The sequence below is a fragment of the Ranitomeya imitator genome, chromosome 2 (genome assembly GCF_032444005.1).
Source record: "Ranitomeya imitator isolate aRanImi1 chromosome 2, aRanImi1.pri, whole genome shotgun sequence".
In the NCBI taxonomy this organism is placed as follows: Eukaryota; Metazoa; Chordata; class Amphibia; order Anura; family Dendrobatidae; genus Ranitomeya; species Ranitomeya imitator.
In genome coordinates, this window is record NC_091283.1 from 328,018,886 (window position 1) to 328,163,064 (window position 144,179).

Here is a 144,179-nt window from a genome sequence, read left to right on the forward strand (position 1 = left end):
ATGGGATGACTGAAGAAAGGGTGGCGTTGTATGCAGATGACATTCTGCTATTTCTGGCTGACCCGGTTACTTCCTTGGAGGGAGTCATTGGGATTATTGAACGATTCGGCTCGGTGTCGGGACTAAAGATAAATTGGAGTAAGTCTATCTTGTTTAAGGTAGATGACGCTGGGGGGAGCTACTGGAGGATGGGCGACTGAAGGTGGTGAGCCAATTTAAGTATCTTGGGATATGGGTATCTATGCCTGTCACCGATTACATACATAGGAATCTGACTCCGATCTTAGACGTTCTTAAGGCAAAAGTGGATGCTTGGCTTAAGCTGCATTTATCGGTGGTAGGTAGGGTGAATCTTATCAAAATGATTCTGATGCCGAAAATACTATATATTCTTCATAATGCGCCAGTTTGGATACCGCGCGGGAAATTTAGGCAGATTAACTCTCTGTTTAGGAATTTGATATGGGGGAGACAACATCCGCGTATCAAACTGGAGACAATTCAGCGACCCAAGGAAGATGGGGGCCTGGCACTGCCTAACCCTGAAATATATTTTCTTGCAGCCCAAAGTCAGCATCTATAGGGCTGGGCGCATGAAGGGTCACCTGGAGCGGTACGGCATTGATGGAAGCGGTGACAAAAAGAAGGCCAGTAGTACAATGCCTGGAGGATGGATCCCTGGGGGCTCTGGGGAAATTATACCCGACTGCGTTGTTGATATGTAAGCTGTGGGGTAGGCTGAGATATATACGTGGGATTACGGACTTGTCTAGATTCTCACAGCTATGGCATAACAATAATTTACAGGAGTTTGAGGCATTGGGGGTATTAACAGAATGGCAGGTGAAAGGGATTCAGTACGTGTATCAGATAATTGAGCGAGATGAGTTGAAATCCTTTTCCCAATTGCAGGCGGAATTTGGACTCGGGCCTGCGGGGGAATACCAGCATTTGCAGATGAGACATGCTTTTGGGGCTCAGAATAGGGACGGAGGTATTAGAATTCAAAGAGATATAGTGCTAGAGTATGTGTGTAATGAAGGGACTACTGGGGGGGTTATTTCTACTCTGTATAAAGACTTGTTATATACTTTCCTATTGGGGTTTCCAATAATGGCAAGAGCTAAGTGGGAGAGGGATCTGGGTCCAATGGAGAATGAGACTTGGGAGTCGGTGCTAGAATGGGTCCCACGACTGTCACTAAGCGAACCGAATAGGCTGTCACAGCTTTACATAATACACAGGGTTTATAGGTCTCCGAAAGTGTTATACAAGGCAGGTTTGCGTGATGATTCTGAGTGCCCGAGGTGTAAATCTACAGATGCTGATATATTTCATATGATGTGGACGTGTCCGAGACTGGCTGCCTTTTGGTTGGTAATTTTGAGTCGTGTGGAAGTTGCGTATAGATGCACGGTGCCAAGTGGTGTGCCTGTTGGGGTGCGTGGATGAGATTGGAGTGGATAACAACCTGAAGATAGCTATTGCTAGGTTGCTGTACATGGCTAGGAAGGTAATAGCGCGAAATTGGATCAGGGAAGAACCGCCTTCAAGAAGAGAATTCCTTCAGTATGTGAAGCAAGGCCTGGCACTGGAAAAGGGGTTTTATAAGAAAAGAGAGAAAATTGAAATGTTCAATAAATTATGGTCTCTGTGGATTGCCGTGGGATAGGGGTATTATAGAAATTGAGTGAATTAAGGTCCCAAATTGATGGCAATGTGACATGTGGCTTACAGTCTTGGCTGAGGGATTAGTTACTCTATAGTTTTAATGATGGAGTTGTTAAGCAAGGTGAGCTGTCTTGTTGGGTGGGGGCAGGGGACGTTGGGATTGAAGGGGAAAAACTTTCCATAAGTTGGTGTCCTGAAATTCCACACTATTTGCCTGTACCCCATGCATGAAACTACCTTAGCTCCTTTCTAGCATTAAGCAGGTCTGCATATACCTAGAGGGAAGCAAATTGTTTATGTTGCTTGTCAAGATCAATCCACTCAAGCAAATGGGAGACTTTAGCTGTTCTCTCTCTTTTAGTCTGAATCCATGTTTTATTAGTATCCCTCTGAGGAGGCATTTGAGTGCTTCCCTATGAAGTGGTAAGGCAGTGTCATCATGCTCATATATCTGAAGGAGTCTATAGTCTCATGAGGGTCTGAGACACAGAGTGAGTTTTTCAGCAGATCATCAATTAAGCTCCAACATCTGAAGCCTTGGAGTCCGGTACAGTCAGACTACAGTATACAGGAGCATGATCTGAACATATAGCAGGTCCTATCTGAGATGTAGGGAGCCATGTAAGAAAGTGATGGCTAATTAAGAAAAGGGCTATATGGCTTTGTGTATTGTGTATAGGAGAATAATACATAGAATCCTTTATGTCTGGATGTAGTATCCTCCATATATCGACCAGTTGGAGAGACAGGAGCACGTGTAGCAAAGCTTTTGATTGTGATTTAGATTGGTGATTCTGTCCCAGGGACGCATCTAAAGAAGGATCCAAGACAAAATTAATGTCATCTCCAAACATAAGGCCCTCTGCAAAATATTTTAAACTAGCTTAAGTATTTAGAGCATGTCTTAATTTGATAGATAGAAGTTTTCCAAAGACAAAATTTTGGTATTGAACACATACCTCCCCTCCATGTCAGACAGCGTTTCTAAAATAGTATGTGGCAGTGATTTGTGTCGGTCTATACTGAGCACCTTAAGACTTCGTAACCGCATTTGTGCTGTGGCTCCAAGATGAATAATATCTGTTATTAACTGAGGTGTTTGATCACCTCTAAAGTGGGTCTCTTGAAGAGAGATAAAATGTACGTGTTGTTTATGCATATGATAAAACACTTGAACTCTTTTCTCTGGAACATTAATTCCTCTGACATTCAATGAGAAAGTTTTGAGTTGTGCCATATTATATGGAAAAAAGGATAGAAAGATTATGAGCAAGTAGGAAGTACAGATCTTAGATAGTAACTTCTACCACTCAGCATCTAAGAGGTATAGATTATGGATATATCGAACACAAGGAAACTGGGAAACAAGCAGACCCCAATGTAAGTCCATAACTGAGGGATGTCTTTACAGGAGTAAGTCTAACTTTCATTCCTAGGGATCCTATTAAGGTAAACCATGGAAAATATAGCAAGTAAAGTAAAACAGCAAATTATTACAGTAATATAATGTGAACTCAATTTATATGTCGCTCTAAGATATGAACTGAGACATTCTTTATAGTGGGAGAGAGGAACATAAAACTCTTTTTAGCTATAACTAATATTAAGCTTAAATAAATAAGTAATCATCTGAAAACTGTCTCTCTCATCAGGGAAGCTTAGATGCATTTCAGGATCTTATATGATTGACATGTTCCTTTCCAGTCTAGGTGCACAGTCATCAAGTTCTTGATTCATTGAACATTTCTGCAATGTGTTGGAACTCTCTGTGGCAATGGTAGAGCAGGTGGCCAATCAGATATATGGATTCTGGGAATATCCAGGGCATCACAGAATGGTCTCATGTCGCTTAGATCTTTCAAAGTAAACCATGTTCTATTTTTCTGGACCTGCAGCTGGAAGAGGCACCTCCAGGAGTATATCAGGCCATTTTCCTAGTGGGCCTCAAGTACTGGTTTCAGCACCCTTCCTTTAGCAAGTGTCATTCAGGATAGATCTGTGAGCAATTGCATCCGTTTTCCATTGAAATCAACATAGGCCATGATTGCCTAGTATACAGTGTGCCCTGTCGATCTCATTATCAATAGGATCACCAAGGATATTATTGAATAATGTCAGCTGTGTTGGCATAATCACTTGTGCATTGATGCTTTCAGGTATACCCCTCATCTGGATATTATTGTGATTTTCTTGGTCATCAACCATTTTAAACAGACTGTTTATTTGCTGGCTGTGAAGATCCACTGTTTGTTTATGAGAATTATGATGGCCGACACCTTGTATGACATCATCCTCTAAACTCTGTACCTGGTCAGTAGTATATGACAAGGAATGTGAGTCCAGATACCGCTGTATCAGTGCCGTCATGGAAGGCGAGTATGAGTGCTTTTATTTTAACGAGGCCAAACATGAGAAATGACAAAGGATTGTCTTAATAGTGGATAATCCCTTTAAGAAAATACAATTTACAGTAAAAACATTTTTAACATTTTGAACATAAAAAAGGTTTCTCACCTGTGTGACCTTTTGGAAGTTTATTAAGAGTTGATTTCCGCGTAAAATATCTCCCACATTAAGAATATGAAAAAGCCTTCTCCTCTGTGTGAATGTTTTGGTGACTAAGAAGAGATGATTTCTTAACAAAACATTTCTCACATTCTGAACAGTAAAAAGGTTTCTCCCCTGTGTGGGTTCTCTTGTGCCTATCAAGGTCCGCTTTCCGGTTAAAACATTTCCCACATTCTGAACATGAAAAAGGCTTCCTCCCTGTGTGAATCCTCTGGTGATTATCAAGAGCAGATTTATGGTTAAAACATTTCCCACATTCTGAACATGAAAAAGGTTTCTCCCCTGTGTGACTTCTCTGATGTTTTTTAAGACTTGATTTATCAACAAAACATTTTCCACATTCTGAACATGAAAAAGGCTTCTCCCCTGTGTGAATTCTCCGGTGGCTATCAAGATGCGCTTTCCTGTTAAAACATTTCCCACATTCTGAACATGAAAAAGGCTTCTCCCCTGTGTGAACTCTCTGGTGCTTAAAAAGAGCTGATTTATGGTTAAAACATTTCCCACATTCTGAACATAAAAAAGGCTTTTCCCCTGTGTGAGTTCTTTGATGTATAAAAAGAGTTGATTTATCTCGAAAACATTTCCCGCATTCTGAACATGAAAAAGGCTTCTCCCCTGTGTGAGTTATCTGATGTCTGATAAACTTTGATTTTTCTGTAAAACATTTTCCACATTGTGAACAGAAAAAAGGCTTCTCCCCTGTGTGGGTTTTCTGGTGGATATCAAGACGCGATTTCCAGTAAAAACATTTTCCACATTCTGAACATGAAAAAGGCTTCTCCCCTGTGTGAGTTCTTTGATGGCTATCAAGATGTGCTTTCCTGTTAAAACCTTTCCCACATTCTGAACATGAAAAAGGCTTCTCCGCTGTGTGAACTCTCTGGTGCTTAAAAAGAGCTACTTTACGGTTAAAACATTTCCCACATTCTGAACATACAAAAGGCTTCTCCCTTGTGTGAGTTATTTGATGTGTAAAAAGAGTTGATTTATCTCGAAAACATTTCCCACATTCTGAACATGAAAATGGCTTCTCCCCTGTGTGAATTCTCTCATGCCTAACAAGATCTGATTTCTGGTAAAAACATTTCCCACACTCGGAACAAGAATATCTATTTTCTGCTGTGTGAATTTTTTGATGTTTAAAAAATGAATTTTTGAGGGGAAAACTATTTCCATATTCTGAACGTGAAAATGGCTTCTTTGCTTCAGGAGCAGTTTGCTTTTTAATGCTTATTTTGTGACTTTGATTTTCCTTAGTCATCGGTAATGATTTAGAAGACAGGACATGTTTCAAAGGATCACATGATAGATCTTTGCTGTGAATGGATGATGTTATATCTGGAGTAATGGCATTCACTTTAATTGTATCCTGTGTGATCTCAATATAATCTGATCTCCTGGTACAGTCATCTGCAAAGAAAACCAATAATTGTTTTTTAATAAAATATCCTTGAATTTTATATTTTTCAACATTTCTACTTAAACTGTCTGCAAAAATGGCAAGTTATGTAAAAACATTGATTATTCACCATTATAATTCACAGTAGAATAGAAAACCTCATAGTATGAACCAGTAGAGTGCGGTGTTCAACTGTTTGTTCATTTTGCCTCCTAAATATGGAACAAAAAGCAACCAAACAATGTATGTAGGCGATAAAAATACTAACAAAAAGTTCTACTCATCTCACACAAAACAAGTGCCCACTCAGGTCCATCACCTGTCAATAGAAAACATAGGTTTCCACATCATTCATGGCTCAAAGGCTCTTGAAGAAGAACATGGCTTCCATAAAACAATCCAGCAATATCTGCTCTCCCAGAGTCAAATCTCCTTCTCACTTATGAGCTTGCAGTGTGTCCAAATCACATTTAGTATCCATGAATTTTGCTTTAATATAGTGAGAATAACCCATTTAATTTACGATGTGCCTGGGTTTCCTGGGCACTATGTGTTGGGTGATAACATGTCAAATGTGCAATTTTCACTCTCTAACATCCACTGCGTGCCAATTTTATTAAAGTGCCTGTGGAGTGAAAATAGTCACTACTCATATATAGATTAATTAATTGAGGATTATAATTTCCAAAATGGAGTCACTTTATGGGGATTTATTTATACTGCTCTGATTTTCTGGCATTTTGTTATATTAGGGCTTCTGCAAATGGTGTGTCCCATCTGCTTTGGGATCTGTTCCTGCGACGTCTGCCTTTGTCACCATATACCGCCTTATTCATTCTGCGCTGGTAATGGAGATGTCAGAACCAGAATGTGACGTGAGTCACAATAGGTCATATTAGTCCCAGAAGTGGAGAGAAAGACCACAATAACAGATAGTAAAAATATATACTACTTACAGACTAAGTAATGGGAAGTGAAACAATTCGAGGTCAGGGCCAAGAAATGGCGCAGTACAACAAGGGGACATCAGAGACGAAATCCAATTCACGAGCCGAGGTCAGGAAAATGAGAAAGACAAGACAGTTTACAGGGAGCAGACACAAGAGAAGTCTGGTCACAAGCAAAGGGTCTGAGTCCGGGAAGAGAATCAAGTCAAGCTGGGTCAGGCACAGAGGGATCAGTCTTACACAGGCAACAGCAAGTGTACGACTGACACTGGGTGGAAGAGCTAGCCTGCTTAACCCCTTCCCGACCTGTGACACAGCGTATGCGTCATGAAAGTCTGTGCCAATCTGACCTATGACGCATATGCTGTGTCATAGAATGATCACGTTCCTGCAGATCGGGTGAAGGGTTAACTCAAATTTCACCCAACCTGCCGGGACAGGGGGACTTGTACTTTAGCCCAGGGGGGTGGCTTTGCCCCCCCTTCGCAATGATCACTCTGGTGACCCATTTTGTCACCACCCCCAGATCTGATTGGAGCTAGCGTCCATGTGACACTAGCTCTCCATTCAGATGTGGGGGGGAGGAGTAAGGGATGGTTGCCTCGCTGTCCAGCTTCATGGTGTCCGTGGAAGCTGAACAGCAAGGTGCCTGCTGGTCTCCCTGCCACATATTCACCTTGATCGCCGTCATCACACCCAGGTACTCCCCTCTGCTCCCCCTGCCGTAAAATTCCACGCCCCCTACCTCTGCTCCCTCCCCCGACCTCTGCTCCTTCCTCCCCCACCTCTGCTCCCCCCTGACCTCCGCTTCCTCACCCCCCACCGCCGATGATCAACCCCTGACTGATCACTGCTGCTGCTGGCTCCCTCTCCTCCTGCATATCCTCAGCCACCCCCGCACCTGACAGCCCACTCCTGCCCCCGGTAATCACCCCCCACGACGCTGATCTGCCCCCTGATCGCCCCCCTGTGACGCTGATCTCCCCCGTGCGACGCTGATCTCCCCTGTGATGCTTACCCCCCTGCAACGCTGATCGCCCCATGCAACGCTGATCCCCCTGTGATGATCTCCCCCTGCGATGCTGATCTCCCCCTGCCCCGCTGATCCACCTGCGACACTGATTTCCCCCCTGCGACGCTGATCTCCCCGCAACACTGATCCCCCTGTGACGCTGATCGCCCCCTGCATCGCTGATCCCCCTGCGACACTGATCTCCCCCTGCCCCGCTGATTCCCCGCGACACTGATCCCCAGTGATGCTGATCTCCCCCCTGCGAAGCTGATCTCCCCCCTACCCCGCTGATCGCCCCATGCAACGCTGATCCCCCTGTGACGCCGATCTCCCCCCGCGAGCCGATCTCCCCCCGCGAAGCTGATCTCCTCCTGACGCTGATGTCCCCCTGTGACGCTGATCCCCCTGCAACGGTGATCTCCCCTGCAACGGTGATCTCCCCCCTACCCCGCTGATCTCCCCCCTACCCCGCTGATCTCCCCCTGCCCCGCTGTTTCCCCCCTGCGACGCTGATCTCCCCCCTGGGACCCAGATATTCCTCCTGGGACCCTGATCACCCCCCTGCCCTGCTGATCACCCCCCTGCGCCAGTTTTCCCATAAGGGTTAGGGTTGGTATTAGGGGTATAGTTAGGGTTTGTATTAGGGTTAGGATTAGGGTTGGGATTAGGATTAGGGGTAGGGTTGGAATTAGGGTTAGGGGTAGGGTTGGGATTAGGGGTAAGGTTGGGATTAGGGTTAGGATAAGGGTTGGGATTAGGGGTAGGGTTGGGATTAGGGGTAGGGTTAGGGCTGTGTTGGGGTTAGGGTTGGAGTTAGAATTGGGGGGTTTCCACTGTTTAGGCACATCAGGGGCTCTCCAAATGTAACATGATGCCCGCAGACCATTCCATCAAAGTCTGCATTCCAAAACGTCACTACTTCCCTTCCGAGCCCTGACGTGTACCCAAACAGTGGTTTACCCACACAAATGGGGTATCAGCATACTTAAGACAAACTGGATAACAACTTTTGGGGTCCAATTTCTCCTGTTACTTTTGTGAAAATAAAAAATTGCAGGCTAAAAAAAATCATTTTTGAAAAAAAAAAAAGATTTTTTATTTTCACGGCTCTGCGTTATAAACTTCTGTGAAGCACTTGGGGGTAAGAAGTGGTCACCACACATCTAAATAAGATCCTTGTGGGGTCTAGTTTCTAAAATGGGGTCTCTTGTGGGGGGTTTCTACTGTTTAGGCACATCAGGGGCTCTGCAAATGCAACGTGATGCCCGCAGACCATTCCATCAAAGTCTGCAGTTCAAAATGTCACTACTTCCCTTCCGAGCCCCGACGTGTGCACAAACAGTGGTTTACCCCCACATATGGGATACCGGCGTACTCAGGACAAACTGGACAACAACGTTGGGAGTCTAATTTCTCCTGTTAACTTTGTGAAAATAAAAAATTGCGGGCCAAAAAATAATTTTTGAGGAAAATAAAATATATTTTATTTTCACGGCTCTGCATTATAAACTTCTGTGAAGCACTTGGGGGTTCAAAGTGCTAACCACACATCTAGATAAGTTCCTTGGGAGGTCTAGTTTCCAAAATGGGGTCACTTGTGGGGGGTTTGCAATGTTTAGGCACACAGGCCTCTCCAAACGCGACATGGTGTCTGCTAACAATTGGAGCTAATTTTCCATTCCAAAGGTCAAATGGCGCTCCTTCCCTTCCGAGCCCCGTTGGGCGCCCTAACAGTGGTTCCCCCCACATATGGGGTTTCAGAGTGCTCAGGACAAATTGGACAACTTTTGGCATCCACTTTCTCCTTTTACTCTTAAGAAAAGTAACAAATTGTTGCTAAAAGATCATTTTTGTGACTAAAAAGTTAAATGTTCATTTTTTCCTTCCATGTTGCTTCTGCTGCTGTGAAAGGTTAATGAACTTCTTGAATGTGGTTTTGAGCACCTTGAGGGGTGCAGTTTTTAGAATGGTGTCACTTTGGGGTATTTTCAGCCATATAGACCCCTCAAACTGACTTCAAATGTGAGATGGTGCCTAAAAAAAGGTTTTGTAAATTTTTTGTAAAAATGAGAAATCGCTGGTCAACTTTTAACCCTTATAGCTTCATAGCAAAAACAAAATGTTCTTTCCAAAATTGTGCTGCTGTAAAGTAAAGATGTGGGAAATGTTATTAATTAACTATTTTGTGTCACATAACTCTCTGGTTTAAACAGAATAAAAATTCAAAATTTGAAAATTGCGAAATTTGCAAAAAGTTGGAAAAATTTCCAATTTTTTCACAAATAAACGCAAAAATTAGCGACCTAACTTTACCACTAACAGAGTGGTAGGTCCCTCTATCTACAGCTCCAGGGCACCGCAATGGGTACATAGACAATATTTTTTTCATCTGGCAAGGCACCCCTGAGACTTTGAACGAATTTGTGACGTTTCTTAACAACAACGACCTCAACATTCATCTCACCTACAAATATGACACCTATACTGTTAGAGTTCCTAGATGTGATGGTTAAACGCAACAGTTCAAATGCATTACAAACCAATCTATACAGGAAACCAACATCAACTAACGCATTATTACATGCGTCATCATCTCATCCGCCCCCTTAAAGCGTTCGATACCAGTGGGTCAGTTCTTGCGCTTGAAACGCTTATGCTCAACTGAGTCTGACTTTGAAATCCAAGCAAGGGATCTCAAATTGAGATTCCTTAATCGTGGTTACAGCCATAGATGCATAAAACGGGAATGCAATAGAGCCAAACATGGAATGAGAAATTACCTATTATATGCTACTAAAAAAGAAACAACATCAACTACTGTTCGATTTATTACAAACTATCATGCACAGTCCAACTTAATGCATGAGATATTGAAAAAATATTGGCCAATTCTTTTGTCTGATTATACGTTGGCCCAGTATCTCCCAAACCAGCCAAGTATTACTTATCGTCGTTCAAGAAACATGCGAGATATGTTGGTACATAGCCATTATCAGAATCGCCCACAGACTTTTATGGACAGGATAACACCACGGAAAGACAGTTTTCCTTGTGGTCATTGTGTGGCCTGTCCCAATATGGAAAGAGCCAACACATTCAGCAATGCCACGAATTGTAAAGAATATTCTATCAATCATTTTATTAACTGCGAATCTAAAGCAGTAGTCTATTACGCTGTATGTCCCTGCCCAAAAATGTATATAGGACTAACCACACGCCAGTTGAAAGTGAGGATACGAGAGCATGTCAATGGCATTACTGCTGCTCAGAATGAAGATGATATCTCTATCTTAAAGACCATACCTAAACATATTAAACTTTATCATAACTGTGATTCATCTGGCTTCAAAGTAAGAGGAATAGACATCATTCCTCCATCCATCCGAGGCGGAAATATCAGCAAAAAACTTTCCCAAAAAGAAGCTAAATGGATTTGGGTCTTGAATACCTTACATCCCCACGGCCTTAATGAGAACATGAGCTTTGCTCCTTTTCTCTGACCACAGATACCATCCAGATGGTTCTTTTAATTAATTTTTTATCTCTTCACATATATTTTATCCTTTTATTATCAGCAGTATTTGGCCTAAATAAATGTAATGTGCCGATCCTGTTTTTTTAGTGTTATATATTGTTACATATAGCGGGTGCTTCCCTTCCATTTTTTCCTTCCTCCCTTTCTTTCCTCCCCTCCTCTTCTTTCCCAACCCCCCCCCACTTCCCTTTTTCCTCCCCTTTCTCTTTTTTCTTTTGATTTATATTATCATTTTCTTATTTTATTTCTTTATTTATTTCAGTTTGACTAATTGAGAGTCAATGATTAATCTTGATATACTTCGTGACCAATCTCTATACTTCACTATGGACATCATAATGGACATGACAGAATGAAATTCGATACTACATTTGATTGGACATTATAACAATATTAGTATTACTATTATTATGATTTTTTATTTTATTATTTTTTTGTTTATCTTTATTTTTCTTTTCTATGTATTCATATTATCATTATTACTTTTGCATAGATCATTATTATTTATTACTAGCTGAAGAGCCCGGCGTTGCCTGGGCATAGTAAATATCTGTGGTTAGTTATAGCACCTCACTTCTCTTATTTTCCCATCATGCCTCTCATTTTCCCAATCACATCTTTCATTTTCCCCCTCACAACTCTCATTTAATCCCTCACACCTCTCATTTTCTCCCTCACTCCTCTCATTCCCCCCTAACACTTGTCATTTCGACCTCACATCTGTCATTTTCCGATCACTCCACTATTTTCCCTCACTCCTCTCATTTTGCAATCACACCTTTTCATTTTCACCTCACACCTCTCATTTTCACCTCAGTATATACGTTTGTCATCTCCCTTATAAATAGTATACACCTGTATGTCATCTCCTGTATATAGTATATACCTGTTTGTCATCTCCCCTGTATATAGTATATACCTGCTATGTGTCATCTCCCCTGTATATAGTATATACCTGTATGTCATCTCCTCCTATATATAGTATATACCTGTATGTCTTCTATATATAGTATATACCTGTATGTCATCTCCTCCTGTATATAGTATATATCTGTGTCATCTCCTCCTGTATATAGTATATACCTGTATGTCATCTTCTATATAGCATATACCTGTATGTCATCTCCTCCTGTATATAGTATATACCTGTAGGTCATCTGCTCCTGTATATAGTATATACCTGTGTGTCATCTGCTCCTGTTTATAGTATATACCTGTGTGTCATCTCCTCCTGTATATAGTATATACCTGTAGGTCATCTGCTCCTGTATATAGCATGTACCTGTGTGTCATCTCCTCCTGTATATAGTATATACCTGTAGGTCATCTGCTCCTGTATATAGTATATACCTGTATGTCATCTCCCCTGTATATAGTATATACCTGTATGTCATCTCCTCCTGTATATAGTATATATCTGTGTGCATTCTCCTCCTGTATATAGTATATATCTGTGTGTCATCTCCTCCTGTATATAGTATATACCTGTGTGCCATCTCTCCTGTATATAGTATATACCTGTGTGTCATCTCCTCCTGTATTAGACCGCATTCACACGTTATTTGGTCAGTATTTTTACCTCAGTATTTGTAAGTTAAATTGGCAGCCTGATAAATCCCCAGCCAACAGGAAGCCCTCCCCCTGGCAGTATATATTAGCTCACACATACACATAATAGACAGGTCACGTGACTGACAGCTGCCGTATTTCCTATATGGTACATTTGTTGCTCTTGTAGTTTGTCTGCTTATTAATCAGATTTTTATTTTTGAAGGATAATACCAGACTTGTGTGTGTTTTAGGGCGAGTTTCGTTTGTCAAGTTGTGTGTGTTGAGTTGCGTGTGGCGACATATATGTAGCGACTTTGGTGAGATGAGTTTTGTGCGGCAACATGCGTGTAGCAACTTTTTGTGTGTCGAGTTGCATGTGACAGGTTAGTGTAGCAAGTTGTGTGCAGCAAGTTTTGCGCATGGTGAGTTTTGCGCGTGGTGAGTTTTATGTGTAGTACCTTTTGAGTATGTGCAAGTTTTGTGTGAGGCAACTTTTGCATGTGTTGCAACTTTTGTGCATGTGGCAATTTTTCCGCGTGTGCAAGTTTTGCGTGTGGCGAGTTTTCCATGAGGTGAGTTTTGCACTTGTGCGAGTTTTGAGCGGCGACTTTTGTGTTTTGACTTTTATGTGGCGAGGTTGGTGTATGTGTAGTGAAATGTGTGCTGAGGGTGATATTTGTTCAAGCACATTTTGTGTGTGTGTTCATATCCCCGTGTGTGGTGAGTATCCCATGTCGGGGCCCCACCTTAGCAACTGTACAGTATATACTCTTTGGTGCCATCGCTCTCATTCTTTAAGTCCCCCTTGTTCACATCTGGCAGCTGTCAATTTGCCTCCAACACTTTTCCTTTCACTTTTTTCCCCATTATGTAGATAGGGGCAAAATTGTTTGGTGAATTGGAAAGCGCGGGGTTAAAATTTCGCCTCACAACATAGCCTATGACGCTCTCGGGGTCCAGACGTGTGACTGTGCAAAATTTTGTGGCTGTAGCTGCGACGGTGCAGATGCCAATCCCGGACATACATACACACACACACACGTACACACACACACATTCAGCTTTATATATTAGATGTGTATGTTTGGATCAATTCTTTATTTATTAACGATTTATTGTATTATTATTATTATATTATTTCTACCTTCATGAGTCTGCGTTTTATGGCTACGATATATACATGTGTATATATATGTGTATATATGTTTTTTGTTCATCTGTATTGTCCGCTTTTTCCAATCATTTCATTGTATAACCTATACATATGATCATCCCAGTTATATATAGTACAATCCTCTTTTATTTTTATTTATTTATTTCTTGTTCTGTCTTTGTTCATGACACTTATTATCTCTCTTTGTTTAGCACTTCATCAGTTCATGTCTCTTATTTATTGTTATATTCATGGGTACCTTCATGTCTTTGTGCCCCTTTATTTATGTATTTCGGTCACTCTGCAGGGCCTTCACTTACATCACTGATCACATGATCGGTCCCATGGCAACGAGTCGGGCGGCACGCGCGCTGGCAATGCTTCCTGGATGCTTCCGCCCTCGCGGTCCCATGGCATCGCATCAGCTGATTGCGGTGTCCTGGGTCACGTGGGGTGGCGGTGTGGATGCGCCCGGTTACCTCCTTTGTTCGCGTGCGTCACCACAAGCCCCTCCGCTCCCATTGGCCATTATCCACATAAATGACTCACTTCCTCTGGATGGCGCCACCCCCTGACGAAGGCAATCGCCGAAACGCACGTCGGGGTGGACGCATCCAGGGACAGCCTGTCATCTTGTCACCCATCCCACAGGTAGTTATTATTTTCAGTTTTTGACAACACTTTGAGAAATGTCCATTATTTTGTGATCAGAGTATCCATCTATATAGTAAGTAAACACGTATGTAGATGCCATCTTATCTGCACTGCCATATACACGGTCACTTTATTTGGGTACATCCAGAATCCGTGCTTAATTGTCTCCAAATATTCTTATCGATTACCTCACATTAAAATTCACACCATTCAGTGTGATTTAATCACTTGTATTATGTAATCATTTATACACACCATGTGAACATCTATGTGGATACTATTTATATACACTGCTATATGCTCTGTCACTTTACCTGTATATACTTAATTATTATTAATTTCTGTGTTGTCTTCTGGCATTAGTACACATCTATTTTTGCATAATATATTTTCCAATTTTCTAAATTTTTCATCTTTTAATATACATTTTCTCCTGTGTATGTGGGGGTTATACTATATATAATATATTGTATGCATGCGTAGTATAATTACAACTATAACATACCAATGTTCCATTATTATTAAGCTAATTAATGCATATACACGTATTTATATATTTTCTAATTATATTTTTGCTTGTCCCCAAGTAGTATGCGTCCCTCTGTCATGTGGTTTTATCTCCACCTGCTCCAAATTTTAAATTGATTTAATAATAAAATTATATTTTAATTACATTTGGGTCTCACAGTCAGTGTTCTCTTTGTTTTTGCACTAACATGAAGTTCAATATGTCACGAAAAAAAAAAACAATCTCAGAATCGCTAGGATCCGTTGAAGCGTTCCAGAGTTATAACCTCATAAAAGGGACACTGGTCAGAATTGCAAACAATGGCCAGGTCACTAAAGGGAACCTGTCACCCCCAAAATCGCAGGTGAGGTAATCCCACAGGCATCAGGGGCTTATCTACAGCATTCTGGAATGCTGTAGATAAGCCCCCGATGTATTCCTAAAAGATGACAAAAAGACGTTAGATTATACACACCCAGGGGCGTTCCCGCTGTTGGTCCGGGTCCGGCACCTCCCATCTTCATCAGATGACGCCTGCGTTGGAGCCACAGCGTGAAGACCATAAGAGGACGTCATCTGATGAAGATGGGAGGCGCCGGACCCAGACCAACAGCGGGAACGCCCCTGGGTGAGTATAATCTAACGTCTTTTTTTCATCTTTTAAGATACATCGGGGGCTTATCTACAGCATTACAGAATGCTGTAGATAAGCCCCTGATGCCGGTGGGCTTACCTCACCCGCGATTTTGGGGGTGACAGGTTCCCTTTAAGGCCAAAATAGGCTGGGTCATGAAGGGGTTAAAGGGAAGGTGCCACCAGCTTTCTTCTAGTTTGTTTTTTTGTGAAATTAAACTTAAAATAGTAATTAAAATGTATTAATGCAATGTTTGCACTGTGCAAATAATTTAATATGAAAAATATATATTTTCTTACACGTTCACATTTGCGTTGTGTGGTGCTGCGTCGGCGACGCAACGCACAACGCATGCAAAACGCAGCTTTTTGTGACACATGCGTTCATTTTTGCATGATTTTTGGCGCAGAAAAAACTGCATCATGCAGCGTCCTCTGCGCCCTGACGCGTGCGCCCAAATGACGCATGCGTCACAAAATGCAAGACAACGCATGTCCATGCGCCCCCCATGTTAAATATAGGGGCGCATGACACATGCGTTGCCGCGGCTGCGCCCGACGCAGCACCGCACAACGCTAATGTGAACGTAACCTAACTGCTGACATCACCATTTCCCTCCCCTTTTGCGTTGTCTAGTATCCCTGGGGCAGAATGAAGAGTAGCATCACAGGACAGTGCCATTTTGTGTGTGACTGCCCTGTGATCTGCTATCACCAGCAGTTACTGATTTTATCTCTCTCCCATCAGTCTTTCTCATCCAGATTACATGAGTCTGTCACCACCATCCACAAGTTCACTGCAGAACTGCAGCTCTGTATCTTACTATGGGATTAATCACAGCTCCTGCTGAGTAGCTGACAGCTCCTGTTCCTATAATGCTAATAGTACACTTTTCCTCCTTGATGGTTCTGCTATTCTGCCGATACTTTTCTCCTGCATTTTACTCCCCTCAGATGTCAAGGCTCCATGAATATGGCAGCAGAGCACTCCCACTACTGGGAATTGTGCAGCCCACAGAGGTGTGCCCAGTTCACAGCAGTGACAGACAGTTCTATTACAATAGATGGGGTCTGTTATCTCCTATGACCATGGGGTGCCTTATTATGACACTGATAGTGTCATGCTGCTACTGTGAAAACAAGATGTTAGCCCCCAGTGCCTTCTTTAAACTCCTATAACACACAAAATGTTTCAAATGCATTTAAAACCTGGTTATAACAGCATGTTATGCTACATTACATTAATATATTAATGATCTACAAACGTGGTACCTTCCCTTTAAGTAGATGACTAATAAAGGAAAGTGTACACAGATGATTGCAGCACAGACCCAGCACAACCAATACACAAAGTAACATATCAGACAAGAAAAGAGTGGAGATCATAACACAGAAGCTCTGGGTGGCGCAGACTCTGTCCAGTCACTTAGATTAGGGTGTCTAGAACCAGTAGTACTGTCCCGTCCAGTTTGTCAGTATGGGTGAGCGTGCTGTCCAGTTAAAAGTAATCTGCTCCCTGCTTCAGCCAATTAGAAAGCACCATACCCTACTAAAGCTCTAAGCAAATTGCTGGAAGCTGCAAGATACAGCATTGTGCTCCACTGGTTCAGTCCTCTGTGCTCAGCTCCTGATTTGTATATTTGTTTCCTGCTTTGACCTAGCCCGTTTGCTGGCTACTGTTGTGTCTACTGATTTTGTACTTTCTCTGCCTTACTGGTTCTGACCTGGTTACCTATTTTTCTTTCCATCTCACACCACCGAACAACTGGTAACACAATGGCCCAAGAGTAAGGGTGTCTGTGTAAGTCCAGATACATGTAGAAGAGTTAAAGGGTGATGAGCAAGGCAACCCCTCCGATCTGGAGTAGACAGCACCAAGTCTGTTCGTGGTGGCCATTTTTTGACCTGCCAAGATACCATGAACAGTGCTCCCAATACATTACGTTTGCAAAATATTCCAGCAAAATCTGCATTCAAAAATATCTAAATGTTGCTCCTTCCCTACTAAAGCTTGCAATGTGCCCACTGCCCAGACAGTAGTGTACAGCCATATATAGGGTATTGTAAGATTTAAGAGAAGCTGGGAAATAATTTGTAAGATCCACACTCACATAGGTGAGGCAGGTCAATCCCACCACAATCATCTATCATACAGAATTAACCTGCAAAAAAAGACATAGAATAGAAAAATGTTACGTCCCTAACAATATATGGAGGGGAGAACTCCAATGGTGTACCGGAGTTGTACTAATTTATGGTGGAGCATTGGAGCTACTAAGAGTCCTTAGCAGAAGAGTAGAGAAAGAAATAGTGCCTTCCATTTCAGGAGAGATTGTGCAGCAATCTGAATTCCGCAGGATTGAAAACATTATGGAATTTATGATGTGAAGTGAATCCATGAAACCAGGGCTCGAGCCATGTCAGCACATCTGCAGGTGTGAGTAAATGTATATTACAGCCATCAGCCATGCACAGCTTTTAGAGATAGAATCATCATAGAATGGTAGAGTGGGAAGGGACCTCCTGAGTCATCTGGTACAGCCCCTTTCTCAAAGCAGGATTCACTAAAACATCCCAGACAGATGTCTGTCCAGCCTCTGTTTGAAAACTTCCATGGAAGGAGAACTCACCACCTCTTGTGGCAGCCTGTTCGACTCATTGATCACCCTGTCAAAATATTTTTTCTAATGTCTAATCTGTGTATCCTCCCATTCAGTTGCATCTCATTGCTTCTAGTCTTTCCTTGTACAAATGAGAATAAAGATGATCCTTCTACAATGTGACTACCATTGAGATATTTGTAGACAGCTACTAAGTCTCCTCTCAGTTTTCATTGTGCAAGCTAAACATTCCCAAATCCTGTAACCATTCCACATAGGACATGGTTTGCAGACCGGTCACCATTCTGGTCGCTCTTCTCTAAACTTGCTCCAGTTTGTTGATGTCTTTTTTAAAATGTGGTGCTCAAAACTGGACACAGTATTCGAGGTGAGGTCTGACCAAAGAGGAGTAGAGAGAGGCCAATAATGACTTCACGTGATCTAGACTGTATGCTTCCGTTAATCCATCCCAGAATTGCATTTGCCTTTTTTGCTGCTGCATCACACTGTTGACTCATGATCAGTTTGTGATCCATTGGCATACCCAAGTCTTTTTCACATGTGCTGTTGCTTAGCCCTATTCCTCCCATTCTGTATGTTTTTTTCATTTTATTGCCCAGATGTAATACATTGCATTTTTCCTTATTAAAAACCATTCTCTTAGTTGCTGTCCACTGCTCGTTTATTTATATATTTTTGAATTCTTTCTCTCTCTTCTCTAGTATTAGCTATCTCTCCTAGCTTTGTGTCATCAGCAAATTTAATCAATGTACCCTCAATTCCTTCATCTAAATCATTGATAAAGATGTTGAACAATACAGGGCCCAGGACAGAACCCTGTGGTACCCCACTTGAGACATTCCTCCAACTGGATGTGCAGCCAGTTACGACAACTCTTTGGGTCCGATCACTAAGCCAGTTATGAATCCACCTAACAGTTGCCTTGTCCATTCCTTACTTAGTAATTTTTTCAATAAGGATGGTGTGAGATACTTTGTCAAATGCTTTGCTGAAGTAAAGATGTACTATATCTACAGCATTTCCCTGATCCAACCAGTCAGTGCTTCTGTCATAGAAAGAAATTAAGTTAGTCTGACATGACTTATTAGTTACAAACCCATGCTGACTCTGGTTAATCACTTCATTCTTATCCAGGTACTGTGGTGTAGCGACCAATGGTACAGCCAGGGGGTGCTGTGTGCGCGCTGCAAGATGCACTTGGAGGCATAATTCTGATGAGACAAAGATCGTCAGTGTTGTGAATGGCCGATATGTTTCGCAGAGGGAGTCTGTGTGGTAAGTCTGATGCAATATTGTTGTTCTGGGACCTGTGGTCCCTCAAGAGTGTGTTTATGTATGGTGTAGTTGTAAGGGAGACTTACTAGGCTAGTTGTGTGAGATGGATGGGACAAACTAGCCACACATCCAGACACTCCCATCCAGGGGAGTGGTTAAGGGTATATAATGTGACCAGGGTGTGGGTCACATGTTCATGTTTTGGTCTTGGAGTGTGGACCTGAATGGTCTATGCTGGAAGGTCCTGGAAGCCTGTGTTGGAAGTCCTGGAGAATAGGATTCCTGAAGAGCACATGGCAGGGCTCTGGACCTAGCATATGCCAGGGTGTGGGACGGATGGAGATCCGTGTTGTTCTGACCGGGGTCAGAGTGAGAAACGTCTGAAGGATACCTCTGTGGAGGTATCTGAGAAACCTGTGCGGCACCAACAGGTAACGGAAAGGGATCCGTGTTATGCTAACCGGGGTTAGAAGAGAGAGACATTGTGTATGGGGCACATCTGAGGCCAAGAGCTGTCCAGGAACCTGTGAAGGTCGCCAAGCAGGTAACGGACGAGGTCCGTGTCTTATGCTGACCGGAGTCAGAGACGAACTGTGGTGAAGTTGAATATGTACAGACGGTGTTCAAGCTGTTACCAAGTTCTGAGGATGTGGTTTATGCTGATGTGAAATAAACCTAGAGACTGTGTTTTATAAGAAAACCGTGCCTGAGTGCGTTAATCCCGTGCCAAGCGAGTGTCCTCCAAGACACGTAGTAGGCGCTATGCTACAGTACTTACATACAGGTTGTTTTATAATTTGTTCAAAGATCTTTCCTGGTATAGAAGTCAGACTCACCGGCCTATAGTTCACTGGGTCCACTTTCTTCCCCTTTTTGAAGATAGGAACATTTGCTCTTCTTCAGTCTTCTGGGACTTCTCATGTTCTCCAAAAATTTTCAAAGATTATGGAGAGTGGTTCAAAAATTTCTTCTGCTATCTCCTTCAGTATTCTGGGGTGTAATTAATTTGGACCTGGAGACTTGAATTCATTATTGTTAGCTAAGTGTTTCCTCACTATCTTTCTGTTTATAGATATCCTGGATTCCTCTATTCCTTTAATAGGACAGTGAAGATCAGTTGATGTTACAATTCCTTTCTGAGAGAAAACAGATGCAAAATAGGAATTTAAAAGTTCGGCCTTCTCAATTTCCTTTCTTACCATTTTATCATTTTCATCCTGTAAAAATCTTATAGCATCTTTGACTTTTCTTTTACTTTTGACATATCCCCAAAATCCTTTTTTATTGCTTTTGACGTCTTTTGCAAGCCTTAATTCATTTTCAGCTTTAGATAATCTTATTTGTGTCCTGCAGGTTCCGTAGACAGCATTATATTCTTATACAGATATGCCTCCCTCTTTCCATTTGATAAACATTTATTTCCTCCTTTTTAGCAAGTGTTTAAGTTCTGTGTTCATCCATCCTGGTTTCCTTAAATGCTTTGTATTCTTCCCTAATTTTGGAATTGTTAACGATTGTGCTTTGAGAATCTCATTTTTCAAGATTTCCCATCCTTACAGGACATTTTTGTCCTTAAGGATATCCAGCCATTGGATCCCTCTGATTCTCTTTCCGAGTCCCTTAAGGGTATGTGTCCACGTTCAGGATTGCATCAGGATTTGGTCAGGATTTTATGTCAGTATTTGTAAGCCAAAACCAGGAGTGGCTGATAAATACAGAAGTGGTGCATATGTTTCTATTATACTTTTCCTCTAATTGTTCCACTCCTGGTTTTGGCTTACAAATACTGACATAAAATCCTGACCAAATCCTGATGCAATCCTGAACGTGGACACATACCCTTAAATCTGCCTTTCTGAAATCTATTGGTAAACATATAACCCCAGCCCATTCTCCTACATATAAGGTGGGCAACACTCCGTCAAATATATAAACATACTGACCATTTGGTCATTAAACCAAATTAAGTCAAGAAGTGCCTTGTTTTTTTTAATTACATTTTTTTTTAAACTTTATTTACATTTATTAAAATTACACACAAACAATAAAATAGTGCCTTTAAACCAATGACAATTATATCTAAACAGGTCAGCTGAAGCATGTGCACATAAATAGCTCAAGAAAAAAGCAGTTGGAACTGACAAAAATACTTAACTACTCCTAGAGTGATTGCAGACTAGTTGCTAGCAATGTATTCATATGTCACCCAAGATATAAATATTATACACTGATATTCCCTTTTGGGTTTAATAATCTATATTCCTGAAAGAAACTACCATATATACTCGAGTATAAGCCGAACCCCCTACTTTTGCCACAAAAAACTGGGAAAACTTATTGACTCAAGTATAAGCCTAGGGTAGGAAATGCAGCAGCTACCGGTGAATTTCAAAAATAAAAATAGATGCTCCATACCGTTCATTATTGCCCCATAAGATGCTCCATATAAAGCTGTGCCACATATAATGCTCCATATTGTTCATTATTGCCCCATAGATGCTCTGTATAAAGCTGTGCCACATATAATGCTGCATACCGTTCATTATTGCCCCATAGATGCTCTGTATAAAGCTGTGCCACATATAATGCTCCATATTGTTCATTATTGCCCCATAGAAGCTCCATATAAAGCTGTGCCACATATATGCTCTGCACCGTTCATTATTGCCCCATAGATGTGCCATATAAAGCTGTGCCATATAGTGCTCTGCACCGTTCATTATTGCCCCATAGATGCTCCTTATAAAGCTCTGCCATATAGTGCTCTGCACCGTTCATTATTGCCCCATAGATGCTCCTTATAAAGCTCTGCCATATAGTGCTCTGCACCATTCATTTGTGCCCCATAGATGCTCCTTATAAAGCTCTGCCATATAGTGCTCTGCACCATTCATTTGTGCCCCATAGATGCTCCTTATAAAGCTGTGCTACTGGTATATATAATGCTGCCTGCGGCTGCTGCAATAAATAAAAAAAAAAAAAAAATGCCATACTCACCTCTCTTGCTTGCAGCTCCCGGCGTCTTGTCCCGACGTCTCCCCGCTCTGACTGTTCAGGCAGAGGGCGGCGCGCACACTATATGTGTCATCGCGCCCTCTGACCTGCACAGTCAGCGCGGAGAGACGCCGGGAAGATGGAGCGGCGCCCAGCGTGTGGAACGGGGATAGGTGAATATGCGATACTTACCTGCTCCCGGCGTCCCGCTCCTTCTCCCGGACAGCTGGTCTCCGGGTGCCGCAGCCTCTTCCTTTATCAGCGGTCACCGTTACCGCTGATTAGAGAAATGAATATGCGGTCCCACCCCTATGGGAGTGGAGTCCATATTCATTTCTCTAATGAGCGGTCCCACGTGACCGCTGAACAGGGGAAGAACTGCAGCACCCGAAGACCGTGGGACTGCAGGGACACCGCCAGGATCGCCGGGACTATGTGAGTATGCCTCAGCCCTCTCTCCCCCTCACCCGCCGACCCCACCGCCGACCGTGACTCGAGTATAAGCCAAGAGGGGCACTTTCAGCCCAAAAATTTGGGCTGAAAATCTCGGCTTATACTCGAGTATATACGGTACTCAAAAAAATAGAATTAGACTTACTGTTAATTCGGTTTCTAGGAACCTTCCACGACAGCATAGGAGGATGTCTCCATTCCCTAATGGGGGACAGGAAGCACAAGAGGTTAAAAGGCCCCTCCTATCTCCTATTCGCCAATGACTTATAACGGATACCTGTTGTGAATTCTGCTCTTGGGTTCCCTCCAATGCAGTTGTCTCTGACTCGCAGTCCTGGCCAGGTGTATCGGATAATTACAATTCTGACTGGGATATTTAGGTGTGCAGGATCCTTTAGCCCTGGCCAGTTGTCAATGTTTCTTTGGAAGTATTGGATCTCTGCCTGGCCTCTCCCTGCTTATCTGCCAGTTCAGCAAAGATAAGTGTCTATTTCTTTTCCTGTGGCACACATGCAGTGTGCTTATTTTCAGTACTGTTCGTTTGTTTGTCTTTTGTCGAGATTAGACTGTGTCTGTTTTCTCAGTCTGGTTGGTTTCACTGGAGTTGCAGATATACGCTCCTACATCTTTAGCTAGATGTAGGAAGTTTTTGTATATTCTGCTGTGGATTTTTGAAGGGTTTTATACTGACCGCACAGAACTCTGTCCTATCCTGTCCTATCCAGCTAGAGTGGCCTCCTGTGCTAATTCCTGTTTTTTCTGCCTGTGTATGTTTTTTCCTCTCTGACTCACCGCCAATATTTGTGGGGGACTGTCTATCCTTTGGGGATTTTCTCTGAGGCAAGACAGTATTCCGATTTCCATCTTTAGGGGTATTTAGTCCTCCGGCTGTGACGAGGTGTCTAGGTGTGTTAGGTACACTCCACAGCTTCTTCTAGTTGCGGTGTTAAGTTCAGATTTGCGGTCAGTATAGTGGCCACTTTCTCCAGTGAAAGTTCTCATGCAGCTCCAAGGTCACCGGATCATAACAGATACCATAGCACTAGCTACCTTAAATGAACCCAGGATATTATTCAAGGCAAGGGAGGGAAATTAGTGCTGTCGTGGAAGGTTCCTAGAAAATTTTTATCAACTCTGAAGGAGCTAGTCTGTTCAAGGTAATGTAGAATAGTTCGTTTAACATCAAGAGTATGGAACTCTTCTTTTGGGTTTGCCGGATTTTGGCAGAAGGAAGGAAGAACAATATTCTGAGATCGGAGAAAATCAGACACCACCTTCGGGAGGAACGATGGATCAAGATGGAGAATTATAGAGTCGTCTGTAATCAATAAATAGGGTTCTCTTACTGATAAAGCTTGCAGCTCCCCCACACGTCTTGCTGTGGTTATCGCTACAAGAAAAACAGCTTTGTATGACAGGAATTGAGGAGTACATGATGACAGGGGCTCGAACGGTGCTTGTGTGAGTCCTCTAAGAACTAAATTTAAGTCCCATGAAGGCACAACGGGTTGCTTTATGGGTTGTGATCTGAGAGCTGATACCATGAATCTTCTGATCCAATGGTGGTTCGCCAAATCTTGGTCAAAAACAGCACTGAGGGCGGAGACCTGAACCTTCAGCGTGCTGGGTCTAAGGCCTAATTCCAGCCCCACGCTGAAGTAAATCTAATATTTGCTAGATATTTGGATGAAAACTATGTAACTATATGTAACTATGAAAAGGATCTGGGCTATTAGGAAGACAGAAAGATGAATTTTTTTCCACACCTTGCTATAAATTGCATTAGTAACAGGCTTCCTGGATTTTAACAAGGCAGAGATTACCGCATCTGATAGCCCTCTAGCACTCAGGACCTGGGCCGCAGTAGCCAGGCTGCAAGGTTCAATTTTGGGGGGTTTTGATGTTGAAGAGGCCCCTGAAGGAGAAGATCGGCGTTTATCGGCAGGAGGACTGGTCTGTAACTCGATAATGAGATTGAACCAGCTACTTTTTGGCCATACTGGAGCCACTAGTATGGTCGGAACCTGATCTTCCCGGATTTCCCGAAGGGTTTTCGCCAGTATTGGAATTGGCGGGAAGGTATAGGCTAATTGGAAATTCCATGGCTGGGCCAGGGCATCCACTCCTCTGCAATAGTCCCTGGGGTTCAGGGAAAAAAGGTTTTGACCTGCGCATTTTGGTTTGAGGCAAACAAATCGATCTCTGGCAGACCCCATCTGTCTACCAGCATGTTGAAGACTCTTTTGTTCAAGCTCCACTCTCCTGGTTGAATGTCCTGGCGACTCAGGAAATCCGCCTGTAGGTTGAAAGACCCCTTTAAATGGACGGCTGTCGGAGAGAGAAGGTGCTTTTCGGCCCAATAGAAAATTTGGTTAGAGATGCTCCTTAGGCTGTTGAATTTTGAGCTCCCCTGATGTCTGAGGTGAGCAACCGTATTCATGTTGTCCGAATAAAATTTGACGTCACTTCCTGATACTAGGCTGCTTGCGGCCAGGAGGGCTTCTTCCACTCCCTTCAACTCCATGAAGTTGGATGACCTGGCGCTTGTTGCCTGATTCAAGTGTCCCTGGAAAGGAGTATGGGATATTACAGCTCCCCAGCTTCGTTAGCTGGCATCAGTAGTAATCGTCACCAGGGGAGATTGTGACCAGCTCACACCCTTGCGTATATTTTTGGGGTTTAACCACCACGCTAGGGATGCTTTCACACGCCCTAGTGTGTGCACTCTTTTGTTCAAAGAGCCCGGATTCCTGTCCCACTTTGTGAGGATGTGGGCTTGAAGGATTCTGGAATGTGCCTGAGCCCATGACACTGACTGGATGCAGGCCGTCATGGAGCCTAAGACCCTTTCGAAGAGTCAGGGATCTCTCTTCTCTGAAGTTTGCAATTTTTCTGATTACAACTTGGCGATGATCCCCCGGGAGAAAGGATTTTTGTTTTATAGAGTCTAACAGAACTCCCATAAACTTCCTTGATTTGGAAGGTTGAAGCTGGGATTTCCTTAGATTTGGGAGCCACCCAAGGGTTCTGAGAATGTCGAGAGTCTTTGAAACATGATCGCTGAGAGCCTGGGCCGAGGGAGCTATGATAAGCAGATTGTCCAGGTAAGGAACGATACAGACTCCCTGTCTCCGGATATATGATACCGCCTCTGCCATTATCCTGGAGAATACTCTCGGCGCTGAAGAAATCACGAAAGGAAGTACATTGAATTGGAAGTGTCTCACTTGCTGGTTGTACTGTATTGCACATCTGAGATACTTCCTGTGCCGGTGGTGAATCGGCACGTGAAAATACGCATCTTTTAGGTCGATGGTTGCCATAAAATAATGCGGACCTATCAGGGGAATAGCAGATTTCACTGACTCCATTTAGAATTTTCGGTATTGGAATATGAAAATTGAGGTTTTTCAGATTTATTATAACTCGAGCATTTCCCGATGGCTTTTTTACCAGGAAGAGACGAGAGTAATGACCCGAACCCCATTCTTCGGGGGGGGTACTGGGGAGATTGCATTTGATTTTAAGAGATCTCGGATGCCTGTCATCATCAATGTATGCGCTCCCTGTGAGGTTGGGGAGGTTATCTTCAGACTCCAAGGGGTGGGGGGGTGGGGGGGGGGAAGATATGAATTCATATCAGGAGGCCCTGCTGAATGACATTGAGGACCTATTGACAACTGGTGATGGTCCGTGTTTAATGAATAAAATTTGCGAGCCTCCCCCCACCGGGATGGAGTCATTGTTTATCCTGGGGCGCCCCCAGGAAGAAGCTGATGTGAAACGCGCGTCGGGGAGTTGAAGGTGCAGCGTGTCACTCGGCACTTTATGTGAGAAGCTGTGTACTTATCAAGGTAATATGTATTGATCAGTTTGGAATTTTTATAACAGTCGTTCAGCATGGTTCATGATTGGTGGTGTTGCGGTATACTTTGGAACCTATGAATGGATTCACTTGTATAGTAGAGTTGCCACTTAATTGTATGATTCAGTTATAAGTGATACATATCACCACCCTAGATTCAATGCTGTATTTGCTCCCTTTGATTATATTTGAACAATGTGAATGGTAGATAGTGTATTGTGGAGTAGTTGCTTTCAGGAATACAGATTATTAAACCCAAAGGGAATATCCGTGTATAATATTTATATCTTGGGTGACATATGAATACATTGCTAGCAACTAGTCTGCAATCACTCTAGGAGTAGTTAAGTATTTTTGTCAGTTCTAACTGCTTTTTTCTTGTAGTTATTTATGCGCACATGCTTCAGCAGACCTGTTTAGATATAATGGTCATTGGTTTAGAGGCACTATTTTATTGTTTGTGTGTAATTTTAATAAATGTAAATAAAGTTTAAAAAAAAAATAATTAAAAATAACAAGGCACTTCTTGATTTCATTTGGTTTAATGACAAATGGTCAGTATGTTTATATCTTTCTGAAATCTAACCTTGAAGTCTGAGTCTTCACAGGTCTTCCTCCTCTAGTTATCCAAAATTCTAAAATAGAATGGTTGCTATCTCCTAGGGTCCCAGCCACTATTACCTCCTCAACAATTTCCTCCCTATTTATAAAGGTACCTTCACACTGAACGATATCGCTAGCGATCCGTGACGTTGCAGCGTCCTGGCTAGCGATATCGTTCAGTTTGACAGGCAGCAGCGATCAGGATCCTGCTGTGCCATCGTTGGTCGGCGCAGAAAGTCCAGAACTTTATTTCGTCGCTGGACTCCTGCAGACATCGCTGAATCGGCATGTGTGACGCCGATTCAGCGATGTCTTCACTGGTAACCAGGGTAAACATCGGGTTACTAAGCACAGGGCCGCGCTTAGTAACCCGATGTTTACCCTGGTTACCAGCGTAAACGTAAAAAAAACAAACACTACATACTTACCTTCCGGTGTCTGTCCCCCAGCGCTGTGCTTCTCTGCACTGTGAGCGCCGGCCAGCCGGAAAGCAGAGCACAGCGGTGACATCACCGCTGTGCTTTCCGGCTGGCGCTCACAGTCAGTGCAGAGAAGCACAGCGCCGGGGGACAGACACCGGAAGGTAAGTATGTAGTGTTTTTTTTTTTTTTACGTTTACGCTGGTAACCAGGGTAAACATCGGGTTACTAAGCGCGGCCCTGCGCTTAGTAACCCGATGTTTAACCTGGTTACCCGGGGACCGGCATCGTTGGTCACTGGAGAGCTGCCTGTGTGACAGCTCTCCAGCGACCACACAGCGACGCTGCAGCGATCGGGATCGTTGTCTAGATCGCTGCAGCGTCACTAAATGTGACGGTACCTTAAGGTACCTTCACACATAACGATATCGTTAACGATATCGTTGCTTTTTGTGACGTAGCAACGATATCGTTAAGGAAATCGTTCTGTGTGACAGCGACCAACGATCAGGCCCCTGCTGGGAGATCGTTGGTCGCTGAGGAAAGTCCAGAACTTTATTTCGTCGCTGGACTCCCTGCAGACATCGCTGGATCGGCGTGTGTGACACCGATCCAGCGATGTCTTCACTGGTAACCAGGGTAAACATCTGGTTACTAAGCGCAGGACCGCGCTTAGTAACCCGATGTTTACCCTGGTTACCAGCGTAAAAGTAAAAAAAACAAACAGTACATACTTACCTACCGCTGTCTGTCCCCGGCGCTCTGCTTCTCTGCACTCCTCCTGCACTGGCTGTGAGCGTCGGTCAGCTGGAAAGCAGAGCGGTGACGTCACCGCTCTGCTTTCTGGCCGCTGTGCTCACAGCCAGTGCAGGAGGAGTGCAGAGAAGCAGAGCGCCGGGGACAGACAGCGGTAGGTAAGTATGTACTGTTTGTATTTTTTACTTTTACGCTGGTAACCAGGGTAAACATCGGGTTACTAAGCGCGGCCCTGCGCTTAGTAACCCGATGTTTACCCTGGTTACCCGGGGACCTCGGGATCGTTGGTCGCTGGAGAGCTGTCTGTGTGACAGCTCTCCAGCGACCAAACAGCGACGCTGCAGCGATCGACATCGTTGTCGGTATCGCTGCAGCGTCGCGGAGTGTGAAGGTACCTTTAAGGATTAGATCCAAGGTAGCAGATACCCTTGTTTTGTCCCCTACCTTTTGGAAGATAAAGTTGTCAGCAAGAGAGGATAAGAATTTGTTTGACCTGTTAGTTTTACCTGAGAGAGATTCCCAACAAATGTCTGGAAAGTTGAAATCTCCCATGACCACTATGTCATATTGTTTGGAAAACTTGGCCATTTTATGCATAAAGAGTTCATCCATATCTTCAGCTTGCACAGGCGGCCTGTAGTAAATGCCTACAATGGTATTCTTTCCGTTGTTCTCTCCTTGTATTCTTACCCAAACAGTTTCCACAGAACTCCCAGTATCTGAAGCTTCAATCTCTGTGCAGATATACGCTTTTCTAACATACAATGCAACATCTCATCCTCGTTTATCAAGTCTGCTTCTTGCAAATAAGTTGTATCCTTCTAGTCTTGTATTCCAATCATGTGTATTGTCCCACCAAGTGTCAGTGATTCCAATGACGTCATATTTCTTCTCCTTGTTTGTTGCCCATGCTTTGTGCATTTGTATAGAAACATTTTAGTTTGTGATTGATTTCTCTTCCTCCAACATTTTTATTATTCAGATTTTTTTGTCTTTGTTCTTCTTATCCGCTTCTAATAGCAGAGTTCTCAATAGTATCATGGCACATGTGTAGTCTATCACAAAAACAATGTATGTAACATCAGTTAGTGGAAATCAAATTTAAAAGTCAGGATAAAGGGAAACTCTATTGTTATTGTACAGAGATTCACACGTGGCCTCACTGCACATTTAATGTTTTCAATCATAAAAGTGAAGTTTGGCCAGAAAGGCTGGATCTGGTCTTGTAGGGACCATATGAGCACATTCAGCAGCACAGAAGGGAGAGAAGGGAGATTCATCCAGTAAGATATCAGGGTTCTAGGAAGCCATTAGCATCATTACCCTCCGATTTCTCTTACAGGCTCCATAATATTTTTCATCAAATGATTTTCTAACTTGTCAGCACATTCTACGTACGCTGTAATTTGGCTTTGTAGTTTACAGATCTGGGCAGGTAACGGTCAGCGTCTCCTGATCCCAGGGGGTAGGTGGATCTTCCAGGTTGTAAGTTCTATAGAAAAGGGCTTTCAGTACCCAAAAGTCATTTAGATAGTTTTGGGTGAAGAAAAATATTGTGGTCTGAAGGCAAAATGATGATGACACGAATGAGATACGGCCGGACTACACGATAAAGCAGCAACAGCCGGTGACTGAGAAGAATCTGTGACTTCTCTGTATTTAGTGGTCACTACTCACCTGGGAAGTCATGTGTAGGAATCTCCTCTTTACACCACTCATACCCCCTCACATATGTCTCTGTAGTATTAATATGGGTCAGATCTTCACCCTGAAACAAATATTGTAAAAGTCACAGACAGATGGAGAGGTCACATCTACGATCAGCTCTAATCCTGCCATCTCCACCGTTCTCATTATACAAGTATAAAACATAATACTGGTGGATAAAACAAGACTGAGCACAAGACCTTCACAGCCGTCTACACATCATAGAGGGAAAATCTCCTGACACCTTCTCTCCATCTACCTGATGATCCTGAGGAGCATTGGGATCTTCTTGTTTATAGTTCTGTGGAAGAAGAGGACGGGGACATCTCTCTGGTGTTGTCCTCTTACTGGATAGATCTGGAATAAGCACATACAGGGACTGAATTCAATCTTTACATACAGATAAATATAGGCCATGTGTGTTTAGTTCCATCTATTACCTGGTGATATGACGGGATGGTGAACATCCATTACGGTGTCATTGTACAGATCTTTGTGTCCTTCTAAATACTCCCACTCCTCCATGGAGAAATAGACGGCGACATCCTGACACCTTATAGGAACCTGACACATACAATGATACCGTCATCCCCAATCCCTTCATAGCATTACTGTATAATGTCCCAGCATTCCCAGCAGTGTCACCTCTCCAGTCAGCAGCTCAATCATCTTGTAGGTGAGTTCTAGGATCTTTTGGTCATTGATGTCCTCGTGTATCAGGGGGTGAGGTGAAGGCCCTATCATTGTGCTTAGGGGTCTTCCGCATGTCTCAGACACAGGATTCTGCCCGCACTCAGAAGAGGTCTTCTTCACTACTGTGTAATCCTGGTTATGAAAAGACACATGAATAAATCTCAATTCAGACATTTCCAGAGTCCTCACCTCTCCAGTTCTGTCCATCTGTTATTCCCATAGATAAGAATGATGTAATGTGACGTCATCAGAATCTCTCACCTCTCCAGTAAGCCGGAAGAGGATCTCTAGGGTGAGGTGTAATATCCTCTCAGCCATCATGTCTCTGTCCATATCCATCTTTGATGGCTAAAGATCTTCTCTGAGAGGATCCGATATTGTAGAGACCTGAATGTGAAGAAGATGAGTGGATGTAACATTATAAAAATCCTGTGCCGTAATACAATTACTGGAGATAACAAGGGGAAACATAAGATTTATTATGTTAAGGCATTAATCATATATACTCGAGTATAAGCCGACCTGAGTATAAGTCGAGACCCCTAATTTTGCCCCCCAAAAACTGGGAAAACTTATTGACTCGAATATAAGCCTAAGTTGGGAAATGCAGCAGCTACTGGTAAATTTCAAAAATAAACATAGATACCAATAAAAGTAAAATTAATTGAGACATCAGTAGGTTAAATCTTTTTGAATATCCATATTGAATCAGGAGCCCCATAAGATGCTCTATAAAGTTCATGATGAGCCCCATAAGATGCTCCATAGACTAATATGCCCCATTTAATGCTCCATAAAAGTTGATGGCCCCATAAGATGCTCCATAGAGTAATAAGCAGTACTTGAAAAAGGTTTGCTACAGTGAACCGAAACGTCACTCTCATGGGCTAATTAAAACAACTCCTTATTCACAGACAGTGGTGAGCTGCTTCCTTTTTTGGACTAATTATATATATATATATATATATATATATATATATATATATATATATATTGTACTGAGCAAAAGTTTGGACACACCTTCTCATTTAAAGATTTTTCTGTATTTTCATGACTATGAAAATTGCAAATTCACACTGAAGGCATCAAAACTATTAACTAACACGTGGAATTATATACTTAAAAAGGTGTGAAACAACTGAAAATATGTCTTATATTCTAGGTTCTTCAAAGTAGCCACCTTTTGCTTTGATGACTGCTTTGCACACTCTTGGCATTCTCTTGATGAGCTTCAAGACAGTCACCAGGAATGGTTTTCACTTCACAGGTGTGCCCTGTCAGGTTTATTAAGTGGGATTTCTTGCCTTATAAATGGGGTTGGGACCATCAGTTGTGTTGAGCAGATGTCTGGTGGATACACAGCTGATAGTCCTACTGAATACTGTTAGAATTTGTATTATGGCAAGAAAAAAGCAACTAAGTAAAGAAAAACGAGTGGCCATCATTACTCTAAGAAATGAAGGTTAGTCAGTCCGAAAAATTGGGAAAACTTTGAAAGTGACCCCAAGTGCAGTGGCAAAAACCATCAAGCGCTACAAAGAAACTGGCTCACCTGAGGACAGCCCTAGGAAAGGAAGACCAAGAGTCACCTCTGCTTCTGAGGATAAGTTTATCAGAGTCACCAGCCTCAGAAATCGCAGGTTAACAGCAGCTCAGATTAGAGACCAGGTCAATGCCACACAGAGTTCTAGCAGCCGACACATCTCTACAACAACTGTTAAGAGGAGACTTTGTGCAGCAGGCCTTCTTGGTAAAATAGCTGCTAGGAAACCACTGCTAAGGACAGGCAACAAGCAGAAGAGACTTGTAAAGAACACAAGAAATGGACATTAGACCAGTAGAAATCTGTGCTTTCTCCAAATTTGAGATCTTTGGTTCCAACCACCGTGTCATTGTGCGATGCAGAAAAGGTGAATGGATGGACTCTACATGCCTGGTTCCCACCGTGAAGCATGGAGGAGGAGGTGTGATGGTGTGGGGGTGCTTTGCTGGTGACACTGATGGGGATTTATTCAAAAGTGAAGGCACACTGAACCAGAATGGCTACCACAGCATCTTTCAGCAGCATGCTATTCCATACGGTTTGCGTTTAGTTGGACCATCATTTATTTTTCAACAGGACAATGACTGCAAACACACCTCCAGGCTGTGTATGGGCTATTTGACCAAGAAGGAGAGTGATGGGGTGCTATGCCAGAGGGGTGCTACGCCAGATGACCTGACCTCCACAGTCACCAGACCTGAACCTAATCAAGATGGTTTGGGGTGAGCTGGACCGCAGAGTGAAGGCAAAAGGGCCAACAAGTGCTAAGCATCTCTGGGAACTCCTTCAAGATTGTTGGAAGACCATTCCCGGTGACTACCTCTTGAAGCTCATCAAGAGAATGCCAAGAGTGTGCAAAGCAGTCATCAAAGCAAAAGGTGGCTACTTTGAAGAATCTAGAATATAAGACATATTTTCAGTTGTTTCACACTTTTTTGTTAAGTATATAACTCCACATGTGTTAATTCATAGTTTTGATGCCTTCAGTGTGAATGTACAATTTTCATAGTCATGAAAATACCATCTCCCGTCTCTGCAGACAACATGCTGCCATTGTAGTTGGCAGGCACAGACCGGATGGTATATATATGAACGAAGGAGACAGGGAAACTAAAGTCCGAAAATAAAAACTTTTCTTTATTTAACAAGAACTTGATGATAAGTACATAAATCAGATAGCAGGCAAAACAGTTTATGAATGCTTGTTCTGCCATATGCAGAGTCAGGTACTTTCCAATTACATGTGGCGATATATATCTTTTGTTACAAGCTAGAATAGTCCAGTAAACTATTATGCCAGGGTCGTGGCTGGGTCTTCCAGCAAGACAATGACCCAAAACATTCAGCCAAGTCAACTTAGAAGTGGCTCAAAAAGAAGGACATTAAAGGGAACCTGTTAGGGCTAGTGGACACACCAACTAATTAGAGAGAAGGTATGAGGTGCGTTCGCAGCTCGGGGTCCACCATGCAGAGATGGAACCTGCTGCTGAGTAAAGACGGACTATATAGCGGTACAATGTGGATACATACATGGGTTAACTTCACCCTTTATGAAGGAAGCGAACCCTGTTGCTTCACAGGGCCGCGGTACTGCACAAAGAGCGCAAGCAAGGAATCACAGAACTTTATCCCAGGACACAGGATTAGAGTTTGTGTAGACCTCTTGCGCTCGACACCACAATTGGGGTATCAGAGTAACTGAAAAAGGAACTTATATGCACAAGAGTACGTGCTGTGCCACTCTGGCGGACGCCACTAACCACTCAGACTTGGGTAAGGAAAGCGCTCTACTAGCGCACGGCGCCGCATTGGCGGTCACAGCAATTAGACGCTGTTTCGTGTGTCTTTGTGCCGATAGCTCAGCCAGGCAATAGATAGACATCCACCTTACACGAGCAGTCGTACACAAGGGAGGGGATAATTAAAGAACGACTTGTACTCATCAATACACACACGTTTTCAAATGTACACTAGTGCAAGGCCGAGCGGCCATGCAAACCTTTTATAGCGGCAGTGCTACAAGACCTTCCAGATGGTCCAATAGGATCTGCAACAAGACCTGAGCATGTGACTCTCGACCTCCAATTGGAGGTCGTCCCATGGGCATGCTCAGTATGGAAAAAGCAGGACTTAGTCCCAGAAAGACCTGCTCGCTGATGAACATGATAGATGGATAGAAGGACAAAGCCTGGAAGGGCAGCAGTAACCAGTCGCCCAGTATCAGCTTGAGCTAGACGCTGGGACCGATGTCTCCACTGAGCAGACTCCACTGCGGCTGGAGAAGAATGGGAGACTGCAGCAGAGCTGGTTTGAGATTCCCCTTGTGCAGAGGCGGGAACTCGACACCTAACACCTGTCACCCCCCCAGGTGTTTGTAACTGAAAGAGCCACGGTGTGCAGCACTAATGCTGCATTCTGACAAGGTGGCTCTTTTAGTTTGGGTCCCTGCAAACGCTGCAATAATCGCTTTTATAATTTGTCCCTCATACCTTGAAATAGACCTGGGGCATGTCTTTTCCTCCGGACAGAAACACCTCCCAGCCATCAATCAGGGCCTCTGCGCGCCGGGAGTCGCCTCCTCTTCCTTCATTAGTGTCCCCGGCGCCTGCGTTGTAAGTTCAAAGGGCAGCGCAACTGCGCATGCCCCAAAAAAACAACACCTTGGACCACTGAGCAACAGTCCATTTATTTTTCTCCTTGGTCCAGGTAAGACACTTGGCATTGTCTATTGGTCATGAGTGGCTTCACATAAGCAATGCGACACTTGTAGCCCATGTCCTGGATACGTCTGTGTGGTGGCTCTTGAAGCAATGACTCCAGCAGCAGTCCACTCCTTGTGAATCTCCCCAAAATGTTTGAATGGCCTTTTCTTAACAATCCTTACAAGGCTGTGATTTTCCCGATTGCTTGTGCACCTCTTTCTACCATACTTTTCATTCCACTCAACTTTCCATAAATATGCTTGGATAGAGCACTCTGTGAACAGCCAGCTTCTTTAGCAATGACCTTTTGTGGCTTATCCTCCTTGTGGAGTGTGTCAATGACCTTCTGGACATCTGTCAAGTCAGCAGTCTTCCCCATAATTGTGGAGCTACTGAAATAGACTAAAGGACCCTTTAAACCCTTAGGAAGCCTTTGCAGGTGTTTTTTTGTTAATTATTCCAATTTACTGAGATAATGACTTTTGGGTTTTCATTGGCTGTAAGCCATAATCAACAGAAACAGAAATAAACACTTGAAATAGATCACTCTGTGTCAGGAACACCACACTGTACTTGCTCACTGAGCCAGTGCGCGTGTCCTGAGTAAAACAAACTGTTCCCAAAGATATCTGTGGAGCAGAGCAGCAGTGAAGATGTGTGCTTCAGACAAACAGGACCTGAAGCACGTGACTGCTGGGGGCGTGGCCTAAGCTCCAGAGAGCTAGGAGATGAAGGAAAACTCCACCCAGGTTAACCTTAAGGCTAGGTGCACACGTTCAGGATTTCTTGCAGAAATTTCCTGAGCAAAACCGGACATTTTCTGCAAGAAATCCGCATGCGTTTTTTTCGCGTTTTTGACACGTTTTTTTCCCAGAGCTTCCCAATGCACTAAATAGCGGGAAAACCGCGAAAAATCCGCAAAATTAATGAACATGCTTTTTTTTACCGCGATGCGTTTTTTTCGTGGAAAAAAAACAACGCATCATGTGCAAAAAAATTGCGGAATGCATTCTAAATGATGGGATGCATAATGTGTATGTTTTTTATGCATTTTTATAGCCAAAAAACGCGAAAAAAACGCAACGTTTGCACACAGCCTAAAACCACCTAATCCCAGAAACTCAGCAGACCATGAAACTCTGTTTGTAATGATTCTATATGTGAGTTTCACTTTTTGTATTGAGGAACTGAAATAAATTAACTTTTTAATATTCTAATTTTGTGAAAAGCACCTGTACTTATACCCATCTGTCTCATTACCAAATTGTTCTCATATGTGCCCATGTAACTCAGAATGAACGTTTACACACAGTATGATGGCCCCCCACAGCCCTTCATTTAACCCCTTAATGTCCAATCACGGACCAGTTTCGTCAGGGCAGGGTTTCAGTTCCTGCACCAGGCCGGACTGTGTAAACACGCAGTGATAGTTCAGTGCCAACAACTCTCTATGAGAGGCACGGGAAGAGGTGCAGTGACCCGTGCTGTCGGTCCCTGCACCCAGATCGCTGACTGACCAATCACAGCATGATCACTCAGGACATGCTGAAATATCAGCGCTTCCTGTCCGATCAGTGAAGCAGCTCAGCTCTGCCAGTGGCTGAGCTTCTGCACAAACAGCCAGGACCGATGTCAGCGCTGCCCTGGCTGTTAACCCCCTAAATGCTGCAATCAAGCGCGACTGCAGTGTTCAGGAGGAAGGCAGAGGGAAGGGAGCTCCCTCTGCCTTCAGATTGGCATCCCTGCGACATCATCGCAGAGCCCGATCTTTGCAATGGTGACCCAGAGTCGTTATGACGACCCCCGGACCACTAAGTTACAGAAAACTTCTAAGGCTGGAGTCACACTAGCGAGTTTTACGGACGTATGAGCGCAGAAAATACGTCCGTAAAACTCGCCAAACAAACGTCCCAATTATTCTCTATGCCCCTGCTCCTATCTGCCGTATTTTACTGATCAGTATTATACGGCTTTCTACGGCCGTAGAAAATTGCAGCATGCTGCGTTTGTCACCGTATTGCGCAAAAAAAGCCAATGAAAGTCTATGGAAGCCAGAAAAATACGGATTACACACGGACCAGCAGTGTGACTTGCGAGAAATACGCAGCGGTGTTAGAGAGAAAAGCCGGTAATTCAGTGCGGTGTACAGTAAAATCACACTGACAGCTTACAGTAGAATAGGTGGAATAAATGTCTACACATATATATATATATATATATATATATATATATATATATATATATATATATACACCGTATATACTCGAGTATAAGCCGAGATTTTCAGCCCATTTTTTTGGGCTGAAAGTCCCCCTCTCGGCTTATACTCGAGTCATATACCCGGGTGTCAGCAGGGGAGGGAGAGCGGGGGCTGTGTAGTCATACTTACCTGCTCCCAGCGCGGTCCCTGCAGTCCCTGGCTTCTCCGGCGCTGCAGATTCTTCCTGCACTGAGCGGTCACATGGCACCGCTCATTACAGAAATGAATAGGCAGCTCCACCCCCATAGGGGAGGAGCCGCATATTCATTGCTGTAAATGATCGGTGCCATGTGACCGCTCAATTACAGGAAGAAGCTGCAGCGCCGGAGAAGCCAGGGACTGCAGGGACCGCGCCGCAGCAGGTAAGGGGAGCGCAGCGCTATAATTACCTGCTCCTCGCTCCGGCTCCGTCTGCAGCGTCCTCTAGCAGTGACGCTCAGGTTAGAGGGCGCGGTGACGTAGTCAGTGCGCGCCCTCTGCTGAGCGTCAGTGCTGGAGACGGAGCCGCAGAGGAGCAGGTAATTATTGAAAGCGCCGGCGTCCTGAGAAGAGAGGTGAGTATGTGATTTTTTTTTTTTTTTATGGCAGCACCAGCAGCATTCTAAGGAGCACCTATGGGGCCATAAAGGTGCAGAGCATATAAGGGGCACAGCATTATAAGGAGCACCTATGGGGCCATAAAGGTGCAGAGCATAAATGGGGCACAACATTATAAGGAGCACCTATGGGGCCATAAAGGTGCAGAGCATATATGGGGCACAGCATTATAAGGAGCACCTATGGGGCCATAAAGGTGCAGAGCATATATGGGGCACAGCATTATAAGGAGCACCTATGGGGCCATAAAGGTGCAGAGCATATATGGCACAGCATTATAAGGAGAATCTATGGGGCCATAATCAACGGTGCAGAGCATTCTATATAGCACAGTTGTATATGGAGCATCTATGGGGCAATAATGAACGGTATGGAGCATCTATTTTTATTTTTGAAATTCACCGGTAGCTGCTGCATTTTCTACCCTAGGCTTATACTCGAGTCAATAAGTTTTCCCAGTTTTTTGTGGCAAAATTAGGGGGGTCGGCTTATACTCGAGTATATACGGTATATATATAAAATCAGTAGACACATATATGTATATATATTATTACTTCATACAGCACTAGATAGCAAAAGCCGGTAATTGAATTACCGGCTTTAAAGCTATCTCCTTCCTAAACCCAACATGATATGAGACCTGGTTTACATACAGTAAACCATCTCATATCACCATTTTTTTGCATATTCCACACTACTAATGTTAGTAGTGTGTATGTGCAAAATTTGGCCGTTCTAGCTATTAAAGGGTTAAATGTCGGAAAAAATTGGCGTGGGCTCCCGCGCAATTTTCTCCGCCAGAGTAGTAAAGCCAGTGACTGAGGGCAGATATTAATATCCTGGAGAGGGTCCATGGTTATTGGCCCCCCCCTGGCTAAAAACACCTGCCCCCAGCCACCCCAGAAAAGGCACATCTGGAAGATGCGCCTATTCTGGCACTTGGCCACTCTCTTCCCATTCCTGTGTAGCGGTGGGATATGGGGTAATGAAGGGTTAATGCCACCTTGCTATTGTAAGGTGACATTAAGCCAAATTAATAATGGAGAGGAGTCAATTATGACACCTATCCATTATTAATCCAATACTAGTAAAGGGTTAAAAAATACACAACCACATTATTAAAAATTATTTTAATGAAATAAAAACAAAGGTTGTTGTAATATTTTATTCTACGCTCAATCCAGTCACTGAAGACCCTCGATCTGTAACCAAAAAAAAATAAACCAACAATATCCATACCTTCCGCAGATCTGTAACGTCCAACGACGTAAATCCATCTGAAGGGGTTAAAATATTTTGCAGCAAGGAGCTCTGCTAATGCAGCACTGCTCCTTGCTGCAAAACCCCGGAGAAAGAAGGTAAAGTAGGTCAATGACCTATATTTACCTTCATTTGCGGTGAGGCGCCCTCTGCTGGTTGTCCCTAGATCGTGGGAACTTTCCTAGAAAGCTCCCAGGCTCGAGTTCATAAGAGGCTCCCTCTGCTGGTTGTCCATAAAAAATCCAAGTCCCCACTCAGGTCTGTCATCTGTTAACAGAAATATAGGGGGCTTCCACCTTACAGGTAGCACAAAGGCTTTGGAATAGCAAAATGGTTCATTGCCCCCAAGAAATTCAGCTAATTTTGCGCTCCCAAATCCAAATGCCCCCCTCCCTTCTGAGCCCCAGTGTGCATAAACTACTTTTAGCTTTCACATTTGACAGGGGTATGATTTCCAAAATGGGGAGACTTGGGGGGGTGGGATTCTGCACTCTAGCACTAAGGCGGCTCTTTATTTGGAGTCCGCAAACTGTTCAAGGAAAATCTGCTCTCCAGGAGGCAAATAGCGTATGGCTAAGCAGTACTGTTCAACCACATATGGTGCATTTCTATATTCAGCAAAAATTGTGGGACAAATTCTGGTGCCAATTTTACCCACTTCTTGTGTGCAAATGTTAAATCTGGGGCTAAAACAAAATTTTTGTGGTAAAAATGTAATTACCGTATATACTCGAGTATAAGCCGACCCGAGTATAAGCCGACCCCCCTAATTTTGCCACAAAAAACTGGGAAAACTTATTGACTCGAGTATAAGCCTAGGGTGGAAATGCAGCATTTACCGGTGAATTTCAAAAATAAAAATAGATCATTATTTCCCCATAGCTGTGCCATATAGTGCTCTGCGCCGTTCATATTTCCCCATAGGTGTGAACCATATAGTGCTCTGCACCGTTCATTGTGCCCCCTAGCTGTGCCATATACGGTGCTCTGCACCGTTCACTGTGCCCCATAGCTGTGCCATATACGGTGCTCTGCACCGTTCACTGTGCCCCATACATAGCTGTGCTGTGCCATATACGGTGCTCTGCACCGTTCACTGTGCCCCATAGCTGTGCTGTGCCATATACGGTGCTCTGCACCGTTCACTGTGCCCCATACATAGCTGTGCTGTGCCATATACGGTGCTCTGCACCGTTCACTGTGCCCCATAGCTGTGCCATATACGGTGCTCTGCACCGTTCACTGTGCCCCATACATAGCTGTGCTGTGCCATATACGGTGCTCTGCACCGTTCACTGTGCCCCATACATAGCTGTGCTGTGCCATATACGGTGCTCTGCACCGTTCACTGTGCCCCATAGCTGTGCTGTGCCATATACGGTGCTCTGCACCGTTCACTGTGCCCCATAGCTGTGCTGTGCCATATACGGTGCTCTGCACCGTTCACTGTGCCCCATAGCTGTGCTGTGCAATATACGGTGCTCTGCACCGTTCACTGTGCCCCATAGCTGTGCCATATACGGTGCTCTGCACCGTTCACTGTGCCCCATACATAGCTGTGCTGTGCCATATACGGTGCTCTGCACCGTTCACTGTGCCCCATACATAGCTGTGCTGTGCCATATACGGTGCTCTGCACCGTTCACTGTGCCCCATAGCTGTGCTGTGCCATATACGGTGCTCTGCACCGTTCACTGTGCCCCATAGCTGTGCTGTGCAATATACGGTGCTCTGCACCGTTCACTGTGCCCCATAGCTGTGCCATATACGGTGCTCTGCACCGTTCACTGTGCCCCATACATAGCTGTGCTGTGCCATATACGGTGCTCTGCACCGTTCACTGTGCCCCATAGCTGTGCCTTATACGGTGCTCTGCACCGTTCACTGTGCCCCATAGCTGTGCTGTGCCATATACGGTGCTCTGCACCATTCACTGTGCCCCATAGCTGTGCTGTGCCATATACGGTGCTCTGCACCGTTCACTGTGCCCCATAGCTGTGCTGTGCCTTATACGGTGCTCTGCACCGTTCACTGTGCCCCATAGCTGTGCTGTGCCATATACGGTGCTCTGCACCGTTCACTGTGCCCCATAGCTGTGCTGTGCCATATACGGTGCTCTGCACCGTTCACTGTGCCCCATAGCTGTGCTGTGCCATATACGGTGCTCTGCACCGTTCACTGTGCCCCATAGCTGTGCTGTGCCATATACGGTGCTCTGCACCGTTCACTGTGCCCCATAGCTGTGCTGTGCAATATACGGTGCTCTGCACCGTTCACTGTGCCCCATAGCTGTGCCATATACGGTGCTCTGCACCGTTCACTGTGCCCCATACATAGCTGTGCTGTGCCATATACGGTGCTCTGCACCGTTCACTGTGCCCCATACATAGCTGTGCTGTGCCATATACGGTGCTCTGCACCGTTCACTGTGCCCCATAGCTGTGCTGTGCCATATACGGTGCTCTGCACCGTTCACTGTGCCCCATAGCTGTGCTGTGCAATATACGGTGCTCTGCACCGTTCACTGTGCCCCATAGCTGTGCTGTGCCATATACGGTGCTCTGCACCGTTCACTGTGCCCCATACATAGCTGTGCTGTGCCATATACGGTGCTCTGCACCGTTCACTGTGCCCCATAGCTGTGCCTTATACGGTGCTCTGCACCGTTCACTGTGCCCCATAGCTGTGCTGTGCCATATACGGTGCTCTGCACCATTCACTGTGCCCCATAGCTGTGCTGTGCCATATACGGTGCTCTGCACCGTTCACTGTGCCCCATAGCTGTGCTGTGCCTTATACGGTGCTCTGCACCGTTCACTGTGCCCCATAGCTGTGCTGTGCCATATACGGTGCTCTGCACCGTTCACTGTGCCCCATAGCTGTGCTGTGCCATATACGGTGCTCTGCACCGTTCACTGTGCCCCATAGCTGTGCTGTGCCATATACGGTGCTCTGCACCGTTCACTGTGCCCCATAGCTGTGCTGTGCCATATACGGTGCTCTGCACCGTTCACTGTGCCCCATAGCTGTGCTGTGCCATATACGGTGCTCTGCACCGTTCACTGTGCCCCATAGCTGTGCTGTGCCATATACGGTGCTCTGCACCGTTCACTGTGCCCCATACATAGCTGTGCTGTGCCATATACGGTGCTCTGCACCGTTCACTGTGCCCCATAGCTGTGCTGTGCCATATACGGTGCTCTGCACCGTTCACTGTGCCCCATAGATGTTCCACATAAATCTGTGCTGCCGCCGCTGCCGCAATAAAGAAAAAAAAACACATACTCACCTTCCTTGATTGCAGCTCCCGGCGTCTCGTTCCGGCGCCTCCATCTTCCCGGCGTCTCTGCTCTCTGACTGATCAGGCAGAGGGCGCCGCGCACACTATATGCGTCATCGCGCCCTCTGCCTGAACAGTCAGAGCGCAGACGCCGGGAAGATGGAGGCGCCGGCCGGGAAGATGGATCGGCGCCCGGCGGCTGGAACGAGGACAGGTGAATATGCTATACTCACCTAGTCCTGGCGATCCTCGCGCTGTCCCCTCCTGTCTTCGGTGCCGCAGCTTCTTTCTCTATCAGCGGTCACCGGCACCGCTGATTAGAGAAATGAATAGGCGGCTCCGCCCCTATGGGAGGTGGAGCCGCTTATTCATTTCTGTAATGAGCGGTCCCACGTGACTGCTGAAGAGGGGAAGAAGCTGCAGCACAGAAGCCCGTGGGACGGCAGGGACAGCGCGAGGATCGCTGGGACTAGGTAAGTATGCCCCAGCGCCCTCAGCCCCTCACCTGCCGACCCCACCGCTACCGTGACTCGAGTATAAGCCGAGGGGGGCACTTTCAGCCCAAAAATTTGGGCTGAAAATCTCGGCTTATACTCGAGTATATACGGTATTTTTTCTTCACTACACAATGGTATAAAATTCTGTGACACACCCACGGTATCAATATGATTATTACAACCCTAGATTTATTCATTGAGAGGTGTAGTTTGCAAAATGGGATGACTTAAGGAGTGTTCTACTGTTCTGGCACCTCAGGGGTATGGTACTCACCCCCGAATGTTTCAATAATCTGCCTTGAAGCGTTCCCCCAACAGCTTCATGAGGGGGCTTGATACAGGGATGATGATTCAGGATGTTCAGCATAGTGTGCCTAATAGCCAGGTGTCCATGTTTAAAGATCCCACTTCTCAAAAACCGCTCCTAGACTAGGAGACCCATTCCCATTTTTAGAGGTGAATGGTCATAGGATATATAGAATGGAGTCTGTCTACAATAATACCTGCGCTACTGCCCTATTATGTCCGTCCCATCGTGTGCATGTCCGGAAGTGATGTGCTTTATACTGACATGCCAGATAAACTGATTAGAACCGTGACTGCGCCTCTCGTACCCGTGACTGCACATACCCATAGTTATGCGATCCACGCTGGTGCTCAACTAGGGTCAATATCCACGATTGTGCATTCCAGAACATGTGCATTTCAAGCCAGAGCGCATCCCTGTCTCATATCTGCGACTGCGCATATCCAGACGCATGCGTTCCACGCCGGAGCACATAATGAATTTGGGTTGCATTCTACCAATATAGAAGAGTCCCATTTCTGAGAGACGAAAAACAACTATTGCACATCCTCCCATCATGAGATAGGCATGTAGATCTACTTTATCCCTACATAAAATATGGGATGGTGGCCCACAGTATATTCCTAAATGGTCAAATGTGACCCCCTATTCCATAATTAGAGATACACAAGGATCACCGGACTTGTTACTTACTAAATAGTATATGTAGGATATCTACTATATAATTGTCTGTCTGTCTTTCTGTCTGTCTGTCACAGATATTCATTGGTCGTGGCCTCTGTCTGTCATGGAAATCCAAGTCGCTGATTGGTCGCGGCAAAACAGCCACGACCAGTCAGCGACGGGCACAGTCCGGCAGAAAAATGGCTGCTCCTTGTTCCCTGCAGTCACTGCCCGGCGCTCGCTCCATACTCCCCTCCAGTCACCGCTCACACAGGGTTAATTCCGGCGGCAACAGACCGCGTTATGCCGCGGGTAACGCACTCCGTTACCGCTGCGATTAACCTTGTGTGTCCCCAACTTTTTACTATTGATGCTGCCTATGCGGCATCAATAGTAAAAAGATCTAATGTTAAAAATAATTAAAAAAAAACAAAAAAATCATTATATACTCACCTTTCGCCACCTTTCCCGCTCCTCACGACGCTCCGGTAACCACTCCATGCAAGCGGCAGGTTCCGGTGGCAAGGATGGTATGCGACAAGGACCTGCCATGACGTCACGGTCATGTGACCGCGACCTCATCACAGGGCCTGCGCGAGAAGGACCTGCCATGATGTCACGGTCATGTGACCGCGACGTCATCCACGGGTCCTGCGCTACCAACCCTGGGACCGGAAGCTGCCGAGTGCACCGCACACAGGCGACATGACTACAAGGGCTCCCTCGGAAGGTGAGTATATATTTATTTTTTATTTTTTAACCTGTGACATACGTGGCTGGGCAATATACTACGTGACTGGCCAATATACTACGTGGCTGAGCAATATGCTACGTGGCTCTGTGCTGTATACTACGTCGCTGTGCAATATACTACGTGGCTCTGTGCTGTATACTACGTCACTGGGCAGTATACTATGTAGCTGGGCAATATACTACGTGGCTGGGCAATATACTACGTGACTGGCCTATACTACGTGACTGGGCAATATACTACGTGGACATGCATATTCTATTCGGGCCACCATCTAGTTACTAATAAGAAATGATTCTAATATAGAAGCTCAGATACCTGGATGAAGTACAACAATATGTGAACCCCATTCACATGGAGCTGAGTAGCAATGGGTAGAGGATAAAATCCAAAAATGTAATCCAGGATGGGGCTGTATTCTTACAAAACAGGCATAGGAAATTTACTCATTGAGTCCCTTAGGGTCTAAAAATCCTCTCCCTTTCCTTTTTGATTACACATCTATCGTGATTACCTCTTCTCACTTCATTTCACCTCAATGATACAAAAGGATAAGTCTCCGGTGTCAACTCGATGTACACTGCTCACGTGTCTTGCTAATGTGGTGTCCCAACCATGGGGTCTATGACACAAATACTCCCCCATCTTCCTCCTAAACTCCCTCTTGGACTTGCCTACATAATCTAGGGGGCAGGAGCGTGTAGCCATATATACAAGTCCTGAGATTTTACAGTTGGAAAATTCTCTCTGGAAAAAGGTTTTACCAGTGGAGGAACTGGAGAAAGATTTACATGGTCTCATCCAATTACATGTACAAAATTCTCCACATCTAAAGAAACTGCAGATTCTTCTATCTAGCCAAGTTCCCCTGGGTGCAGGTTTATATAGAAACTGTGCACTAAATGGTCCCTAATTGTCCGACCCTTTCTGAAAGTTATTGTGGGAGTAGATCCCACTGCACCCCTCAGGTCTGGGTTGGCCACAAGCATATCCCAGTGTTTTCTGAGGATATTAAAGACATGGTCACTCTAATTGTCGCAAGTTCCAATTTCTTGTGTTATACAATGTTTTTCTTGGTTAAGTATGGAGTAGTTTTTGTCTCTCGTCCTTTGGGTATTCCTTTTTCGTAGGAGAATGGAGTGGTGGCTATCCCACTTTAACCCCTTCCCGACCTGTGACACAGCGTATGCGTCATGAAAGTCGGTGCCAATCCGACCTGTGACGCATATGCTGTGTCACAGAAAGATCGCGTCCCTGCAGGCCGGGTGAAAGGGTTAACTCCCATTTCGCCCGATCTGCAGGGACAGGGGGAGTGGTAGTTTAGCCCAGGGGGGGTGGCTTCACCCCCTCGTGGCTACGATCGCTCTGATTGGCTGTTGAAAGTGAAACTGCCAATCAGAGCGATTTGTAATATTTCACCTAAAAAAATGGTGAAATATTACAATCCAGCCATGGCCGATGCTGCAATATCATCGGCCATGGCTGGAAATACTAATGTGCCCCCACCCCACCCCACCGATCGCCCCCCCAGCCCCCCGATCTGTGGCCCGCTCCCCTCCGTCCTGTGCTCCGCTCCCCCGTCCTCCTGCCCGCTCCCCCCGTGCTCCAATCACACCCCCCCGTGCTCCAATCAAACCCCCCCGCACTCCGATCCCCCCCCGTGCTCCGAACCACCCCCCCTGCACACCGATCCACCCCCCCTGCACACCGATCCACCCGCCCGCACACCGATCACTCTCCCCCATGCTCCGATCCCTCCCCCCCCGTGCTCCGACGCCCCCCCGTGCCCTGATCTCCCCCCCCTGTGCCCTGATCTCCCCCCCTTATACTTACCGATCCTGGCGGGGTCCCGTCCGTCTTCTTCCCCGAGCGCCGCCATGTTCCAAAATGGCGGGCGCATGCGCAGTGCGCCCGCCGAATCTGCCGGCCGGCAGATTCGTTCCAATGTGAATTTTGATCACTGTGATATAATCTATCACAGTGGTCAAAATAAAAAAACAGTAAATGACCCCCCCCATTTGTCCCCCATAGATAGGGACAATAATAAAATAAAGAATTTTTTTTTTTTTTCACTAAGGTTGGAGTTAGAACTAGGGTTAGGGTTAGGGTTAGGGGTAGGGTTAGGGGTAGGGGTAGGGTTAGGGGTAGGGTTAGGGTTAGGGGTAGGGGTAGGGTTAGGGGTAGGGTTAGGGGTAGGGTTAGGGGTAGGGTTAGGGGTAGGGGTAGGGTTAGGGGTAGGGTTAGGGTTAGGGGTAGGGTTAGGGTTTCGGTATGTGCACACGTATTCTGGTCCTCTGCGGATTTTTCCGCAGCGGATTTGATAAATCCGCAGTGCTAAACCGCTGCGGATTTATGGCAGATTTACCGCGGTTTTTCTGCGCATTTCACTGCGGTTTTACAACTGCGATTTTCTATTGGAGCAGTTGTAAAACCGCTGTGGAATCCGCAGAAAGAAGTGACATGCTGCGGAATGTAAACCGCTGCGTTTCCGTGCAGTTTTTCCGCAGCATGTGTACAGCGATTTTTGTTTCCCATAGGTTTACATTGAAATGTAAACTCATGGGAAACTGCTGCGGATCCGCAGCGTTTTCCGAAGCGTGTGCACATACCTTTAGAATTAGGCTATGTGCACACGGTGCGGATTTGGCTGCGGATTCGCAGCAGTGTTCCATCAGGTTTACAGTACCATGTAAACCTATGGAAAACCAAATCCGCTGTGCCCATGGTGCGGAAAATACCGCACGGAAACGCTGCGTTGTATTTTCCGCAGCATGTCAATTCTTTGTGCGGATTCCGCAGCGTTTTACACCTATTCCTCAATAGGAATCCGCAGGTGAAATCCGCAGTAAATCCGCAGGTAAAACGCAGTGCCTTTTACCCGCGGATTTTTCAAAAATGGTGCGGAAAAATCTCACACGAATCCGCAACGTGGGTACATAGCCTTAGGGTTAGGGTTGGGTTGGAATTAGGGTTGTGGTTAGGGTTAGGGGTGTGTTGGGGTTAGGGTTGTGGTTAGGGGTGTGTTGCGGTTAGGGTTGTGGTTAGGGTTACGGCTACAGTTGGGATAAGGGTTAGGGGTGTGTTGGCGTTAGAATTGAGGGGTTTCCACTGTTTAGGCACATCAGGGGGTCTCCAAACGCAACATGGCGCCACCATTGATTCCAGCCAATCTTTTATTCAAAAAGTCAAATGGTGCTCCTTCCCTTCCGAGCCCCGACGTGTGCCCAAACAGTGGTTTACCCCCACATATGGGGTATCAGTGTACTCAGGACAAACTGGGCAACAATTACTGGGGTCCAATTTCTCCTGTTACCCTTGAGAAAATAAAAAATTGCTTGCTAAAACATCATTTTTGAGGAAAGAAAAATGATTTTTTATTTTCACGGCTCTGCGTTGTAAACGTCTGTGAAGCACTTGGGGGTTCAAAGTGCTCACCACATATCTAGATAAGTTCCTTGGGGGGTCTAGTTTCCAAAATGGGGTCACTTGTGGGGGGTTTCTACTGTTTAGGCACACCAGGGGCTCTGCAAACGCAACGTGACGCCCGCAGACCATTCCATCAAAGTCTGCATTTCAAAACGTCACTACTTGACTTCCGAGCCCCGACATGTGCCCAAACAGTGGTTTACCCCCACATATGGGGTATCAGCGTACTCAGGACAAACTGGGCAACAATTACTGGGGTCCAATTTCTCCTGTTACCCTTGAGAAAATAAAAAATTGCTTGCTAAAACATCATTTTTGAGGAAAGAAAAATGATTTTTTATTTTCACGGCTCTGCGTTGTAAACGTCTGTGAAGCACTTGGGGGTTCAAAGTGCTCACCACATATCTAGATAAGTTCCTTGGGGGGGTCTAGTTTCCAAAATGGGGTCACTTGTGGGGGGTTTCTACTGTTTAGGCACACCAGGGGCTCTGCAAACGCAACGTGACGCCCGCAGACCATTCCATCAAAGTCTGCATTTCAAAAGTCACTACTTCCCTTCTGAGCCCCGACGTGTGCCCAAACAGTGGTTTACCCCCACATATGGGGTATCAGCGTACTCAGGAGAAACTGGACAACAACTTTTGGGGTCCAATTTCTCCTGTAACCCTTGGGAAAATAAAAAATTCTGGGCTAAAAAATTATTTTTGAGGAAAGAAAACGTATTTATTATTTTCACTGCTCTGTGTTATAAACTTCTGTGAAGCACTTGGGGGTTCAAAGTGCTCACCTCACATCTAGATAAGTTCCTTTCGGGGTCTAGTTTCTAAAATGGGGTCACTTGTGGGGGGTTTCTACTGTTTAGCCACATCAGGGGCTCTGCAAACGCAACGTAACGCCCGCAGAGCATTCCATCAAAGTCTGCATTTCAAAATGTCACTACTTGACTTCCGAGCCCCGACATGTGCCCAAACTGTGGTTTACCCCCACATATGGGGTATCAGCGTACTCAGGAGAAACTGTACAACAACTTTTGGGGTCAAATTTCTCCTTTTACCCTTGGGAAAATAATAAATTGCAGGCTAAAAAATCATTTTAGAGAAAATAAAATTTTTATTTTATTTTCATGGCTCTGCGTTATAAACTTCTGTGAAGCACTTGGAAGTTCAAAGTCCTCACCACACATCTAGATTAGTTCCTTTAGGGGTCTAGTTTCCAAAATGGGGTCATATGTGGGGGATCTCCAATGTTTAGGCACACAGGGGCTCTCCAAACGTGACATGGTGTCCGCTAATGATTGGAGCTAATTTTCCATTTAAAAAGCCAATTGGCGTGCCTTCCCTTCCGAGCCCTGCCGTGCGCCCAAACAGTGGTTTACCCCCACATATGGGGTATCAGCGTACTCAGGACAAACTGGACAACAACATTTGCGGTCCAATTTCTCCTATTACCCTTGGCAAAATAGGAAATTCCAGGCTAAAAATCATTTTTGAGGAAAGAAAAATTATTTTTTATTTTCATGGCTCTGCATTATAAACTTCTGTGAAGCACCTGGGGGTTTAAAGTGCTCAATATGCATCTAGATAAGTTCCTTGGGGGGTCTAGTTTCCAAAATGGGGTCACTTGTGGGGGAGCTCCAATGCATAGGCACACAGGGGCTCTCTAAACACGACATGGTGTCCGCTAACAATTGGAGCTAATTTTCCATTCAAAAAGTCAAATGGCGCGCCTTCCCTTCCGAGCCCTGCCGTGTGCCCAAACAGTGGTTTACCCCCACATATGAGGTATCGGCGTACTCGGGAGAAATTGCCCAACAAATTTTAGGATTCATTTTATCCTATTGCCCATGTGAAAATGAAAAACTGAGGCGAAAAGAATTTTTTTGTGAAAAAAAAGTACTTTTTCATTTTTACAGATCAATTTGTGAAGCACCTGAGGGTTTAAAGTGCTCAATATGCATCTAGATAAGTTCCTTGGGGGGTCTAGTTTCCAAAATGGGGTCATTTGTGGGGGAGCTCCAATGTTTAGGCACACGGGGGCTCTCCAAACACGACATGGTGTCCGCTAACGATGGAGATAATTTTTCATTCAAAAAGTCAAATGGCGCTCCTTCCCTTCCGAACCTTACCATGTGCCCAAACAGTGGTTTACCCCCACATGTGAGGTATCGGCGTACTCATGAGAAATTGCCCAACAAATTTTAGGATCCATTTTATCCTGTTACCCATGTGAAAATGAAAAAAATTGAGGCTAAAAGAATTTTTTTGTGAAAAAAAAGTACTTTTTCATTTTTACGGATCAATTTGTGAAGCCCCCGGGGGTTCAAAGTTCTCACTATGCATCTAGATAAGTTCCTTGGGGCGTCTAGTTTCCAAAATGGGGTCACGTGTGGGGGAGCTCCAATTTTTAGGCACACGGGGGCTCTCCAAACGTGACATGGTGTCCGCTAAAGAGTGGAGCCAATTTTTCATTCAAAAAGTCAAATGGCGCTCCTTCCCTTCCAAGCCCTGCCGTGCGCCCAAACAGTGGTTTACCACCACATATGAGGTATCAGCGTACTCAGGACAAATTGGACAACAACTTTCGTGGTTCAGTTTCTCCTTGTACCATTGGGAAAATAAAAAAAATGTTGCTAAAAGATAATTTTTGTGACTAAAAAGTTAAATGTTCATTTTTTCCTTCCATGTTGCTTCTGCTGCTGTGAAGCACCTGAAGGGTTAAAAAACTTCTTGAATGTGGTTTTGAGCACCTTGAGGGGTGCATTTTTTAGAATGGTGTCACTTTTGGGTATTTTCAGCCATATAGACCCCTCAAACTGACTTCAAATGTGAGGTGGTCCCTAAAAAAAATGGTTTTGTAAATTTCGTTGTAAAAATGAGAAATCGCTGGTCAAATTTTAACTCTTATAACTTCCTAGCAAAAAAAAATTTTGTTTCCAAAATTGTGCTGGTGTAAAGTAGACATGTGGGAAATGTTATTTATTAACTATTTTGTGTCACATAACTCTCTGGTTTAACAGAATAAAAATTCAAAATGTGAAAATTGCGAAATTTTCAAAATTTTCGCCAAATTTCCGTTTTTATCACAAATAAACGCATAATTTATTGACCTAAATTTACCACTAACATGAAGCCCAATATGTCACGAAAAAACAATCTCAGAACCGCTAGGATCCGTTGAAGCGTTCCTGAGTTATTACCTCATAAAGGGACACTGGTCAGAATTGCAAAAAACGGCCAGGTCATTAAGGTCAAAATAGGCTGGGTCATGAAGGGGTTAATAGGCTTTTAGTGTTTGTATATGGTCCCATCCTATTCTTTCTTGATTAGTACATGAAGGAAAAACAACTGGTTATAATTAAAGGGAATCTGTCACCCCCAAAATTCGCCTATAAGCTAAGGCCACCGGCATCAGGGGTTTACAGCATTACAGAATGCTGTAGATAAGCCCCCCGATATAACCTGCAAGATCAGAAAAACAGGTTTTATTATACTCACCCAGGGGCGGTCCAGCACCTCCCATCTTCATACGATGATGTCCTCTTTGCTTCCTGCCGTGGCTCCTGCACAGGGGTACTTTATCTGCCCTGTTGAGGGCAGCATAAAGTACCGCAGTGCGCAGGTGCCCGGAAAGGTCTGAGAGGCGCTGCTCCTGCGCACTGCAGTACTTTCCCTCAACAGGGCAGATAAAGTACGCCTGCGCAGGAGCCGCGGCAGGAAGCAAAGAAGAGGATGTCATCGCATGATGATGGGAGGTGCCGGATCCGGACCATGACGCCCATCGGACCGGACCGCAGCGGGACCACCCCTGGGTGAGTATAATCTAACCTGTTTTTCTTATCTTGCAGGTTACATCGGGGTCTTATCTACAGAATGCTGTAGATAAGCCCCTGATGCCGGTGGCCTTAGCTTATAGGCGAATTTTGGGGGTGACAGATTCCCTTTAACCTCCAATATAAATCTAAGGCCCACTGTATTGATGTTGAGTTCCCTGACAAATTCAAGAAATTGTTCACTTGTCCCTGATTAGATGATAAAAATGTTGTCAATATATCTATACCATACCCCAATATATGGACGCCACCACTTATGATCATTCCTGAATATTGTGGTTTCCTCTCACCAGCCCAGGAATAGGTTAACATATGAGGGGGCACAGGGGCACCCCATCACAGTACCTCTGAGCTGGTGGAAGTACATCCTGCTAGGAAAGAATTTATGGGTTAGAGTGAATTTTAGAGGATGCGCCATAAAGTCATTACACTCTATTGATCTCAATTTCAAGAAATGTCGTACCCCTATACTATACCATAGGGATCAGGCGCACAACCATAGAGAACCTGATAATCAGGGAGGTGCAAAAAGGCCGGTAGTAAACAATACTAGAAAAAAAAAAAGAAGAAGAAAGCACTACCGTAACGCCTGCACACTACACCACACAATTGTAAGAAAAAATACAAAACTTTATTTGGTACATAGACAAGAATAAAACATAATTAAAATACACAGACAACCCTTCCACAAAACCCCCAACATATGCACTCTAATAGGGACAAAGTGCTACTGGAAGTAAATACATGGTATCAAAAATCATAATAGTATACAAGTACATACATATGTATTAAACAACCTCCAATGCACCATAGACCCAAAAAATATATGTCAAAGAGATACACATAAAAGGGGTAAGATTCCCTATAAACCACTGATTGGTGGCACAAATGGTACAGACCAGCAGTCCAAAATATCACCAAGAGATCACCTCACAGCTCAGCATATATAATAACATCTCAACCATACCCTAACGAATGTATAAGTGGTCAGAGGGAACATTATACTGTGTGTGTGGGGATGGCGGTACTGTGGGAACATTATACTGTCTGAGGGGGGATGGCGGTACTGTGGGAACATTATACTGTGGGTGCTCTGACCCCCGGAAGTCCCATCCAACTCTTAACATTCTATGACCTGCACCACATACCTCCACTCCACATAGAGAATAATAGAGCCTCTAGCACCGACCTCCACATAGAGAATAATGGGGCCTCCAGCACCGACCTCCACCCGCAGAGCCGCACTCCACATAGAGAATAATGGAGCCTCCAGCACCGACCTCCACCCGCAGAGCCGCACTCCTAATAGAGAATAATGGAGCCTCCAGCACCGACCTCCACCCGCAGAGCCGCACTCCACATAGAGAATAATGGAGCCTCCAGCACCGACCTCCACCCGCAGTCCACATAGAGAATAATGAGGTCTCCAGCACCGACCTCCACCCGCAGAGCCGCACTCCACATAGAGAATAATGGAGCCTCCAGCCCCGACCTCCACCCGCAGAGCCACACTCCACATAGAGAAAAATGGAGCCTCCAGCACCGACCTCCACCCGCAGAGCCGCACTCCACATAGAGAATAATGAAGCCTCCAGCACCGACCTCCACCCGCAGTCCACATAGAGAATAATGGGGTCTCCAGCACCGACCTCCACCCGCAGAGCCGCACTCCACATAGAGAATAATGGAGCCTCCAGCCCCGACCTCCACCCGCAGAGCCGCACTCCACATAGAGAATAATGGAGCCTCCAGCACCGACCTCCACCCGCAGAGCCGCTCTCCACATAGAGAATAATGGAGCCTCCAGCACCGACCTCCACCCACAGAATAATGGAGCCTCCAGCACCGACCTCCACCCGCAGAGCCGCACTCCACATAGAGAATAATGGAGCCTCCAGCACCTACCTCCACCCACAGAGCCGCACTCCACATAGAGAATAATGGAGCCTCCAGCACCGACCTCCACCCGCAGAGCCGCACTCCACATAGAGAACAATGGAGCCTCCAGCACCGACCTCCACCCGCAGAGCCGCACTCCACATAGAGAATAATGGAGCCTCCAGCACCGACCTCCACCCGCAGAGCCACACTCCACATAGAGAATAATGGAGCCTCCAGCACCGACCTCCACCCGCAGAGCCACACTCCACATAGAGAATAATGGAGCCTCCAGCACCGACCTCCACCCGCAGAGCCGCACTCCACATAGAGAATAATGGAGCCTCCAGCACCGACCTCCACCTGCAGAGCCACACTCCACATAGAGAATAATGGAGCCTCCAGCACCTACCTCCACCCGCAGAGCCGCACTCTACATAGAGAATAATGGAGCCTCCAGCACCGACCTCCACCTGCAGAGCCACACTCCACATAGAGAATAATGGAGCCTCCAGCACCGACCTCCACCTGCAGAGCCACACTCCACATAGAGAATAATGGAGCCTCCAGCACCGACCTCCACCCGCAGAGCCACACTCCACATAGAGAATAATGGAGCCTCCAGCACCGACCTCCACCCGCAGAGCCGCACTCCACATAGAGAATAATGGAGCCTCCAGCACCTACCTCCACCCACAGAGCCGCACTCCACATAGAGAATAATGGAGCCTCCAGCACCGACCTCCACCCGCAGAGCCGCACTCCACATAGAGAACAATGGAGCCTCCAGCACCGACCTCCACCCGCAGAGCCGCACTCCACATAGAGAATAATGGAGCCTCCAGCACCGACCTCCACCCGCAGAGCCACACTCCACATAGAGAATAATGGAGCCTCCAGCACCGACCTCCACCCGCAGAGCCACACTCCACATAGAGAATAATGGAGCCTCCAGCACCGACCTCCACCCGCAGAGCCGCACTCCACATAGAGAATAATGGGGACTCCAGCACCGACCTCCACCCACAGAGCCGCACTCCACATAGAGAATAATGAAGCCTCCAGCACCGACCTCCACCCGCAGAGCCACACTCCACATAGAGAATAATGGGGCCTCCAGCACCGACCTCCACCCGCAGAGCCACACTCCACATAGAGAATAATGGAGCCTCCAGCACCGACCTCCACCCACAGAGCCGCACTCCACATAGAGAATAATGAAGCCTCCAGCACCGACCTCCACCCGCAGTCCACATAGAGAATAATGGGGTCTCCAGCACCGACCTCCACCCGCAGAGCCGCACTCCACATAGAGAATAATGGAGCCTCCAGCCCCGACCTCCACCCGCAGAGCCGCACTCCACATAGAGAATAATGGAGCCTCCAGCACCGACCTCCACCCGCAGAGCCGCTCTCCACATAGAGAATAATGGAGCCTCCAGCACCGACCTCCACCCGCAGAGCCGCACTCCACATAGAGAATAATGGAGCCTCCAGCACCGACCTCCACCCGCAGAACCGCACTCCACATAGAGAATAATGGAGCCTCCAGCACCGACCTCCACCCGCAGAGCTGCAGTCCACATAGAGAATAATGGAGCCTCCAGCACCGACCTCCACCCACAGAGCCGCACTCCACATAGAGAATAATGGAGCCTCCAGCACCGACCTCCACCCGCAGAGCCACACTCCACATAGAGAATAATGGAGCCTCCAGCACAGACCTCCACCCGCAGAGCCGCACTCCACATAGAGAATAATGGAGCCTCCAGCACCTACCTCCACCCGCAGAGCCGCACTCCACATAGAGAATAATGGAGCCTCCAGCACCGACCTCCACCCACAGAGCCGCACTCCACATAGAGAATAATGGAGCCTCCAGCACCGACCTCCACCCGCAGAGCCACACTCCACATAGAGAATAATGGAGCCTCCAGCACCGACCTCCACCCGCAGAGCCGCACTCCACATAGAGAATAATGGGGCCTCCAGCACCGACCTCCACCCGCAGAGCCGCACTCCACATAGAGAATAATGGAGCCTCCAGCACCGACCTCCACCCGCAGAGCCGCACTCCACATAGAGAATAATGGAGCCTCCAGCACCGACCTCCACCCGCAGAGCCGCACTCCACATAGAGAATAATGGAGCCTCCAGCACCGACCTCCACCCGCAGAGCCGCACTCTACATAGAGAATAATGAAGAATCTCCACCACCTACCTCGACACGCAGAGCCGCACTCCACATAGAGAATAATGGAGCCTCCAGCACCGACCTCCACCCGCAGAGCCGGACTCCACATAGAGAATAATGGAGCTTCCAGCACCGACCTCCACCCGCAGAGCCACACTCCACATAGAGAATAATGGAGCCTCCAGCACCGACCTCCACCCGCAGAGCCGGACTCCACATAGAGAATAATGGAGCTTCCAGCACCGACCTCCACCCGCAGAGCCGCACTCCACATAGAGAATAATGGAGCCTCCAGCACCGACCTCCACCCGCAGAGCCGGACTCCACATAGAGAATAATGGAGCCTCCAGCACCGACCTCCACCCGCAGAGCCGCACTCCACATAGAGAATAATGGAGCCTCCAGCCCCGACCTCCACCCGCAGAGCCGCACTCCACATAGAGAATAATGGAGCCTCCAGCACCGACCTCCACCCGCAGAGCCGCACTCCACATAGAGAATAATGAAGAATCTCCACCACCTACCTCGACACGCAGAGCCGCACTCCACATAGAGAATAATGGAGCCTCCAGCACCGACCTCCACCCGCAGAGCCGCACTCCACATAGAGAATAATGGGGCCTCCAGCACCGATCTCCACACGCAGAGCCGCACTCCACATAGAGAATAATGAAGAATCTCCACCACCTACCTCGACACGCAGAGCCGCCACCACATATATGGTTGTTCTGTGCACACAGGACCTGTGATGATGTCACAGGAGGGGAGGAGTCAGGGGTCACATGATCAGGGGCCTCAGTGTATGCAGGACTCTGCTGTGCTGGTTGTCATGGTGCTGGATGAGGGGAAGATTATGTGTGGGGTCAGGAGGGGTTTACAGTGTGGATGTAGCAGAGCCGTGTGTGTACGAGGTGTACGGAGCGAAGCCGTGACTATGATCATCTTTTGGAGGATAAATGGCTTTCTATACTGGACCTTAGAGGGGCTTACTATTTGATACCCATCAAGAAGGGTGATGAGTAGAGATACTGTATGTGAACCCAAACAGTAAAGTTCGGGGTCCGTATTGAACACCTACTGTTCAGGCACGGACCCCGATCACGGTGTTCACCAATTAATCCGTTTTACTGTTCGGTCTCAGCACCCCAAACACCGGGTGCTACTCGCACTGTCATGCAGATGCAACTGATTAATACCATCGGACAGATCGCTGCGGCCTCCTTGCTATCAGATGCCAGCATGAGCCAGCAGCTATGACCGGAGGTAAATAGTTCACCTCCAGTCACTTGTGTCGGTTGATGGGACTACTACTCACATCATCCTACACCTACTGCCACTAATAATAGGGAGAGCAGGCGACGGCTGATGGGAGTATTCGTCAGCCGCTGCCTGCGCTATAAATAATTTAAACAACCATTCCATTGAAGCCCTTGTCTCCTGAAAAAAAAAGAAGAAAAGAGAAAAAACAGGCATATCCCTCGCCTCTCCGATGTGCTGTCCCATGTCTGGGATAAATAGTTTTCAACCTGGATGGAGCATGATGTCACAAAATGAACCTCGTTGTAGATTGTAAGCTCTCACGAGCAGGGTCGTCTTATTTTCCTTTAATTATTGTATTGTTAACGTTGTTAATTATAACTTGCGTTTGAAACTGTTAAACTGTGAAGCGCTGCGGAATATGTTGGCGCTATATAAATAAAGATTATTATTATAAACGCGCGTTGGAATGGTGTGTGCGGGGGCAGTGGAGCGTCAGGCTGATTGGAATTCTATTCTCATGCATTCTCACTAAAATGCACGCTGCTTCATCACACATATTGATATATGAATTACACAGGTGCACTTTTTGTGTTGTATGGGTAATAATTATTTCTATTATGAAATCGCTTTTTTTATAATTTCCCATTACTTTAATAATTTTATTCATTTATGGTTTAACTATATTCTGCGGTGAACCATAAAATTAGTCACATGGTGATAATTGTCTGTTTTATTGCAATGAGCATTTATTGCATGCATAAATATTCACTTGCGTTCAGCAACAATACAGAGAGATATATTCTCCAATATTTAAATTTTTATATTATTGGTTGTGTATTTTTTTTTTTTTTTTTGTTGCCGGTTTGGTTGACATTCCATATCCCCCTGCATACATACAAAACCAAAACAAAAAAAAGATGATCAAAAGGTCAGATTTCAAAAAGATCCATATAAATTTTATTAACAAAATATTAAAATTACATAGCACCAAATTTGGGAAGAAAGTGAAATAGAGCGACACATTCACTTAGTGTAATACATGGTAAGCGACGCCATCACCTGGAACAACAGCTTAACTAAGTGATATACACATAGGGTAGTCCCTTTAATAGACCGCTACCAGCTGCAGGCATATGCCATAATTGTCCATTTGCCACATAGTAAAATATCATCCGGTCATTACTAGCTGGTGCAGGTAAAAACACCATGCCCCTATGTCTATCTCTCTATATATTAAAGTGACACCACCACAGAGTCCTCCAAATAGGAAAGAGACCATGTCCAACAAGGGCCATGTAAACCGGTCACCAATATTTACCTGTCAGTGATAGAGATACAGGGATAAAGCTGGAGTTCAGGCAAGCGCATCCGCCCCGACGCGCGTTTCGGACCTTTCCTTTTTCAAGGGGCCTGACGAGATTGCTCCCAGCCCATCTTAAATAGTACTGCATAAGCGCTCACAGTGACTCGCGTCACCGGAAGTTGCGCTCCCGGCCCAGAAGTGACACGTCACGTCGCCGAGGCAACCGCAACAACAGCCAGCTCCGGCGTCACAAGGAGGAGAAGTCACAAGACTAGAGCAGACGGGCAGCCACAGTGGTGTCAAGGCGGCGGGCGCGTGCAGGGTAGGGATAACAACTTCATCGTTATAGATGATCAATACCCAATAGGAGTATAAAAACATTAGACATACATGGAGATCATGATTTACAACATATAAGAGGAAACGTTAGGTGGAGACAGCTTAGTATATCTTACATGGAATATAAGGATGGGATATAGGAATATGGAGCGCCCCCAGACACAAGGCCACTAGTCACTCGGTACCGGTCCTTTCTGCTCAGTTATGTGGTTGTCACGGTGGCTGGACCCGGTCGTGACCCTGCTAAGGGGCGTCCAATGAAAGTGGTGGTACAGTCTGTCAGGGGTTCGTGACGCCACCTGTGGTGTTCGGTCAGGGTGACCGACGCTGCTGTGGGGTCCGCTGGGGTGATGGAATAGCAGCCGGATGGTATACCTTCCCACAGGTGAAGTAAATCCCCAGGGCTTCCCAGTAAGGTGGATGGTGATGGTGTGAGGTGCAGGCAATAACAAGGTCACAGGGTTGCAGTCTCTTTACCTTTTTACTGAAGGCTTCAATACACTCAGTCCAGAGCACGTTCAACCAGTCTATCAGAGACCGGCCGGTCCGATGGGCACATCCAGAGTTTCCCTCGCAGATGGAAATCGTTGCCTACCAATAGCGCCTGTGTGTTGTAGTCCTACCCTGCTGAGCATTCGGAATAGTCCTCACAGCTGCTGTTTTCCTTCATTCGTTCTCTACAGCTTCCTCTCTCTCGTTCTTTGGTTCCAGATGTTGCTAGTTCTAACGTCCCCCAGATATGTTATGGCTAGGACGCCACCCGTTTGACGGGAAGGCTTGGAGGTCTTCCGGGACCCTAGAGACGCCCCTCACCCAATGTTGCCCCCTATGTCTTCGTAGGTGTAAAAGGTAGACAGCCAACCTATAATCAACTGTCCAGCGGAATTTGAAGTAAGGCCTGAAGTCAGTTACTCCTACGGTGATCCGGCCACCGACTACGCGCCTCAGTAAGATGTTGCCTTCCTCTCTCGGCACGACTCTTACTGGCTCTCCTTTGTGCTGATCTTGTTTACACTGTTCCACAATATTCTTCCCCTCTTGTCTCTTTCTTAGGATACCACCGCAAGGTGTGCAGGCGCGGTTCCGTTACGTTCTGTTCTGTTCGCTAGGCGCCTGCCAGGTTCCCACGCCTGACAGGGACCCCCCTGTGTCTTCTCCCTGCAACACCCCCTGCCACGGGATGTTGCCTGGTTCCAACCCAGTCAGCTTTGTTCTGACTAACTTCCTCCCCAGCCCCTAGTTTTACCAGTGTGAGGAGTGGCCCAATAAATAAAGCCTTTTTCTCCCCCTAGTGGCCGGAGTGTGAAGTGTAATGTGTTCTGGTGATACCTGGTCAGGAGAACTCTTTAGTGCCATCGGACGTACCGCTACTCGCCTTGGGGCCATACAGCAACAACCAGGTCTCTGGGGCGCTGCAAATACCCGGCAGGATTACATATACAAATACAGATCTGCAGAAATACCATATGTGCCACCACCAAACTAATGCAATGCGCATATTTATCTGGCACATAGTAATAAGAGATGCACAATAAAACAGGTTCCAGCACTGTATACATTATACAAAGTGATCCAATAAAATTAACAATAGTTGATATATATAACAGGGCATATAGAACCAGTGGGCATCCGATGTTATTCATTCCTCCGTGTGTTTCAAGGACCCTCAACAGCAGATCTCCAATTATATAGTCGCTCAACCAGTCCGCCCATCCATATAGTCATCAACATCTCCAGAGATACTTATAGCTAAAACTAAAGGATAAAAAATGGTTAAGAATGTGCACACAGAGCGAATTATGTCCATCGTCTATAATACAGAGTGGTAATTTAAAGAAATGGGGTGAAACTAAGATTTTCGTTAAGTCCAGATGGATGGACTCTACCAAGTGTCCATATCCATCTGGACTCTAACTGTCTCCTAAATGTCCCTCCACCCCGAATATTCACGTCAAGCATATCAATTCCTCTAACCCTAAACTGCCCACTGTCACAGCCATGGAATCTGCTAAAGTGTCGGGGAATAGTTTTCAGCAGCATCACATCCTCTGCCGTAGCTGTTGCCTCAATCCCTAACACGTGCTCACGCACTCGTACCTTAAGCTGTCTAGTAGTCATGCCCACGTAAATCATATTACATGGGCAGACAGCATAATAAATTACGTTCCTGCTTGAACACGTAATACTTTTCTTGATGTTAAACTCCTTGGAGCCCTCCTGATTTTTAAAAATATCTATGCCGTCCATATTGGAACATGCCACACAATGGCTGCATGGGGCACTTCCACGGCGCCTCTCAATTTGATCCAGGAATGTAGTTATTGGCTCTCCCATGTAATGGCTATGGACCAATCGGTCCCGCAGGTTACTCAACCTCCTAGCTGTAATAGCAGCCCTTTCAGGGATAAATCTAGTAATGACCGGATGGGCCTTCAAAATATGCCAAGATCTATCAAGAATTTTCCTTATCTTAGGAAAGTGTGAGTGGAAATTAGTGACGAATCTCACGTCATTACAGTCATTCGATTGGCGTGTCCCATATAGTAAATCGTTTCTGGAAGAATATCTGGCATGATTATATGCCTTTTTGATCATACGATTACTGAAACCACGCTACCGCAGGCGTACCTTAAGATCCTCCGCCTGTCTATAGAAATCTCCATCTGTAGAGCAAAGTCTCCTGTTGTGAATTCTGTGGCAGAGCTCCCTCCTGTGGTCACAAGTGGTACTTCGGCTGATTCTCTCTGTGAGCTTCTGTTGGTGGAGGGAAGTGGTACTGCGGCTTCTGAATTTCCTCCCTCAGGTGATCTGGTGAGGTCGTTAGGTGCTTCTCTACTTAACTCCACCTAATGCTTTGATCCTGGCTTCCTGTCAATGTTCCAGTGTTGGACTTGCTTTTCCCTGGATCATTCTTGTGGCCTGCTGCTCTGCATAGCTAAGTTCTTCTTTGCTATTTGTTTGCTATTTTTTCTGTCCAGCTTGTCTAATTTGTTGCTGGAAGCTCTGGGACACAAAGGGTGTACCTCCGTGCCGTTAGTTCGGTACGGAGGGTCTTTTTGCCCCCTTTGCGTGGTGTTCTTTAGGGTTTTGTGTAGACTGCAAAGTTACCTTTTCTATCCTCGATCTGTTAAGAAAGTCGGGCCTCACTTTGCTGAATCTATTTCATCTCTACGTTTGTCTTTTCATCTTAACTCACAGTCATTATATGTGGGGGGCTGCCTTTTCCTTTGGGGTATTTCTCTGAGGCAAGGTAGGCTTATTTTCTATCTTCAGGCTAGTTAGTTTCTCAGGCTGTGCCGAGTTGCATAGGCAGAGTTAGGCGCAATCCACGGCTGCCTCTAGTGTTGTTTGGAGAGGTTTAGGGATTGCGGTCTGCAGAGTTCCCACGTCTCAGAGCTCGTTCTATGATTTTGGGTTATTGTCAGATCACTGTATGTGCTCTGACCGCTATGTCCATTCTAGTACTGAATTGCCTTTCATAACAGTACAGGAAGCCTAAAGTACTAATGATTCTCAATAGAGGGAAAAAAGAAGTTCTGAGACCATTTTTTTTTCTTTGCACTGTGTTTTGCCTTTTTTTTTCCCTAGAAATTTGGGTGGTCTGTGATCGCTTTTCTAAGATGGTCCATCTGGTACCCTTGTCTAAATTGCCTTCCTCCACTGATTTGGTGCCATTGTTCTTCCAGCATGTGGTTCGTTTACATGGCATTCCAGAGAATATCGTTTCTGACAGAGGTTCCCAGTTTGTTTCAAGGTTTTGGCGAGCCTTTTGTGGTAGGATGGGCATTGACTTGTCTTTTTCCTCGGCTTTCCATCCTCAGACTAATGGCCAGACCGAACGAACCAATCAGACCTTGGAAACATATCTGAGATGCTTTGTTTCTGCCGATCAGGATGACTGGGTGTCCTTTTTGCCTTTGGCTGAGTTCGCCCTTAATAATCGGGCCAGCTCGGCTACCTTGGTTTCGCCATTTTTCTGCAATTCTGGGTTCCATCCTCGTTTCTCTTCAGGACAGGTTGAGTCTTCGGACTGTCCTGGTGTGGATACTGTGGTGGACAGGTTGCAGCAGATTTGGACTCATGTAGTGGACAATTTGACCTTGTCCCAGGAGAAGGCTCAACGTTTCGCTAATCGCAGACGCCGTGTGGGTCCCCGACTTCGTGTTGGGGATCTGGTTTGGTTATCTTCTCGTCATATTCCTATGAAGGTTTCCTCTCCTAAGTTTAAACCTCGTTTCATTGGTCCGTATAGGATTTCTGAGGTTCTTAATCCTGTGTCTTTTCGTCTGACCCTTCCAGATTCTTTTTCCATACATAACGTATTCCATAGGTCATTGTTGCGGAGATACGTGGCACCTATGGTTCCATCTGTTGAGCCTCCTGCCCCGGTTTTGGTGGAGGGGGAATTGGAGTATATTGTGGAGAAGATTTTGGATTCTCGTGTTTCTAGACGGAAACTCCAGTATCTGGTTAAATGGAAGGGTTATGCTCAGGAAGATAATTCCTGGGTTTTTGCCTCTGATGTCCATGCTCCCGATCTTGTTCGTGCCTTTCATGTGGCTCATCCTGGTCGGCCTGGGGGCTCTGGTGAGGGTTCGGTGACCCCGCCTCAAGGGGGGGGGGTACTGTTGTGAATTCTGTGGCAGAGCTCCCTCCTGTGGTCACAAGTGGTACTTCGGCTGATTCTCTCTGTGAGCTTCTGTTGGTGGAGGGAAGTGGTACTGCGGCTTCTGAGTTTCCTCCCTCAGGTGATCTGGTGAGGTCGTTAGGTGCTTCTCTACTTAACTCCACCTAATGCTTTGATCCTGGCTTCCTGTCAATGTTCCAGTGTTGGACTTGCTTTTCCCTGGATCATTCCTGTTGCCTGCTGCTCTGCATAGCTAAGTTCTTCTTTGCTATTTGTTTGCTATTTTTTCTGTCCAGCTTGTCTAATTTGTTGCTGGAAGCTCTGGGACGCAAAGGGTGTACCTCCGTGCCGTTAGTTCGGTACGGAGGGTCTTTTTGCCCCCTTTGCGTGGTGTTCTTTAGGGTTTTGTGTAGACTGCAAAGTTACCTTTTCTATCCTCGATCTGTTAAGAAAGTCGGGCCTCACTTTGCTGAATCTATTTCATCTCTACGTTTGTCTTTTCATCTTAACTCACAGTCATTATATGTGGGGGGCTGCCTTTTCCTTTGGGGTATTTCTCTGAGGCAAGGTAGGCTTATTTTCTATATTCAGGCTAGTTAGTTTCTCAGGCTGTGCCGAGTTGCATAGGCAGAGTTAGGCGCAATCCACGGCTGCCTCTAGTGTTGTTTGGAGAGGATTAGGGATTGCGGTCTGCAGAGTTCCCACGTCTCAGAGCTCGTTCTATGATTTTGGGTTATTGTCAGATCACTGTATGTGCTCTGACCGCTATGTCCATTGTAGTACTGAATTGCCTTTCATAACAGTCTCCGCAACCGTAAGAATTGCCCGGTGGGGACCTACTGGATCATATGCCTCGGATGGGAGGAGGAAGCTCGCAATAACATATTAGTGGAGGTAGGCTTGCGGAAGATATCCGTCTGTATCTCACCCTTACCATCTTTCTTTAAGGTAACATCAAGAAATTCTATGACTGAAGCGTCACACTTATAGGTGATAAAGATATTTTGGTTGTTGTCATTCAGGGACCTCATAAATGTATGCAGATTGTCACATGATCCCTGCCAGATCAGCAATATATCGTCGATGTACCGCGTCCAAGATAGGACACGGCACATCGGCGAAGACTGATCAGGCAGGGTGAGGTCTCTCTCCCACAGCCCCAGGAACAGATTGGTGTACGGCGGGGCAAAGGAAGCCCCCATAGCTGTTCCCTGGAGCTGTAGGAAGAAAGACCCCTTAAACACAAAAAAATTATGTGTTAACGTGAAATTTAATAGCTCAACGACTAATTCTCTGATATCACCTGGTAAGTTAGACATAGTCAGAAAAAATTCCACAGCACGGACACCATCCACATGCCTGATGCTGGTGTAGAGGGATTCCATGCCCCCCTGCATACATGTATATTTCTGTTTTTCTATTTTTATTTTTGATGATTATGATTTTTTTTTTATAGTAAAGATCTTTATGTGACATCACGCTTTTTTATTATTTTGATATATTGTGTAATAATGTCTTTTAGACACTAATAAAGTGTATATTTTTACTTTTTACTTATGGTCTCATCTGGTGCTCACTCTATCATTTGAGTGGGAGCCGCAATTTTCTGACCGGCGGTAATAATTTTACCGCTGATCAGAGGCAGTCTTTACACTGCCTCTATACACGTTACTTTCCACACATAACACTGTGTAGAAAAGGCGGCGCGGGGTAATTGTGCCAGTAGTGAGGGGAAATAATGGCGGAAACGTCACTGACTGAGAAGTTTCCATGTAGAGTCTACACTGCGGATATCATTCACTGAGGCCCCTGATCATGTGACCCCTGTTATGCTGTGCTATCAGGCAACACAGTGTGCAGTAATCAGCGCACATACAGTGATATGGCAATAACCCAAAAACAATAGAACAAGCTCTGAGACGTGGAATCTCTGCAGACTGCAATACCTGAACCTATCCTCACACAACTAAAAGCAGCAGTGGATTGCGCCTAACACTACCTATGCAACTCGGCACTGCCTGAGGAGCTGACTAGCCTGAAGATAGAAATACAAGCCTGACTTGCCTCAGAGAAATACCCCAAAGGAATAGGCAGCCCCCCACATATAATGACTGCTAGCAAGATGAAAAGACAAAACGTAGGAATGAAATAGATTCAGCAAAGTGAGGCCCGATATTCTAGACAGAGCGAGGATAGCAAAGAGAACTATGCAGTCCACAAAAAACCCTAAAGCAGAACCACGCAAAGGGGGGCAAAAAGACCCACCGTGCCGAACTAACGGCACGGCGGTGCACCCTTTGCGTCTCAGAGCTTCCAGCAAAAGAGAATAGCACAGCTGAACAGAAAAAACGGAAACAAAAACAAAGTAACACTTATCTAGCAGAGCAGCAGGCCACAGGAAAGATGCAGTAGCTCAGATCCAACACTGGAACATTGACAAGGAGCAAGGAAGACAGACTCAGGTGGAGTTAAATAGCAAGGCAGCCAACGAGCTCACCAAAACACCTGAGGGAGGAAGCCCAGAGGCTGCAATACCACTTGTGACCACAGGAGTGAATTCAGCCACAGAATTCACAACAGTACCCCCCCCCCTTGAGGAGGGGTCACTGAACCCTCACCAGAACCCCCAGGCCGACCAGGATGAGCCACATGAAAGGCACGAACAAGATCTGGGGCATGGACATCAGAGGCAAAAACCCAGGAATTATCCTCCTGAGCATAACCCTTCCATTTGACCAGATACTGGAGTTTCCGTCTAGAGACACGAGAATCCAAAATTTTCTCCACAATATACTCCAATTCCCCCTCCACCAAAACAGGGGCAGGAGGCTCCACAGATGGAACCACAGGTGCCACGTATCTTCTCAACAACGACCTATGGAATACATTATGTATGGAAAAGGAGTCTGGGAGGGTCAGACGAAAAGACACCGGATTGAGAATCTCAGAAATCCTATACGGACCAATAAAACGAGGTTTAAATTTAGGAGAGGAAACCTTCATAGGAATATGACGAGAAGATAACCAAACCAGATCCCCAACACGAAGTCGGGGACCCACACGGCGTCTACGATTAGCGAAAAGCTGAGCCTTTTCCTGGGACAAGGTCAAATTGTCCACTACCTGAGTCCAGATCTGCTGCAACCTGTCCACCACAGAATCCACACCAGGACAGTCTGAAGACTCAACCTGTCCTGAAGAGAAACGAGGATGGAACCCAGAGTTGCAGAAAAATGGAGAGACCAAGGTAGCCGAGCTGGCCCGATTATTAAGGGCGAACTCAGCCAACGGCAAAAATGACACCCAATCATCCTGGTCAGCAGAAACAAAACATCTCAGATATGTTTCCAAGGTCTGATTGGTTCGTTCGGTCTGGCCATTAGTCTGAGGATGGAAGGCCGAGGAAAAAGATAGGTCAATGCCCATCCTACCACAAAAGGCTCGCCAGAACCTCAAGACAAACTGGGAACCTCTGTCAGAAACAATATTCTCAGGAATGCCATGCAAACGAACCACATGCTGGAAGAACAAAGGCACCAAATCAGAGGAGGAAGGCAATTTAACCAAGGGCACCAGATGGACCATTTTAGAAAAGCGATCACAGACCACCCAAATGACCGACATCTTTTGAGAAACGGGAAGGTCAGAAATGAAATCCATCGAAATATGTGTCCAAGGCCTCTTCGGGACCGGCAAGGGCAAAAGCAACCCACTGGCACGTGAACAGCAGGGCTTAGCCCTAGCACAAATCCCACAGGACTGCACAAAAGCACGCACATCCCGTGACAGAGATGGCCACCAGAAGGATCTAGCCACTAACTCTCTGGTACCAAAGATTCCTGGATGACCAGCCAGCACCGAACAATGAAGTTCAGAGATAACTTTACTAGTCCACCTATCAGGGACGAACAGTTTCTCGGCCGGACAACGATCAGGTTTATTAGCCTGAAATTTCTGCAACACTCTCCGCAAATCAGGAGAGATGGCAGACACAATGACTCCTTCCTTGAGGATACTCGCCGGCTCAGATAACCCCGGAGAGTCGGGCACAAAACTCCTAGACAGAGCATCCGCCTTCACATTTTTAGAGCCCGGAAGGTACGAAATCACAAAATCAAAACGAGCAAAAAATAACGACCAACGGGCCTGTCTAGGATTCAAGCGCTTGGCAGACTCGAGATAAGTAAGATTCTTATGATCAGTCAATACCACCACGCGACGCTTAGCTCCCTCAAGCCAATGACGCCACTCCTCGAATGCCCACTTCATGGCCAGCAACTCTCGGTTGCCCACATCATAATTACGCTCAGCAGCAGAAAATTTCCTGGAAAAGAAAGCACATGGTTTCAACACTGAGCAACCAGAACCTCTCTGTGACAAAACCGCCCCTGCTCCAATCTCAGAAGCATCAACCTCGACCTGGAACGGAAGAGAAACATCTGGTTGACACAACACAGGGGCACAGCAAAAACGACGCTTCAACTCCTGAAAAGCTTCCACGGCAGCAGAAGACCAATTAACCAAATCAGCACCCTTCTTGGTCAAATCGGTCAATGGTCTGGCAATGCTAGAAAAATTACAGATGAAGCGACGATAAAAATTAGCAAAGCCCAGGAATTTCTGCAGACTTTTCAGAGATGTCGGCTGAGTCCAATCCTGGATGGCCTGGACCTTAACCGGATCCATCTCGATAGTTGAAGGGGAAAAGATGAACCCCAAAAATGAAACTTTCTGCACACCGAAGAGACACTTTGATCCCTTCACGAACAAGGAATTAGCACGCAGTACCTGGAAAACCATTCTGACTTGCTTCACATGAGACTCCCAATCATCAGAGAAGATCAAAATGTCATCCAAGTAAACAATCAGGAATTTATCCAGATACTCACGGAAAATGTCATGCATAAAAGACTGAAAAACAGATGGAGCATTGGCAAGTCCGAACGGCATCACCAGATACTCAAAATGACCCTCGGGCGTATTAAATGCCGTTTTCCATTCATCTCCCTGCCTGATTCTCACCAGATTATACGCACCACGAAGATCAATCTTAGTAAACCAACTTGCCCCCTTAATCCGAGCAAACAAGTCAGATATCAATGGCAAGGGATACTGAAACTTAACAGTGATCTTATTAAGAAGGCGGTAATCAATACACGGTCTTAGCGAACCATCCTTTTTGGCTACAAAAAAGAACCCTGCTCCCAATGGTGATGACGATGGGCGAATATGTCCCTTCTCCAGGGATTCTTTCACATAACTGCGCATAGCGGTGTGTTCAGGCACGGACAAATTAAATAAACGACCCTTAGGGAATTTACTACCAGGAATCAAATTGATAGCACAATCACAATTCCTATGCGGAGGTAGGGCATCAGACTTGGGCTCTTCAAATACATCCTGAAAGTCAGACAAGAACTCTGGGATGTCAGAAGGAATGGATGACGAAATAGACAAAAATGGAACATCACCATGTACTCCCTGACAACCCCAGCTTGTTACCGACATAGAGTTCCAATCTAATACTGGATTATGGGTTTGTAGCCATGGCAACCCCAACACGACCACATCATGCAGATCATGCAGTACCAGAAAGCGAATAACTTCCTGATGTGCAGGAGCCATGCACATGGTCAGCTAGGCCCAGTACTGAGGCTTATTCTTGGCCAAAGGTGTAGCATCAATTCCTCTCAACGGAATAGGACACCGCAAAGGCTCCAAGAAAAATCCACAACGTTTAGCATAATCCAAATCCATCAGATTCAGGGCAGCGCCTGAATCCACAAACGCCATGACAGAATACGATGACAAAGAGCATATCAAGGTAATGGACAGAAGGAATTTGGACTGTACAGTACCAATGACGGCAGAGCTATCGAACCGCCTAGTGCGCTTAGGACAATTAGAAATAGCATGAGTGGAATCACCACAGTAGAAACACAGCCTGTTCAGACGTCTGTGTTCTTGCCGTTCAACTTTAGTCATAGTCCTGTCGCACTGCATAGGCTCAGGTTTACTCTCAGACAATACCGCCAGATGGTGCACAGATTTACGCTCGCGCAAGCGACGACCGATCTGAATGGCCAAGGACATAGACTCATTCAAACCAGCAGGCATAGGAAATCCCACCATGACATCCTTAAGAGCTTCAGAGAGACCCTTTCTGAACCAAGCCGCCAGTGCAGATTCATTCCACAGAGTGAGCACTGACCACTTCCTAAATTTCTGACAATATACTTCTACATCATCCTGACCCTGGCATAAAGCCAGCAAATTTTTCTCAGCCTGATCCACTGAATTAGGCTCATCGTAAAGCAATCCAAGCGCCTGGAAAAACGCATCAACATTACTCAATGCAGGGTCTCCTGGCGCAAGAGAAAACGCCCAGTCCTGTGGGTCGCCGCGCAAAAAAGAAATAATAATCAAAACCTGTTGAATAGAATTACCAGAAGAATGAGGTTTCAAGGCCAGAAATAGCTTACAATTATTTTTGAAGCTCAGGAACTTAGTTCTGTCACCAAAAAACAAATCAGGAATAGGAATTCTTGGTTCTAGCATAGATTTCTGATCAATTGTATCTTGAATCTTTTGTACATTTATAACGAGATTATCCATTGAGGAGCACAGAGCCTGAATATCCATGTCCACAGCTGTGTCCTGAAGCACTCTAATGTCTAGGGGAAAAAAAAAAAAAAACTGAAGACAGAGCTGAGGAAAAAAAAATGATGTCAGGACTTCTTTTTTCCCTCTATTGAGAATCATTGGTTTGGCTCCTTGTACTGTTATGCTGTGCTATCAGGCAACACAGTGTGCAGTAATCAGCGCACATACAGAGATCTGGCAATAACCAAAAACAATAGGACGAGCTCTGAGACGTGGAATCTCTGCAGACTGCAATACCTGAACCTATCCTCACACAACTAAAAGCAGCAGTGGATTGCGCCTAACACTACCTATGCAACTCGGCACTGCCTGAGGAGCTGACTAGCCTGAAGATAGAAATACAAGCCTGACTTGCCTCAGAGAAATACCCCAAAGGAATAGGCAGCCCCCCACATATAATGACTGCTAGCAAGATGAAAAGACAAAACGTAGGAATGAAATAGATTCAGCAAAGTGAGGCCCGATATTCTAGACAGAGCGAGGATAGCAAAGAGAACTATGCAGTCCACAAAAAACCCTAAAGCAGAACCACGCAAAGGGGGGCAAAAAGACCCACCGTGCCGAACTAACGGCACGGCGGTGCACCCTTTGCGTCTCAGAGCTTCCAGCAAAAGAGAATAGCACAGCTGAACAGAAAAAACGGAAACAAAAACAAAGTAACACTTATCTAGCAGAGCAGCAGGCCAAAGGAAAGATGCAGTAGCTCAGATCCAACACTGGAACATTGACAAGGAGCAAGGAAGACAGACTCAGGTGGAGTTAAATAGCAAGGCAGCCAACGAGCTCACCAAAACACCTGAGGGAGGAAGCCCAGAGACTGCAATACCACTTGTGACCACAGGAGTGAATTCAGCCACAGAATTCACAACAGACCCCTGACTCCTCCCCTCCTGTGACCTCATCACAGGTCCTGTGCGCACAGAATGGCCATATATGTGGAGTGCGGCTCTGCAGGTGGAGGTAGGTGCTGGAGATTCCCCATTACTGAGCGCCGGGGACATTAACCCCTTCTGCACTGAGACTCTTTTGGGTTTTTTGTCGCCACTTTATAAGAATCATTGCGTTTTTGTCCTGTTTCCTGTAATAGATACATACGACCCAACTATGGAGGACAGGAAGTGAGGGAATGGATTGTTCTCCTAGTACAGGGCATCATTCTTGGCCCTGTGTAGTGTAATGCTCCCACATTACTGACATCCTCCCCCCCCCCCCCCCCACAGTATAATGTTCCCACAGTACCGACACACACACACGTTCTTACAGCACCGCCATCCCCCCACACAGAGTAATGCCCCCATTATGTTCCTATATTTAGTGACCGGATACAACACACAAGCAAACACAAGGTAGAAGTAACCAATATCATTATTTATTTCCCTGATAATGGGTATTGTGATCACTATGGCAACAGTGAATAATACAAAACAGGGTGATTAGGAGGTGAAATATACAATATCAGATATACAATGAATTCTCCGGCTCACTCTCACTGTAATAGCCGCCTCTAACCACATGTTATGTTAGCTACTGACAAGAGTGATGGTCCTGACACATGTAGGCAACAACACTTTCTCTTCTGCAAACACCGGCCATAGTGGGGGTCTCTGGTTCTTCCCGCTAGGCCACATGTCCTTCTGACAAAGTTTACCAAGGCTCGCTGAACAGCCTTCACTTCAACCGGACCCTGTCCTGACTGTTGTACTAACCCAGATCAACCACTTTACCGTACGTCAGTGCTGGAAGCAATGGCCCAGCTCACTCGCATCTCCCGCTCTTCACTGCAGGCGTAGACCCCCGATCTGAATCTGCTCTCGGATCTTCAGTGCTTGACCAATGCAGGATGTCTCTAGTACCTCAAGTAGTGAGAGCTGGGATTCAGCTCTTGTCTGGTGTAGTCTAGATCTCATGCCTTGGCTGGTGTAACCTGGATTCTAGGACTCATCTGGTGCCTCCTGGGTTCTGCTTTTTGGCATGCCACAACCCCCTGCCTCGGGCACTTTACCATGGCCTGGTACCTTGGCCTCACTTTTTTCCTCAGCACACGTCCTGCCTGTTCCTTTGCTTGGTGCCAAATTTGTTCCTGTTTTGGGGTACTGGCCTTTTATATCAAGATACATCAAGGTCATTTGACCTGTTGTGCCATCTAAACTGTTCCTTCCTGAAGCTCTCCCTCTTCCCATTGATTCCTCAGGGTCCCGCCTGGATGGCCGTCTTCTTGTATAAATGCCGCACAGTGTTGAGAATTCTCGCTCGCACACCTTTATAAAACACCTTATGTAGTATGTATGATGCCATTCACACAGTATTATGTTCAAACAGTGCTGACTTCTCTCACACAAAAAGATATTTCCATGTTACCGCCATCCCCCACACACAGTATAATGTTCCCATAGTACCACCAACCCACCACACACAGTATAATCGTCTCACAGTATCACGATTCTCTCCACACACTAAAATGTTCCCACAGTACTACCATCCCACCACACATAGTATAATGTTCCCATGACAACTCCATTCCCCTCACACAGGATAGTGTTCCCACCGTCCCGCCATTCCACCATGCACAGTATAATGCTCCCATCATTCCACCATCCCACCACACAGTAAACTGTTCCCATACCAAAGTACCATCATCTCCCCATACACAGTATAATGTTCCCACAGTACCGCAGTCCCCTCCATACTGAGTTGGTGGTCCTTATTTTGTGTAGCAGGCTGTGGTGGCCATAATACTGTGCGAGGTGCTGTTTGGACCATCATATTGTGTGGGGGCCATCATACTGTGTAGGAGACCTCATTCTGAGCTACCTGGGTCACCTGGAGAAAAATGTCCTGGTGATGAGGATGACAGGGATTAGTAAGTGAGAAATATGTCTGGTTGCAGGCAGCATGTGATCTTCAGAATCGGGAGATATGACTCCACCAAAAATATATACATTTATATGTAAATTTATTTCCTTGTGAGGTCAGGGGCTTAATTACAGCTGTTGCTGTGGGACCTGTGATTTCTTTTCTACACCACTGTGTATAGGATAATATAGTATAATATAGTTGTTATGGATGAGACTTAACTAACATTGTGCAGTGACTCTGTTTTCCATATAGTGACGGATATTTCTTGTTGCTAAAACTGTATATTTTTTCTCACTTTAACATGTTAAAAAATTGCAAAATGTGTCTTTTCCTTTTTATGTTTTTTGCTTTTTGCAAGAATTGTTGGAGCCAATTTCCTTTTGAAACAATTTAATATCTTATTTTTTCTGGTATTTTTCTTGTAACATAGGAAAGTGTAAGACCAGAAATAAACCCCATAAATCACTGTACATGGAGACTTTAGGATCAGATCATTTCTGTCCGCGGTGTTTGTGGAAATAAACAAGCTTTTATAAAAGCCTCAAACTTCTGTGTGTGAATCAGACCTGAGATCTACCGTGATAGAAGATTACAGTGCGGGGAAGACGGGAAACCTTCATATAGACGACCAGTGGTGATGGAGTCAGTGATGGACTCTGGCCAAATATGTTTCTAGAGCCGTAGTAGAAGATGAAGATGTCGTCATTAGGGTTGAGCGAAACGGATCGTTCATTTTTAAAAGTCGCCGACTTTTGGCAAAGTCGGGTTTCATGAAACCCGACCCGACCCCTGTGTGGGGTCGGCCATGCGGTACGCGACTTTCGCGCCAAAGTCGCGTTTCAATGACACGAAAAGCGCCATTTCTCAGCCAATGAAGGTGGACGCAGAGTGTGGGCAGCGTGATGACATAGGTCCTGGTCCCCACCATCTTAGAGAAGGGCATTGCAGTGATTGGCTTGCTGTCTGCGGCGTCACAGGGGCTATAAAGAGGCGTTCCCGCCGACCGCCATCTTACTGCTGCTGATCTGAGCCTAGGGAGAGGTTGCTGCCGCTTCGTCAGAAGCAGGGATAGCGTTAGGCAGGGTCCATTAACCCCCAAACCGCTTGTGCTGTAGCGATTTCCACTGTCCAACACCACCTTTTGTTTGCAGGGACAGTGGAAGCTACATTTTTTTTCCTCAGCGCTGTAGCTCATTGGGCTGCCCTAGAAGGCTCCCTGATAGCTGCATTGCTGTGTGTACGCCGCTGTGCAAACCAACTGCTTTTTTTAAAGCACAAATCCTCTTGTTCCTTCCTTTCTGCACAGCTATCTTGTTTGTTTGTCCACACTTTTTATTTAATTTGTGCATCAGTCCACTCCTTATTGCTGCCTGCCATACCTGGCTGAGATTACTCCAGGGAGATAGTAATTGTAGGACAGTCCCTGTTTTTTTTTTTTTTTTTTGTAGTTTTTTTTTTCTCCCTAAAAAAATAAGTTGCGGGAGATTAAGATTGGCATTTCTGCTAGAGTGCCATCCCTGTGTGTGCCATCTCTCTCACATAGTGGGCCATAGAAAGCCTTTTTATTTTTCTGGGTTTTTTTTTTGTGGGGTTTATAAATTCTCCCTGGAAAAAAAAAACAGTGGGAGATTAATATTGGCCTTTGGGCTTGTGTGCCAGTCCTGAGTGTGCCATCTCTCTCTCAAATAGTGGGCCATAGAAAGCCTATTAATTTTTTTTTGGGGGGGGTTTCTAAATTCTCCCTGAAAAAATAAAAAAAATCAGTGGGAGATTAATATTGCCCTTTCTGCTTGTGTGCCACTCCTGACTCCTGGGTGTGCCATCTCTCTCTCAAATAGTGGGCCATAGAAAGCCTTTTTTTTTTTTTATTGGGTTTCTAAATTCTCCCTGAAAAAATAAAAAAAATCAGTGGGAGATTAATATTGCCCTTTCTGCTTGTGTGCTATTCCTGACTCCTGGGTGTGCCATCTCTCTCTCTCAAATAGTGGGCCATAGAAAGCCTATTTTTTTTTTTTATTCGGTTTCTAAATTCTCCCTGAAAAAAATCATTTTTTTTATTTGGTTTCTAAAGTCTCCCTGAAAAAATAAAAAAAAATCAGTGGGAGATTAATATTGCCCTTTCTGCTTGTGTGCCAGTCTTGACTCCAGGGTGTGCCATCTCTCTCTCAAATAGTGGGCCATAGAAAGCCTATTTTTTTTTTTTATTGGGTTTCTAAATTCTCCCTGAAAAAAAAAAAAAAATCAGTGGGAGATTAATATTGCCCTTTCTGCTTGTGTGCCAGTCTTGACTCCTGGGTGTGCCATCTCTCTCTCTCAAATAGTGGGCCATAGAAAGCCTATTTTTTTTTTTATTTGGGTTTCTAAATTCTCCCTGAAAAAATAAAAAAAAATCTGTGGGAGTTTAATATTGCCCTTTCTGCTTATGTGCCAGTCTTGACTCCTGGGTGTGCCATCTCTCTCTCTCAAATAGTGGGCCATAGAAAGCCTATTTTTTTTTTTTATTTGGTTTCTAAATTCTCCCTGAAAAAATCATTTTTTTTTATTTGGTTTCTAAATTCTTCCTGAAAAAATCTTTTTTTTTAATTTTGTTTCTAAAGTCTCCCTGAAAAAATAAAAAAAAATAAGTGGGAGATTAATATTGACATTTCTGCTTGAGTGACAGTCCTGCGTGTGTGGCATCTCTCTCATTTGGTGCCACCGAAAACAGAGTGTGTAACATTGTGCCTGATTTTCCTTGCGGTCTCACCCACCTGTAAAGGGATATCTAAATCATACTGAAGTTATAGCTCACCGTGTAAGTTGTTTGACAGCAACAAATACCGTTACTTTGGTTACGTTTTTAAAACAATGAGGAAGTCTGGTGGAAGAGGTCGTGGCCGTGGGCGTTCATTGTCAGCTGGTAATGATGGTAGTGGTAGTGGAGCATCAGGTGGTCGTGGGAAAAAAAATATTGCACCTAAGTCTGGAGCTGTGGAGCCAGGTTCGTCGTCTGGCTACAGAAGGCCTCAAACGCTCCCTTTTCTGGGAGTAGGAAAACCGCTTTTAAAGCCGGAGCAGCAAGAGCAAGTTTTGGCTTACCTTGCTGACTCAGCCTCTAGCTCTTTTGCCTCCTCTTTTGAAACTGGTAAATGTAAAAGCAGCGCGTCGTTAGTGGATGTTCACGGTCAGGGACAAGTCGCTTTCTTGTCCTCTTCAGCAAAAACAACAACAGAGAAGGATGCAGCAGGCGACACAACGGGTTACTCCATGGAGCTCTTTACACATACCGTCCCTGGCTTAGAAAGTGAAGCAGTTAACAGGCCATGCCCATTACAAGTTGAATCTGACATGGAGTGCACTGATGCACAGCCACAGCCAGACTACCATGCTGGTCCTTTGACTCAGACCACAACATTGCCCTCGCAGGGTACTGATCCAGAATCAGACCCTGATGACTGATGAGACTATGTTGCCCCGTCACGAACGCTCTACCACCGACTTACACGGTGACACAGAGGAAGTTGCGCACGAGCTAGAAGAGGAGGTTATAGATGACCCAGTTGTTGACCCCGATTGGCAGCCATTGGGGGAACAGGGTGCAGGTGGCAGTCGTTCTGAAGCGGAGGAGGAGGGGCCGCAGCAGGCATCAACATCGCAACAGGTTCCATCTGCCGGGCCCGTAGATGGGACAAAACGCGTGGCAAAGCCAAAAACTGTTGGAGGACAGCGTGGCCATCCGGTTAAAGCTCAGTCTGCAATGCCTGAAAAGGGATCCGAGGCTCGAAAGAGTGCAGTCTGGCATTTTTTTAAACAACATCCAATTGATCCGCACAAAGTCATCTGTCAAAAATGTTCAACTACCTTAAGCAGAGGTCAGAATCTGAAAAGTCTCAATACAAGTTGCATGCATAGACATTTAACCACCATGCATTTGCAAGCCTGGACTAACTACCAAATGTCCCTTAAGGTTGTAGCACCCTCGGCCAATGAAGCTAGTCACCAACGCTACATCCCTGCCGTCACTGTAAGGCCACCATTTTCCGCACCACCTGCAGTATCTGTGCAGGTTTCTTTGCCAGGCCAAAGCAGTCAAGGTCAGGGAATCACCAGTTTCGTAGTAGGAAACACTGCATCTAGGGCACAGGCGGAAACAATACCGTCTCCAACTGTCTCTCAGTCTGCCATGTCCACCGGCACACCCGCTAGTTCCACGATCTCCAGCTCAGCTCACCCTACATGAGACTCTGGTTAGAAAAAGGAAGTACTTATCCTCGCATCCGCGTACACAGGGTTTGAACACCCACATAGCTAAACTAATCTCGTTAGAGATGATCTAACCTTCATTAAAATGAACCACAACTGGATTTTGAATTCTTTTGCCCCACCTTGCCCGGCCGACACCTAGCTTTCCTATGAAAAGGTATTGCCTGTGGACTACTCTGAATGACTTTACCAATCTCGTAATTTGCAGCAGCTGATTGTCCAGCATACGACATGTTTACACCTCCCTAAATGGCCAAACTCCCCACACGGGGCCGTGGTATCGCCACTTGGCGCAAGCATCCGTGAGAGTGCTGTTTGTCTGAAGAGGTGGGTGTGCCCGCTTTTGGTCTACGGCACTGCCACTGGGTCCCTCATAGTACAATAAAGTGTCTCTGGCGGTGGTGGTGCGCACCCAACGTCAGACACACTGTTGTAACATGAGGGGCCCTGGGCATGTACCGCCGGCCACAAGAGAGTTCCCCCACCCCCAGCTCAAACATTGCTCTACCACTTGCACAATTATCTCTCACAGTTCCAACTATGTTTACTCTATGCGCTGACATCCGTAAATTCCTGCCACGGACAATACCATTGTGTTGACATGTATGATGGTACTTAACATAGTCAGGGGCAGTGTCCTATATTTACCCAAGTAAATACTTTGTGCCAAATTACTAGGTCTGAAACTACGCAGAGGAGCCCACCCCTGTACGTAATGATTGCACCCTTTTGGTTTTTCTTTTTGTTGTAATGCGAGACATTAACATGTATTTATTTTTTGGGACTACTAACTGGCAGACACTCATTACAATCGGCCGCCGCTGACAACACCAATGGTGCCCACTGCCTGTGTACCCCTGCAAGAGAATTAAAAGTGCCTACAGCCCAATTTTATTATGTTAGGCCTTCGAAGCCTGTCTGCGGTCCCTCCTTCCACTAGGCCTCCACTGACCTGTCTACTGCTGCCCGTATTCCCCTGGAACCAATTTTAAAGTGCCTACAGCCCTAATTTATTATGTTAGGCCTTCGAAGCCTGTCTGCTCTGCGGTCCCTCCTTCCACTAGGCCTCCACCGACCTGTCTACTGCTGCCCGTGTTCCCCTGGAACCAATTTTAAAGTGCCTACAGCCCTAATTTATTATGTTAGGCCTTCGAAGCCTGTCTGCTCTGCGGTCCCTCCTTCCACTAGGCCTCCACTGACCTGTCTACTGCTGCCTGTGTTCCCCTGGAACCAATTTTAAAGTGCCTACAGCCCTAATTTATTATGTTAGGACTTTGAAGCCTGTCTGCTCTGCAGTCCCTCCTTCCACTAGGCCTCCACTGACCTGTCTACTGCTGCCCGTGTTGCCCTGGAACCAATTTTAAAGTGCCTACAGCCCTAATTTATTATGTTAGGCCTTCGAAGCCTGTCTGCTCTGCGGTCCCTCCTTCCACTAGGCCTCCACTGACCTGTCTACTGCTGCCTGTGTTCCCCTGGAACCAATTTTAAAGTGCCTACAGCCCTAATTTATTATGTTAGGACTTTGAAGCCTGTCTGCTCTGCGGTCCCTCCTTCCACTAGGCCTCCACTGACCTGTCTACTGCTGCCCGTGTTGCCCTGGAACCAATTTTAAAGTGCCTACAGCCCTAATTTATTATGTTAGGCCTTTGAAGCCTGTCTGCTCTGCTGTCCCTCCTTCCACTAGGCCTCCACTGACCTGTCTACTGCTGCCCGTGTTCCCCTGGAACCAATTCTAAAGTGCCTACAGCCATATTTTATTATGTTAGGCCTTCGAAGCCTGTCTGCGGTCCCTCCTTCCACTAGGCCTCCACTGACCTGTCTACTGCTGCCTGTGTTCCCCTGGAACCAATTTTAAAGTGCCTACAGCCCTAATTTATTATGTTAGGCCTTCTAAGCCTGTCTGCTCTGCGGTCCCTCCTTCCACTAGGCCTCCACTGACCTGTCTACTGCTGCCCGTGTACCCCTGGAACCAATTCTAAAGTGCCTACAGCCATATTTTATTATGTTAGGCCTTCGAAGCCTGTCTGCGGTCCCTCCTTCCACTAGGCCTCCACTGACCTGTCTACTGCTGCCCGTGTTCCCCTGGAACCAATTTTAAAGTGCCTACAGCCCTAATTTATTATGTTAGGCCTTCGAAGCCTGTCTGCTCTGCGGTCCCTCCTTCCACTAGGCCTCCACTGACCTGTCTACTGCTGCCCGTGTTCCCCTGGAACCAATTCTAAAGTGCCTACAGCCATATTTTATTATGTTAGGCCTTCGAAGCCTGTCTGCGGTCCCTCCTTCCACTAGGCCTCCACTGACCTGTCTACTGCTGCCCGTGTTCCCCTGGAACCAATTTTAAAGTGCCTACAGCCCTAATTTATTATGTTAGGCCTTCGAAGCCTGTCTGCTCTGTGGTCCCTCCTTCCACTAGGCCTCCACTGACCTGTCTACTGCTGCCCGTGTACCCCTGGAACCAATTCTAAAGTGCCTACAGCCATATTTTATTATGTTAGGCCTTTGAAGCCTGTCTGCGGTCCCTCCTTCCACTAGGCCTCCACTGACCTGTCTACTGCTGCCCGTGTTCCCCTGGAACCAATTTTAAAGTGCCTACAGCCCTAATTTATTATGTTAGGCCTTCGAAGCCTGTCTGCTCTGCGGTCCCTCCTTCCACTAGGCCTCCACTGACCTGTCTACTGCTGCCCGTGTACCCCTGGAACCAATTCTAAAGTGCCTACAGCCATATTTTATTATGTTAGGCCTTCGAAGCCTGTCTGCGGTCCCTCCTTCCACTAGGCCTCCACTGACCTGTCTACTGCTGCCCGTGTTCCCCTGGAACCAATTTTAAAGTGCCTACATCCCTAATTTATTATGTTAGGCCTTCAAAGCCTGTCTGCGGTCCCTCCTTCCACTAGGCCTCCACTGACCTGTCTACTGCTGCCCGTGTTCCCCTGGAACCAATTCTAAAGTGCCTACAGCCATATTTTATTATGTTAGGCCTTCGAAGCCTGTCTGCGGTCCCTCCTTCCAATAGTTCTCCACTGACCAGACCAATGCTGGCCGTGTACCCCTGGAACCCAGCTGAAAGTGCATGGAGCCTCCTTTTTTTCTTTGTTTTATATTTAGAAAGCCCAGATGAACTACGCTGTACCACGGTTCAAGCTACCCAGTCGACATTTCTTTTGCGAGAAAAGCCATCCCAGCCCTCCACCGCCATGAAAAAGTCTGCATTGTCATAGCACTCAGGCAATCAAACAGTAGAAAGGTGCACCTGACAAGAGACGCATGGACCAGTAGGCATGTCCACAAAAAGTTACGTGTCCATTACGGCGCACTGGGTTAATGTGTTGGATGCATGGTCCACAGGGGACAGCCTACAAAGTCTGTCTGCAGTCCCTAATTCAAATTGTCCTCCGCTGGCCACACCACTGCTGCACGTGTACCCCTGGAACCAATTTTAAAGTGCCTACAACCTAATTTTGTTATGTTAGCCCTACTACGTCTGTCTGCGGTCCCTCCTTCCAATACTCGTCCACTGACCACACCACTGCTGCCCGTGGACCCCTGGAACCTATTTTTAATTGCATAGAGCATCCTTTTTTTAATAGTAGGCGTACAAAGTCTGTCTGCGGTCTACTATTGAAATTGTCCTCCACTGACCAGAGCAATGCTGCCTGTGTACCCCTGTAACCTTTTTTAAACTGCAGTGAGCCACATTTTTGGTTTAAGGCCTACTACCTGTGTCTGTCTGCGCCATTCAATACAGCTGTACTCCTTTGAAAAAAGCAGAGCGTCAATAGTCTTGTTTTCAGCCTCTAGGAATTTGAAAACTGCATTGGGGCTACTACTTTGGTAGGGCCTACTAACGGTGTCTGCCGCTCCAAGGTGATCCCCAGGTTTCCTCTCCATTGCTTCGATCTTCCGACTCTCGTTTAGTAGTTGTTGAAAACTACACTGCATTAGGCCTACAAATTGGGTATGGGGTGTAGAGACGGTGTGTTACACTCCAAGGTGTTCCCCAGGTTTCCTCTCCATTGCTTCGGTCTTCTGACTCTCGTTTAGTAGTTGTTGAAAACTACACTGCATTAGGCCTACAAATTGGGTATGGGGTGTAGAGACGGTGTGTTCCACTCCAAGGTGTTCCCCAGGTTTCCTCTCCATTGCTTGGGTCTTCCGACTCTCGTTTAGTAGTTGTTGAAAACTACACTGCATTAGGCCTACAAATTGGGTATGGGGTGTAGAGACGGTGTGTTCCACTCCAAGGTGTTCCCCAGGTTTCCTCTCCATTGCTTCGATCTTCCGACTCTCGTTTAGTAGTTGTTGAAAACTACACTGCATTAGGCCTACAAATTGGGTATGGGGTGTAGAGACGGTGTGCTACACTCCAAGGTGTTCCCATGGTTTCGTCCACATTGCTTCGATCTTCCGACTCTCGTTTAGTAGTTGTTGAAAACTACACTGCATTAGGCCTACAAATTGGGTATGGGGTGTAGAGAGACGGTGTGTTCCACTCCAAGGTGTTCCCCAGGTTTCCTCTCCATTGCTTCGGTCTTCCGACTCTCGTTTAGTAGTTGTTGAAAAGTACACTGCATTAGGCCTACAAATTGGGTATGGGGTGTAGAGACGGTGTGCTACACTCCAAGGTGTTCCCCAGGTTTCGTCCACATTGCTTCGATCTTCCGACTCTCGTTTAGTAGTTGTTGAAAACTACACTGCATTAGGCCTACAAATTGGGTATGGGGTGTAGAGAGACGGTGTGTTCCACTCCAAGGTGTTCCCCAGGTTTCCTCTCCATTGCTTGGGTCTTCCGACTCTCGTTTAGTAGTTGTTGAAAAGTACACTGCATTAGGCCTACAAATTGGGTATGGGGTGTAGAGACGGTGTGTTACACTCCAAGTTGTTCCCCAGGTTTCGTCCACATTGCTTCGATCTTCCGACTCTCGTTTAGTAGTTGTTGAAAACTACACTGCATTAGGCCTACAAATTGGGTATGGGGTGTAGAGAGACGGTGTGTTACACTCCAAGGTGTTCCCCAGGTTTTCTCTCCATTGCTTCGGTCTTCCGACTCTCGTTTAGTAGTTGTTGAAAACTACACTGCATTAGGCCTACAAATTGGGTATGGGGTGTAGAGACGGTGTGTTCCACTCCAAGGTGTTCCCCAGGTTTCCTCTCCATTGCTTCGGTCTTCCGACTCTTGTTTAGTAGTTGTTGAAAACTACACTGCATTAGGCCTACAAATTGGGTATGGGGTGTAGAGACGGTGTGTTCCACTCCAAGGTGTTCCCCAGGTTTCCTCTCCATTACTTCGATCTTCCGACTCTCGTTTAGTAGTTGTTGAAAACTACAGTGCATTAGGCCTACAAGTTGGGTATGGGGTGTAGAGATGGTGTCTTCCGCTCCAAGGTGTTCTCCAGGTTTCCTCTCCATTGCTTCAATCTTAAAGCTCTTGTTTAGTAGTTGTTGAAAACAACACTACATTCGGCCTACAAGTTGGGTCTGGGTTGTAGAGACGGTGTCTTCCACTCCAAGGTGTTCTCCAGGTTTCCTCTCCATTGCTTCAATCTTCATGCTCGTCTTAAGTAGTTGTTGAAACAACACTACATTAGGCCTACAAGTTGGGTCTGGGTCGTAGAGACGGTGTCTGCCGCTCCAAGGTGTTCTCCAGGTTGCCACATAATCGAAGCTGCATAGAGCTATTTTGTAATTTTACGCCTACAAAGTCTTTCTGCGGTCCCTCCTTCCAATTGTCCTCCACTGAGCAGAACAATGCAGAACGTGTACCCATGTAACCTTTTTTAAACCAGCGTCGAGCCAACTTTGTGGTTTAAGGCCTACTTGTAGTGTCTGGCTGCGCCACTCAATACAGCTGTCCTCTTTACAAAAAATGACCTACAATTATCTGGTTTTCAGCCTATCGGAATTTTAAAACTGCAGTGGGCCTACTAGTTGGGTTGGGGCCTTCTATCTGTGTCTGCCGCTCCTTGCTGTTCTCCTACAGTGAACAAAGCTGTGCCGCCTGTTTACTACTCTTGCCAATTTTGAACTGCATTTAGACTACTTACAGATTTGGGCCTACTCTCTGTGTCAGCCTCTCATTCCAGTTGTCCTCCACTGAACAAAACAATGCCCCCTGGTTAGTCCTGTTACCAATTTTGAACTGCATTTAGCCCACTTTATTCTTTGGGCCTATATCTGTGTTTCCTCCTCATCCTGCCCATTGCCCAGCCAGTGATAGATGAGTCTGCTGGTACATTGACCCATAACAACATTCCCCGTGCACGCTACACTGCAAGATTGTGACCCTGCTGAAAGTCAGGTCCCCCTTCCCGCATACCATACCACCTTACACGGGGACAAAGAGGAAGGTGCAGATGAAGGTGCAGGTTCCTTCATCAGGTGGGGGGAGGAATACTCGTTGCTGGCGACGTCACTGGCACAGGGCCCCTCATAGTACGCAAAAGTGTTGCTGCCGGTGGGAGGCGCCCCCGCCGTGCAAACACACCGCTGTACTTTGAGGGGCCCTGTGCCAGTGCCAATGCCAACGAGTGGGCCCCCCCTGCTTGCTCAGGATCACAGCACTTGCAAAGTTGAAATACTTACCTCTCCCTGCTCCACTGCCGTGACGTGGTCCAGATTTACTGGGCCCACTAATTACTTGAACCAGCCCTACCCCCCACAACTTTAGCCAAATGACCCCCAATTTCAAATGCCTTCCAATTATTATAAGCTAAATTACGATTGACAAGCTTCTGTAACAAGAATGGATGTTTTTGCCATTAAAATGGGCAGTGTAGGTGTTTTCCTGGCCTCCACTCACTGCCGACTATGCTCCCCCATTGACTTGCATTGGGTTTCGTGTTTCGGTCGATCCCCGACTTTTCGCGATAATCGGCCGATTCCACTCGACTCGACTTTTAAGATAGTCGGGTTTCGCGAAACACGGCTCGACTCTAAAAAGGTCAAGGTCGCTCAACCCTAGTCGTCATCATCATGAAGTAGTTATTTCTCCTGTCACGTGTAATGAATATCTCCTGCAGTATTGCTAATGCCGATTCCAGTGTCGGTAAATGAGACGAGAATTAGCGTTATGGAAGATGAGTCTATGAGAAACGTATTCAGCTGCCGACTCCGAGGAAGAAGCTGCTTGTTGTCTGTGGCCTAAATATATAGGTTTTATTAGTAGATGTAAAGAAGGAAACTAAATACTGTAAAATAATAAATCTCATATGTTTCCCTTATTATCTCCAGTAATTGTATTACACAGGATTCTTACATCGGCTCATCTTCTCATTCAGGTCTCTACAATATCGGATCCTCTCAGTGAAGATCTTCTATATAAGAAAATTTTCCTGATTTACTAAACAAAGATGGATACGGACAGAGACAAGATGGCGGAGAGGATATTACACCTCACCCTAGAGATCCTCTTCCGGCTTACTGGAGAGGTGAGAGATTCTGATGACGTCACATTACATCATTCTTATCTATGGGAATAACAGATGGACAGAACTGGAGAGGTGAGGAGTCTGGAAACGTCTGTAGTGAGATTTATTAATGTGTCTCTCCATAACCAGGATTACACAGTAGTGAAGAGGACCTCTAGTGAACGCTGTCAGGACCCTGTGTCTGAGAGATGGGGAAGACCCCTGAGCCCAATCACGGGACCTCCACCTCACCCCCTGATACTTGAGGACATCAATGACCAGAAGATCATAGAACTCACCTACAAGATGATTGAGCTGCTGACTGGAGAGGTGACACTGCTGGGAATGCTGGGACATTACACAGTAATGTTATGAAGGGATCGGGGGGATGACAGTCTCATTGCATGTGTCAGGTTCCTATAAGGTGTCAGGATACCGCTGTCTATTTCTCTATGGAGGAGTGGGAGTATTTAGAAGAGCACAAATATCTATACAAGGACTCCATGATGAAGGGTCACCAGCCCCGCACGTCACCAGGTATTAGGACTAAACAAACAAGGCCTACAATTATCTGTATGTAAAGAATGAATTCAGTCCCTGTGTGTGTGCTTCCCCCAGATCTATCCAGTAAGAAGACAACACCAGAGAGATGTCCCCATCATCTTCTTCAACAGGACTGTAAACAAGAAGACCCCAGTGTTCCTCAGGATCATCAGGTAGATGGAGAGAAGGTGTCATGAGATCTCCACTATGATGTGTAGATGGCTGTGAAGCTCTTGTGCTCAGTCTTGTTTTATCCACCAGTTTTATATGTTTTCTACTTGTGTAATGAGAACGGTGGAGACGGCAGGATTAGAGCTGATCATAGATGTGACTTCTCCATCTCTCTGTGATTGATACAATATTTGTTTCAGGGTGGAGATCTGACCCATATTAGTACTACAGAGACATATACGAGGGGTGATGAGAGGTGTAAAGATGAGATTCCTTCAGATAACCGGCCAGGTGAGTATTAACCACTAAATACAGAGTCTCAGATTCTTCTCTGTCACCTACTGTGGCTGCTTTATTGGAGGTGTGGTTTTACCGTATCTGTCATGAATGTGTCACTTCCTCCAGGGAGATCTGGGGTTAGAAGGTCACTATGTATTATGAATTGCAGATCTTCCATTTAGCCTGTGTGTTTGTGTCCCATATTAATATTTTGTTTCCTTTGGTGCTGAGGAGGTTAACATCCCTTTCTGTGCTGGTCAAAAATATGCAGCTCCATTTCAGCTGCTTCTGATCAGGTCATTACCTCTTCCTGTAAGGGTATGTGCACACGCTGCGGATTTTGCTGCAGATCCGCAGTGTTTCCGCAGCTGCGGGTCCGCAGCAGTTTCCCATGAGTTTACAGTACAATGTAAACCTATGGGAAACACAATCGGCAGTGCACATGCTGCAGAAAAAAACGCGCAAAAAAGCAGCGGTTTACATTCCGCAGCAGGTCAATTCTTTGTGCGGAATCTGCAGCGGTTTTACACCTGCTCCATAATAGAAAACCGCAGTGGAAACCGCACAAAAACCGCGGTAAATCCGCGATAAATCCGCAGCGTCTTTGCACTGCGGATTTATGAAATCCGCTGCGGAAAAATTCACAGAGGACCATTCTACGTGTGCACAGAGCCTAAAACCTGGCCAGACCATCTCTTCCTTGCTAGTGAAAGTTTTACTTCCTAGCTCGTAGTAGTCACTGTACTGAGATCGCTATTGCTACTGGAGGTTGTTACGTATGGTTTCCCCATTGTCCTGTTCCCTTTTGGTTTGTACTTTCCTACCCTCCCCCGTATACCTTTCTAACTTTTTGTATGTTAGTCGCTTTTGTTATCCCTGTTTATCTTATGTGTTTATACACTAGCATTTCTGTCCAGTGCTTCATAACAGGAGAACAGTAAGGCTGGTGGCTCAAACCTTCTCACCTTTAGAGGTACATTTGGGAGCAGGGATAGGGTCCCAGGCTTAGGTCCCAGGACACTGCAGGGCACCTTTCCCTATTTTCATATTCTCACAGAGTTACAGTATCACAATTGTGTGTTGACCATTTTACCGCCATAGCAGAACATTCTCCTCCATCTGAAAATGTTTAAATTACTTTCTGAAATTTGTAAAACCATTTTGTATACAACTTACAACCTGGAGGATTTACCTACCCCCCTTGTGAGTAGAAGATGCTGACTGTTATCTGCCCAGATCTATAAACTACAAAGCCAAATGACCGTGTATGTAGAATGTGCTGACAAGTTAGAAAATCAGTCGAAGAAAAATATTATGAGGTGCATAATATATAATATTATAGGTGCATAGGCAGCATCAATAGTAAAAAGTTGGTTACACAGTGTTAATAGCAGTGTTAACAGACTGTGTTACACCGCGTTATGCCGCGGTGTAACGCAGTCGGTTTAACGGACTTCTAAAACGCTATGTGGGCGGCAGGCGCTGACTGGGAGGGGAGTATGGAGGGGGCACTGACTGCAGGGGAGTAGGGAGCGGCCATTTCATGGCTGGACTGTGCCCGTCGCTGATTGGTCGCGGCCAGATGGCCACGACCAATCAGCGACTTGGGATTTCCGTGACAGACAGACAAACAGACAGACAGACGGAAGTGCCCCTTAGACGATTATATACTGTATATAGATATTGACAAATATTACAGATGACAATAATTATCTTATTACTCTATTATTCAACTCTCATACGGACATAAACAGACAAACCACAAAACTCACTGGTGATGTAGGTTCTTTGAACCGTGTTCGCAGCCTTTACCCAGAGATATGGGGAAATCCAGAAGAGATTGCAAGTGCAAAACAAATTGTAAGGCCATGTTCACACAGTGCGTTTTTTACTGCGGAACCGCAGCGGTATTGCCGCTGCGGTTCCGCAGCAGTTTTCCATGCAGGGTACATAACAATGTAACCCTATGGAAAACAGTCACTGCTGTGCACATGGTCCGTAAATTCGTTTAAAAAGCCGCGCAGAATAGCTGCGGCAAAAAAGAAGGAGCATGTCACTTCTTTTTCCTGAACCGCAGCGGTTCTGCACCCATAGACCTCCATTGTGAGGTCAAAATCGCAGTAAAACCCGCAGATCAAAAATATATCTGCGGGTTTTACTGCGATTTGATGTGCAGAACCGCTGCAGCAGGAAGTGCGGGGGAGCGGGCGGAAGTGCGTGGGCGGAGTGTGGCTGCCCCCCCGTGCTCCGATCCCGCCCCCCCGTGCTCCGATGCCCCCCCCCCCCGTGCTCCGATGCCCCCCCCAGTGCTCCGATGCCCCCCCCGTGCCCTAATCTCCCCCCCTTATACTTACCCGGCGTCCCGGTGTCCGTCCGGCCGTCTTCTCCCTGGGCGCCGCCATCTTGCAAAATGGCGGGCGCATGCGCAGTGCGCCCGCCGAATCTGCCGGCCGGCAGATTCGCTCCAAAGTGCATTTTGATCACTGAGATATAACCTATCTCAGTGATCAAAATAAAAAAATAGTAAATGACACCCCCCCCACTTTGTCACCCCCATTGGTAGGGACAATAAAAAAATTAAGAATTTTTTTTTTTTTTTTCACTAAGGTTAGAATAGGGGTAGGGGTAGGGGTAGGGTTAGGGGTAGGGTTAGGGTTAGGGGTAGGGTTAGGGTTAGGGGTAGGGTTAGGGGTAGGGTTAGGGGTAGGGTTAGGGTATTTTCAGCCATTTTAGCCCTAAAAAGCTTCCTAGGAAACACACAGTCTCTGCATAGAAAACTGCATAAAAAAAGATAAAAAAACGCATCAAAAAACGCATCAAAAAAGGACAAAAAAAGGACCAAAAAAAGGGCCTGCGTTTTCTGCCAAGAGCTGCAGTTTTTAAAAAAAACTGTCCTGAAAAAAAAAGGATGGAAATCCTGAACGTGTGAACATACCCTAAGAGTAACATTTCTCACCTTGCTGCAGCTGTGTTTTGCATGTCCAATCTCCCAGGAACCTCCCACATACGGATTCTGAATAGGCTGGTTACCACGGCCCCCGTTCGCGCCCCAAAACTGTTGTAGCTGTTTTCGTTCTGACCCAATGTCAGACATGCTAGATCATGAGTGAGGCCAAATCAGGAGATTACGCCCTTCATTTACAAGCGCTTGGAGAAAAAAAGGAAATCGCACACGGATTGTGAGCAAAGTCACTTTTATCTGATATCTCAAAAAACAAGGCAATATTTTATACCATTTACAACCAATGCATTTCAATGTAACTCATTTAGCCCCCACCATTACCCAGGGTCATACTTTATTTATCACGCACCCAGAACATGTTGTGGCTGACTATTGAAAACATACATGATAAGAAGTATAGTCTCCTTGAAGAAGAGACCATCAGACTACTGCATCAACAGATTCTAGAAATTCTAGCAATTAAAGGCAAAAGGCCTTTAAAGGCAAACTATTAACCCTTCTATATCATAGTCTTTAAAAAAGGTCTCAATTTCCTCTGCCAAATGCCCGAGATCTAAATAAGACACCTCAGCTCTGCACTATTATAAAAAGTTCTCTTTAAATGTCTAATATTTCTTCCAGAAACTCATTTGATAGAAAATATTGGGCTTACGATGGTTTAGTTTGCAAAGAGCCACTGAGCTCTAATTACCCCAGTGAGGTTTCACCACTAGTTACTCATTTATTACTGATGAAGATTGTTGAGTTTGACCATTTCATTAGATGTGTTATTGCCTATAGTTACTCTTTTTCACTACAGTAGTTACTGCCCAAAATACTCTGATTTAACAACTTCCTGCAGTTTTGTGTTCCTAATCAGACCCCATTTTTCAAATATGATGTCTGTCACTTTATGTGGTGATAACTTTGGAATTCTTCACAAGGGATAATAGGAAACAAGTGGACCTTAAAAATTATTTTCCAACTTTTATATAGAAACATAGCTGAAAAAAAGACCTAGGTCCATCAAGTTCAACCTTCCTCCCCCAACTGTACATTTCGTCACTATAACCCGCAATGTTACGTGTATCAAGGAAATCGTCCAGCCCCTTTTTCAAAGGAGTCATAGTGTCTGCCATTACCACCTCTTGTGGTCGGTATTCCACAAACTGACTGCTCTAACTGTAAAGAACCCTTTCCTATTTATCTGCCAGAATTGCCTTCCTTCTTGCGGCAATGAGTGCCCCCTAGTTCTTAGGTGGTGTTTGGAAGGAATAAATCATGTGCCAGTGCTTTGTACTGGCCACACATATATTTATGCATTGTGGTAGAGCGCCTCACTCAGCTGGACACAGAGGTACACTACCATTCAAGAGTTTAGGGTCACTTAGAAATTTCCTTATTTTTTAAAGAAAAACACAGTTGTTTCCAATGAAGCTAACATTCAGATTCAAATGATTCAGAAATACACTCTATACATTGTTAATGTGGTAAATGACTATTCTAGCTGCAAACGTCTGGTTTGTAATGCAATATCTTCATAGGTATATAGAGGCCCATTTCCAACAACCATCACTCCAGGGTTCTTATGGTACTTTGTGTTTGCTAACTATGTAAGAAGGCTAATGGATGGTTAGAATACCCTTGAAAACCCTTGTGCAAGTATGTTAGCACAGCTGGAAACAGTTTGGCTGATTAGAGAACCTATAAGCCTGAGCTTCCTTTGAGCTAGTTGAGAATCTGGAGCACTACATTTGTTGGTTCCATCAAACTCTCAAAATGGCCAGAAAAAAAAAGAACTTTCATGTGAAACTCGACAGTCCATTCTTGTTTTTAGAAATCAAGGTTATTCCATGCGAGAAATTGCCAGGAAACTGAAGATTTCCTACAACTGTGTGTACTACTCCCTACAGAGGAGAGCACAAACAGGTTCTAACCAGAGTAGAAAGAGAAGTAGGAGGACCCGCTGCACAACTGAGCAACAAGACAAGTACATTAGAGTCTGTAGTTTGAGAAATTGACGCCCCACAGGTACTCAATTGGCAGCTTCATTAAAAAGTACACGCAAAACGCCAGTGTCAACGTCTACAGTGAAGAGGCGACTCCGGGATGCTGGCCTTCAGGGCAGAGTGGCAAATAAAAAGCCATATCTGAGACTGGCTAATAAACGGAAAAGATTAATATCGGTAAAATAACACAGACATTGGACAGAGGAAGACTGAAAAAAAGTGTTATGGACAGGCAAATCCAAGTTTGAGGTATTTGGATCACACAGAAGAACATTTGTGAGATGCAGAAAAACTGAAAAGATGCTGGAAGCATGCCTGAAGCCATCTGTCAAGCATGGTGGAGCTAATGTGATGGTCTGGGGTTGCTTTGGTGCTGGTAAAGTGGGAGATTTGTACAAGGTAAAAGGGATTTTGAATAAAGAAGGCTATCACTCCATTTTGCAACGCCATGCCATACCCTGTGGACAGCGCTTGATTGGAGACAATTTCATTCTACAACAGGCCAATGACCCAAAGCACACCTCCAAATTATGCAAGAACTATTTAGGGAAGAAGCAGGCAGCTGGTATTCTATCTGTAATGGATTGGCCAGTGCAGTCAACAGATCTCAACCTCATTGAGCTGTTGTGGGAGCAGCTTGACCGTATGGTACGCAAAAAGTGCCCATCAAGCCAAACCAACTTGTGGGAGGGGCTTCTGGAAGCATGGGGTGAAATTTCTCCAGATTACCTCAGCAAATTAACTGCTAGAATGCCAAAGGCCTGCAATGCTGTAATTGCTGCAAAGGGAGCATTCTTTGAAGTTTGAAGCAAAGTTTGAAGGAGAAAATTATTTCAAATAAAAATATTTTTTTCGGACTTTGTCAATGTCTGGACTAGATTTTCAATTCATTTGGCAACTCATTTGATTAATAAAAGTATGAGTTTTCATGGAAAACACAAAATTGTCTGGGTGACTCTAAACTTTTGAACGGTAGTGTATATCTGGAACACCGTCTCTTTAAGAAAGTGATTGGTTTATTGCAGCAACATAAACCAAGCTTAAAAGTAAACACAGCCCTCTGGGCAAAACAAAGAAACAAAAGAAAGAAAACATGATCATGCGCAGTGACATGTATCTCCCCTCCATCACTTCACCAGTGACTCTTGTCACATATCCCCCCCCTCTGCCCAAAGCCGGGGGTTTTGGCACCTTCACTCGCTAAACAGGGGACACTGGACGGGGCATAGGCGTTCCCATGCAACCTCCTTGGCCTGTGCTCCACATGGAAAGTGAAGTCCTGGAGCACAAGAAACCACCAAGTTACACGGGCATTCTTCCCCTTTTCCCTCATCCATCTCAGGGGTGCATGATCAGATAGTAGTCTGAACTTTCTGCCTAACAGGTAGTACCTCAGGGTGTTGATTGCCCACTTGATAGCCAAGCACTTCTCCACAATGGCATAGTTGTTCTCACAGGAGGAGAGTTTTCTACTCATGTATAGGACTGGGTGTTCATCGCCATCTATTACCTGGGACAGTACAGCTCCTAATCCAACTTTGGAGGCGTCCGTCTGGAGCACAAACTCCTTCTTGAAGTCGGGTGCGACCAAGACTGGCTGTCAACACAGAACGAGCTTCAACTCCTGGAATGCCTTCTCTGCTTCAGAGGACCATTTGACCATGGTCAACTTTGTGCCCTTGAAAAGATCAGTCCAAGGGGGCAGCTATCATGGCGAAGTTCGGGATAAATCGCCGATAATAGCCCACAATTCCGAGGAACGCCCTGACCTGTTTTTACGAGATCGGCTGTTGCCTCCACTTTGTCTACTTGCTGCTTTATCTCACCTCTTCCAACGATATAGCCCAAATATTTTGCCTTCTCTTTCCCGAGGGCGCACTTCTTCAGGTTTATAGTAAACCTTGCTTTAGTTAGGGCATAGAGTACCGCCTGGACCTTCAGCAGGTGTGTTACCCAATCCGGACTGAAAATCACAATGTCGTCCAAATAAGCGGTGGCGTATTTCTTGTGAGGGCCAAGAATCAGTCCATGGTCCTCTGGAAGGTGGCTGGGGCTCCTTGTAGTCCGTATGGCATCCTGGTATATTGAAAGTACCCGTTAGGTGTAGAGAAGGCCATCTTCTCCTTGGTACTTGGAGACAGGAGAATTTGCCAGTACCCCTTTGTTAGGTCTAGGGTCGTGATGTACCTGGCTGACCCTGCCTCTCAATAAGCTCATCGACCTGGGGCATTGGATATACGTCGAACTTGGACACCTCATTAAACTTCCTGTAATCGTTACAGAAGTGCCACTCTCTACTTGGCTTTAGCACCAGGACAATAGGGCTGGACCAGCTGCTCTTTGACTCCTAAATGACACCCAGGCTCAGCATTCTCTTCACCTCATAGCAAGCTTCAAGAATCCGATATGGCCTTTGGTTCACCCTCACATGTGGTTCAGTCAGGATCTCATGCTCCACCACTTGCGTACATCCTGGTAACTCCGAAAACGGGTCTCGGTTCCGCTGAAGCAGCTCACAGCACTGTTGTTTCTGGGCTGACGACAGTGTCTCTGCCACTTTGACATCCTCGACCTTGGTTTCAGGATGGGTTCCTAAGCACAGTGTTTCTGCCGGATCACTGTCTTACCACGGCTTTAGCAGGTTAACGTGGTACACTTTGTACGGCTTCCTTCTCCCTGATTGATGAACCTTGTAGTTGACATCACTCAACTTCTCGACCACTTAGTATGGCCCTTGCCACTTTGCCAAGAATTTACTCTCCACTGTGGTGATCAATACAAGCATCGGTCCCCAGGGCTAAATTGCCTCAGCCTCGCAGCCCAGTTGTAGAACCTCGCCTGGGCTTCTTGTGCTTAAAGGAGACTTTCCTTCACAATTGGCATCACCCTTGCAATTCGTTCCTGCATTTGGGCCACATGTTCGATGACGCTTCAGTGTGGTGTAACTTCTGCTTTCTAAGTCTGCTTTGCAACATCTAGAAATCCCAGGGGGTTCCGTCGGTACATCAACTCGAACGTTGAGAACCCTGTAATAGCCTGGGGATCTTCCCTGATGGAGAACAGTAGGTATGGCAGGAGGCAATCCCAATCTTGTCCATCCTTCTCCACTACCTTCCTCAACATGGACTTCAGGGTTTATTGAATCTTTCCACCAGGCCGTCTGTCTGCGGATGGCACAACAACGTCCTAAATTGGGTAATCTGAAGGGCCTTGCACAATTCCCTCATTACCTTAGAAATTAACGGCTTCCATTGATCTGTCAGGATCTCTTTCAGCAAGCCTGTCCTGGAGAAAATATGAACCAGCTCTCGTGCTATACTCAAAGCGGAGGAGTTTCTCAGGGGTACCGCTTCTGAGTACCGCGTAGCGTAGTCCATTACCGTGAAGATGTACTGATGACCCCTGGCTGACTTAACTAATGGCCTAACTAGGTCCATGGCAATCCGGTCGAACGGGACTTTGATTATGGGTAATGGAACTAGGGGACTGCTGAAGTGGGATACAGGGGCAGTTAGCTTACAGGTAGGGTAGGAGCAGCAGAAATTAACAATGTCCCTGTGACACCCAGGCCAGTAAAATCTTTGGAAGACTCGTTCTTGGATCTTATTTACACCTAGATCCCCCCAAGACATGAGCATGGGCCAAATATAGCACCCTATGTCTATAGGGAACCGGGACTCGCAGCTTTAATACTTCCCCTCTCTGTTTAGTAACCCGATACAGCAACTACCCATTGACCGCAAAGTATGGGAACCTGGTGTCGGCCCCTGGCTCTTGGGCAACCTCATTTATCACAGTCATGTTCTCCCATACATTTTTCAGAGTCAAGTCCTGCTTTTAGGCAGCCCCAAAATTCCCCTCTAGAAACCTCCAAATCAGGAATGTCAGGTTTACTGGTAACCATATCGTCACCGGCCAGGACATACAAGGGAAACTCCTCCATCTCCGACTGTAGTGGCGTTTCAACAGGGTTGAGCTGACTCCTGTCTGCGTCCGTTGACAACTCCACCTTTCCCCACAAGTCCCAAAACAGGCTGAAGTCCCTCCCAATTATCATGGGACATCATACCTTGGTTTGTTTTAACCAACAGTCTGGTGACAGGATAGTCCTTGGCATCCCAGTGGATACAGGGTACCCCCACGTGTTTCCCCAGGAATAACAACTGATGGGGTAGTGCGGCCCTTACCAGGGTCACCAAACTCCCTGAGTCTAAGAGTCCTGTCACCGTGCTGATAGTCCACACTGCAGGAAGGTAGGCATAGTAGGAGCAGCACAGAAAAAAAAAGAGTATATTTCAGCTCACCCTTAGTTCATCTGTCCGATGTGGTAAGTATCCATCCGAGCACGGAAACAAAGTGTTGCTGCCACAACACTGGTCGACGTATAGAGAAAGGAAATGTGGATCCAGCTCCAGGAATAAAATGTAAAAACTTTATTAGTTCACATTAAAATGCTGCTGAGACATGACCGGCATAGTGGGTAAAGGAGAGCAACCAGCACCCGACTGGACGCGTTTCGAGCAACAAATGTGCCCTTAGTCCTCATTTGTTTTTGTTTTTTTTACAGTGTTCACTGGTTAACTAGTCGGACAGTTTTATAGGACGGGTCGTTACGGACACGGCGATACTAACTATGTCTACTTTTATTATTTATTTTTTTTATTTAGATAAAGGAATGTATTTATTGGAATAATATTTTTTTTTATTATTATTTATTCAGGAATTTTTTTTTCCACATATGTAAAATTTTTTTTTACTTTGCCCCCGGGGGGGGGGGGGGGGGCATCACATTTTATTGACAGATCACTGATCTGACACTTTGCTGTGCACTGTGTCAGATCAGTGATTACACAGGCACAGTAGGGACGCTTACCAGTGCTTGCTCTGAGCAGGCGCTGGAAAACCTCCCTGCAGGACCCGGATGCAGCCCCGTGGCCATTTTGGATCCGGGCCTGCAGGGAGGAGGTAAGAGACCCTCGCAGCAACACGATCACATCGCGTTGCTCCGAGGGTCTCAGGGAAGCACGCAGGGAGCCCCCTCCCTGCGCGATGCTTCCCTATACCGCCGGAACACTGCGATCATGTTTGATCGCAGTGTGCCGGGGGTTAATGTGCCGGGGGCGGTCCGTGACCGCTCCTGGCACACAGTGCCGGATGTCAGCTGCGGTAGTCAGCTGACACCCGCCGCGATCGGCCGTGCTCCCCCCGTGAGCGCGGCTGATCGCGCTGGACGTACTATTCCATCCTTGGGAAGTAGGGCCCACCCCACATGGACGGAATAGTACGTCTAGTGGCAGAAAGGGGTTAATACCCTACATATTTTGATGTCATCAGCAAAGAGTGGCTCTCAATCACATCTGCAAGGTCATTAATGAAAAGGTCAAAAAGAATCGGTCCTAGCACAAATCCCTGCTGTACCCCACTACTCCCACTGCTTCCAGTACAGATCCCTTGCGGTCCCCACTGCTGAGTATATCCCATTTAGTAAACATAAAATTTATGACAACTCTTTGTTTCCTGTCATTTTGCCAATTCCTTACCCATCTGCATATAGTTTTCCCTAGTCCTGGCTTCTGTATAAGGCTGTTATGTGCATTTTCATGAATCTGACAATACCCTACTGTGTGTACTCTTGTCTGGGTACATGGCAGGGTTAACAAGGAAAGGAGCTCCATTTAGTTATTTGAACGCAGATCTTGCTGGAATAGTTTGAAGACACAATGTAATGGGGGCACTGTTTGTGATCATCTGGCACCTCAAAAGATGGCTACCATGAACAGGCTTGGAGCTATCTACTCCATTTTCCAGATCCCAGGGATTGTCTAGCTCATCACCCTTTGACCCCTCTACGTGGATCTGGACTTACACAGAGTGCCTTAGGCTTGGGCCAAGTTGTTACCTGCTGTTCTGTGGAGTGAGATGGGAATAAGAAGTCAGGTACCCGGGTCAGAACCAGGAGGGCAGAGAAAATACAAAATCAGAAGACGCAAAAGAAGTCACTAAACGGGCCGGGATCACAACAGGAATCAAACACACCAGCTGGGAGTAGAGCACAGAGGACTGAACCAGAGGAGAACAAGGCTGTATCTGGCAGCTTCCAGCAATATGCTTCGATCTTTAGTAGGGTGTGGGGCTTTTTAATTAGTGGAAGCAGGGAGCAGGTTACTGCAGCTTGACAGCACACACACCCATACTGCTAGACTGGATGGACAGAGCCTGCGCCACCCAAAGCTTCTGGTTCTGACATCTCTATTACCAGTGCCGCTTGCATAATGAATAAGGTGGCTTCTGGTGACAGAAGCAGATGTCGCAGGAGTAGATCCCAGAGAAGATGGAACACACCATTTGCAGAATCCCTAATATAACTGAATCTCAGAAATCTAGAGCAGTATAAATCCCCATAAAGTGACTCAATTTTGGAAATTAAAACCTACAATTAATCTATAGGAGTAGTGACTATTTTGAGTAAAAATTGCACATTTGCCATTTTATTCCCTAACATATAGTGCCCAGATTGTTTTCCAGGAGACACACACAACTTAGATTGTGGGTTCTTCACACTGTACTAATGCCAAATACATGGATGCTGAATGTGATTTGGGCGCACTGCAAGATTCAGTAGTGAGGGGGAGATTTGACTTTGGAAGAGCAAATATTGCTGGATTGGTTTATGGAAGCATGTTGCTTTTCAAGAGCTTTTGAGCCACTAGTAATGTGGAAACATCTGTTTTTTCAATGACAGATGATGGACCTGAGTGGGGACTTGTTTTATGTGAGATGAGTAGAAGTTTTTATTAGTGCTATTTTTTCCTACATAAAATTTCTTGGTGGCTTTTTATTCCATATTTGTGACGCAGAATGGACAAACAGTTGAACACCACACTGTACTGGTTCATCCTATGAGGTTTTCTATTATAGACTGTGAACTGTCACTGTCGTGGTGAATAATTCAATTTCTTAACACAATTTTCCATTTTTACGGAGAGTTTAAGTAGCAATGTATAAAAAGTCAAGGACAGTTTATGAAAAAATAATAATTTGGACTTCCGGGAGGCGGAGCCTGACGATGGCCGCTTTTTGAAAGAGCTCCTGAGCCATAGGCGTTTTATAATATCTTAAACGCCGCAATATTAAACCAGAGGCCAGGATAAGGTCCGGACAACGATCGGGTTTACAGATCCAGCTCTCCGGTCGCCTCGGAGTCACCAGACGCAGGCAGCGTCGCAGACAGTGACACTCATAGCAGAGAGCCAGAAGCAGGAGTCACCCAAAGGATCATAAAAGCTTACCGAACAGTAGCTGGACGTGAGTAAGCGGCGTCGGAGGGAAGCGGCAGAATCCTCTGTCCACCTGATGGTAAGAGAGGTGAAGGAGGTGAAGAAGGCGGCATAAGACCGGCGCCATCTTGCAGACTCACGTGCACAGCCTCGGTGCATTCTTCCCAGACTGATATCGCAGCACCACAGCCCTGTGCCAGCACAAGCACTGTTGAATACTGTCAGGCAACAGCAGGAGGTTGGAGACAGAGCGGAGGGAGGCAAAGGAAGGTGAACGGAGAAAGTAGGGGACAGCAAAGACCTCTGGCTGTGGGCGGTGGGTACAGAGAGGGAAGTAGGAGAGACTTGGTGCCATCTTGCCTGTAAAAAGCGCGCTCAGCAGTCACCAGACACAGGCAGCACCTCTAACAACTTTCATCTCGGGGCTTGCAGCAGCAGCTGAAGGAAAGGGAGCCCAGGAGTTTTTAAACTTAAAGGAGAAGAATTATATATACCTTCGGTGCTGTTGTTTTTCTTTGAGCGACAGTTAAAAAAAAAAGAAAGTGGGCGCAATACCTGTTCCACACTGCGGAGGGCAGCAGACACTGAATCAGAATATACTTACAACATGACAACATAATCTGATACTGATGTGATTAACAATATAAACGACATCACTGCCTTCTGTGCACAATATTACGAGCATCTGATTTATTATGGATAAATATGTGGGCAAAAATGCCAAGGCTGGCAGAAGTGTTACAGGTAACCAAACAAATACCTCTCCTACATCAAAAACTCCTGAAGCAAATAGCGATAATCCGCAATCTATTGCAAACGCTATCATAGACCGTTTAATGCCTGAAATTGATAACCGATTGGCAGCTTTTCAAACCTCCTTGGACGTGATTGTTTCACAAGTTAATGCCCAAGCATCACGTATTGAAGAAGCTGAACAGAGAATATCAGACTTAGAGGACTCTACCAAGGCTCTTAAGGAAAAACTAGACAATAAAGAGAAAGATATCTCTGGCCTCATGGATAAGGTAGATGACCTTGAAAACAGGTCTCGCCGCAACAACTTAAGAATTATCGGTCTCCCAGAATCGATCCCCCCTTCAGAGTTGGTTAAGGTAGCATCGGAATGGCTACCAAAGTCACTGGGCATTTTACCTACGTCGGGAGCGATGGCCATTGAAAGAGCCCATAGGTTGGGACCCCCAAGGGGAGGAGAAGGGGTTAGACCACGTCCGGTCATCTTTAGAGTCCTTGACTTTCAGGACAAAACACGTATACTGTCAGCTTACAGAAAGAAGCAATCCCTATTCTATGATAGCAGCAAAATTCTCCTCTTTCAGGATTACTCGGCCGCCTTGGCAGCTAGACGCAGGGCCTTCAATCCAGTCTGCAAAATATTATTAGACAAAAACATCCATTTCGGGTTGCAGTACCCTACGATTCTGCGGTTCAGTATGTCAGGAAAAAACTGGTCCTTTGACGATCCAGTAAAGGCCTTGAAATTTCTTCAAAAGGATCCTCAGCCACAATCGAACCCTGATAATACCTGATTTACAGATGCTGATTTAGATCATTTGTCTTTGGTGATGTCGTCGTTTATGACTTTGTTTATTTACCCTTTTGGGACATGTTTATTCTCTACGCTTTGCTCACTCTGCTTTTGAGCATAGCAGTTTCAGGTTTAAAGCTTAAATTGTTAGGGATTGGGGGGGGAGGGGAGGTTCTCTGCGTGCACAAACCTAATATTTTTATTTTAAGAGCTTTCATGCCCACTCGCTGGGATGGGAGGGGGGCTCATTTACAGCTTTTGAATAAGGGTCCAATGTTTAACAGTATGGGTGTGGGATGATGACAGATCAGGTCAATATTGAGAACCCCATGATTCGCTCTCTACAATGGTGCTCGTGGAATGTCAATGGGTTAAATACACCGATTAAGAGGAAAAAGGTACTGAATTTTTTACAAAAGAAAAATTTCCATATTATTTTCCTACAGGAAACACACTGGAAAAAGGACAATCATCCGTCCTTGTTCAGTAGGAAATATACTCTATGTGCCGAGGCCTCATACTCTAAAAAGCAGCGGGGAGTAGCCATACTAATCCACAAATGCCTTAACTATGAAATCCTGGATGTGTTGGAAGACCCACAGAGAAGGTTTCTTTTGGTTAGAATTGTAATAGAGGGTATGAGTTTTAGCTTGGTTAACATCTATGCCCCTAATGTTCCCGATCCACACTTTCATGCTAAAATATTAGAGAACATGGCAGGGTGGGATACGTCCCGAACAGTCATGGGAGGTGATTTCAATGAGGTGAGTGATGCTTTAATGGACAGATCTAAGATGAGGTCAACACAACATGCCGCACAGGGACATTGTATACAATCTCTGTCAGACCAATTGGACTTGGTAGACATCTGGAGAATACAACACCCGCTAGAGAAAGATTACTCCCATTATTCTCATGTGCATGACTCGCACGCCAGAATTGACTGTTGGCTTCTACATTCATCACTACTACCATTAGTACTGCAGACGGATATACAAAATATCCATATATCAGACCATGCTCCAGTAACATTTAAATTAAGTTTAACAAATCCAATACATCGAGAGAGAAGGTGGCGTTTTCCCTCATATTTATATCAGTTGGACGATTTTAAAAAATATCTCCAGCTTTCGTGGGAAGTTTATAAAAATGATAACCGCAGTCACTGTGATGATGCACAGCTGTATTGGATGGCCTCTAAGGCTGTGCTGAGGGGCCAGATTATATCCTATGTCAGCCATAAAAGGAATAAATTAATGAAACGAACATTAGAAACACAAAAATCATTAACTCAAGCATATAAAGCTTTCAAATCAAACAATACACCGCTAACAAAACGGGAATTTTTGGAGGCCAAGGAGGAAGCTGATGCATTAGCACATGAGTGGGCCATGCACAATCTAGATTATCAGAAACATAAATACTTTAAATGGGGCAACAAACCGGGAAGGGTGTTGGCCTCCCTTACGCGTCCATTTAAGACGGCTACGAGGATACATAAAATTCAAAAACAAAATGGCCCCGTATTAACAAAAGATGAGGAAATAGTAAACGAATTTAGATCATTCTTTGGTGAATTATACACTTCAGAGCCGAAGGAGGGAGTAGAAAATGGGAAATTCTTAAAAAACAATCTAGCATCGACACTCACAGAAGATGAAAGGGGAGCCATTAACTCCTCTATTACTACCACGGAAATACTGCAGGTCATCAGTACACTTAAATTATCCAAGGCCCCCGGTCCAGACGGTTTCAGCAATGAACACTATAAAATTCTGGGAGCTCCCATAGCATCTCATCTTTGTGAATTGTATAATGATATAGTCAATAACGGTTGTCTCCCAGATCAGTTTAATGAAGCTGTTATTATTGTTCTTCCAAAGCCAGGTAAAGATCACATGCACGTTGAGGGATACAGACCAATATCATTGCTCAATTCCGACTTCAAGATCTTCACGAAAATTCTGGCCGACAGAATTCAAAAAATAATTCCGAATTTGATTTTGCCCCAACAAACTGGTTTTGTACATGGGAAATCTATTACATATAACATTAGAACGGCACTGGTAGCTATATCTTACAGCAGATCGCTTAAACACATGAAAACTGTTGTGGTCCGCCTGGACGCCGATAAGGCATTCGACAGAGTAGCCTGGGATTGTTTGCATGATCTGCTAACATTCAGAAATTTTGGTCCATGGTTCTGTGGTGAGGTTAAAGCAATCTACAGGAATCCGGTGTCCAGGCTGTCCATTAATAACACCCTATCCAGACCTTTTGAAATTCAGCGAGGAACGCGTCAGGGCTGCCCGTTGTCCCCTCTGCTGTTTAATCTGGCTTTAGACCCGCTCTTGAGAGCGCTGCAGGATGAGGCGGCGTTCGAAGGAGTGAGGGTCGGGACCACCTCAATAAAAATCTCAGCTTTTGCCGACGACATCCTCTTATTCATTGCTGACTTGACTCGAGCGGTTCCGGCCATAATGGAAACTCTGGGAGATTTCGGCAGATGCTCAGGCTTCAAAGTCAATTAAAAAAAATCTGAGGCCATGGCACTCTTTAGATCCGGAAGATTACGTGACCCGTTGTTTCCATTTCATTGGAGCCAAGAGTTCATTAAATATTTGGGTATACAACTCCCAACAGACCCATCTATTTTATATAGACTCAATTATAGACCACTATTGGCTTCAATCACTGGTCTACTAAACTCGTGGAAACATTTCACACTATCCTTTTCAGGCCGTTGTCACTTGATCAAGATGATAGTGTTTCCTAAATTGATGTACACTTTTCAGACGCTTCCTCTGTTACTTTCCCGGGCAGATCTTAGATTGTTAAATACAGCTTTTCGGAGGTTTATATGGGGTGTTGGGGGCAGAACACGTATAGGACTATTAAAATTACAGACTTCAAGGACTGAGGGAGGAATTAATTTCCCTGATATAGGAAGGTATAATTTAGCAGCCAACTTTAGGTACGCCATGTATTGGATACGGGGAGTTGCTCATTTTGCTAATATTAGTTTAGAACAACAAATATATCCACATATATCGTTGTCAGCTATGTTGCATTTGGGCGGGGATGGACTTCCGTCCGAGCTTCAGGAGCACCCGATATTGTGGCAAACGATACAGACTTGGAGGCGATGTAGAAGGCTCTGCAAAGTACGTGCTGGGATATCCCCGTTTCAGCCATTCCTAGGCAATCCTGGTTTTCTACGAGGGACTCCACCACCGTTCTATAGTCTTCTGGCAGGCCAGGGATGCACACAAGCAATTGATTTGATGGATTTCGGATTCTCTTTACTCTCCTTTGACATAGCATCACAACGTTTCCCGTTGTTTAACAACAATCCTTTCTTATTCCTACAGGCACGCAGTCTAGCACAAAAATGTCTTCCAGATGGAGATGTGGGGGAGGTAGGGAATAGTTTGGACAGCTTTATCAGAAACACTAGATCGCAGCCGGCTTCTACAAGTAGCATTTACTCTATAATACGCAAAAGATGGTCATGGGAGGGGAGGTGTTATGTTTGCTAATGACAGGTGTTATGAAGGCAATCCAGAAACACAGTGTGCTTAGCGATCAGAGCGCACACAGTGATCTGACAAATACCCAAAAATACAAGAACGAGCTCTGAGACGTGGAAACTCTGTAGACTGCACACCTGATCCTATCCTAAACACAACTAAAAGCGGCTGTGGATTGCGCCTAACAACTACCTAGGCAACTCGGCACAGCCTAAGAAACTAGCTAGCCTGAAGATAGAAAAATAGGCCTGACTTGCCCCAGAAAAATTCCCCAAAGGAAAAGGCAGCCCCCCACATATAATGACTGTGAGTAAGATGAAAAGACAAAACGTAGGGATGAAATAGATTCAGCAAAGTGGGGCCCGATATTCTAGGACAGAGCGAGGACAGTAAAGCAAACTTTGCAGTCTACAAAAAACCCTAAAGCAAAACCACGCAAAGGGGGCAAAAAAAACCCACCGTGCCGAACTAACGGCACGGCGGTACACCCTTTGCGTCTCAGAGCTTCCAGCAAAACAAAAGACAAGCTGGACAGAAAAAAAGCAACAAAAAAGCAAAAAGCACTTAGCTATACAGAGCAGCAGGTCACAGGAACAATCAGGAGAAGCTCAGATCCAACACTGAAACATTGACAAGGAGCAAGGATAGCAGCATCAGGCGGAGTTAAGTAATGAAGCAGTTAACGAGCTCACCAGAACACCTGAGGGAGGAAGCTCAGAAGCTGCAGTACCACTTGTGACCACAGGAGTGAATTCAGCCACAGAATTCACAACAGTACCCCCCCCCTCACCAGAGCCCCCAGGCCGACCAGGATGAGCCGCATGAAAGGCACGAACAAGATCGGAAGCATGAACATCAGAGGCAAAAACCCAGGAATTATCTTCCTGAGCATAACCCTTCCATTTAACCAGATACTGGAGTTTCCATCTAGAAACACGAGAATCCAAAATCTTCTCCACAATATACTCCAATTCCCCCTCCACCAAAACCGGGGCAGGAGGCTCAACAGATGGAACCATAGGTGCCACGTATCTCCGCAACAACGACCTATGAAATACATTATGTATGGAAAAGGAGTCTGGGAGGGTCAAACGAAAAGACACAGGATTGAGAACCTCAGAAATCCTATACGGACCAATAAAACGAGGTTTAAATTTAGGAGAGGAAACCTTCATAGGAATATGACGAGAAGATAACCAAACCAGATCCCCAACACGAAGTCGGGGACCCACACGGCGTCTGCGATTAGCGAAAAGTTGAGCTTTCTCCTGGGACAAGATCAAATTGTCCACTACCTGAGTCCAGATCTGCTGCAACCTATCCACCACAGAATCCACACCAGGACAGTCCGAAGACTCAACCTGTCCTGAAGAGAAACGAGGATGGAACCCAGAATTGCAAAAAAATGGAGAAACCAAGGTAGCCGAGCTGGCCCGATTATTAAGGGCGAACTCAGCCAACGGCAAAAAGGACACCCAATCATCCTGGTCTGCAGAAACAAAACATCTCAGATATGTTTCCAAGGTCTGATTGGTTCGTTCGGTCTGGCCATTAGTCTGAGGATGGAAAGCCGAGGAAATGGATAGGTCAATGCCCATCCTACCACAAAAGGCTCGCCAAAACCTTGAAACAAACTGGGAACCTCTGTCAGAAACAATATTCTCAGGAATGCCATGCAACCGAACCACATGCTGAAAGAACAAAGGTACCAAATCAGAGGAGGAAGGCAATTTAGCCAAGGGCACCAGATGGACCATTTTAGAAAAGCGATCACAGACCACCCAAATGACTGACATCTTTTGAGAAACGGGAAGGTCAGAAATGAAATCCATCGAAATATGTGTCCAAGGCCTCTTTGGGACCGGCAAGGGCAAAAGCAACCCACTGGCACGAGAACAGCAGGGCTTAGCCCTAGCACAAATCCCACAGGACTGCACAAAAGTACGTACATCCCGTGACAGAGATGGCCACCAGAAGGATCTAGCCACTAACTCTCTGGTACCAAAGATTCCAGGATGACCAGCCAACACCGAACAATGAAGTTCAGAGATAAGTTTATTAGTCCACCTATCAGGGACGAACAGTTTCTCTGCTGGACAACGATCAGGTTTATTCGCCTGAAATTTTTGCAGCACCCGCCGCAAATCAGGGGAGATGGCAGACACAATGACTCCTTCCTTGAGGATACCCGCTGGCTCAGATAAACCCGGAGAGTCGGGCACAAAACTCCTAGACAGAGCATCCGCCTTCACATTTTTAGAGCCCGGAAGGTACGAAATCACAAAGTCGAAGCGGGCAAAAAATAACAACCAACGGGCCTGTCTAGGATTCAAGCGCTTGGCAGACTCGAGATAAGTCAAGTTCTTATGATCAGTCAATACCACCACGCGATGCTTAGCTCCTTCAAGCCAATGACGCCACTCCTCGAATGCCCACTTCATGGCCAGCAACTCTCGATTGCCCACATCATAATTACGCTCAGCGGGCGAAAACTTCCTGGAAAAGAAAGCTGCCAAGGCAAACAGGATCATGGGGTGCATTAAAAGAGGTCTGGATACACATGATGAGAGCATTATACTGCCTCTGTACAAATCCCTAGTTAGACCGCACATGGAGTACTGTGTCCAGTTTTGGGCACCGGTGCTCAGGAAGGATATAATGGAACTAGAGAGAGTACAAAGGAGGGCAACAAAATTAATAAAGGGGATGGGAGAACTACAATACCCAGATAGATTAGCGAAATTAGGATTATTTAGTCTAGAAAAAAGACGACTGAGGGGCGATCTAATAACCATGTATAAGTATATAAGGGGACAATACAAATATCTCGCTGAGGATCTGTTTATACCAAGGAAGGTGACGGGCACAAGGGGGCATTCTTTGCATCTGGAGGAGAGAAGGTTTTTCCACCAACATAGAAGAGGATTCTTTACTGTTAGGGCAGTGAGAATCTGGAATTGCTTGCCTGAGGAGGTGGTGATGGCGAACTCAGTCGAGGGGTTCAAGAGAGGCCTGGATGTCTTCCTGGAGCAGAACAATATTGTATCATACAATTATTAGGTTCTGTAGAAGGACGTAGATCTGGGGATTTATTATGATGGAATATAGGCTGAACTGGATGGACAAATGTCTTTTTTCGGCCTTACTAACTATGTTACTATGTTACTATGTTTCATCACTGAGCAATCAGAACCTCTCTGTGACAAAACCGCCCCTGCTCCAATCTCAGAAGCATCAACCTCGACCTGGAACGGAAGAGAAACATCTGGCTGACACAACACAGGGGCAGAACAAAAACGACGCTTCAACTCCTGAAAAGCTTCCACAGCAGCAGAAGACCAATTAACCAAATCAGCACCCTTCTTGGTCAAATCGGTCAATGGTTTGGCAATGCTAGAAAAATTACAGATGAAGCGACGATAAAAATTAGCAAAGCCCAGGAACTTTTGCAGACTTTTCAGAGATGTCGGCTGAATCCAATCCTGGATGGCTTGGACCTTAACTGGATCCATCTCGATAGTAGAAGGGGTAAAGATGAACCCCAAAAATGAAACTTTCTGCACCCCGAAGAGACACTTTGATCCCTTCACAAACAAAGAGTTAGCACGCAGGACCTGAAAAACCATTCTGACCTGCTTCACATGAGACTCCCAATCATCTGAGAAGATCAAAATGTCATCCAAGTAAACAATCAGGAATTTATCCAGATACTCACGGAAGATGTCATGCATAAAAGACTGAAACACAGATGGAGCATTGGCAAGTCCGAACGGCATCACTAGATACTCAAAATGACCCTCGGGCGTATTGAATGCAGTTTTCCATTCATCTCCTTGCCTGATTCTCACCAGATTATACGCACCACGAAGATCTATCTTAGTGAACCAACTAGCCCCCTTAATCCGAGCAAACAAGTCAGATAACAATGGCAAGGGATACTGAAATTTAACAGTGATCTTATTAAGAAGGCGGTAATCAATACACGGTCTCAGCGAACCATCCTTCTTGGCTACAAAGAAGAACCCTGCTCCCAGTGGTGATGACGATGGGCGAATAAGTCCCTTCTCCAGGGATTCCTTCACATAACTGCGCATAGCGGCGTGTTCGGGCACGGATAAATTAAATAATCGACCTTTAGGGAATTTACTACCAGGAATCAAATTGATAGCACAATCACAATCCCTATGCGGAGGTAGAGCATCGGACTTGGGCTCTTCAAATACATCCTGATAATCAGACAAGAACTCTGGGACCTCAGAAGGGGTGGATGACGAAATCGACAAAAATGGAACATCACCATGTACCCCCTGACAACCCCAGCTGGATACCGACATGGAATTCCAATCCAATACTGGATTATGGGTTTGTAGCCATGGCAACCCCAACACGACCACATCATGCAGATTATGCAACACCAGAAAGCGAATAACTTCCTGATGTGCAGGAGCCATGCACATGGTCAGCTGGGCCCAGTATTGAGGTTTATTCTTGGCCAAAGGTGTAGCATCAATTCCTCTCAATGGAATAGGACACCGCAAAGGCTCCAAGAAAAACCCACAACGTTTAGCATAATCCAAATCCATCAGATTCAGGGCAGCGCCCGAATCCACAAACGCCATCACAGAAAACGACGACAAAGAGCATATCAAGGTAATGGACAGAAGGAATTTGGACCGTACAGTACCAATGACGGCAGACCTAGCGGACCGTTTAGTGCGCTTAGGACAATCAGAAATAGCATGAGTGGAATCACCACAGTAGAAACACAGACCATTCAGACGTCTGTATTCCTGCCGTTCAACTCTAGTCATAGTCCTATCGCACTGCATAGGCTCAGGTTTAACCTCAGGCAGTACCGCCAAATGGTGCACAGATTTACGCTCACGCAAGCGTCGACCGATCTGAATGGCCAAACACAAAGACTCATTCAAACCAGCAGGCATAGGAAATCCCACCATGACATCCTTAAGAGCCTCAGAGAGACCCTTTCTGAACAAAGCTGCTAGCGCAGATTCATTCCACTGAGTGAGTACTGACCATTTCCTAAATTTCTGACAATATACTTCTATATCATCCTGAACCTGGCACAAAGCCAGCAAATTTTTCTCAGCCTGATCCACTGAATTAGGCTCATCGTACAGCAATCCGAGCGCCAGGAAAAACGCATCGACACTACTCAATGCAGGGTCTCCTGGCGCAAGAGAAAATGCCCAGTCTTGAGGGTCGCCGCGCAAAAAAGAAATAATAATCAAAACCTGTTGAATAGGATTACCAGAAGAATGAGGTTTCAAGGCCAGAAATAGCTTACAATTATTTTTGAAACTTAGAAACTTAGTTCTATCTCCAAAAAACAAATCAGGAATAGGAATTCTTGGTTCTAACATAGATTTCTGATCAATAGTATCTTGAATTTTTTGTACATTTATAACGAGATTATCCATTGAAGAGCACAGACCCTGAATATCCATGTCCACACCTGTGTCCAGAATCACCCAAATGTCTAGGGGAAAAAAAAAAAGGTGAACACAGAGCAGGAAAAAAAAAAAAAATGATGTCAGAACTTTTTCTTTCCCTCTATTGAGAATCATTAGTTGGGCTCCTTGTACTGTTATGTTTGCTAATGACAGGTGTTATGAAGGCAATCCAGAAACACAGTGTGCTTAGCGATCAGAGCGCACACAGTGATCTGACAAATACCCAAAAATACAAGAACGAGCTCTGAGACGTGGAAACTCTGTAGACTGCACACCTGATCCTATCCTAAACACAACTAAAAGCGGCTGTGGATTGCGCCTAACAACTACCTAGGCAACTCGGCACAGCCTAAGAAACTAGCTAGCCTGAAGATAGAAAAATAGGCCTGACTTGCCCCAGAGAAATTCCCCAAAGGAAAAGGCAGCCCCCCACATATAATGACTGTGAGTAAGATGAAAAGACAAAACGTAGGGATGAAATAGATTCAGCAAAGTGGGGCCCGATATTCTAGGACAGAGCGAGGACAGTAAAGCAAACTTTGCAGTCTACAAAAAACCCTAAAGCAAAACCACGCAAAGGGGGCAAAAAAAAACCACCACGCCGAACTAACGGCACGGCGGTACACCTTTTGCGTCTCAGAGCTTCCAGCAAAACAAAAGACAAGCTGGACAGAAAAAAAGCAACAAAAAAGCAAAAAGCACTTAGCTATACAGAGCAGCAGGTCACAGGAACAATCAGGAGAAGCTCAGATCCAACACTGAAACATTGACAAGGAGCAAGGATAGCAGCATCAGGCGGAGTTAAGTAATGAAGCAGTTAACGAGCTCACCAGAACACCTGAGGGAGGAAGCTCAGAAGCTGCAGTACCACTTGTGACCACAGGAGTGAATTCAGCCACAGAATTCACAACAGGGAGGGACACGGGACTAGCAAAATGGTCAAAGGATATCCCAGGTTTCGGGGCAGGTGACTTCCTTGAAGCCACTTTAGCACAAAGAAAGATACTGGCATACAGTAGCTATACGGATATGGCCTTACTGATATTACACAGGGCCTATATTACCCCTTATTTGCAGTCTAGAATGTCTCCTTCAAATTCTTATTCTTGCTCCAAATGTAAAATACGAAATACCGATATAAATCATCATCTCTGGGATTGCCCAAAGATCCAGGAGCTGTGGGTAATGGTACATGATGGGTTGCAGACGATGTGCGGGATTAATTTCCCACTTACACCACAATGGGCTATTTTTAACATTTTAGGTGAAAATCAACACAAATTACCTAAACATATTAAAGCTACTCTCACGATCTGGGCCTCGGCTACTAGGAAAAGCATATTACAGCACTGGTTAAGTCCGTTTGTCCCACCACAGTCTCTCATCCATGCTAAGATTATGTTCCTTTTCAAAATGGAATGGATGGACGCGTTGACGAGTAAAGAAAAGATGTCTGGTAAATTTTTAAACACATGGTCTTTCTTCATTCCATCCTTACCCCTGGGGGTTAGGGACAAACTCCGAGACCATTTTGAAAATACCCAATGGTATCTAGAGCAGCGAATTGGCGGTCACACACCTATCCCATAAATAACTCTATATTCAATGCACGCAGAGATGGGTTTGGGAGGGATTGGGGGGGGGTTAGGGTTCTTGGGTATCATTTTGCTATATGACATATCTAATTGTATTGAATGTACACTTTGTTATCTTAAAAGTTAATAAAAAGAAGTTTAAAAAAAAAATAATAATAATTTGTTTTATTCTTGGCAGATTACTGTATGAGGATATCAGAGGGACAGCTGACATTTTCAATGTTTAAATCAGATGACCTTGAGATCCCACAGCATACAATTGAAGTGAATGCTATTACTCCAGATATAACATCATCTCTTCGCAGCAAAGATCAATCATCTGAGGAAAATCAAAGTCGGAATATAAGCATTAGAAAATACACTGCTCCTAAAGCAAATAAGCCATTTTCAAATTCAGAATATGGAAATTTTCCCCTTGAAAAGTATTTTCTTAAACATCAAATAACTCACACAATAGAGAATAAATGTTCCAAATGTGGGAAATGTTTTAACCAGAAATCACATCTTGTTAGGCACCAGAGAACTCACACAGGGGAGAAGCCTTTTTCCTGTTCAGAATGTGAGAAATGTTTTAACCAGAAATCCTCTCTTGTTACTCATCAGAGAAGTCACACAAGGGAGAAGCCATATTCATGTGCAGAATGTGGGAAATGTTTTATATGGAAACCACTTTTTATTAGACATCAGAGAACTCACACTGGGGATAAGCCATTTTCATGTGCAGAATGTGGGAAATGTTTTATATGGAAATCACTTCTTATTAGACACCAGAGAACTCACACAGGTGACAAGCCTTTTCCCTGTTCAGAATGTGGGAAAAGTTTTAACCAGAAATCAGATTTGGTTACCCACCAGAGAACTCACACAGGGGAGAAGTCTTTTTCATGTGCAGAATGTGGGAAATGTTTTATATGGAAATCACTTCTTATTAGACACCAGACAACTCACACAGGGGAGAAGCCTTTTTCCTGTTCAGAATGTGGGAAATGTTTTAACCAGAAATCACATCTTGTTATACACCAAAGAACCCACACAGGGAAGAAGCCTTTTTCGTGTTCAGAATGTGGGAAATGTTTTACTGATCAATCAAGTCTTATCAAACATCAGAGAACTCACACAGGGGCAAAGCCTTTTTCGTGTTCAGAATGTGGGAAATGTTTTAACCAGAAATGGAATCTTGTTGTACACCAAAGAACCCATGCAGGGAAGAAGCCTTTTTCATGTTCAGAATGTGGGAAATGTTTTACAAAGAAATCAAGTCTCATCAAACATCAGAGAATTCACACAGGGGCGAAGCCTTTTTCATGTTAAGAATAGGATAGATGTTTTAACCAGAAATCAGATTTTGTTAAGCACCACAGAACTCGCACAGGAGTGAAGCCACCATTTTCATGTTCTGAATGTGGGAACAATGTTGAGAAGAAATCATCTCTTCTTAGTCACCAGATTAGTCACATAGAGGGGAAGCCCTCTTCCTGTTTAGAATGAGGGAAATATTTTAACCAGAAATTATTTTGTGTTGTATGTCAAAGAACTCACACAGGTTTTTTAATATGTTCATAATGTTGCAAACATTTAACCTGAAATCAGATGTTGTTATATACCAAAGAACCCACCCAGGGGAGAAACCTTTTAGATATTCAGAATGTGGGAAATGTTTTAACCAGAAAGTGCACCTTGATAGTCAGAGAACCCACACAGAGGAGAAGCCTTTTTCCTGTTCAGAATGTGGGAAATGTTTTGTGAAGAAATCATCTCTTAGTCTCCAGAACAGTTACACAGTGAAAAAAAACTTATATATTCTTAATGTGGGAACTATTTTGCTTGAAAATTAACTCTTCATAAACGTCATAGAAGTGAGACGGGAGAAGCCTTTTTCATGTTCAGAATATTGGAAATGTTTGAATGGAAAATTGTATCTTCTTTAAAAGTGTTGTCTACTACTAGGACATCCTCTTGTCATTCCTCATGTTTGGCTTTGTTAAAATATATTAATGTCAAATCCGACTGGACAAAAACACACCGATGTACACCACCATTAAAAATAAAGATTAGATTTTATTACACATCCTTTCCCCATGTCCTATGTTCTCCGCTTCGTTAAAATAAAAGCACTTACACTCGCCTCCTATGTTGGTAAAATTCCAGCGGTGTTGGGACTCGCATTACTGGGGCTAACGTGAAGTTGATATATCACACGAGCCCTGCGCTCAATCAGGGCTGAATTCACTGTTTTCAGATATATTGAACATTAAAAGGAAGCCAGGGCTGCTGCTCTCTTTGACTTCCTTGTAATGTTCAATTTGTCTGAAGGCAGGGACAGCGAAGCCAGCACTGATTGGGTGCACTGCTCACATGATGTAGCAACCTCACATGAGCCCCAGGGAACGCACGTCTCAGCACTGCTTTAACAACGCCTGCATGGGAGGTTTTAGAAGTGTTTTTGTTTTAATAGCAGCAAACATGATCCATGAGAAGGGAACTGATTACCAGTTTTGTCCCATAGAAGGTAAAAATATCACCTTATTCTGCATCTGAGCTGCATTCCATAAATCCTTATATAACCCCCTCACTCCCCCTGTGTGCCTCCCAAAAAAACCTTTTCAATTTCTCCCACACTGTATGGTAACTGGGTCGATCCGGTCCGATGCGTGTGGCTTTGGGACTCTCCACCCCTCTCCCTGGGTGCTGCTTGCTGTTTTCCTTCTTTAATTGAGGTAAATGACGCCTGTTGCATCATCCACATCCATGTTCAAAATCTTGCGCCTTCACAGACATATCACGCCTCGCGCTTGCACGGTAAGCTTAGTCCTACCGCGGGCAAAACCTAAAAACAGAAGTGCGCATGCGCCCGCACACTTGTTACTGACTCTTGCACTGGAACTATTTTGCCGCCATTGCTGTGTCTCCTTCTGCTTGAAACAGCAGAAGAGGCCTGAAGAGCATGATTGGAAGAGAAGAAAAGCACAAAGTAAAAAGTACACATAACTGATAACCAGTAAATTGACACATTTTTGTCATGTCCCTTTCATATTTTATCATTCCTTCTATCCATCTATCATTCTGTCCATCTATCTATCAATCATTCTATCATTGAACCAGCAGCGGAAGAGAAAGTCGGAATAAAAGAGCAGAAGAGAAGAAAAGTTAAAAGTAAAATATAAAAAAGTTAAGCACCTATGCACTGATAAAGTGGAAACCTAAAAAACATTTTTGTCACGTTTCTTTCATTTTTTCCCATTCCATATAATCTATCATTTTATCTATTGTAAGATGGCCGCCAGACAGGTCCTTGAAGGATGATATGTTTCATCTTGGTTGGTAGCTTCGGTGATGTAAGCCCGGGAAATCATGCTCCAGCACGTATAATGCTGAAAGAGTTAATATGGCATATGAGGGCTGGGTATTATGAGTAGTCAAAAAAATGGATGGGAATGACTACTCGCATATCTCCACCTCGGGGCCTGGTTTGGCAGATAAAATGGAGACCAAGTGTCTCATTCAGTGTCTGGGTCTGGAGATATGTGGATCACCTGTGTGTTGATCTGTGCTAAGGCCTTAAAGGGACACTGTCACCTGAATTTGGAGGGAACAATCTTTAGCCATGGAGGCGGGGTTTTTGGGTGTTTGATTCACCCTTTCCTTACCCGCTGGCTGCAATATTGGATTGAAGTTCATTCTCTGTCCTCCGTAGTACATGCCTGCACAAGGCAAGATTGTCTTGCGCAGGCGTGTACTATGGAGGACAGAGAATGAACTTCAATCCAATATTGCAGCCAGCATGCAGCCAGCGGGTAAGGAAAGGGTGAATCAAACACCCAAAAACCCCGCCTCCATGGCTAAAGATTGTTCCCTCCAAGTTCAGGTGACAGTGTCCCTTTTTTTAAGAACTGGACACTGAGAACTGGAAGCTGAGCGGGCAAAGACACAGTCCTGTAAAGACTTTTTATTTTGTGTTTTCACTTTGTGCCAGAAAAGGCTGTTTTTTTGTTTGGTTTTCTGAGCGGTTTATGCAGTTTTAATAAACCAGCCTGGACATTTTCATGAAACCGCTTCCTGTGCCTACCTTAACCGTAACTGAGCAAGTGCAAAACATTACACTATTTATGTATCTATCTATGTATCTATATATCATTATCTATCTATAATTATATCTATCCATTGATGGAGCAGGAGCAGAAGAGAAAGTATGAATATAAGAGCATAAGATAAGAAAAGTAAAATGTAGCACATATACGAGATAAGCCGTAAATCTAAAAGTATTTGTCTCTTTCATTTTTTTCCATGTCATATCATCTATCATTTTATCTATCATTCTATGTATCTATCATTCTATCTAGAAAAAAGCAGCACAAGCATGCATTATAAAGTCAATTCGGGTGCAAAATCTTTCAGGCAATTATCAAACCTTCAGATAGCTAAAAAAAAAACAAACAGCGGCACTCCATCAAGAAATTTAGGAGCATCTTTGATTTAATAGCCCATTGGGGCTCAGCAATGTTTCAGTTTTGTTAAGAACCTTTCTCAAGCAGTGTACAAGTGATAAAGCAAGGTTTTTATAGGTAAATCCATTATACATTAATACAGCTAATAAAGGGCTTAACAGTAATTAATTTCCAGCGTCAGAGTCAGCACATTCATTAATATTTATAGAATTTCATCAGTAAAGTGCAGTGTAGTGAATCCATCATATCCATATTCATACAGAGAGTGAAAAATGTTGATTGACAATTATGTATAACATCTGAGGCGCCTATTCCAGTATCTAACTCTTCCATAAGTGCATGTCAGGGATCTAATCAGGAGGCAGCTGTGACTGGAGGCGTTTTAAGTGAAAAAAAAGTCAACCACGTCATTATAAGTAAGGTCATTCCGAAAGCACATGTCTGCATATGCGCATATCAGTAGAAAAAAAGAATCCAGACACCCACCAGAACATAATCAGTGGTCACCGGTAGAGGTGAGCGAACCTTTCAAAGTTCGGTTGAAATTGCCGAACGTACCCAAACGCTATTAGAGTCAATGGTAGTCAAAACCAAACATATACACCTTAAGGGGTGACTAAAAACTTCACAAACAGCTAAAATTATTGGCAGACACAAGGAAAAGTGGCATCAATTGACCCACAGTAGAAATTTGCAAATGACACAGCAACAGTTAGCCATGGACCATGCATGAGGTATCAGAGCCTGCCCAGCATTTACAGCTTTTGATTGAAGTTTCAATGAGGACCTAGTGGTTATGGGAGTGGTGCAAGCCTTCTTAGCTGGGAGACCTAATACCTTATACAACACCTTCAATTTTTTTCTTTTTCCAGCCACTCCCCGATGGCACAAACGTCAGATTTATACAGTAATATTGGTAGAAAAATGTAAGGAAAGTAACACAGATACTTGACAGAAAGTAAGTCTGGGAGCCCTACTTACACAGGCAACCAACCAGATGGAGACCCAACTTGGAGTTTCCAGATTTTAAAATATAATTGACACAGCACTAAAGTGGCTTCAATTTATACAGAGTAGAAACAGCATAATAGGCTTCTGACACTCCTTCCACCACAGGCAGCCCACCAGATGGAAACCCAACTTGGGAGTCTCCACATTTCAAAATGTTGCTTGTAAAATCAGCAGCTGTAGCATCAGAAGACACCAGATAGATATCACAGACTTCAATAATGCAAAATCAATTCATGACACTAAAAACGACACCATCGCCTAGTCTGCCCAATCTGTGACTGGGGTACAAAAGTCTGAAGATCCATGACTTCTTCATTTTGATGAGAGATAGGTGGTCTACACTAAACATGAGCGAATCTTCAAGGTTCAGTTCAATTCGCTGAACATTTAGACGTTCGCCGAACATGATCGGCAAATGGTTCTACGGACGTACCCGAACCCAATTAAACTCAATGGGAGGCCAAACTAAAAGTATACACAACACCTTAAGGGGTGACCAAAAACTTCCCAAACAGCTAAAATTATTAGCAGGCAACTTGAAAAGTGACATCAATTGATCCACAGTAGAAATTTGGTAATGGCACAGCAGCAGTCAGCCATGAGCCATGCATGAGATAGGGTCTGGACCAGCATTTACAGCTTTGAATTGAAGTTTCAATTAAGACATGGTGGCTATGGGAGTGGTGTAAGCCTTCTTTGCTGGGAGCCCTGATACCTCATTCAACAGCTCAATTTTATGTTTCCCCTGCCAGACACAGGTGGCACAAATATCAGCTTGGTAGAGTACTAATATTAGAAAAATGTAAGGATAATAACACTGGTAGTTGATTAAAAGTAAGTGCAGAACTGCCAGTCTGGGAGCCATACTGCAGCAGGCGTCACATATGAAGAAGACCCATCTAGGAGTGCAAATATTTTCCAAAATTAGGGGCAGACAACAGGAAACGTGGCATCAATTTACCTACAGTAGAAATTTGATAATGGCACTGCAAAATTTAGCCATGTGTCAAGAATTAGGTATGTGGATCTGGGCCAGCATTTAGAGCTTTGAATTGAAGTTACAATTAAGACGTGGTGGCTAAAGGAGTGGTGTAAGCTATCTTATCTGGGAGCCAGGGTTAGCAAACGGATGGCTGTGCTGCCCTCCAAAAAAATGCCACCCCACACCATTACTGACACACTGCCAAAACGGTCATGCTGAAGGATGTTGCAGGCAGCAGATCGCTCTCCACAGCATCTCCAGACTCTGTCACATCTGTCACATGTGCTCAGCATGAACCTGCTTTCATCTGTGAAGACACAGGGCGCCAGTGGCGAATTTGCCGATCCTGGTGATCTGTGGCAAATGCCAAGCGTCCTGCATGGTGTTGGGCTGTGAGCACAACCCCCATCTGTGGACATCAGATACTCAGACCATCCCAAAGGTATCCTGACTACCAATAGGTACCGGGATGAGATCCTCAGACCCATTGTGGTGCGGTTGGCCCTGGGTTCCTTTTGATGCATGACAATGCTAGACCTCATGTGGCTGGAGTGTGTCAGTAGTTCCTGTATGATGAAGGCATTGAAGCTATGGACTGGCCCGCCCATTCCCCAAACCTGAATCCAATCAAGCACATCCGAGAGACCATATCTCATTCCATCCACCAATGCCACGTTGTACCACAGACTGGCCAAGAGTTCACTGATGTTTTAAACCAGGTCTTGAAGGAGATCCCTCAGGAGACATCTGCCATCTCTTCAGGAGCATGCTCAGGTGTTTTAGGGAGGTCATACAGGCACGTGGAGGCCACACACACTACTGAGCATCATTTCCTTGTCTTGAGGCATTTCCACTGAAGTTGGATCAGCCTGTAATTTGATTTTCCACTTTGATTTTGAGTATCATTCCAAATCCAGACCTCCATGGGATATCAATTTTGATTTACATTGATCCTTTTTATGTTTTATTATTCTCAACACATTACACTATGCAATGAATAAAGAATTGCAACTGGAATATTTCATTCAGTGATATTTGGATGTGGTATTTTAGTGTTCTCTTTATTTTTTTGAGCCGAGTATTATTCACTGTTACTTAGTGCACAAGCATATCTACATTTTGACATTTTACTTAATCTCAAAAATAAAAAATATTAATACATACCGTGCACATATAATACCATTATATTCCACTAAAATCTGATTTGCAAATAACACCAGTATAAATGTTCTATACATTTTCCATGATTTATTATATACAGTATATTTGTATTGTATATGGGAATATCTTGATATATGAAATGATATATTTTTTGTAATGATATTTATAGAACATAACATGACTCCTTACTATCTTGCTATTATATTTATATTACATAGCAAATAGAGAAATAGCTGCACTCAATTGTACTTAAGCAAATTAATGTGTGATACATTAAATGTGAATAGCATAATGGCTTGTGAAATTTATGAAAAAAAACATGAGATGCTTAGCACAAAATTTGGCCAAAAAATTTGATGCCTGCAACATCCTTCAAAAAATCATAAAGAAAAACCCATTAAAAATCTCTTTGGGACATAAATAATTAAATGAGAACTGAAACATCCTTTAGCAAGACCGTTTCGTAGTGGGTCAGTAATGGTGTGGGGTGGCATTTCTTTGGATGGCTGCACAGCCCTCCATGTGCTCACCAGAGGTAGTCTGACTGCCATTAGGTACCGAGATGAGATCCTCAGACCCCTTGTGAGACCATATGCTGGTGGGGTTGGCCCTGGGTTCCTCCTAATGCAGGACAATGCCAGACCTCATGTAGCTGGAGTGTGTCAGCAGTTCCTGCAAGACAAGGGCATTGAAGCTATGGACTGGCCCGCCCGTTCCCCAGACCTGAATCCGATTGAACACATCTGGGACATCATGTCTTGCTCCATCCACCAGAAAAAAAGAAAGAACACTGCACTCATCCGGTTAAGTTCCTTAATGTCTGATAGTGACGCATCATATGAAGGTAGGGATATAGATATATACACAGGTGGAGATGATCCAAAAGTGACCCAACTAGTGGATACAGTGTCTTAGAAAACTAAGACACTGTATCCACTAGTTGGGTCACTTTTGGATCATCTCCACCTGTGTATATATCTATATCCCTACCTTCATATGATGCGTCACTATCAGACATTAAGGAACTTAACCGGATGAGTGCAGTGTTCTTTCTTTTTTTCTGGTATACGGGGGTCTTCGGATCCCGTGCACTTGCACCACCATAACTCCATCCATTGGTCGAGTGCTAGCTCTTATATTTTTTCTTGCTCCATCCACCAACGTCACATTGCACCACAGACTGTCCAGGAGTTGATGGATGATTTAGTCCAGGTCTGGGAGGAGATCCCTCAGGAGACCATCCGCCGCCTCATCAGGAGCATGCCCAGGCATTGTAGGGAGGTAATACAGGCACGTGGAGGCGACACACTCTACTGAGCATAGTTTCCTTGTCTTGAGGCATTTCTACTGAAGTTGGATCAGCCTGAAATTTGATTTTCCACTTTGATTTTGAGTATCAACTCCAGACATCCATGGGATATTAGTTGTGATTTACATTGATCATTTTTAGGTTCTACTGTTCTCAACGCATTCCACTATGTAATGAATAAAGATTTAAAATGGAATATTTAATTCAGTGATATCTAGGATGTGGGATTTTAGTGTTCCCATTATTTTTTTTGAGCAGTGTATATTACAACTATATTTTTTACCTATGTGATTTGGTACCATATATAAATAATTTATGTAGGAAGATTATCTCTTCCCCATAGCTGCTTCCGTTTTATCATATACAAACAGTCTTACTGTCATTCCTGTAACAAATGGTCCAATTGGGTCAATAGAATCCATGGACTAGTGACCTGTTCAGTACCTTTTACCATATTCCTTTTGTGTGTTGTCTGGTAACAGGGTATTTGTATCACCGAGGTTTCCTCCCCAAACATTTTTTGTTGCTTTTTTCAATGTACCGTATATACTCGAGTATAAGCAGAGAATTTCAGGCCATTTTTTTAAGCTGAAATTGCCCCTCTTGGCTTATACTGGAGTTATACCCAGGGGTCGGCAGCGAAGGTGGAGCAGCAGCTGTGTAATCATACTCACCTGCTCCTGGCGCGGTCCCTGCATGTCCCTGGTTCTCCGGGCGCTGACAGCTTCTTCCTGTATTGAGCGGTCACGTGGTACCGCTCATTACAGTAAGGAATATGGACCCGACTCCACTCCCATGGGGGTGGAGCCACATATTCATTACTGTAATGAGCGGTACCATGTGATCGCTCAATACAGGAAGAAGCTGCCGGCGCACAGAGGACCAGGGATGTGCAGGGACCGCGCCGGGAGCAGGTGAGTATAACGGGGGCATATTCACCTGTCCCATGTTCCACCGTCCGCGTCCTCTGCAGTGATGCTCAGGTCAGAGGGCGTGATGACATGATTAGTGTGCGCGCCGCCCTCTGTCTGGACAGTCAGTACCGTGGAAGACACAGCGGCACTCAGCAGTGGAACGGGAAAGGTGAGTATAGCATATGCCGGGGGCCTGAGCGACAAGAGGTGAGTATGTGATTTTTTTTATCGCAGCAACAGCATATGGGGCAAATATTCCTATGGAGCATCTTATGGGGCCATAATCAGCATTTGAGCAGCATTGTATGGGGTAAATGTCTCCATGGAGCATCTTATGGGGCCATAATCAACATTTGGGCAGCATTATATGGGGCATATTTTAATATGGAGCATCTTATAGGGCCCATCATAAACTGTATGAAGCATTATATGGGGCGTATTTTGTATGGAGCATTATATGGGGCCCATCATGAACTATATGGAGCATTATATGTGGCTCCTGATTCAATATGGATATTCAAAAACACTTAACCTACTGATGTCTCATTTAATTTTACTTTTATTGGTATCTATTTTTATTTTTGACATTTACCAGTAGCTGCTGCATTTTCCACCCTAGGCTTATACTCGAGTCATTAAGTTTTCCCAGTTTTTTATGGCAAAATTAAAGGTCTCGGCTTATACTCGGGTCGGCTAATACTTGAGTATGTTTGCTCTTAATATATACCTAATAAAGGTTGAGGCTATATGCACACGTTGTGGATTTGGCATTTCTTGGCAGAAAACGCAGGTGAAAATTTGTACTTTTTTGCAGATTTTGTGCATTTTTTTTTACCCCTGATGATTTCCATTATGGAATGGGTGCAGAAACGCTGCAGATCTGCAAAAAGAATTGACATTGACCTTTTTTCCATCTGCTGCGTTTTCAGTATGGAATTTTCCGCACCATTAGCACAGCATTTTTTTTCCTTAATGATTTTCATTGTACTGTAAATCACTTGCAGGCCTGCAGTGATTCTGTGCAGAAACAAAACGCTGTGGATCCGCAGGAAATCTGTAACGTGTGCACATGCCCTCAGTTTAATTACATCCACTTTGTTTTTTCTGATGTTTAAAATATCTGGCCTGTATTTTTCATTTTTACAGCAAAATAGTGTGCAGAACTAGGGTAAGACACAGCAAAAACAGTTGAATGTAGGCCTGAAATGCCACAATTTATAGCCCACAGATAGAAGAGGTGTGTGACAGAGCCCACTTTCAAATACCAGGCCTGTATTTTTTTTTGGTCCAGCAAAATTGTGTCAATAAGTAGGCAATGACACAATAAAAAAAAATTCTATGGAGCCCTGAAATGGCACAATTTTGAGCTCAATGATATGCCATCCGTCTGGCGTACAAAACCCAGTTTAAAATAAGCGCCCTGTTGCTAAATATTTTTTTTGCGTCAAAATATTTTTTGGCCAGCAAAATGGTGTTAAGAAATTGTATAAGACACGCCAAAAAATACTACAGTATCACAAAAAATGGCAGAATTTTCTGCGCACTCAGATGTGATCGCTGGGACGGACAAACCCATTTAAAATAGCTGGATTTTCACGCTGTAGTCTGCAGTGTCAAAAAGCAAATGGAGAAAAAAAGGGGGCTCTGGATTGATTTGGAAGAAAATAATCAGGATTAAGATGCCAAAAAAATTCTTCCTAGCCACTGATACCTGGGGCTAGGTATATATGTAATAGGCAGCAGCAGACAGTAATTGACCCTCTTGATGTATGCAATGATATCTATATACCCATATACAGTGCCTGCATGCCTTGCACTGATGTGTATATACGCACATACACTCCCTGCTTACCTAGCACTGCAATCTATGTACTCCGTAATTAGTCATTAGGACTGTTGGTTTAGCTGGATTTGTGTATTCAATTATGGTATACCCACACACTATCTTTGAAACCCCCAAATCTGTCCCTATCTCGGCACCAGCTCTCCCTGCACTGTCTGATTCCGGAGCTGAATGCGATGAGCAGGGTGGCGCCAGGTCTTTTTTAGACCTGATGACGCTGTGCGGCCAGCCAATCACTGTAATGCCACAATCAACATGGCTGCGATATTACAGTGCATGGCAACAATCCCTACATGTTGATTGGCTCTCTAGAGTGCCAAACATGAAGGTCGGGGACCCGAGCTCCGGCCGAGAAAACCCAAAAATGCTCAGTGCTCGCCGAGTACCATGAGTACAGCGATGCTTGGGCGATGCATTACCAAGTGTGCTCGCTCATCACTACTCATTAATTAAATCAAACTTATCAGCCAAACTTTCAAATATCTCTGAATTTTTACACATGGATTTTGCTATCATATGCAGGAATGATTTTCCATAATTTTAACAAATTTTTCCTAACTTTAACCCCTTTAACCCCAAGGGTGGTTTGCACGTTAATGACCGGGCAAATTTTTACAATTCTGACCACTGTCCCTTTATGAGGTTATAACTCTGGAACGCTTCAACGGATCATGGTAATTCTGACATTGTTTTCTCATGACATATTGTACTTCATGATAGTAGTAAAAATTCTTTGATATTGCCTGCGTTTATTTGTTATTTTGCAATTTTCCAAATTTGAATTTTCATGCCCTTAAATCACAGAGATATGTCACACAAAATACTTAATAAGTAACATTTCCCACATGTCTACTTTACATCAGCACAATTTTGGAACCAAATTTTTTTTTTTGTTAGGGAGTTATAAGGGTTAAAAGTTGACCAGCAATTTCTCATTTTTACAACACCATTTTTTTTAAGGACCTCATCTCATTTGAAGTCATTTTGAGGGGCCAATAGGATAGAAAATAACCAAGTGTGACGCCATTCTAAAAACTGCACCCCTCAAGGTGCTCAAAACCACATTCAAGAAGTTTATTAACCCTTCAGGTGTTTCACAGGAATTTTTGGAATGTTTAAAAAAATGAACATTTAACTTTTTTTCACAAAAAATTTACTTCCGCTCCAATTTGTTTTATTTTACCAAGGGTAACAGGAGAAAATGGACCCAAAAAGTTGTTGTACAATGTGTCCTGAGTACGCCAATACCCCATATGTGGGGGCAAACCACTGACTGGAATTGAGATGGGACGCCATGTTGAGTTTGGAGAGCCCCTGATGTGCCTAAACATTGAAACCCCCACAAGTGACACCATTTTGGAAACTAGACCCCCTAAGGAACTTATCTAGATGTGTGATGAGCACTTTGACCCACCAAGTGCACAACCCTAACCCCAACCACACCTCTAACCCCAACCACACCCCTAACCCCAACACACCCCTAACCCTAATCCCAACCCTAACCACACACCTAACCCTACCCAACCATACTCTTAACCACACCCCTAACCCTGACACACCCCTAACCCTAATCCCAACCGTAAATGTAATCCTAACCCTAGTCCCAACCCTAACCCTAGCCCTAATGGGAAAATGGAAATAAATACTTTTTTTAATTTTTTAATTTTTCCCTAACTAAGAGGGTGATGAAGGGGGGTTTGATTTACTATTCATAGCGGGTTTTCTAGCGGATTTTTATAATTAGCAGCCATCACACACTAAAAGACGCTTTTTATTGCAAAAAATATTTTTTGCGTTCACACATTTTGAGAGCTATAATTTTTCCATATTTTGGTCCACAGAGTCATGTGAGGTCTTGTTTTTTGCGGGATGAGTTGGCGTTTTTATTGGTAACATTTTCGGGCATGTGACATCTTTTGATCGCTTTTTATTCCGATTTTTGTGAGGCAGAAAGACCAAAAACCAGCTATTCATGAATTACTTTTGGGGGGGGCGTTTATACCGTTTCGCGTTTGGTGAAATGGATAAAGCAGTTTTATTCTTCGGGTCAGTACAATTACAGCGATACCTCATTTATATCATTTTTTTATGTTTTGGCGCTTTTATACGATAAAAACTATTTTATAGAAAAAATTATTTTTGCATCACTTTATTCTGAGGACTATAACTTTTTTATCTTTTCGCTGATGATGCTGTATGGTGGCTCATTTTTTTGCAGGACAAGATGACGTTTTCAGCGGTACCATGGTTATTTATATCCGTCTTTTTGATTGCGTGTTATTCCACTTTTTGTTCGGCGGTATGATAATGTAGCATTGTTTTTCGCCTCTTTTTTTTTTACGGTGTTCACTGAAGGGGTTAACTGGTGGGACAGTTTTATAGGTCAGGTTGTTACGGACGCAGCAATCCTAAATATGTGTAACATTATTGTTTTTTTTATTTAGATAAAGAAATGTATTTTTTTATTTAGGATTTTTTTTTTTTACACATCTGACTTTTTTATTTTTACACTATAACATTGCCCCGGAGGGGGGGCATCATGTTATAGTGTAAGATCGCTGATCTGACAACTTGCAATGCACCATGTCAGATCAGCGATCTGACGTGCACTGCAGAGAGGTTTCCCGGCGCCCGCTCTGAGCAGGCGCTGGTAAGCCACCTCCCTGCAGGACCCAGATGCAGCCCCGTGGCCATTTCGGATCCGAGGCCTGCAGAGAGGAGACGCTCGGTACAACGCGAGCACATCGTGTTGTACCGAGGGTCTCAGGGAAGCCCGCAGGGAACCCCCTCCCTGCGCGATGCTTCCCTATGCCCCTGTAACACTGTGATCATGTTTGATCGCAGTATTTTGGGGTTAACGTGCCAGGAGCGGTCCATGACCACTCCTGGTACATAGTGCCGGATGTCAGCTGCGATAGTCAACTGACACCCTGCCGCGCTCCTCCCGTGAGCACGGCTGATCGCTATGACATACTATCCCATCGGTGGGCATACAGGCCCACCCCACCTCGACGGGATAGTACGTCACATGTCAGAAAGGGGTTAATTTGGAGTTGGGCCTCTCAGTTGCCTTCTATTTTAGTGGCCTTTGTAAATCAGTTCCTCGTACGTCATCTTTGTCAGTTTCTAAATCTCCCACATTTCGTCCATGTTTTTCTACATCATGAGACATAAGGTCACCTTGAGTGGCCATTACAGACACGTGTCTTACATCTTGTTCACTCTCCACATTACAGTCAATCTCTGTAACATCACTAATTTCCTTTGACACTATTTCCACAGTCATTTTTGGATTTCTCTGACATAAACTTTTGAAATACGTCAAACTGTAAAATATTTTTCAATTTCTCCCTTTCTCTATTAACCCCCTTCTGACATTCGATGTAATATTCCATCCATGTGACCTGGGCTTGCTTGACCATGGACAGAATATTATGTAATTTCCTTAATGCAACGCTGCGACCGAAGTCGTGGTGATCGCATTAAAATTCCGTAGCCATCTTACCTGTGGGTAGATGGTGTCATCATCCTGGGTGTGGTATAGAAAATACTTCAGCACAGCCTAGAGGGGGAGGTGCATAATCATGGGTTCCCAAACCCCGGTATATATAGTGCAAGTGACCAGCACACTCCAAGATATCGTGATGCAAATGGGGGTTTATTTACATACAGTAATCAAACGTTTCGGTCAATATAGGACCTTCATCAGTGTACTAAGGTTGCTGTAAGCCATGATAGAGCCCCCAATTAAGAGATAATTGCATCTAAGACAACTGGCCCAGGAAAAAATTGCGGGCCACAAAGCACAGTGGAGTCTGCCCACTGGTATATGAAACTGGAATACACGCGGTGTCCACCATTTTTCCTGGGCCAGTTGTCTTAGATGCAATTATCTCTTAATTGGGGGCTCTATCATGGCTTACAGCAACCTTAGTACACTGATGAAGGTCCTATATTGACCGAAACGTTTGATTACTATACAGTGGGGCAAAAAAGTATTTAGTCAGTCAGCAATAGTGCAAGTTCCACCACTTAAAAAGATGAGAGGCGTCTGTAATTTACATCATAGGTAGACCTCAACTATGGGAGACAAACTGAGAAAAAAAAATCCAGAAAATCACATTGTCTGTTTTTTTTAACATTTTATTTGCATATTATGGTGGAAAATAAGTATTTGGTCAGAAACAAACAATCAAGATTTCTGGCTCTCACAGACCTGTAACTTCTTCTTTAAGAGTCTCCTCTTTCCTCCACTCATTACCTGTAGTAATGGCACCTGTTTAAACTTGTTATCAGTATAAAAAGACACCTGTGCACACCCTCAAACAGTCTGACTCCAAACTCCACTATGGTGAAGACCAAAGAGCTGTCAAAGGACACCAGAAACAAAATTGTAGCCCTGCACCAGGCTGGGAAGACTGAATCTGCAATAGCCAACCAGCTTGGAGTGAAGAAATCAACAGTGGGAGCAATAATTAGAAAATGGAAGACATACAAGACCACTGATAATCTCCCTCGATCTGGGGCTCCACGCAAAATCCGACCCCGTGGGGTCAGAATGATCACAAGAGCGGTGAGCAAAAATCCCAGAACCACGCGGGGGGACCTAGTGAATGAACTGCAGAGAGCTGGGACCAATGTAACAAGGCCTACCATAAGTAACACACTATGCCACCATGTACTCAGATCCTGCAGTGTCAGACGTGTACCTCTGCTTAAGCCAGTACATGTCCGGGCCCATCTGAAGTTTTCTAGAGAGCATTTGGATGATCCAGAGGAGTTTTGGGAGAATGTCCTATGGTCTGATGAAACCAAACTGGAACTGTTTGGTAGAAACACAACTTGTCGTGTTTGGAGGAAAAAGAATACTGAGTTGCATCCATCAAACACCATACCTACTGTAAAGCATGGTGGTGGAAACATCATGCTTTGGGGCTGTTTCTCTGCAAAGGGGCCAGGACGACTGATCCGGGTACATGAAAGAATGAATGGGGCCATGTATCATGAGATTTTGAGTGCAAACCTCCTTCCATCAGCAAGGGCATTGAAGATGAAACGTGGCTGGGTCTTTCAATATGACAATGATCCAAAGCACACCGCCAGGGCAACGAAGGAGTGGCTTCGTAAGAAGCATTTCAAGGTCCTGGAGTGGCCTAGCCAGTCTCCAGATCTCAATCCTATAGAAAACCTTTGGAGGGAGTTGAAAGTCCGTGTTGCCAAGCGAAAAGCCAAAAACATCACTGCTCTAGAGGAGATTTGCATGGAGGAATGGGCCAACATACCAACAACAGTGTGTGGCAACCTTGTGAAGACTTACAGAAAACGTTTGACCTCTGTCATTGCCAACAAAGGATATATTACAAAGTATTGAGATGAAATTTTGTTTCTGACCAAATACTTATTCTCCACCATAATATGCAAATAAAATGTTAAAAAAACAGACAATGTGATTTTCTGGATTTTTTTTCTCAGTTTGTCTCCCATAGTTGAGGTCTACCTATGATGTAAATTACAGACGCCTCTCATCTTTTTAAGTGGTGGAACTTGCACTATTGCTGACTGACTAAATACTTTTTTGCCCCACTGTATGTAAATAAACCCCCATTTGCATCACGATATCTTGGAGTGTGCTGGTCACTTGCACTATATCATCCTGGGTGTGTCAGCACACCCGCACCCACGATCGGTGTGATTGGCTGTTCAATTCCAATCGCAGCATTTCTCAGTGTTTCAGCTTGCCTAAAACACTGATGTCTCAGCCTAGGATGGGTGCTCCAGGAGCACCCATCCTAGGCTGGTGCCTAGTAACGCCAGGCATGGGCTGGAGCCGCTGATTGGCACGAGTGCCGATCACATCGATTGCGCCAATCACAGGGCACAGCCATGGCCAGTGCCTAGCAACGCCAGAGTCACCAGGGCTAGGTCTGATTGATGACATTGATTACACCAATGACAGAGCACAGCAGCGGTATGACCGCTCTCTGACCTGTCTGTCATCTATCTGTGACCGCTCTGCAGGTCCTCACTCCAGCTGAGGATTCCTGCAGAGCAGTCACACTACAGGATCTGCTGCTGTGCTGGGCCTTGTGGTGCCACAGAAGCCTGTGACACCACAATCTCTGCTGAACAAAGAACAGAGAAGAAAGAAGACAAGACTGAAGAAAGAAGAGAGACAACAACTGTAAGTGTTTTGATCCCTGATCGATCTCATTTCATCCACCCCAATCCCTCCAATCCTCCCTTTTTACCCCCTTCATCCCCCTTTGCACTGCCTCCATGCACACATTTAGCAGCCGCTGAGCATTGATTGGTGACGCAGTTCACCGTTTAACACTCGTGGTTGCTTTTCTTTTTCACCGCTTTTTGGCACACCTCTGTGCTCACAACCAGCAGTCGCTGAGCTTTGATTAGTGATGCAGTACACTCATCAGAGCTCGTGCCTGCTGTTTTCCATTTCTCTTTCTGACCCTCCTTGTGCCACCCCTGGGCGCACATCCAGCAGCTGCTGAGCTTTTATTAGTGACGCAGTTCACTCAGAGCTCGTGCCTGCTGTTTTCCATTTATCTTTCTCACCCCCCCATTGCACCACCCCCGCACATCCAGCAGTCGCTGAGCTTTGATAAGTAACATAGTAACATAGTAACATAGTTAGTAAGGCCGAAAAAAGACATTTGTCCATCCAGTTCAGCCTATATTCCATCATAATAAATACCCAGATCTACGTCCTTCTACAGAACCTAATAATTGTATGATACAATATTGTTCTGCTCCAGGAAGACATCCAGGCCTCTCTTGAACCCCTCGACTGAGTTCGCCATCACCACCTCCTCAGGCAAGCAATTCCAGATTCTCACTGCCCTAACAGTAAAGAATCCTCTTCTATGTTGGTGGAAAAACCTTCTCTCCTCCAGACGCAAAGAATGCCCCCTTGTGCCCGTCACCTTCCTTGGTATAAACAGATCCTCAGCGAGATATTTGTATTGTCCCCTTATATACTTATACATGGTTATTAGATCGCCCCTCAGTCGTCTTTTTTCTAGACTAAATAATCCTAATTTCGCTAATCTATCTGGGTATTGTAGTTCTCCCATCCCCTTTATTAATTTTGTTGCCCTCCTTTGTACTCTCTCTAGTTCCATTATATCCTTCCTGAGCACCGGTGCCCAAAACTGGACACAGTACTCCATGTGCGGTCTAACTAGGGATTTGTACAGAGGCAGTATAATGCTCTCATCATGTGTATCCAGACCTCTTTTAATGTGATGCAGTTCACTCATCAGAGCTCGAGCCTGCTGTTTTAGACACATTTTTTCTTCGCCACCTCCATGCTCATATCCAGCAACCGCCGATCTTTGATAAGTGACGCAGTTCACTCATCAGAACTCATGCCTGCTGTTTTACACTTTTCTTTACAGACATTTTTTTTCTCCCTGGTTGTGCTTTTTTCTTTTAGCTTTTACTTTAAAGCCATAAGTTTACTCCAAGCAATATCCCCCCCACACACACAGTTAAAAATAAACTACTGACACAATCACCATATTCATAAATAAAATGTTGTCCTGCCCGTCCCAAGAATGCTATTCAGTGGGAGGCATATGCTTTCCTTGCCTCCGACACCGATAGCGAGGAAGAGGATGCCACATTTCTTTATTTCTCAGATTCGTCATCCTCTTCCTCCTCCTCATCTTTCTCCTTGGGTCCTGCTGAACCGCCATGCACACATCCCGGAACAGAAGATGAAGCAGTGCACCCCATCACGGACCCTGTATGGACCTCGCCCCGTGAAAATTATGAGCCACTGATTCCTGATTTTGTGGCAGAATCAGGAATCAAGTTTGACACCACAGAACTATACTTTTTCAAAGTCTTTTTCTCTGAGGATTTTGTTAACCTCATGGTGGGCCAAATTAATTTATACGCTCATCAATTTTTGGCACAAAACTCCGGTTCATCATTTTCTAAATGGTCTCCTGTAGACGCAGTTGAAATTATGCAGTTTTGGAGCCTGGCCCTTCACATGGGGATCCTGAAGAAGCCAGAACTTAAGTACTATTGGAGTGTTGATGTTTTATACAACACTCCAGTGTTCCGAATGGCCTGGACACATTTTGAGGCCATCCAAAAATTCCTGCAGTATACCTATAATGCAGTGTGTCGCACGAGATGACCCCAACTTTGACCGTCTGGTCAAAGTTCGGCCAGTCATCAAACACTTCAACAAAAAGTTTGCTGAAGTGTACGTGCCCCAAATGGACATCTGCGTGGATGAGTCCTTAATTAATTTTAAGGGAAGGCTCAGACTCCATCAGTACCTGCCCAGCATGAGGGACAGGTACGGAATTAAACTCTATAGGCTATGTGAGAGTACCTCAGGTTACACCCACAGGTTTAGAGTTTACGAAGGGAAGGACACCTGGATTGAACTCCCTAAATGCTCCCCCTGTCCTGGGAGTGGGAAAATTGTGTGCGATTTGGTGCACCCATTGCTGGATAAAGGTTATCACTAGGCTTGAGTGAAACGGATCGTACAAATTCAAAAGTCGCTGACTTTTGGCAAAGTCGGGTTTCATAAAACCCGACCCGATCCTAGTGTGGGATCGGCCTTGCGGTCGGCGATCTTCGTGCCAAAGTTGCGTTTCGTATGACGCATTTGGCGACATTTTTTCAGCCAATGAAGGAGCGTGGGCAGAGTGATGACATAGGTCTTAGGGGCGTGGACGCCTATCGCCATCTTGTCGCTTGTGCGCTGTAGCGATTTGCAATGTGTAACACCAGCTTTTCTGTTCAGGGACGGAGGAGAGAGAGAGAGAGAGAGAGAAAAAAAAAAGATTTCCCATTGACTTTGCATTGGGTTTCGTGTTTCGGTCGATCCCCGACTTTCCGCCATAATCGGGCGATTTCACTCGACTCGACTTTTGAGATAGTCGGGTTTCGCGAAACCCGACTCGACCCTAAAAAAGTAAAAGTCGCTCAACCCTAGTTATCACCTCTACACTACACTTTTATACTAGCATCCCATTCTTCAAATCCCAATCTGCGCGAGGTACCGCAGCCTACGGTACTGTCCACAAAAATCAGAGAGGCCTCGCAAAAATAATACTTGGGCAGATGCTCAGAAGGGGTGACCGCAGAGCCCAATGTAGCGACCACCTGCTGATGGTCAAGTGTAAGTACAAGAAATATACCTTTTTCTTGACCACAATACACGCTGATGGCAGTGCCCTCAGCACTGCATGAGGTATCTCTGCACAGGTCAGCAAACCGACCTGTGCACTGGGGTAAAACAAAAACATGGGGGGCGTTGATCTCTCTGTCCAACTCCTCCAACCGTACAGTCCTTTGAGAAAGGCCAATGTGTGGTGCAAAAAGCTGGCCGTGCACATTGTACAGATGGCAATGCTCAACATTTTCCTGCTGTCACATGTGCAGGCTACACTGATACGTCGTACCTTCAGTTCCAGTAAGTAGTGATTAAGGCCCTGATATTTGGCACTCAGGAAGGAGCGGGCCCCAGTACTTCCGAAACTGAAGGTGCTCGTATCGTATCATATCAGCATTTCCAGGGTAAGGTCACTCAAACAGGATAAAAAGGAAGGTCGCAAAAAAGGTACCAAGTGTGTTGCAAAAGGGGAATACTCAAGAACTCCATTTATCAATGTGACACCTGCCCCGAAAAACCTGGCCTATGTATGAAAGATTGCTTCAATTTGTACCACACCTCCATGCACTACTAATTTACTTAAATTTACATAACAGGACTCCGTAGATTATTTCCAAAAAGGGAGCACTTGTTGGACATTGCCATTGTTTAGGCACATCTAGATAAGTTCTTTGGGGGTCTGATCTCCAAAATGGGGTCAGTTTAGGGGGGTTTCTACTGTTTAGGCACATCAGGGGCTCTGCAAATGGAACATGATGCCCGCAGGCCATTCCATCAAAGTCTGCATTCTAGAATGTCACTACTTCTCCTCTGAGCCCCGCCGTGTGCCCAAACAGTAGTTTTCTTCCACATATGGGGTACCAGTGTACTCTGGACAAAGTGGACAACTTTTGAGGTCCAATTTCTCCTGTTACCCTTGGGAAAATAACAAATTGGGGGCAAAAAAATCATGTTTGTGGAAAAAATATGATTTTCTATTTTCATGCCCAGGCGTTATAATCTTTAGGGAAACACTTTGGGGTTCAAAGTGCTCACCACACACCTAGATAAGTTCCTTGAGTGGTCTAGTTTCCAAAATGGGGTCACTTGTGGGGGGTTTCCACTGTTTAGGCACATCAGGGGCTCTCCAAATGTGACATGGCATCCGATCTTGATTCCAGCCAATTTTGGTTTGAAAAAGTCAAACGGCACTCCTTCCCTTCCGAGCTCTTGTATGCTCCCAAACAGTGGTTCCCCCCCATACAGTATGGGGGTATCAGCGTACTCAGGACAAATGGGATAACTTTTGGGGTCCAATTTCTCCTGTTACCCTTGGGAAAATAAAAAAAAATTGGGGACTAAAAGATCTCAAAGCCAATTTTGGTTTGAAAAAGTCAAACGGCGCTCCTTCCCTTCCAAGCGCAAACAGTGGTTTTCCCCTACATATGGGGTATTGGCGTACTCAGGAGAAATTGTACTTTATCTGTCCATTTTCTCCTTTTACCCTTGTGAAAATAAAAAAAATTATTGCTAAAAGATCATTTTTGTGACTAAAAATTTAAATGTTCATTTTTTCCTTTCACGTTGCTTCTGCTCCTGTGAAACACCTGAACGGTTAATAAATTTCTTGAATGAGGTTTTGATCATCTTGAGAGGTGCAGTTTTTAGAAAGGTGTCACTATTGGCTACTTTCTGCCATATAGACCCTTCAAAGTGACTTCAAATGTGGGGTGGTACCTAAAAAAATGGTTTTGTAAATTTTATTGTAAAAAATGAGAAATCGGTGGTCAAACCCTTATAACCCTTATAACTACCTAGCAAAAATAAATTTTATTTCCAAGACTGTTCTGATGTAAAGTAGACATGTGGAAAATATTATTTATTATCTATTTTGTGTAACATATTTCCGTTTTAAGTGCATACAAATTAAAAGTTTAAAAAATTCAAAATTTTCGCCAAATTTCAGTTTTTTACACAAATAAACGTAAGTTATATCGAAGAAATTTTACCACTAACGTGAAAAAACAGTCTCGGGTCATTCCATGTCTATATTTTTAATTCTTTTGAGATTTTGTTATTTGGTAAGGCCGGCGTCAAACTAGAGAGTTTTACGGATGTATGAGAGGCGCAAAAACAACGCATTGCACACAGACCAATGATTCTCTATGGGGCAGCTCCCATCAGCTGTATGTTTCACAGCCGTATTTTACGGGCTGAGAAAATCACAGCATGCTGCGTTTGTCAGCGTATTGCGCAAAAAATCTGCCAATGAAAGTCTATGGGGGGGGGCGAGAAAAATACAGATTACAGACGAATCTTCAGTGTGACTTGTGAGAAATACGCAGCGGTGTTCTATAGAAAATCTGGCAATTCAGTGCGGTGTACAGTAAAATCACACTTGGGTACACTTGCATCCTTGGGTTGAATACAGATCACTGTTCAGGAACCTTTCTGCGTATTACGCTTGTAAAAAACAGACCGTATTTCCCTACGCTAAGTGTGACGCCGGCCTAATAGTGTGTCAGAGAATGCAAAATGTGAAGAAGAAAAAAAACGCGATTTTTTTTTTTAATTGATTTTCAAAGTTCAGAAAAAGTGCGAATTTTGGTGTTGCCTGCCTCTACATTTCTCCTCATAACTCGCACTCTATCGTGCCAAAACACGTCAAATATGAAATACATGAAATATGAATAGCAAAATTGCTGTTTGAACATTAGGAAAAAATTTTTTGAGACGCTTAGCACAAAATTTGGCCAAATAGTGTGAGCCCATCAACCATCGTCAAGGTGGTCTCATTAAAAAACTGATGGGTACCTGACCTCCCTGTCCAAATGTGAACACTTACTGAAGGCTAAATTAAAAACGTTTAATTTCAAAATGTCAAAAACTACACATATTCCTGCCATGCTCTTATCAAAATCTGTACCAAAATGTGATCTTGATGGGATCATATTTTAAAAAATAAAAATATTACAGTGTCAATTAAAAAATCTTGAATTTAGATCTGTTCAGACTGTGGTCTAAATGTGTGGGGACTATATTTACCAAATAATTCATGATTTTAAGATATTACTGTATTACTTTATTATATTGCAGCTTAGAAGCAGGAGAGGACAGAGGAGAAAGCTTTGTAAGGCCAGGTTCATATTGGATTGGTGCGGTCTGTTCAACGCATGCGTTAAACGGACTGTGCAACGCTAGTGCCTTTTCCAAGATCGCGTTATGCGATCGCAATAGCGCAGATGCTCCATCTGCGCTAGCAGTGACGGACCCAAAAATGCTGCAGTCACAAACGCGACCGACCGCAAAACCCCACCCCCCCGCCTCCGCGTCCCACCCACCCTCCTTGAAGACGATACTCACCTGCTCCATCCTCCAGCGATGCCTGTTCTCACTGTCTGTAGCGCGTCCTGAGTGAGCGGTCACATGGTACCGGTCATTAAGGTCATGAATATGCGCATATTCATGACCTTATTGAGCAGTATCACATGACCGCTCACTCAGGAAGAAGGCGCTGCGGCAGGACAGAGCGCCAGAGGGATGTCGTCGGTGGCGGCGCGAGCGCGGTGTGTGGGACAGGCAGCTGACAGGTGAGTATGAGGGACAGAGGACTGGGGGCGATGTTCTGCAGGGAGGAAGGGGGGTCGATGATGTTCTGCAGGGAGGAAGGGGGGGCGATGATGTTCTGCAAGGAGGGAGGGGGGGCGATGATGTTCTGCAGGGAGGGAGGGGGGGCGATGATGTTCTGCAGGGAGGGAGGGGGGGCGATGATGTTCTGCAGGGAGGGAGGGGGGGCGATGATGTTCTGCAGGGAGGGAGGGGGGGCGATGATGTTCTGCAGGGAGGGAGGGGGGGGCGATGATGTTCTGCAGGGAGGGAGGGGGGGGCGATGATGTTCTGCAGGGAGGGAGGGGGGGGCGATGATGTTCTGCAGGGAGGGAGGGGGGGCGATGATGTTCTGCAGGGAGGGGGGGGGCGATGATGTTCTGCAGGGAGGGAGGGGGGGCGATGATGTTCTGCAGGGAGGTAGGGGGGGCGATGATGTTCTGCAGGGAGGGAGGGGGGCGATGATGTTCTGCAGGGAGGGAGGGGGGGCGATGATGTTCTGCAGGGAGGGAGGGGGGGCGATGATGTTCTGCAGGGAGGGAGGGGGGGCGATGATGTTCTGCAGGGAGGGAGGGGGGGCGATGATGTTCTGCAGGGAGGGAGGGGGGGGGCGATGATGTTCTGCAGGGAGGGAGGGGGGGCGATGATGTTCTGCAGGGAGGGAGGGGGGGGCGATGATGTTCTGCAGGGAGGGAGGGGGGGGCGATGATGTTCTGCAGGGAGGGAGGGGGGGGCGATGATGTTCTGCAGGGAGGGAGGGGGGGGCGATGATGTTCTGCAGGGAGGGAGGGGGGGGCGATGATGTTCTGCAGGGAGGGAGGGGGGGGCGATGATGTTCTGCAGGGAGGGAGGGGGGGCGATGATGTTCTGCAGGGAGGGAGGGGGGGCGATGATGTTCTGCAGGGAGGGAGGGGGGGCGATGATGTTCTGCAGGGAGGGAGGGGGGGCGATGATGTTCTGCAGGGAGGGAGGGGGGGGCGATGATGTTCTGCAGGGAGGGAGGGGGGGGGCGATGATGTTCTGCAGGGAGGGAGGGGGGGGCGATGATGTTCTGCAGGGAGGGAGGGGGGGCGATGATGTTCTGCAGGGAGGGAGGGGGGGGCGATGATGTTCTGCAGGGAGGGAGGGGGGGGCGATGATGTTCTGCAGGGAGGGAGGGGGGGCGATGATGTTCTGCAGGGAGGGAGGGGGGCGATGATGTTCGGGAGGGAGGGGGGCGATGATGTTCTGCAGGGAGGGAGGGGGGGCGATGATGTTCTGCAGGGAGGGAGGGGGGGCGATGATGTTCTGCAGGGAGGGAGGGGGGGCGATGATGTTCTGCAGGGAGGGAGAGAGGGGGGCGATGATGTTCTGCAGGGAGAAAGGGAGGGGGGGCGATGATCTGCAGGGAGGAAGGGGTGGCGATGATCTGCAGGGGGGAGGGCGGGGCGATGATGATCTGCAGGGGGGAAGGGGGGGCGATGATGTTCTGCAGGGAGGGAGGGAGGCGTGGCGATGATGTTCTGCAGGGAGGGAGGGGGGGCGATGATGTTCTGCAGGGAGGGAGGGAGGGGGGCGATGATGTTCTGCAGGGAGGGAGGGGGGGCGATGATGTTCTGCAGGGAAGGAGGGGGGGCGATGATGTTCTGCAGGGAGGGAGGGGGGGCGATGATGTTCTGCAGGGAGGGAGGGGGGGCGATGATGTTCTGCAGGGAGGGAGGGAGGGGGGGCGATGATCTGCAGGGAGGAAGGGGGGGCGATGATGTTCTGCAGGGAGGAAGGGGGGCGATGTTCTGCAGGGAGGGAGGGAGGGGGGGCAATGATGTTCTGCAGGGAGGGAGGGGGGCGATGATGTTCTGCAGGGAGGGAGGGGGGGCGATGATGTTCTGCAGGGAGGGAGGGGGGGCGATGATGTTCTGCAGGGAGGGAGGGGGGCGATGATGTTCTGCAGGGAGGGAGGGGGGGCGATGATGTTCTGCAGGGAGGGAGGGGGGGCGATGATGTTCTGGAGGGAGGGGGGGCGATGATGTTCTGCAGGGAGGGAGGGGGGGCGATGATGTTCTGCAGGGAGGGAGGGGGGGCGATGATGTTCTGCAGGGAGGGAGGGGGGGCGATGATGTTCTGCAGGGAGGGAGGGGGGGCGATGATGTTCTGCAGGGAGGGAGGGGGGCGATGATGTTCTGCAGGGAGGGAGGGGGGGCGATGATGTTCTGCAGGGAGGGAGGGGGGGCGATGATGTTCTGCAGGGAGGGAGGGAGGGGGGGCGATGATCTGCAGGGAGGAAGGGGGGGCGATGATGTTCTGCAGGGAGGAAGGGGGGCGATGTTCTGCAGGGAGGGAGGGAGGGGGGGCAATGATGTTCTGCAGGGAGGGAGGGGGGCGATGATGTTCTGCAGGGAGGGAGGGGGGGCGATGATGTTCTGCAGGGAGGGAGGGGGGGCGATGATGTTCTGCAGGGAGGGAGGGGGGGCGATGATGTTCTGCAGGGAGGGAGGGGGGCGATGATGTTCTGCAGGGAGGGAGGGGGGGCGATGATGTTCTGCAGGGAGGGAGGGGGGGCGATGATGTTCTGCAGGGAGGGAGGGGGGGCGATGATGTTCTGCAGGGAGGGAGGGGGGGCGATGATGTTCTGCAGGGAGGGAGGGGGGGCGATGATGTTCTGGAGGGAGGGGGGGCGATGATGTTCTGCAGGGAGGGAGGGGGGGCGATGATGTTCTGCAGGGAGGGAGGGGGGGCGATGATGTTCTGCAGGGAGGGAGGGGGGGCGATGATGTTCTGCAGGGAGGGAGGGGGGCGATGATGTTCTGCAGGGAGGAAGGGGGGCGATGTTCTGCAGGGAGGGAGGGAGGGGGGGCAATGATGTTCTGCAGGGAGGGAGGGGGGCGATGATGTTCTGCAGGGAGGGAGGGGGGGCGATGATGTTCTGCAGGGAGGGAGGGGGGGCGATGATGTTCTGCAGGGAGGGAGGGGGGGCGATGATGTTCTGCAGGGAGGTAGGGGGGGCGATGATGTTCTGCAGGGAGGGAGGGGGGGCGATGATGTTCTGCAGGGAGGGAGGGGGGGCGATGATGTTCTGCAGGGAGGGAGGGGGGGCGATGATGTTCTGCAGGGAGGGAGGGGGGGCGATGATGTTCTGGAGGGAGGGGGGCGATGATGTTCTGCAGGGAGGGAGGGGGGGCGATGATGTTCTGCAGGGAGGGAGGGGGGGCGATGATGTTCTGCAGGGAGGGAGGGGGGCGATGATGTTCTGCAGGGAGGGAGGGGGGGCGATGATGTTCTGCAGGGAGGGAGGGGGGGCGATGATGTTCTGCAGGGAGGGAGAGAGGGGGCGATGATGTTCTGCAGGGAGAAAGGGAGGGGGGGGCGATGATCTGCAGGGAGGAAGGGGTGGCGATGATCTGCAGGGGGGAGGGCGGGGCGATGATGATCTGCAGGGGGGAAGGGGGGCGATGATGTTCTGCAGGGAGGGAGGGAGGCGTGGCGATGCTGTTCTGCAGGGAGGGAGGGGGGCGATGATGTTCTGCAGGGAGGGAGGGAGGGGGGCGATGATGTTCTGCAGGGAGGGAGGGGGGGCGATGATGTTCTGCAGGGAGGGAGGGGGGGCGATGATGTTCTGCAGGGAGGGAGGGGGGGCGATGATGTTCTGCAGGGAGGGAGGGGGGGGCGATGTTGTTCTGCAGGGAGGGAGGGAGGGGGGGCGATGATCTGCAGGGAGGAAGGGGGGGCGATGATGTTCTGCAGGGAGGAAGGGGGGCGATGTTCTGCAGGGAGGGAGGGAGGGGGGGCGATGATGTTCTGCAGGGAGGGAGGGGGGGCGATGATGTTCTGCAGGGAGGGAGGGGGGCGATGATGTTCTGCAGGGAGGGAGGGGGGGGCGATGTTGTTCTGCAGGGAGGGAGGGGGGGGGGCGATGATCTGCAGGGAGGAAGGGGGGGCGATGATGTTCTGCAGGGAGGAAGGGGGGCGATGTTCTGCAGGGAGGGAGGGAGGGGGGGCAATGATGTTCTGCAGGGAGGGAGGGGGGCGATGATGTTCTGCAGGGAGGGAGGGGGGGCGATGATGTTCTGCAGGGAGGGAGGGGGGGCGATGATGTTCTGCAGGGAGGGAGGGGGGGCGATGATGTTCTGCAGGGAGGGAGGGGGGGCGATGATGTTCTGCAGGGAGGGAGGGGGGGCGATGATGTTCTGCAGGGAGGGAGGGGGGGCGATGATGTTCTGCAGGGAGGGAGGGGGGGCGATGATGTTCTGCAGGGAGGGAGGGGGGGCGATGATGTTCTGCAGGGAGGGAGGGGGGCGATGATGTTCTGCAGGGAGGGAGGGGGGCGATGATGTTCTGCAGGGAGGGAGGGGGGGCGATGATGTTCTGCAGGGAGGGAGGGGGGGCGATGATGTTCTGCAGGGAGGGAGGGGGGGCGATGATGTTCTGCAGGGAGGGAGGGGGGGCGATGATGTTCTGCAGGGAGGGAGGGGGGGCGATGATGTTCTGCAGGGAGGGAGGGGGGGGCGATGATGTTCTGCAGGGAGGGAGGGGGGGGCGATGATGTTCTGCAGGGAGGGAGGGGGGGCGATGATGTTCTGCAGGGAGGGAGGGGGGGCGATGATGTTCTGCAGGGAGGGAGGGGGGGCGATGATGTTCTGCAGGGAGGGAGGGGGGGCGATGATGTTCTGCAGGGAGGGAGGGGGGGCGATGATGTTCTGCAGGGAGGGAGGGGGGGCGATGATGTTCTGCAGGGAGGGGGGCGATGATGTTCTGCAGGGAGGGAGGGGGGCGATGATGTTCTGCAGGGAGGGAGGGGGGCGATGATGTTCTGCAGGGAGGGAGGGGGGGCGATGATGTTCTGCAGGGAGGGAGGGGGGGCGATGATGTTCTGCAGGGAGGGAGGGGGGGCGATGATGTTCTGCAGGGAGGGAGGGGGGGCGATGATGTTCTGCAGGGAGGGAGGGGGGGCGATGATGTTCTGCAGGGAGGGAGGGGGGCGATGATGTTCTGCAGGGAGGGAGGGGGGGCGATGATGTTCTGCAGGGAGGGAGGGGGGGCGATGATGTTCTGCAGGGAGGGAGGGGGGGCGATGATGTTCTGCAGGGAGGGAGGGGGGAGCGATGATGTTCTGCAGGGAGGGAGGGGGGGCGATGATGTTCTGCAGGGAGGGAGGGGGGAGCGATGATGTTCTGCAGGGAGGGAGGGGGGGCGATGATGTTCTGCAGGGAGGGAGGGGGGGCGATGATGTTCTGCAGGGAGGGAGGGGGGGCGATGATGTTCTGCAGGGAGGGAGGGGGGGCGATGATGTTCTGCAGGGAGGGAGGGGGGCGATGATGTTCTGGAGGGGGGGGCGATGATGTTCTGCAGGGAGGGAGGGGGGAGCGATGATGTTCTGCAGGGAGGGAGGGGGGGCGATGATGTTCTGCAGGGAGGGAGGGGGGAGCGATGATGTTCTGCAGGGAGGGAGGGGGCGATGATGTTCTGCAGGGAGGGAGGGGGGGCGATGATGTTCTGCAGGGAGGGAGGGGGGGCGATGATGTTCTGCAGGGAGGGAGGGGGGGCGATGATGTTCTGCAGGGAGGGAGGGGGGGCGATGATGTTCTGCAGGGAGGGAGGGGGGGGCGATGATGTTCTGCAGGGAGGGAGGGGGGGGCGATGATGTTCTGCAGGGAGGGAGGGGGGGCGATGATGTTCTGCAGGGAGGGAGGGGGGGGCGATGATGTTCTGCAGGGAGGGAGGGGGGGCGATGATGTTCTGCAGGGAGGGAGGGGGGGGGCGATGATGTTCTGCAGGGAGGGAGGGGGGGGCGATGATGTTCTGCAGGGAGGGAGGGGGGGGCGATGATGTTCTGCAGGGAGGGAGGGGGGGCGATGATGTTCTGCAGGGAGGGAGGGGGGAGCGATGATGTTCTGCAGGGAGGGAGGGGGGGCGATGATGTTCTGCAGGGAGGGAGGGGGGAGCGATGATGTTCTGCAGGGAGGGAGGGGGGGCGATGATGTTCTGCAGGGAGGGAGGGGGGGCGATGATGTTCTGCAGGGAGGGGGGGGGGCGATGATGTTCTGCAGGGAGGGAGGGGGGGCGATGATGTTCTGCAGGGAGGGAGGGGGGGGCGATGATGTTCTGCAGGGAGGGAGGGGGAGGCGATGATGTTCTGCAGGGAGGGAGGGGGGGGCGATGATGTTCTGCAGGGAGGGAGGGGGGGCGATGATGTTCTGCAGGGAGGGAGGGGGGGGCGATGATGTTCTGCAGGGAGGGAGGGGGGGGCGATGATGTTCTGCAGGGAGGGAGGGGGGGGCGATGATGTTCTGCAGGGAGGGAGGGGGGGGGCGATGATGTTCTGCAGGGAGGGAGGGGGGGGCGATGAGTCTGCAGGGAGGGAGGGGGGGGCGATGATGTTCTGCAGGGAGGGAGGGGGGGCGATGATGTTCTGCAGGGAGGGAGGGGGGGCGATGATGTTCTGCAGGGAGGGAGGGGGGGCGATGATGTTCTGCAGGGAGGGAGGGGGGGCGATGATGTTCTGCAGGGAGGGAGGGGGGGCGATGATGTTCTGGAGGGGGGGGGCGATGATGTTCTGCAAGGAGGGAGGGGGGGGCGATGATGTTCTGCAGGGAGGGAGGGGGGGCGATGATGTTCTGCAGGGAGGGAGGGGGGGCGATGATGTTCTGCAGGGAGGGAGGGGGGGCGATGATGTTCTGCAGGGAGGGAGGGGGGCGATGATGTCTGCAGGAGGGAGGGGGGCGATGATGTTCTGCAGGGAGGGAGGGGGGGCGATGATGTTCTGCAGGGAGGGAGGGGGGGCGATGATGTTCTGCAGGGAGGGAGGGGGGGCGATGATGTTCTGCAGGGAGGGAGGGGGGGCGATGATGTTCTGCAGGGAGGGAGGGGGGGCGATGATGTTCTGCAGGGAGGGAGGGGGGGCGATGATGTTCTGCAGGGAGGGAGGGGGGGTGATGTTCTGCAGGGAGGGAGGGGGGGGCGATGATGTTCTGCAGGGAGGGAGGGGGGGCGATGATGTTCTGCAGGGAGGGAGGGGGGGCGATGATGTTCTGCAGGGAGGGAGGGGGGCGATGATGTTTCTGGAGGGAGGGGGGGGCGATGATGTTCTGCAGGAGGGAGGGGGGGCGATGATGTTCTGCAGGGAGGGAGGGGGGGCGATGATGTTCTGCAGGGAGGGAGGGGGGGCGATGATGTTCTGCAGGGAGGGAGGGGGGGCGATGATGTTCTGCAGGGAGGGAGGGGGGGCGATGATGTTCTGCAGGGAGGGAGGGGGGGCGATGATGTTCTGCAGGGAGGGAGGGGGGCGATGATGTTCTGCAGGGAGGGAGGGGGGGCGATGATGTTCTGCAGGGAGGGAGGGGGGGCGATGATGTTCTGCAGGGAGGGAGGGGGGGCGATGATGTTCTGCAGGGAGGGAGGGGGGGCGATGATGTTCTGCAGGGAGGGAGGGGGGGCGATGATGTTCTGCAGGGAGGGAGGGGGGGCGATGATGTTCTGCAGGGAGGGAGGGGGGGCGATGATGTTCTGCAGGGAGGGAGGGGGGGCGATGATGTTCTGCAGGGAGGGAGGGGGGGCGATGATGTTCTGCAGGGAGGGAGGGGGGGCGATGATGTTCTGCAGGGAGGGAGGGGGGGCGATGATGTTCTGCAGGGAGGGGGGGGCGATGATGTTCTGCAGGGAGGGAGGGGGGGCGATGATGTTCTGCAGGGAGGGAGGGGGGGCGATGATGTTCTGCAGGGAGGGAGGGGGGGGCGATGATGTTCTGCAGGGAGGGAGGGGGGGCGATGATGTTCTGCAGGGGAGGGAGGGGGGGCGATGATGTTCTGCAGGGAGGGAGGGGGGGCGATGATGTTCTGCAGGGAGGGAGGGGGCGATGATGTTCTGCAGGGAGGGAGGGGGCGATGATGTTCTGCAGGGAGGGAGGGGGGGCGATGATGTTCTGCAGGGAGGGAGGGGGGGCGATGATGTTCTGCAGGGAGGGAGGGGGGCGATGATGTTCTGCAGGGAGGGAGGGGGGGCGATGATGTTCTGCAGGGAGGGAGGGGGGGCGATGATGTTCTGCAGGGAGGGAGGGGGGCGATGATGTTCTGCAGGGAGGGAGGGGGGGCGATGATGTTCTGCAGGGAGGGAGGGGGGGCGATGATGTTCTGCAGGGAGGGAGGGGGGGCGATGATGTTCTGCAGGGAGGGGGGGGCGATGATGTTCTGCAGGGAGGGAGGGGGGGCGATGATGTTCTGCAGGGAGGGAGGGGGGGCGATGATGTTCTGCAGGGAGGGAGGGGGGGCGATGATGTTCTGCAGGGAGGGAGGGGGGGCGATGATGTTCTGCAGGGAGGGAGGGGGGGCGATGATGTTCTGCAGGGAGGGAGGGGGGGCGATGATGTTCTGCAGGGAGGGAGGGGGGGCGATGATGTTCTGCAGGGAGGGAGGGGGGCGATGATGTTCTGCAGGGAGGGAGGGGGGCGATGATGTTCTGCAGGGAGGGAGGGGGGGCGATGATGTTCTGCAGGGAGGGAGGGGGGGCGATGATGTTCTGCAGGGAGGTAGGGGGGGCGATGATGTTCTGCAGGGAGGGAGGGGGGGCGATGATGTTCTGCAGGGAGGGAGGGGGGGCGATGATGTTCTGCAGGGAGGGAGGGGGGGCGATGATGTTCTGCAGGGAGGGAGGGGGGCGATGATGTTCTGCAGGGAGGGAGGGGGGGCGATGATGTTCTGCAGGGAGGGAGGGGGGGCGATGATGTTCTGCAGGGAGGGAGGGGGGGCGATGATGTTCTGCAGGGAGGGGGGGCGATGATGTTCTGCAGGGAGGGAGGGGGGGCGATGATGTTCTGCAGGGAGGGAGGGGGGGCGATGATGTTCTGCAGGGAGGGAGGGGGGGCGATGATGTTCTGCAGGGAGGGAGGGGGGGCGATGATGTTCTGCAGGGAGGGAGGGGGGCGATGATGTTCTGCAGGGAGGGAGGGGGGCGATGATGTTCTGCAGGGAGGGAGGGGGGCGATGATGTTCTGCAGGGAAGGAGGGGGCGATGTTCTGCAGGGAGGGGCGATGTTCTGCAGCTGTCGCGGTCCTGTAGAGTTATCGGACATGTTTGTCTTCTCTGTTGGGCGCAGATGGAGCAGATAACGGCAGACGACTCCCATCCTCCGCGGAGTCCCGTCCACACTGGGAGATCCCGCGTCCGCAGTCGCTTGTGCCGGTATCGCCCGCGCGGATCAGCACCGTCCTCCCGCGGAAATATCCGGTGATCAGACAGCGAGGCTTCTACTCTGATATTCTGACCTATAGCGCCGCTCCTCTGGTGAAAGTGAGTGCAGGCGTCACATGACTGGCAGCCGCGTGCTATACTGCATGTGTCCACGGCTACAGAGCGCTCTGTCCCCGCCGTTCTCCGGTGTCTCCTGGTGCTGCAGCTTCAGCCGCCATTTCCATTATATTGCAGGATGTCAGCGCCGGACCGAGCGTTCAACCGGATCTCCTGAGACAAGTGGACGAGGAGCGCAACACCCCGAAAGGTGAGCGGAGGATACAATGTAACAACCACAGGAAGGTA

The 144,179-nt window shown here is 46.4% G+C and overlaps 2 protein-coding genes across 3 annotated transcripts; one reads left to right on the forward strand and one right to left on the reverse strand.

Annotated features, from left to right (window-relative positions):
• Positions 1 to 4,024: 4,024 nt before the first annotated feature.
• LOC138663546 (oocyte zinc finger protein XlCOF6-like) lies at positions 4,025 to 56,960 on the reverse strand. 2 transcript variants are annotated; one of them, XM_069749787.1, is made up of 7 exons: positions 56,732 to 56,943; positions 31,282 to 31,407; positions 30,973 to 31,152; positions 30,768 to 30,891; positions 30,587 to 30,684; positions 30,298 to 30,388; positions 4,025 to 5,652 (listed from the first exon to the last, which is right to left on the reverse strand). In XM_069749787.1, the coding sequence occupies exons 2-7, from the start codon at positions 31,357 to 31,359 to the stop codon at positions 4,244 to 4,246; spliced, it is 1,980 nt and encodes a 659-aa protein (XP_069605888.1). In that variant the 5' UTR covers positions 31,360 to 31,407; positions 56,732 to 56,943; the 3' UTR covers positions 4,025 to 4,243. The 2 variants fall into 2 exon arrangements, with proteins under 2 accessions (XP_069605888.1, XP_069605887.1); XM_069749786.1 differs by having other exon boundaries at positions 4,027 to 5,652; positions 56,899 to 56,960.
• Positions 56,961 to 71,293: 14,333 nt separating this feature from the next.
• LOC138663553 (oocyte zinc finger protein XlCOF22-like) lies at positions 71,294 to 112,331 on the forward strand. Its single transcript, XM_069749794.1, has 7 exons — positions 71,294 to 71,359; positions 84,772 to 84,921; positions 85,051 to 85,230; positions 85,314 to 85,437; positions 85,519 to 85,616; positions 85,815 to 85,905; positions 110,444 to 112,331. Exons 2-7 carry the CDS (start codon positions 84,844 to 84,846, stop codon positions 111,574 to 111,576), a joined length of 1,704 nt encoding a protein of 567 aa, XP_069605895.1. The 5' UTR covers positions 71,294 to 71,359; positions 84,772 to 84,843; the 3' UTR covers positions 111,577 to 112,331.
• The last annotated feature ends 31,848 nt before the right edge of the window (positions 112,332 to 144,179 follow it).

Excerpts from the sequence above, each read along its gene's own strand:
- LOC138663546 (XM_069749787.1), bottom strand. The coding sequence starts at position 31,359 with ATGGATATGGACAGAGACATGATGGCTGAGAGGATATTACACCTCACC. Across the intron at positions 31,153-31,281 it reads TCTTCCGGCTTACTGGAGAG|GATTACACAGTAGTGAAGAA; the intron begins GTGAGAGATTCT and ends TTTCATAACCAG. Across the intron at positions 30,389-30,586 it reads ATGCTCCTCAGGATCATCAG|GGTGAAGATCTGACCCATAT; the intron begins GTAGATGGAGAG and ends TATTTGTTTCAG.
- LOC138663553 (XM_069749794.1), top strand. The coding sequence starts at position 84,844 with ATGGATACGGACAGAGACAAGATGGCGGAGAGGATATTACACCTCACC. Across the intron at positions 84,922-85,050 it reads TCTTCCGGCTTACTGGAGAG|GATTACACAGTAGTGAAGAG; the intron begins GTGAGAGATTCT and ends CTCCATAACCAG. Across the intron at positions 85,438-85,518 it reads CCAGCCCCGCACGTCACCAG|ATCTATCCAGTAAGAAGACA; the intron begins GTATTAGGACTA and ends TGCTTCCCCCAG.